Source organism: Bufo gargarizans, chromosome 3, assembly GCF_014858855.1.
Source record: "Bufo gargarizans isolate SCDJY-AF-19 chromosome 3, ASM1485885v1, whole genome shotgun sequence".
Taxonomy (NCBI): domain Eukaryota; kingdom Metazoa; phylum Chordata; class Amphibia; order Anura; family Bufonidae; genus Bufo; species Bufo gargarizans.
Genome location: NC_058082.1, coordinates 423,650,165 through 423,758,433, shown reverse-complemented (window position 1 = coordinate 423,758,433; position 108,269 = coordinate 423,650,165). Strand labels below are relative to the sequence as shown.

The following is a 108,269-nucleotide window of genomic DNA, read 5'->3' as shown; positions in this document are numbered from 1 at the left end:
GGTAAATCTCCATTTTTTGTGGTCTATGGACGACATCCAAGTGTTCCTCTTCCCGTGCGGCCTTCTTCTGGAGTTCCTGCGGCAGATTCCTGTGTGGAGCAGCTGTCTCGGGTCTGGTCTGACACTAAAGTATCGCTTCGGAGAACAGCGGACCAGATGAAAAGGTCTGCGGATAAGAGGCGCAGACCTCCTCCTCAGTTTGCCATTGGAGACAAGGTATGGCTTTCTTCTAAGAATATCCGTCTCAGACTTCCCTCTTACAAACTGGCTCCGCGATTCTTGGGACCTTTTTCTGTGATCAAGAAAATTAATCCTGTTGCCTACAAGCTCAAACTACCTGCTACCTTGCGGATTTCCAACTCATTTCATGTTTCATTACTTAAGCCAGCTGTCTTTAACAGGTTTTGCAAAGGCACTTCACAGAACCCTCCTCCTGTCACTATGGATGATGAGTTTGAAGTTAAGGACATTCTAGACAGGAGGATTATCAGAGGTAAGACCTTCTATTTGGTGGACTGGAAGGGCTACGGGCCTGAAGAAAGGTCATGGGAATCTGCTGAGACTATTCATGCCCCTCTGTTGCTGAAGAAATTTCTCTCCAGGTCAGCCGTGAGGAGGAGGGGGCGTAAGAGGGGGGGTACTGTCAGTATGGGATCTGCATCTCCACGGCAGGGTGGCAGATCGCTGTCTACACATTGCATCACTATGGGTCCCACTACTGGCTTACCTTGTAGGAGACGCAGGTGCCCGCCAGCATACCGCCGCATCCGTCCTCTTTGCCAGGTGTCATCTGATGAGCTATAGCACGCGCGCGTGCACCTCTCCCTTTCTTATAGGAGTAGGCAGCTGGTTCCTGATTACCATCCCCACCCGGAGGCGGGACTTCTTTGTATTTAAGGCAGCTTCACTCATCATGAAGTGCCCAAGCGTGGTTGTTGTACCTCTTGACTCCCGCTGAAGCATGCCACTGTGTCCGTTTATTGGATTTCCTGGATTCTGACCTCCGCTTCATTTGACTACGCATCTGCCTGCTGTCTGTTTATTGGACCACCTGGATTATAGACCTCTGCACTGCCTGACGAGACCGCTTATATCTGCACTGCCTGATTACGCATCTGTCCATCTCCTCCTGTAAGTCTGCCTGGATCCAGACCCTGCGCTGCCTATGAGACTGCTTATATCTGCATGCTATATTGCTCTGAACTTTGTGTTGCCTGTACCTGTCAAGTGACTTTTGAATACTGTCTGCCAGTAAAGACCATCTGTTCCTTTATTCTGCCTTTGTTGGACTCTGTTCACACTACTGCAGGTAGCTGCATTCAAGGTAACAGGTGCAGACACCAGGGTCCTGTCTCTGAGAGTCAGCAGTCAGCAATATTGGACTAATTCCAGTCCTCTATCAGCTGACACAGAGGATCCACATCCTCTGGTCGTAACAGTTACTTTATGTGGTAATTCTGAGATAGCTTTTTCGTCACATATTTTACTTCATGAAAGTGGTAAAAGTACCAAATTTACCAAAAATGTTGAAAAATTAGCAAATTTCAATTTCTCTACTTTTATAATAGTAATAACTTCAAAATTAGTTATTACTTTACATTTCCTATATGTCTTCATGTTTGGATCATTTTGTGAATGCCATTTTATTTTTTGGAGACGTTAGAAGACTTAGAAATTTTGAAGCAAATCTTGAAATTTTTCAGAAACTTTCCAATACCAACTTTTTAAGAACCAGTTTAGGTCTGAAGTCACTTTGTGAGGCTAACATAATAGAAACTATACCCCCTCAGGGTATTCAAAACTGATTTTACAAACTTTGTTAACCCTTTAGGTGTTTCGCAAGAATAAATGGAAAACTGAGATGAAATTTCAGAACTTCACTTTTTTGGCAGATTTTCCATTGTAATAAAAAAAAATCTGCTAACAAAGCAAGAGTTAACTGCCAAAAAAACTCAATATTTATTGTTTTGATTCTGTAGTTTACAGAAACACCCCATATGTGGTCGTAAACTGCTGTACGGGCACACGTCAGGGCGCAGAAGGAAAGGAACGCTATATGGTTTTTGGAAGGCAGATTTCACTGGGATCATTTTAAGCTGCCATGTCACATTTGAAGACTCCCTGATGCACCCCTAGATTAGAAACTACAAAAAATGACCCCATTTTGGAAACTACGGGATAAGGTGGCAGTTTTGTTGGTACTATTTTAGGATACATATGATTTTTGGTTTCTCTATATTAGGGTATTTTCATACTTGCGAGTGAAATAAAGTTAAAAAAAATATACATCTATAGCAAACGTATTACTAAAATGTCCAAAATTCCCCAGGATTAGTACCTTAGGGGTTTGACATAAATAAGTCACTTTGAAAGAGTTTTTAATATTTTGGCACCAAATAGGGTCTAAGGTGCCCCATGAAAAATAATATCAAATACATGTAAGTTATCACACACATTAGTTATACAAGATGCACAGGACTATAAGACGCACCTAGGATTTGGAGGAGGAAAATAAGAAAAAAAAGACCTTAGAGCAGACCCCCAATCATCATCAGACCCCCAAATCAGATCCCCATTCTTCATCAGCCCTGAGATCAGACCCCAAAATCAGATCCCCAAGCTCCATCAGCCCTCAAATCAGACCCTCAAGATCCATCAGCCTCAGATCAGACCCTCAAGCTCCATTAGCCTCAGATCAGAACCCCCCAGTCTACATTACTCAGATCATATCTGAGATCAGACTTAAAAAAAAATCTTACCTCGCTTGCTCCGAATGGCACTGCCACTCAGTCAACGCTCCCTGTTCTTCTTCCGCCCTATACAGCACTTTAACCTGACGTTGCACAGCGTCAGTTCATAGTGTGCATCTACATGCACTACATCCTGACGCAGGACACACTGCAAAGCGGGACCCGGAAGAAGACCAGGGAGGGTGAGTAAAGCCATGCAGCCCTTCCCTCATCGCTCTCAGCATGCTGATAACAGCTTCCATTAGCAAATTGCATTGCCACTTTAACTTCACTTTTGGGAGGTAAAAAGTGTGTCTTATAGTGTAAAAAATATGGTTGATAGGCCCATTGCTAAAACTGAAAAATTTGCAAGGTAAGGAAGGCAGGTGAAGCGGTTAAAGAAATTTTGCCAGTAATTGCACTTACACTACGTTCCAAATTATTCTGCACAATGGATTTAAATATCATAAAGATGAATTTTTTTTGTTTTTCATTCAAACTCATGGATGGTATTGAGTCTCAGGGCTCTTTGGATCACTGAAATCAATCTCAAAACCTGTGATAATTAGTTTGCAAGGTGAGCCCAATTAAAACTACTTAAAGGGGTTATCCAATGACTAATGTGAAAAATGAAAATCAGGCATCATATAAGACATGACAACCTCTTTCTAACAAAGCTAGAGGCAGCCCTGTACCTCACATGGATCCAGAGATCTCCACATTCATTGCTCTCTTAGGCTACATGCACACGACCGTATGTGTTTTGCGGTCCGCAAATTGCAGATCCGCAAAAAAAACGCATGGGGTTCCGTATGGCATCCGGTTTTTTTGCGGACCCGTTTTTTTTTGCGGATCCATTGTAATAATGCCTATCCTTGTCCGCAAACTGAATGGGTCCGCATCCTATCCACAAAAAAAAGGAACGGACATGGAAACAAAATACGGTTGTGTGCATGAGGCCTTAGATTTATATCAAGCTGAAAGCTCAAGTGGAGTGTCTATTCTGCTGCAGATAAGGGGGCGAGTCTCAGATATCCCTATCACAGCTCAGAAGGCAGTTGTAGGATGAAACTGAGCATGTGCGGCCTTCTCAGTAAGCAGGTCAAAGAAATAAGAAAAAAACTAACAGCAGGTGACGCTATACAGATACATTTTATTAAATAACTCTGTTGCTATGCAACATTTTTAATTACAAGCAATAACAAGAGTATTCCGATCAGATATTTTGATATTTCACAAAAAATTAAGCGTAATCATTATACTGTGGAGAGATTTGTGGCAGATTCAGAGCACAGACAGGTTTGTGCAGATAAAGGCATAATGAGGAAGGTTTCTGCCAGACATATTCATCGGATTAAGAAAGCAAACAGGCATTTGAAGCTGCTGGTGCCTCTGGAGTTCCACAAACTATTTACAAACTAAACCTCGCAGCTCGTTTATAGACGTAATCAATAACAATTAATTACATTTAGTCACATGATCACTAAACGTCTTTTTTACACATGCTCTATTATTAAAACTTAACTTTTAATTCTGAGCTGTAAATTAAATATACAAAAAGATATAACTTGTGAGACTAGGGGTGCACCAAAATTCCGGCGGCCGAAAATGGGCCTAATCCATTTCGGCCGATATTGGTACATATCGGCAGAAAATATGGTTGGTTATATACGTTCGGGCGGCCGGCCGGCGGCGCCCCTCATGCTGTGCCTCCTAAACGCTTGCCGCTCTAAAGAATCTCCGGCTCAGTGCTGCGCAGCCTGCTGTGTCTGCTCTGTGCTACTGCTGTTGTTAGTGTAGCGTGGCCGAGCTCTGTTCGTTCCGCGGTACAGGAGCTTTTGTTTCCTGTACCCGGCCGGACTGACAGGAAGTGCTCACTTAGTGTGCACTTCCTTTCAGTCCAGCCGGGTACAAGAAACAAATGCTCCTGTACCGCGGACCGAACAGAGCTCGGCCACGCTATACAGGCTACACTAGAGGTGACAAGGGAGGGGGAGGGGGGGTGTAAAATGAGAGTGACAAGGGAGGGGGGGTAGAATGAGAGTGACAAGGGAGGGGGGGGTAGAATGAGAGTGACAAGGGAGGGGGGGAGTAGAATGAGAGTGACAAGGGGGGTAGAATGAGAGTGACAAGGGGGGGGGTAGAATGAGAGTGACAAGGGGGGGTAGAATGAGAGTGACAAAGGAGGGGGTAGAATGAGAGTGACAAGGGAGGGGGGGAATGAGAGTGACAAGGGAGGGGGGGGGGAGAGAGTGACAAAGGAGGGAGGGGGAGAGTGACGAGGGAGGGGGAGAGTGACAAGGGAGGGGGGAGAGTGACAAGGGAGGGGGGGGGGGAGAGTGACATTTATTTTAAAATAACCACTTTGGGTGGCATTGTGTGTATAATATCTATGTATCTGTTTAACTTTATATTTTAATTCACTTTCCTTTTTTTTACTTAAAAAAAGTATTTTAAAAGTATTTGGGCAAAAAGGCAGTTTCGGTTTTCGGTCAAGGGCATCCTGAATTTTCGGTTTCGGACCAGAATTTTCATTTCGGTGCACCCCTATGTGAGACCATTAAAAATCTCTATCTAGCGGAACAGTACCCTACACTCTATTTTAATATATACAGTGTACTGAATCGCTGCTCATTTCTCTGCAGCGATGCAGAAATAAGGCACAAGTGTAGCCAGCTAGGTGCGCACTAGTGCTGGCCACATATTGCCTACAATGTTGCTATTAGTATCTTGTGTGGGAATTCGCTCTGGTAGTTAGGATAAGCGGGAGCAGTAGAGAGACAAAATACAAGTTCGTAAATTAAAACTTCACTGTTTATTCACACATGGTGTTACTTCACACCCAATGGCAAGTTAATATAACAAAAGTCACCTTGGTGGTAGTTCTGCCTCAGAAAGTCCAAATACAGGCTTTAGGCGGCCTGTTCCCCTGACACACGGATCTCAGCTCTCCAGCCCAGCACAGGCCTCAGATCTCAGCACAAAGACATGGTTTCTGAGCCCAGTTACCTATTTAAAGACAACCAGGTGCTGCCAAAACCGTGAATGGCACTTAAAATCCAGTCCGGTATCTAACCTCACCTTGCTGTAAATCAGCCCAGCAGCACATGCTAGGAGAAAAATACCTGTTTTCCCAGACCAAACCTCTCACTGTGTCACACTTGTTAGCTGGTTCTAGAGTAAACTACGTCCTCTACTGAACTTAAAACAAACAGACAAACACACTGCCTCCCATGTTCTCAGGGGGGATAGGGCAGATATGCCTGTGGGGGCGGGGACCACTCTTTATTAGGTTGGTAGGTGATATCAGAGCATATGGGACCATTGGCGTTATGTCTCTCTCCCGGTATCTGCCAGGAGTGAAGTAAGGCTGTCAGTGATTCGTTCATCTTCCCCTGATATGCCGCCCATCTATATGACTCATATCTGCATCTCACCAGCTGAATCGCTCCCTCCGGAATCTAACAAGATACTAATAGCAACATTGTAGGCAATATGTAGCCAGCACTAGTGCGCACCTAGCTGGCTACACTTGTGCCTTATTTCTGCATCACTGCAGAGAAATAAGCAGTAATTCAGTACACTGTATATATCAAAGAGTGTAGGGTACTGCTCCGCCAGCTACTGAGTTTTTTAATGGTCTCACAAGTTATATCTTTTTGTATATTTCATTTACAGCTCAGAAATAAAAGTAAAGTTTTAATAATAGAGAGCGTGTAAAAAAGATGTTTAGTGGTAATCATAGGTGTGCCGGGTGTGCCTTGGCACAGCCTAATTAAGCCTTCTGGCCAGTGAATACTAATGAATCGCTTCTATTTTGGAAGCACTCATTAGTACCAGAGGAACAGGAAGCGGTGAACGCTATGTACTTACCGCTTCCTGGTCCTCGGCTGTCGGCTATGCAGGGCTGCGCACAGCATGAGGCTCTTTGTGATGTCACACTGTGCGCGCCAGTTCAGAGCACAGCCGACAGCAGGAGGAAGAGGATTTTGGGCAGCGAGGAGTGGCGGCGTACAGGAGCAGAGAGGTAATTGTTTTTTCATTTTATAAAAAATGAGGCTGCTGGGGGCATAATGGAGGCTAATTAGGCACATAATGGGGGCTAATGAGAGGCACAATGGGGGCTAATGAGAGGCATAATAGGGACTAATAAGGCATAAGGGATGATAATCGGGGCTAATGCGGCATAAGGGCTGATGATGGGGGCTAATGAGAGGCATAATAATGGCTGCTAATGGGGGCGAATGTAATAAAGGATATACAGTCAGGTCCATAAATATTGGGACATCAACACAATTCTAACATTTTTGGCTCTATACACCAACACAATGGATTTGAAATTAAACGAACAAGATGTGCTTTAACTGCAGACTGTCAGCTTTAATTTGAGGGTATTTACATCCAAATCATGTGAACGGTGTAGGAATTACAACAGTTTGCATATGTGCCTCCCACTTGTTAAGGAACCAAAAGTACTGGGACAATTGGCTTCTCAGCTGTTCCATGGCCAGGTGTGTGTTATTCCCTCATTATCCCAATTACAGTGAGCAGATAAAAGGTCCAGAGTTCATTTCAAGTGTGCTATTTGCATTTGGAATCTGTTGCTGTCAACTCTCAAGATGAGATCCAAAGAGCTGTCACTATCAGTGAAGCAAGCCATCATTAGGCTGAAAAAAACAAAACAAACCCATCAGAGAGATAGCAAAAACATTAGGCATGGCCAAAACAACTGGTGAGCTCAGCAACACCAAAAGACCCGGAAGACTACGGAAAACAACAATTCTTTCCCTGGTGAAAAAAACACCCTTCACAACAGTTGGCCAGATCAAGAACACTCTCCAGGAGGTAGGTGTATGTGTGTCAAAGTCAACAATCAAGAGAAGACTTCTCCAGAGTGAATACAGAGGGTTCACCACAAGATGTAAACCATTAATGAGCCTCAAAAACAGGAAGGCCAGATTAGAGTTTGCCATACAACATCTAAAAAAGTCTTCACAGTTCTGAAACAACATCCTATGGACAGATGAGACCAAGATCAACTTGTACCAGAGTAATGGAAAGAGAAGAGTATGGAGAAGGGAAGGAACTGCTCATGATCCTAAGCATACCACCTCATCAGTGAAGCATGGCGGTGGTAGTGTCATGGTGTAGGCATGTATGACTGCCAATGGAACTGGTTCTCTTGTATTTATTGATGATGTGACTGCTCACAAAGCAGCAGGATGAATTCTAAAGTGTTTCGTGCAATATTATCTGCTCATATTCAACCAAATGCTTCAGAACTCATTGGACGGCGCTTCACAGTGCAGATTGACAATGACCCAAAGCATACTGCAAAAGGAATTAAAGAGTTTTTTAAGGGGAATAAGTGGAATGTTATGCAATGGCAAAGTCAATCACCTGACCTGAATCCGATTAAGCATGTATTTCACTTGCTGAAGACAAAACTGAAGGGAAAATGCCCCAAGAACAAGCAGGAACTGAAGACAGTTGCAGTAGAGGCCTGGCAGAGCATCACCAAGGATGAGTTTTAGGTTATTTTTTTTCCTTTTTTGACCTCACAGTACAAGTTAACGTTTTAGTATTTTAATTAACTAACTCGTGGTCACTCAGGACCTGTTTTTGGATCATGTACTGTCTTATAAAATTAAAACTTCACTTGTATTTGTTATTTTTAACATATATATAATATTATTACACTTAGAACATAACTGCTAAACTATAGACATTAAAACTCTCAGTGATGCGGTCTTATTCACTTTGTTCTACCTATATGCTCTGTATTTCACTGTTATAGCTGGCTTGTATCAATGGACTGAACAGCAGAGGGGTTGGAACTTGGGGGGGGGGGGGGACTGGAGGGGGTGAAGGATAGGGAATTGTGACGGATAGTGAATATAAGTGAGGTCCTTCATAAATAAGTTTATAGGTGGTGTTGCTTTCACTTTCGTTTGTGATTATTACAGCACCTGCCGCTCTTATTTTTCCTCCTCCTGCTCAGCTGCTACTCCTATTTCTCCTTTTCCCTCTCTACTGTTATATCACCTGTCCTATATTTTCTGATATTGCCGCCTGCTATATAACTTTGTCGATATGCCCATGTATTTGAGCGTGCTGCCGCTATGTCACTGCCTAACACCTCCTACACTCTGCTTCCCGACATGTTTCGCTGTGTAACCTTATCTTCAGGGGATAAAGCATGTGCGAGTGTTGGGGCGTGAACCGTCATAGAGTTTTAATGTCTCTAGTTTAGCAGTTATGTTCTAAGTGTAATAATATTATATATATGTTAAAAATAACAAATAAAAGTGAAGTTTTAATTTTATAAGACAGTACATGATCCAAAAACGTAAACAGGTCCTGAGTGACCACCAGTTAGTAAATTAAATCACCAAGGATGAAACCCAGTGTCTGGTGATGTCTATGCGTTCCAGACTTCAGGCTGTAATTGACTGCAAAGGATTTGCAACCAAGTATTAAAAAGTGAAAGTTTGATTTATGATTATTATTCTGTCCCATTAATTTTGGTCCCTTAACAAGTGGGAGGAACATATGCAAACTGTTATATTTCCTACACCGTTCATCTGATTTGGATGTAAATACCCTCAAATTAAAGCTAACAGTCTGCAGTTAAAGCACATCTTGTTCGTTTCATTTCAAATACATTGTGGTGGCGTATAGAGCCAAACATTTTAGAATTGTGTTGATGTCCCAATATTTATGGACCTGACTGTATATACATATACAGGTCCTTCTCGAAAAATTAGCATATTGTGATAAAGTTCATTATTTTCTGTAATGTACTGATAAACATTAGACTTTCATATATTTTAGATTCATTACACACCAACTGAAGTAGTTCAAGCCTTTTATTGTTTTAATATTGATGATTTTGGCATACAGCTCATGAAAACCCAAATTTCCTATCTCAAAAAATTAGCATATTTCATCCGACCAATAAAAGAAAAGTGTTTTTAATACAAAAAAAGTCAACCTTCAAATAATTATGTTCAGTTATGCCCTCAATACTTGGTCGGGAATCCTTTTGCAGAAATCACTGCCTCAATGCGGCGTGGCATGGAGGCAATCAGCCTGTGGCACTGCTGAGGTGTTATGGAGGCCCAGGATGCTTCAATAGCGGCCTTAAACTCATCCAGAGTGTTGGGTCTTGCGTCTCTCAACTTTCTCTTCCCAATATCCCACAGATTCTCTATGGGGTTCAGGTCAGGAGAGTTGGCAGGCCAATTTAGCCCAGTAATACCATGGTCAGTAAACCATTTACCAGTGGTTTTGGCACTGTGAGCAGGTGCCAGGTCGTGCTGAAAAATGAAATCTTCATCTCCATAAAGCTTTTCAGCAGATGGAAGCATGAAGTGCTCCAAAATCTCCTGATAGTTATCTGCATTGACCCTGCCCTTGATAAAACACAGTGGACCAACACCAGCAGCTGACATGGCACCCCAGACCATCACTGACTGTGGGTACTTGACACTGGACTTCAGGCATTTTGGCATTTCCCTCTCCCCAGTCTTCCTCCAGACTCTGGTACCTTGATTTCCGAATGACATGCAACAGTCCAGTGCTGCTTCTCTGTAGCCCCAGTCAGGCGCTTCTGCCGCTGTTTCTGGTTCAAAAGTGGCTTGACCTGGGGAATGCGGCACCTGTAGCCCATTTCCTGCACACGCCTGTACACGGTGGCTCTGGATGTTTCTACTCCAGACTCAGTCCACTGCTTCCGCAGGTCCCCCAAGGTCTGGAATCGGTCCTTCTCCACAATCTTCCTCAGGGTCCGGTCACATCTTCCCGTTGTGCAGCGTTTTCTGCCACACTTTTTCCTTCCCACAGACTTCCCACTGAGGTGCCTTGATACAGCACTCTGGGAACAGCCTATTCGTTCAGACATGTCTTTCTGTGTCTTACCCTCTTGCTTGAGGGTGTCAATTATGGCCTTCTGGACAGCAGTCAGGTCGGCAGTCTTACCCATGATTGCGGTTTTGAGTAATGAACCAGTCTGGGAGTTTTTAAAAGCCTCAGGAATCTATTGCAGGTGTTTAGAGTTAATTAGTTGATTCAGATGATTAGGTTAATAGCTTGTTTAGAGAACCTTTTCATGATATGCTAATTTTTTTAGATAGGAATTTGGGGTTTTCATGAGCTGTATGCCAAAATCATCAATATTAAAACAATAAAAGGCTTGAACTACTTCAGTTGGTGTGTAATGAATCTAAAATATATGAAAGTCTAATGTTTATCAGTACATTACAGAAAAGAATGAACTTTATCACAATATGCAAATTTTTTGAGAAGGACCTGTGTATATATATATATATATATATATATATATATATATACACACACACACGCGCGCACGTGAGCGCTTGTGCTTTAGGGTGCACACCCTAATGCAATAGGCTGCGCACGCCTATGGTGGTAATGTGACTAAATGTAGTTAGTCAGACATACAGACAAAAGTGAGATATATTTTCACGGGACAACACTGAAGATATGACACGTTAATACAATGTAAAGTAGTCAGTGTAGAGCTTGTATAACATTGTAAATTTGGTGTGCCCTCAAAATAACTCTGCATACAGCCATTAATGTCTAAACCATTGGCAACAAAAGTGAGTATGGCCAAATTGTGCCCAGTTAGCCATTTTCCCTCCCCGTTGTCATGTGACTTATTGGTGTTACAAGGTATCAGGCATAAATAGGGAGCAAGTGTGTCAAATTTGGTGTTATCGCTCTCACACTCTCTCATATTGGTCACTGGAAGTTCAACGCGGCACTTCATGTGACTTATTGGTGTTATAAGGTCTCAGGTGTGTTAAATTTGGTGTTATCGCTTTTACACTCTCTCATATTGGTCACTGGAAGTTCAACGCAGCACCTCATGGCAAAGAACTCTCTGAGGATCTGAAAAAAAAGAATGTTTGCTCTACATAAAGATGGCCTAGGCCAGGGATGGGCAAACTGCAGCTCTCCAGCTGTTGTAAAACTACAAATCCCATCATGCCCGGCTGTAGGTTGATAGCTGTAGGCAGACTGGTCATACTGGGAGTTGTAGTTTTGCAACAGCTGGAGAGCCGCAGTTTGCCCATCCCTGGCCTAGGCTATAAGAAGATTGCCAATGCCCTGAAACTAAGCTGCAGCATGGTGGCCAAGACCATACAGAGGGTTAATGTAACAGAGCGCTGAAGGCGCACTCGGTCTCCCATCAGCCGCAGACCTGCTGCTTAGCTTCGGGAGTGAGGATCTGTGTTTGGCCTCGTTCCCAGGGCGGCCTTGCTAGCTGGGAGTCTCCCTGCTCGTAGGTCTGCCTTGAGCGCCTAGCTGGTCACTTGGTGCTCGACTTGTTTGTCTGTCGGTCATGTGACGCTGGCCTTGTCACATGACCCCCACTCCCCACTATAAATACAGGCGGCCTGCTGGCTACAGGTAGAACAAAAACGGAAGGCGAGGCGGGTCAACTAGCCGAGGTCAGGCCAGGAGGTCATGTCAGAACAAAGGAAGAGGCAAAGACAAATCCGTAAACAAGCAGAGGTCAAAATCTGAGAGGTAGCGTCAAGGTACAGGGAGCAGGCAGAAGAGGTGTCAAGAGGTGGATTGAGGTTCAATTCCAGAGGTAGCTTAATAACAATAAAGTATACAACTAATAGGATGAAAATCACAGGCAACCTGTAGCCAGCAGGCCGCCTGTATTTATAGTGGGGAGTGAGGGTCATGTGACAAGGCCAGCGTCACATGACCGACAGACAAACAAGTCGAGCACCGAGTGATCAGCTCGGCGCTAAAGGCAGACCTAGGAGCAGGGAGCCTCCCAGCTAGCAAGGCCGCCCTAGGAACGAGGCCAAACACAGATCCTCGCTCCTGAAGCTAAGCAGCAGGTTTGCGGCTGATGGGAGACCGAGTGCGCCTTCGGCGCCCCGTTACAGTATCCCCCCTTTTACGAGGGGCCACTGGACCCAAGCATTGACACCTCTTCTGCCTGCTCCCTGTACCTTGACGCTACCTCTCGGATTTTAACCTCGGCTTGTTTACGGATTGGTCTTTGCCTCTTCTCATGTTCTGACGTGACCTCCTGGACTGACCTCGTCTAGTTGACCCGCCTCGCCTTCCGTTTTTGTTTTACCTCTTGTCCGCTTATTGTAACATCTCAGTGGCTGTCCTTTTCCCTGCTGTCTCTTTCTCTCTGCTTGCACTTAGTAGGTTAGGGATTGTCGCCTAGTTGCGCTCCGTCACCTAGGGCGGGTGGTGCAAGTAGGCAGGGACAGGGGTCCGGGTGGCAGCTCAGGGGGTGCACCTCCGCTCTATCTTGATTCCCGTGACTCTACCCGTGACAGTTAACAAGACAGGTTCCACTCAGAACAGGCCTCGCCATGGTCGACCAAAGAACTTGAGTGCAGGTGCTCAACATCATATCCAGATGATGTATTTTCAAAATAGATGTATGAGTACTGCCAGCATTGCTGCAGAGGTTAAAGGGGTGGGAGGTCAGCCTGTCAGTGCTCAGACCATACATGACACACTGCATCAAATTGGTCTGCATGGCTGTCATCCCAGAAATAAGTCTCTTCTAAAGATGATGCACAAGAAAGCTCACAAAGACAAGGAGACTAAGGACATGGATTACTGTAACCATGTCCTGTGGTCTGATGAGACCAAGATAAACTTATGTTGTTCAGATGGTGACAAACGTGTGTGGCGACAACCAGGTGAGGAGTACAAAAAAGAGTGTCTTGCCTATAGTCAAGCTTGGTGGTGAGAGTGCCATGGTTTGGGCCTGCATAAGTGCTGCTGGCTGTGGGGAGCTACAGTTCATTGAGGGAACCATGAATGCCAACATGTACTGTGACATACTGAAGCAGAGCATGAGCCCCTCCCTTCGGAAACTGGGATGCAAAGCAGTATTCCAACATGATAACAACCCCAAACACACCTCCAAGATGACCACTGCCTTGCTAAAGAAACTAAGGGTGAAGGTGCTGGACATGCCAAGCATGTCTCTAGACCTAAACCCTATTGAGTATCTGTGGGGCATCCTCAAATGGAAGGTGGAGGCGCACAAGATCTCTAACATCCACCAGCTCCGAGATGTCGTCATGGTGGAATAGAAGAGGATTCAAGTGGCAACCTGTGAAGCTCTAGTGAACTCCAAGCCCAAGAGAATTAGGGCAGTGCTGGAAAATAATGGTGGCCACACAGAATATTCGTCAGGTAGCATAAACATACGGGCATATAAGAGACAGAAGTAGCTCTGTCTGGGGCCGCTTTGCATCTATTGCTTGCAGCACAGGTATGCCCGTATGTTTATGCTTCCTGCCGGTACCTAATTCAGGTACCTCCTGGTCTGTCTGGACCATCTACCACTGACTCGGTTTACACTCTGGAGTAGCCCCTGGCAAATACCTTTGGCCCAAGCCTATCCTCACCATTAGAGGCTCTAGTGAATACCAGATGTTGCTTAGTCCCGGCCCTCCAGAGTATTGCCAGTCAGTGGCACAGTGGGTCCTCACCCGCTGTTCCGTGTAGCGTGCCTGTGCGTAAGTCTGTATGTCTTGTTGCAGTGCCTGCTATATGTTGCTGCTGGTCTGTTTTACCTGTATGCCGGTTCCCTGACATCCCAGAGGTCTGCCTTGGACCTCCGGCACGTGACAAGCAAATTTATCTTCATGTATGACAATGCACCATCTCATTGGCTGCTACGGGCATAAAAGGAGAGAAACTCATGGTGTGGCCATCACCATCCCCTGACCTTAAAGGGAATCTGTCACCTATTTTGACCATATAACACCGTTAACATAGCAATGTGCCATAAAGTACCTTCTTACCTACATGTGTCTTCTTTCTTTTATTCAACTTTTCATTCTTATTAAAAAGCATTTTTTCTGATATGCAAATGAAGTCTCAAGGTGCCCAGAGGGGCGTCATTACTCTGCTCTAGTGCCCAGTAACACCCCCCTGCAGTGCCCAGCCGGCCTTTCTTCCAAGCCTCCTAAGAAATAAATGTCCTCCCACCTACTTGCCGAACGGCGCTGCCCCCTCCCCACTACGTCATTTATTTATTCACTGCATCGTCTGTGCTCCCTCCTCTCTTTGCCTACGGCGCCGCCCCCTCCCCACTACATTCACTGCACGCACCGCCCCTTGCTTCCTCCTCTCTTGTCCTCCGAAATCCTGCACAGGCGCAGTATCGCTGAGTGCCTGCGCCTGCATGATACTCCTGCTCCAGAGGGCAACAGCCTCACTAGTGTCACTGGGCATGCGCCGAGCCCAGTGATCAGAGCGCTGTTGCCTCTGAGAGATTCTAGAGGAGGAAGCAAGGGCCGGTGCGTGCAGTGAATAAATTAAATGACGTAGTGGGGAGGGGGCGGCGCCGTAAGCAAAGAGAGCAGGGAGCACAGACGATGCAGTGAATAAATTAAATGACGTAGTGGGGAGGGGGCGGCGCAGTTCGGCAAGTATGTGGGAGGAAATTTTTTTCTTAGGAGGCGTGCTGGGCTTGGAAGAAAGGCCGGCTGGGCACTGCAGGGGGGCATTACTGGGCACTAGAGCAGAGTAATAACGCCCCTCTGGGCACCTTGAGACTTCATTTGCATATCATAAAAATCTCTTTTTAATAAGAATGAAAAGTTGAATAAAAGAAAGACGACACATGTAGGTAAGAAGGTACTTTATTGCACATTGCTATGTTAACGGTTTTATATGGTCAAAATAGGTGACGGATTCCCTTTAACCCCTTAAGGACTCAGCCCTATTTCACCTTAAGGACTTGGACATTTTTTGAAAATTTGACCAGTGTCCCTTTAAGTGCTCATAACTTTAAAACGCTTTGACTTACCCAGGCCGTTCTGAGATTGTTTTTTCGTCACATATTGTACTTCATGACACTGCTAATTTGTAAATTTGCAAATTTCAAAGTTTCAGTTTCTATACTTCTGTAATACATAGTAATATCCCCAAAAAATTGTGATGATTTTACATTCCCCATATGACTACTTCATGTTTGTAGCATTTTGGGAATGTTACAAGGCTTAGAAGTTTAGAAGCAAATTTTGAAATTTTTCAGAAATCTTCAAAATCCCACTTTTTATGGACCAGTTCAGGTTTGAAGTCATATTGTGAGGCTTAGATAATAGAAACCTCCCAAAAAATGACCCCATTCTAGAAACTACACCCCTCAAGGTATTCAAAACTGTTTTTTCAAACTTTATTAACCCTTTAGGTGTTCCACAAGAGTTAATGGCAGATGGAGAAACAATTTCGAAATTTCTATTTTTTGGAAAATTTTCCAATATAATAAATTTTTTCCAGGAGTAAAACAAGGGTTAACTGCCAAACAAAACTCAAAATGGGTTGCCCTGATTCTGTAGTTTGCAGAAACACCCCATATGTGGTTGTAAACTACTGTTTGGCCGAACAGGAGCACATAGAAGGAGGGGAACACCATATGGGTTTTGGAAGGCAGATTTTGCAGGACTGGTTTTGTTTATACCATGTCCCATTTCAAGCCCCCTGTTGCACCCCTAGAATAGAAATTTCAAAAAAGTGACTCCATCTAAGAAAGTACACCCCTCAAGGTATTCAAAACTGGGTTTACAAACTTTGTTAACCCTTTAGGTGTTCCACAAGAGTTAATGGTAGATGGAGAAACAATTTAGAAATTTCTATTTTTTGGAAAATTTTCCAATTTAACCCTTACTTTATTACTGGAAAAAATGGGATAACAGCCAAACAAAACTCAAAATGAGTTGCCCTGATTCTGTAGTTTGCAGAAACACCCCATATGTGGTCGTAAACTACTGTTTGGCCGAACGGCAGGACATAGAAGAAGGGGAACGTCATATGGTTTTTGGAAGGCAGATTTTGCTGGACTGGTTTATTTACACCATGTACCCTTTCAAGCCCCCTGATGCACCCCTAGAGTAGAAACTCCATAAAAGTGACCCCATCTAGGAAACTACGGGATAAGGGGGTTGTTGTTTTGGGACTATTTTAGGGGTAAATATGATTTTTGGTTGCTCTATATTACTCTTTTTTGAGGCAATGTAACAAAAAAATGTAATTCTAAAATTGTTTCTACATTCGCTATTTAGTTTTGTGGAACACCTAAAGGGTTAACATAGTTGGTAAAGTAACTTTTGAATACCTTGAGGGGTGTAGTTTCTTAGATGGGGGTCACTTTTTTGGAGTTTCTAGTCTAGGCTACATCAGGGGGGGCTTCTAATGGGACATGGTGTAAAAAAAAAAACTGTCCATCAAAATCTGCCTTCCAGAAACCGTATGGAGTTCCCTTCGTTCTATGCCCTGCCGTGCGGCTATATAGCCATTTACGACCACATATGGGGTGTTTCTGCAAACTACAGAATCGGGGCAATAAATATAGAGTTTTGTTTGGCTGTTAACCCTTGCTTTATTACCGGCAAAAAGGATTCAAATGGAAATTTTGCCCAAAAATTATTGTTTTGGCACCGTTTTGTTTTATATTTTTAACACCGTTCATCCGAGGCGTTTGGTCAAAAGTTATTTTTATAGCGACGACTTTTACGCACGCGACGATGCCCAATATGTATGGCTCTCAGACTTTGGAGACACTAAGCAGGCATCCTAAAACTACGGCCCACCAGATGTTGTAAAACTACAATTCCCACCATGCCCTGCTGATGGCTGTAGGTTTTTCTGGGCATGCTGGGAGTTATAGTTTTACAACATCTGGAGGGCCGCAGTTTGAGGATGCCTGCACTAAAACTAATATTTTTTTTGGGGAAAAAAATAGTTTTCGTGTCTCCAAAGGCTGAGAGCCATAGTTTTTTATGTTCTCTAGTGGACTGTTGGGGATTATAAAAATTTAGTACTCCATGGAAGTGTGATACTCCCTGAAGCAATCGATAACGCAGAGGCCCGGATGATCGGGGCACGTGTCGCACTGAGTGGTGGTGTCCTTCCATATCCCCCTCCTGCGACACACTCTGCACTTTTTTTGGGTTCGTCCCTTCTTTCCAGTATGGGGGACCACACCTGGAAAGTGTTGGCCAGGGACGATCCGGGCGCCTCCAATTCCCGAGGTACTCCGGCCTGCTCTTTCCCGTTCCGAAAAGATCAGGGCCTTGAGGACTGCCTCATAGAACTGGAGGAATGTCCCTGTGCTGCCAGCGCTTCGGGATAGTACAAAAGAGTTGTACATGGCAACCTGCACCAAGTAGACCGCAACTTTTTTGTACCATGCCCGGGTTTTGCGCATGGCGTTATATGGCTTGAGGACTTGATCAGAGAGATCAACTCCTCCCATATACCGATTGTAGTCGACGATACAATCGGGCTTGAGGACCGTTGCCGTGGTACCTCGCACAGAGACTGGGGTGGTGCTGTTACCGTGGATTGTGGACAGCATAAGGACATCCCTCTTGTCCTTATACCTGACCAGCAACAGGTTTCCACTGGTAAGTGCACGGGTCTCACCCCTGGGGATAGGTACCTGGAGGGGGTAGGCAGGGAGGCCGCGTTGATTTTTCCGCACGGTCCCACAAGCGAACGTGGATCTGGCGGCAAGGGACCTGAACAAGGGAATGCTGGTATAAAAGTTATCCACGTACAAGTGGTAACCGTTATCCAGCAGTGGGTACATAAGGTCCCACACGAGTTTCCCGCTAACACCCAGAGTGGGGGGACATTCTGGGGGTTGAATACGGGAATCTCGCCCCTCGTACAAACGAAATTTGTAAGTGTACCCTGAGGTACTCTCACAAATTTTGTATAGCTTCACGCCATACCTCGCCCGCTTTGTGGGAATATATTGGCGGAAACTGAGTCTCCCCTTGAACGCAACGAGAGACTCATCAACCGCGACCTCCCTTCCAGGTACGTAGGCCTGCTGAAATGTGGCCCCAAAGTGATCGATGACCGGCCGTATCTTATACAGCCGGTCATAGGCAGGATCACCTTGGGGTGGAAATGCTGCATTATCGGAATAAAGCAGACATTTCCGGATGGCCTCAAACCGGGGACGTGTCATGACCATACTGTACAGTGGGGTCTGGTATAGGACGTCCCCACTCCAGTATTGCCTGACACTGGGTTTTTGGACTAGACCCATATGCAGCACGAGGCCCCAAAATGTCCTCATTTCGGCTGCACTGACCGGCGTCCAGCCACCGGGTCTAGACAAAAATGAGCCTGGGTTTTGAGTGACGAACAGATGGGCGTACAGATTCGTCTGCTCCACCATCAGATTCACCAGTGGGTTACTGAAAAAAAAACTAAAATAGTCAGTGGCAGGGGGGAGGCTGGGGTCTGATAGATGGATCAAAGAAAGTTAGGAATAGGTTTTTTTTTCTAACTTTTCCCTTCTTTCCCTGCCTAACGGTGCCTCTCCCTCACTGACCCTAACCTACCTGGGTGGCGATGGGTGCAGGAGGGTGATGGATGGCGATTAGGTGGACACAGGAGCTGGTGCTGGACGATGCTGCCGGGTGCTCGTGCAGAACAGGAAGAGGAGGGGAGAGAGGAGCGCAGGAAGTTTGAATCTCGCGCCTCTCTCCCCTGCACCAATCAGCACCCTGGACAGCAGTGTTCAGCACCAGGGCCAGCACCGCCTCTCCAAATCCTTGGACTGCGATTGGTGGTGTATAATTATGCCACCGATCGCAGTCTTTTTCCGGTTCATCGGGTCACAGGACACCCGAATGGACAGGAAACGCAGAAAACCGCAGGTCTGAATTGACCTGCGGTTTTCTGCGATCGCCGATACGGGGGGGTCAAATGACCCCCCCCCCCGCGCGTTGTTGCGGGATGCCGGCTGAATGATTTCAGCCGGCATCCCGTTCCGATTAACCCCAGCGGCGCCGGAATACCGATTTAAAGTTAGGACGTACCGGTACGCCCTGAGTCCTTAAGGACTCGGGAAATAGGGCGTACCGATACGCCCTGCGTCCTTAAGGGGTTAACCCTATTGAGAACCTCTGGAGTATCCTCAAGTAAAAGATCTATGAGGGTAGAAGGCAGCTCACATTAAAACAGCAGCTCTGAGGCTATTCTGACATCCTGCAAAGAAATTCAAACAGAAACTCTAAAAAAAACTCACAACTTCAATGGATGCAAGAACTGTGAAGGTGAAATCAAACATGTAACTTGGCCTGTTAAGATGTTTTTGATGGAAATGGCTTTTGGTTTCAGTAAATGTGACCTTTTAATGCTACAAATTCAACAAATGTCCATTCTTTACAACCTATAAAATGTTTTGAAACTCGGTTGTGCTTAATATAAGTTCCAGCATAGAAACCCCTAAAATCACAATTTTATTGATATTCATTAAAATAGGACCCATAAGGGACCTTTGATATACTCAAGAATAATACTCAAAAAGTGGTTACTATATTAATAAATATAATTAACAGCATCCAGGTGAGTGACAATGATAGTGGGGAAGGGGGAATAAATTGTCCCTACACTTACCCTGTTCTTAAAGCCTCAGCCCAGGGAGGACCCCTGATGGTGGAGACCCCCTGTCCACGTTCCTAGGCTAATATCAGCCCTGCGTTATCCCTAAGGGCCTCAGATATCAATAAGGTATAATATGCCCCCGGGTTAGGGCAGGGATATATGTTCACACATGCACTCGGTTGTGCATAATAACTTGTAACAGTGTTTTTTAATTTATAAAAAAAAAATACTGTTCTCATTGGGAGGTTTGTTTTTGATTTATACTGTCTGTTATTCCCATCGACCATTTAAGAAAATCAGAGAAAAATATAATTTGCATAATAATTAGGAATGTGGTGTATTCCCTATGCACAAGATACAGAATAAGGCCGAATGCGGTCCGTGGTATGCCGGCCTGGATTCCTGCTGAAAGCAGGAGCGCACGGCGTCATTGGTTGCTATGACGCCGTGCGCTTCATGCCGCCGCTGCACTACAGTAATACACTCGTATAGATCATACGAGTGTATTACTGTAGTGCAGCGGCGGCATGAAGCGCACGGCGTCATAGCAACCAATGACGCTGTGCGCTCCTGCTATCAGCAGGAATCCAGGACTTCATACCACGGACCATTAACGGCCGCGGAACACGGCCATGTACATTCGGCCTAAGGAGGACATTTATAATCCTATGTATGTCTTTTTTTTCAGTTATTTATTGAATTATTTGTTGCACACCTTTTTGCGCAAAATTATGCGACAATCACGCCATACTTCACCACATTTCAAAGTGGTCTATTTTTGTGTTTAGACTTTGTGTTTGTGTTTAGCACCTTTAGGATTTCACAGGGCATTTTTTACACATTTGGATTTCAAACTACTTCTCATGCATTAGGGCCCTTACTTTAAGGTGTCTACTTTCCGAAATGGGGTCATTTGTGGGGTGTTTCTACTGTCTGGGCATTGTGGAACCTCAGGAAACATGACAGGTGCTCAGAAAGTCAGAGCTGCTTCAAAATGCGGAAATTCACATTTTTGTACCATAGTTTGTAAACGCTATAACTTTTGCGAAAACCAATAAATATACACTTATTGCATTTTTTTTTATCAAAGACATGTAGAACAATAAATTTAGAGAAAATTTATATAGAAATGTAGTTTTATTTGAAAAATTTTACAACTGAAAGTGAAAAATGTAATTTTTTTGCTAAAAATTCGGTACATTTTGATTAATAACAAAAAAAAGTAAAAATGTCAGCAGCAATGAAATACCACCAAATGAAAGCTCTATTAGTGAGACAAAAAGGAGGTAAAATTCATTTGGGTGGTAACTTGTATGACCGAGCAATAAACCGTGAAAGTAGTGTAGTGCAGAATTGTAAAAAGTGGTCTGGTCATTAAGGGGGTTTAAGCTAGGGGAGCTGAGGTGGTTAAAGCCCCCCTGATGCACCCTACAGTAGAAACTCCCAAAAAAGTGACCCTCTTTTGGAAACCATGGGATAAGGTGACAGTTTTATTGGTACTATTTTGGAGTACATATGATTTTTAAACGCTCAATAATACACTTTTTGTGAGGCAAGGTAACCAAAAAATGGCTGTTCTGGCACAGTTTTCATTTTTTTGTTTTTTACAATGTTCACCTGACAGGATAGATCATGTGATATTTTTATAGAGCAGGTTGTTACGGATGCAGCGATACCTAATATGTGTTTTTTTTATTTTAGTTTGGTTTTACACAATAAAATCATTTTTGGATGATTATGTTAGACAGGGTCTCATTTTTTGCGTTATGAGATAACAGTTTTTTTTTAAAAGGCTTTATTTATAAATTTTAAATCGTTGTTATAGACAGAAACAAAACCACCGGGGACATACCCGGTAAGAGTTAGCAATGAACATACATACCCATCAGACAATGTCACAAAGGGCTACAATACTATGGGAACAATATGGACACGATAAATTCCCAAATATAAGATCATATGAGAGAATACCCTATTAACCATAGTCAAATTGAATTACTCACAGCGTCTGATTCCAAGCATACACACATACACACCGACAGTGACACGGACTCGAACTAAAACATTCTACTTCACAACTCAACTGTATTGGCGTCAATCCATACCCCCCAGATCTTCTCAAATTTCTCTGGAACGCCCCTGGCCTCATAGGTAAGCTTATACAGAGATAATGTGCTATTAATCAAAGTAATCCAATGAGAGATCGCTGGTTGTTTAGGAGGCTTCCAGTTCAGCAGGATGGATTTCCTAGCATAAAATAATAGTAACCTGTAAAGGATTCTCATGCATCTTGGTCGGAATAATCTCATTAACCAAACCCAGCAAACAAACCTCAGGCGTTACTACCGCTGGGAATCCTAATTTGGTGTCAAAAAAGGCATGTACATCAGCCCAAAATTTAGCTATAATGGGACACTCCCAGACCATGTGCATGAGTGTACCTTAGCGGCGTTACATCGGGTACATGAGTCAGAGGAAAGCTTCCGCATATGCATTAACCGTACCGGAGTATAATACACTCTATGTAACCATTTTGCCTGAATCAGCTGATCCCGTGCACAGATCACCGTCCCCCTCCAGGAGGAAATCAGTTCTTTTTCATGATGAGATGCTAAACTAGGAATATCCGCACGCCACTTGCCAAACGCTTTTGCAATCGGGGAGGGGCGAGCCGATATAAGGAACCCATACAACTCAGAGACCATCTTAGTCTGCTGGACTCGCCTAACAATTTTCTCAACAGGACTAAATTCTATTCTCAGTGGGCCAGGCCCAAATTGGGCGTTACAGGCGTGCCTCAATTGAAAGAATTTAAACAGGGAGGATCGCTGCGACCCACACTCCGCCTGTAGGGACGAGAATGGTTTAAAGTATCCCTCCTCATACAACTGAGTGAGGTATTTGACACCACGCTGCGGCCAGAATTCAAAATCTGGCAGTGATACTAATTCTGACAATAAAGGGTTTCTCCATAACGGTAGGACAGGAGACCATAGGACTCCCAGGTCGTCGTCCTCATTTCTCACCCCCGCAAAAGAGCTTCATGCCTTCAACACACTAGTCATGAGCGACGTTCGGTGCCGCAGTGGATACTGCCTGTCCCTGTACACTAAATTAGTCATGGCTTCATAAGAACCCATCAATGCGGCTTCTAACACTACAGCGGGATTACTAGGGTCTGCCTGAACCCACCATGCAACATAGTTTAATTGCGCCGCTATATAATACAAGTACCGATCAGAGAGTTTCCCTAGCTATGCGTGGGGCCGACTTGTTCCACAAAAAGGTTGTCAACATAGAATCCATATTCTTAAAGTGCGATTTAGGAATTACAACAGGGGCCGCCCTGTAAATATATAATAATTTGGGTAACAAGACCATCTTAAAAACATTTATACGGCCAATCAAGGATAATGGTAAGGCCTCCCATGCCTTCAGCCTCCGCTGGACATATTGCACAGCCGGGCCCAGGTTAAGGGCAGCAAAGCACGACACATCTTTGTGAATAACTATTCCTAGGTACGTAAAGCGATCCACTACCTGAAGGGACGAAGACGGGGATATACTCTGAGAAGACACATCATCCACTAAGTATAATGCCGACTTAGCCCAATTCACACGTAGACCTGAATAGGAACCGTATGAGTTGACTAAATCCAAAAGGTTCTCCAAGGAAGGGCCCACATCTCCCAAATATATCAGCATGTCGTCAGCATATAATGAAATCTTCTCAGAGATGCCCGCTACCTCCCAACCCCTAATCCCAGCATTGCCACTGATACTGATAGAAAGGGGTTCCATAATCAACGCAAATAAAAGAGGGGACAACGGGCACCCCTGTCTAGTACCCCTCCCTAACGGGAATGGCTGAGATAGGTAACCGTTCACCCTTACCCGGGCCGTTGGATGCATGTACAACAAGTGAACCCACCGCAGAAAATTTTGGGGGATCCCTAGTTTCGCCATGACCGCCCACATAAACTGCCATTCGACAGAATCGAACGCCTTTTCATTATCTAGTGATGCTATCGCTCTATTACCTGCGTTATCATGCTTCACCTGCAAGTTCGTAAAAAGACGCCGAAGATTTATGTCCGTGGTTTTCCCAGGCATAAAACCCGACTGATCCACTCCAACTATAGAAAGTATAACAGCCGACAATCGAGTAGCCAACACCTTAGCTAAAATCTTAGCATCAGAATTAATTAGCGATATCGGCCTATAAGAGCTGCATTGGTCCGGAGGCTTCCCAGGGTTTGTGGATCACTACTATAGTAGCTTCCCGAAATGATGTCGGCAATTCTCCTGTTTCGAACGCATGCGCGAACATATTACAGAGTCTCGAACTCCCATCCTCAATTTGAAAAGCATACCATTCCACTGGAAAGCCATCCGGACCAGGAGCCTTACCCCCTGACATAGATGAAATTGCCGTCTGGATCTCTTGTTGCGTTATGGGCGCATCCTAACATCTGCTGATCCGAACGAGACAGCTGTGGCAAGGGAATGGCATCTAAAAACCACAAGGTATCCTCAGGTAACTTAGGCGGCTCTGGAGGCATAAAGGGCCGAGTAATATGTAACAAATTGGGCACTAATATCCTCCGGCGATGTGCATAACTCCCCTGCATCACTCCGAATGCCCGCCACCACCGCTTGCGGTGTTTCCACTCTAGCAATGATACGCTAATGCCTTCCCGCTCTTATCTCCTTCCGCGAAACAATTCTGTTTCAGGGACAGTAGACGTTTCTGCGTATATTCAGTTAAATGCAAGGCATACTGTCTCTGTATGGAGAGCCATTCGGACTGATGAACTGGCGTGGGGTCATCCACATATTCTTTTTCAGCTATCGCTAGTTTCTCCTCCAGCTGTACTCTAGTGACAGTTAGTTCTAGTCTGTGGGCTGCTACTGCCGCTATTACAATCCCCCTCAACACCGCCTTAGACACATCCCATTCCACCAAAGGGTTAGAGGATCCCTCATTCTCTGCCCAAAATGTTGAAATGCCCTCAACACAAGCTACCCACACCGGAAGGACCTCCAGCCATTTGGGATTAAGTCTCCAGACAGGGCGTGGCCTACCAACCGGAAGCCTAAGCACTACCTGCAGGGGTGCATGATCAGAGATTCCCCTTGGCAAGTATTCCGCCTCCCTCACCCACTGAATGCCCGCCTGGTTCGCAAAGGCCAGATCAATGCGAGACATAGAATGAATCGAGGCTGAATGACAGGAATACTGTCTGGCCATAGGATGGAGTCCTCTCCAAATTTCATATAAGTTATTCGCCTGTGCCCAATGTTGGAGCGTCGGCACATGTCTAGCAGTCGGTCGAAGCCTGTCCAGCTGGGCATCCAGTGTAGCGTTAAAATCCCCTAGCATGAAAAGGGGAGCCACCAGAAGAACAGCTACACAAGTCATAATTTGGTCTAACAATTCCCTCGCAAACGGCGGCGGTACATATACGGCAACCAGTATAACCCCATGACCCCAGATAGTGGCCTGCAGTAGGACATATTTCCCTGACGGATCAATGTGCACGGAGATCAGCTGAAAGGGAAGAGACTTACTGACCAGTACCGAAACTCCCCTAGCATAGTTGGAGTAAGTTGCGTGATACACAGGACCCACCCACGGCCTCTTAATAGATAGCACCCTTCGCCCCCGAAGATGAGTTTCCTGAAAAACAAGAATATCCGGCTTATACTTTTTAACATAATTAAACACCAAAGCTCTTTTGATCCTATCATTCAGACCTCTCACATTCCAGGAGATTATCTTACATCTCGCCATCCTGTCCGGAGATACATGGACCAATCAATACCCGTGTCACTGTCGCACTCACACACACACACGTACAAGACAAGTTGAACAATGAACATACCCATGCCTACCCCACCCTGCCTAGACTTCCCCAACCTGTCTAAGCTCCTGGAGCCCTAAACTTGACAAACTAACGTAGGTCTATCTTGAGTACTCAGAACTCATTAGCAGAAAATCAATATAGCAATTGTTCACTACAGGTACATCACCTTGAACGGAGCTCACCCCTGATAGTAGTAAGCTATTAAATTGCAACATATAATCCTGCCTGCCCCAGCCTAGGAGCTAACTAAAAAACAATGCCCCCCAGTTCAGGCAGAATAAACTCTTAACGCCAACAATGTCATCTTCTCCGTCGCAGCCATCATCCCGGGTGCGTATGATCAAGCCAGTCCATGGCCTCCTCTGGCGTTTGAAAAATTTGGCACGGTCGCCCTCCTGGATCCGCAGTCTGGACGGATATATCATGGCGTACTTCAGCTCCAACTCACGGAGGCGAGCTCGAACTGCAGCAAACTGGCGACGTTGCTTCTGGACTTCCGCCGTGAAGTCGGGATAGAAGGAAATCCTGGTGTTATCCACTTGAATATCTTTCTTGCGTCTGGCTGCTGCTAATATAGCGTCTCTATCCCTGTAATTCAGGAGCCGTATTATAAAAGGTCTAGGAGCGGCACCCAGCGGCAAGGGTCTGGTTGGAATCCTGTGCGCCCTCTCAACCACAAAGCTTGTAGACAAATCAATGGGAGACAAAACAGATCGGATCAGCTGTTCAGCATAGCTTTCAGGAGAGGAACCCTCTATTCTCTCAGGCAGACCCAGGATCCTCACATTATTTCTCCTATTGCGATTTTCCGCATCTTCCACCCTGGCAAGCAGGGTTTTAACTTGTTGCTGTAAGGTTCTGGTCGTTGCGGTAGTCGCATTCACAGAGTCTTCCACCTCTCCCAAGCGGCGCTCCACCTCACTGGCCCGCTCTCTCATCTTTTCCATATCATGATGAAGGCAATTAACATCACTTTGCAGATGATCAATTTTAGCAGTCAATGTCGTCTGACACTTCGCTATTGCCGCCATTATCTTATCCACAGGGGACTCAGAGGCCCCAGAGACATCCAGCTCTATATCAGTTTGACTAGTACCGTCCACAAATTCTTTTGCAGATGTAGAGCAAGCGAGAGAAGCGGTTTTGCGGCCCATCAGTTTAATAGCGCCTAATGGTAAAAGACACTGGAGTGTCAGGCAAGGGAGACAGCTCACACACTGGCTTAAACAGCAGAGTCTCTTACAGACAAAAGTCCGCCCACCAGGAGATAGATTGATAAAATATGGGATTAGCAGCTAAAGCTTCGGTGTTGCCCTTAAAGAGAGAGGGCTATAGGGAATCCACATACCAGGAGCACTCTCCCCAGCCAAGCTCCTTCTGCAGCCACCGGCGTTCAGCCACGTGCGCTCCTTTCCCTGCAGCAAGATGGCGGGCGTCACACTCCACACTGCCCAGCAAAGCTCCCGGTAAGAGGCCCGAGGCAAATATTCAGCGGTAGCTTACCGCGACTCCACAGCTCACTCCGGCGCCTAACACCGACGGGTTCCGGCTCCCTGCTGCTGCGTCCTGCTGGGGGACACCGCTCCTCACCTCCCCAAGATGGCCGTCCTCCGCTACCCCAAGAGGAAGGTAGGGAAAGTCACACTCTCCGTTCCACAGGAAACGCAGTCTGTGCTCCGGGGTACTCCTGTACTCCAGGGGAGAATAACAGAGCAGGCTGAGGTGGATAAAACACAGGGTACACTGGCAATTTCAGGATATTAGCAGGATGGCAGGGGAGCTCCACAGGGATGCGTCCTCACTCCATGCCCAGCAGACCACGCCCCCTATGAGATAATAGTTTAATTGGTACCATTTTGGGGCACATAGGACTTTTTGGTCACTTGGTATTACACTTTTTGTGATGTAAAGGGATAAAAAAATTGCTTTTTAGCACAGTTTTTATTTTATTGTTTTTACGGTGTTCACTAAGTGAATTGGATCACGTGATATTTTTTATAGCAGGTTGTTACGGACGCGGCGATACCTAATATGTCTATTTTTTTTATTTTATCTCAGTTTTACACAATAAAAGCATTTTAAAAAATCTCCATTTTCTTAAAGCCATATATTTTTTTGGGGGGGACGATTGTCTTAGATAGGGTCTCATTTTTTGCAGGATGAGGTGACTGTTTGATTAGTACTTTTTTATCACTTTTTATACCATTTTTTGGGAAGTGAAGTGAGCAAACTTGCAATTCCATCATAGTTTTTCTTTTTTGTTTATGCCGATCACCGTGCGGTAAGAGTAACATGATCCTTTTATAGATCAGGTCGTTACGGACCCGGCGATACTAAACATGTTTACAGTTTTTTTAATTTTAACTAATTATATGTGTGGATATAGGAAGAAGTACGATTTTATTTTTTACACTTTTTGGACTCAGACCCACTTGGTTCTTGAAGATCTGATGGCTCTACAATACACTGCAGTACACAGCTACGAACCGCGGCATGGAAGAGGTTAAATGGCCGACATCAGTGCCAGCATATTACAGCTGACACTCTGCAACTGCTCCTGCCATCCTGAAAGAGAGAAAGGGGAGGGATGAGGGGAGGACCCGCTGCCGGCAGGCAATCCTGACAATAATTGCGGCAGGAGAGGGGGGATTCGCTGCCGCTGGAGGGGGGGGGGGGGGGGTCATTCAAACAGAACCTTTCAGCCGGCATTAGGATCGTCTGATTGACTAGTCTGTACAGACCAGCACTGTCTCCGTGTCTGCAGACATGGTAACAGCTTGCTGCCATGACAAAGCTGTAGGTCATGGAGGCTTAGGACAGTGCAGTCCATGACGTACAGGTATGTCATGGTGGCTTAAAGGCTAAAAGGCACATTTACTATTTGCAACATTTTCAAAAGTCGTAAAAATGTTGCATCTCCACACCAGGGAGTACTTTTACAGACATAGCACCACATTGCACTTGTGCCAAATATATTATTAAGGTATGCTATTTCATAACTTTTGCGCAACCTCACAAAGACAGATTTAGAACTGAACCCCCCCCCCAAGGTGTTCTATTTCTGGGGGTCTGTCTGATAGAACCACCAGAACGGGCTTCCACAAGTGCTGAACTGACCCCTGAGAATATGGCAGTCTATCATTCACCACTCCACTCACTTCCATGGGACTTCTGTGTAAAGTAATTGCATAGAAGTAAATGGAGCTTTGGACACTGGGTCACTTTTTGGGGGTTTCCACTGTATGGGGGTCCCTCAAGGTCTTTTCAAATGCAACATGGTGCCCAAAATTTATGCTAGCAAAATCTGCCCTCCAAAAGCTATATGGTGCTCCTTCCCTTGAGCCCTTCTGTGTGCCCATACAGAAGTTTATGACCACATATTTGGTGTTGCTATATTCAGCACAAAATGGGTCACAAATTGTGGAAGCTTTCTCTCTTGTTATTCCTTGTGAAAATGAACAATCTGGGGGCTAAAGCAACATTTTATTGGAAAAAAACATAATTTTCCCCATTCACAGCCAAGTGGCTTTTAAAATCTATGAAATGCATGTATGGGTCAAAGCCCTCACTACACCCCTTGATACATTCCTTGAAGGGTGTCGTTTCCAAAATGGGGTCATCTTTTGTTGGTTTCCACTGTAGGGGTACCTTAGGTAGTGATGTCCGGACCATGAGCGAATCGTTCTTTTGAATCGATTCAGTTCACTGAACCGGAAGAGTCGATTCCTCTGACTGAGCTGATCCGAGTGAAACAGCTCAGTCAGATTAGCATAGAGGCAGCAACAGGCAGTGTAATAGGAGCCGGCAGTGGATGCTAGCCCCGCCCCTCCAACCAATCAGAGGCAGCCAGCAGTCCAGCACTGACTCACAGCACAGGGGAGTCGTGCAGGGACTCAGAGAATCATCTGAGTTTATTAGTTAAAAGAATCGAATGAGTCAGAGACGTGTCACTGAGTCCCTGCCAGGCTTCCTGCTCTGCGGCTCCCTGTCTCCCGACAAGTCCGTGGGGGGTGGGGGGTGGGGGGTGGTTGTATAGTATTGCATGTAGCAGAGCTGTGTGTGTATAGGGTGCTATGGGGGGGTATAGTATTGCATGTAGCAGAGCTGTGTGTATAGGGTGCTATAGTATTGCATGTAGCAGAGCTGTGTGTGTATAGGGTGCTATAGGGGGGTATAGAATTGCATGTAGCAGAGCTGTGTGTGTATAGGGTGCTATAGGGGGGTATAGTATTGCATGTAGCAAAGCTGTGTGTGTATAGGGTGCATGTAGCAGAGTAGGAAGCCTGGCAGGGACTCGGTGACACGTCTCTGACTCATTCGATTCTTTTAACTAATAAACTCAGATGATTCTCTGAGTCCCTGCACGACTCCCCTGTGCTGTGAGTCAGTGCTGGACTGCTGGCTGCCTCTGATTGGTTGGAGGGCGGGGAGGGGCGGGGCTAGCTTCCACTGTAGGCTCCGGTGACAGGATTCTTTTAACTAATAAACTCTTAGACAATTATCTAAATCCCTGCAATAACTATACAGTGTAATTACATCCCAGTCTGCTCCACTGCACTCACTGCAGCAGAGCTGTGTTTGCCAGGAGCGAGTCCCTTCAGACCTTCGGTTCACTTGAGAGCCGACTCAGCAAGTGAACCGAAGATCCGATTCATGAATCGGTTCTTTTGAATGAACTGATTCAAATGAATCGATTCATGAAAAAAATCCGAACTTCCCATCTCTAACCTCAGGGTGTCTTCAAATGCAACATGGCACCCAAAAACCATTCCAGCAAAATCTGCACTCCAAAAACAATCTGGCGCTCCTTCCCTTCAGAGCCCTGTGGTGTGCCCCTAGAGCAGTTATAACCAGTTTCTGTATACTGCAGAATCAGGGTAATAAACATTTAGGTTTGTTTGGCTATTAACCCTTGTTGTGTTACAGGAACAAATGTATTAAAATGTGAAATTTGCAAATAAGGGAAATTTTAAAACTTAACCTCCATTTCCCGTTGAAACCCCTAAAGCGTTAACAAAGTTTGTAAAATCAATTTTGAATAACTTGAGGGGTGTAGTTTCTAAAATGCTACGAGTGGTTTCTATTACGTAAGCCCCTTAAGTGACTTCATAACCAAATTGGTCCTTAAAAAAAAAGTGGGTTTTGGAAATTTTCTTCACAATTTGAAAAACTGCTTTTAAAATTGTAAGCCTTCTAACGTCCCAAAAAAGAAAATAACATTTACAAAATGATGCCGACATATGGTGAATGTTAACAAATTGTGAATTTTTCCAAATTTTCCTCAATTTTTTTTTCTTTTTAAATAAAGGTAAACCATATTGACTCAAATTAACCCCTAATGTGAAGTACGATGTGTCACAAGAAAACTGTCTCAGAATCGGTTGGATATATAAAGGCATTAGAAAATTATTACCACATAAAGTGACACCTCAGATTTGCACAATTTGGCTGTGTCCTGCAGGTACAAATTGGCTATGTCTGAAATTGGTTAAAAAAAAGTCCCTACACTATTAAAACTTCACACCAGTGCAGACAATAAAGCCCTGTAAGACCTGACTGACAACCTATACTAATATCACCCATCCAGTCTATCACGTCTGCTGCTTCCATGTAAAGTTCCACAACCTCAACGGTTCACGAAAAGGCGCACAATTCTTCCCCCAATCCTGACACGTGGCTCTTCTGCTGAGTATTCATTGGCTGAGGCTGCTGTCAATCTCACTCCCTGAGGTTTCCGCCCATTCGTTGCGGATCCCACCAATCCCCGGTGAGCTTTACCTTCGATTCCTCTGCTCATTGGCTAGGACGGGTTCAGAGCTCTGACGTCATGGGGAAGTTAAAGTGCTGCTGATAAAGTGAAGTGTTGCAGTGCTGGAGCTGCGGATGACGGGGAGGGAAGGTGAGTGCTGCGGTCTGCTGAGCGGATGGTTTCAATGACTGGTAGTGTAATATGTGTATATGGTGGTCACTCCTTTATTTCCTGTAGGAGCGGGTACAGTGCTGCTGACACTAGGCAGCTCTATTATACAGGACCCGGCTGGCAGCGGGTTGTTTCCCGCAATCGGGGTAGTTTGGGAAATTGTGCGGGTTTTGTACTGATGTCATCGGGTCGTTCGTGTTCCCCGGGTGCTGGGTGTTCGGGCCTCCCGCAGCCTTTCGGGGGTTCGGTGGCTGATCCTCCATGTGATCGGACGCCCAGGCTTCAGTGTCTGCGCTGTACAATGGCACACACAGCTCTGCAGTCCTGTCTCACCACCTGGTCCTAGAGGTACCGCACGGTCTGGGGGCTGCTGCCTGCTTACGCCGGTGGTAATGTAGGTACCTGTCAAGGCTTTTCTATTTAGTTTTTGGTTAGGGGCTGGAGGAGCTTCTCTGTAGCAGCCCCGTAGAGAGGAATGGCGTGTGCCTGCACAGGTGACATCATCAATGTCGCTTCAGAGACTGGGGGGCTTTCTTATGGTGGTAGAAAACAAACACCGGTGTTCTTAAATCTCCTACTAATTGCCTGCTCCTTAGAAGAGGTGAGAGCTGCATTTACAGGCAGCAATCCTCTCCCCTGTCATTGCTTGTCCCCACAGAGTGATTGTTACACAGTACAACCTGCTGCCCTGAACTTGTAGGCGCCTTCAGTTCTGATTCTTATACCCTATGAAGAAGAGTTTGCTTGTTCATCGGGCCACTGGCAGCACCTTTAGGCTAGGCCGCTAGGGCTACACAATGACCTCTTATTTTTGTAATGCTAGTCCATGGATTCTTATGCGACTGTCGTGTTGCATGTCCCGTGTCAGTGTGACACAATGCACTATCATCACAAAAAATGTTGCGTAACATAAATATTGCAGTGTAGTTGTACCCTTTAAGAACACTCCTTCCCAATAATGCCCAGTGTGAACAGGCCTTAAAGGCAATGTGTCCTCAGAAAATTCCCTATTGGCAAAGTGCAGGAGAGTTGGTCAAAGTGCATCCACACACCGTGTTAAAAGAAAAAAAAATCCACAGCGGGAACTGACCAGCAGTGCAGATTTTAAAGGGTTTTCCAGGATTTTTATACTGATAAACAATCCTGGACAGCTGTTTGAGAAGGCACCAGTACTCCTGTGAGTGCCGCGGCCTTCTCCGTGCTCACCAGGCACAGCGCTGTACATTGTATAGCGGCTGTGTTTGGTATCGCAACTCATGCCCATTTACTTCTATGGGGCTGAGCTGCGGCTAAGTCATGTGACTGAACGTGTCATCACTGCCCTGGGGAAAGCTGTGAGAAGGCCACGGCACTAATGTGAGTGCCACAGCCTTCTCGAACAGCTGATCAGCGGGACCCCCACCGATCAGATACTGATGTGTTGTCCTGAGGATAGGTCATCAGTATTAACATGTCAGAAGACCCCCTTTAAGTGCAGATCTATCAGCAGACTTGTACTTATAAAACTGTCTGACTTGTTGGATCTGTGTTGGTCCCATGTTCATATCTGCCCACATTGCTGAGAAAAGGGATGTTCCACTTTTACAGGGCGAGGTGTGATGACTTTTTCACTGCCTGGTCCTGTCAGAGCCTCTAGGTGTAACAGTAACGCCCCTGTTGCTCCTAGACGCTCATTTGCATATAATAAAACATCACTTCTCAGCAATGCGGGTACATATGTACATGGGACCAGCACAGATGCCTTCATCTGCCAAGTGCCCATGTAACAGGTCAGCCAGCTTCATGGGTACAAATCTGCTGACAGATGCCCTTTAAAGGGGTATTCCACCAAATTAAAGGCTTGTACGGAGATCCTATACTTTCACACAAGCGTTTTTACTGGATCCGGCAGGGATCTGAAAAAAACGCTTCAGTTACTGATAATACAACCATCTGCATCCATTATGAACGGATCCGTTTGTATTATCTTTAACATAGCCAAGACGTATCAGTCATGAGCTCCATTGAAAGTCAATAGGGGACAGATCCGTTTTCTATTGTCAGATTGTGTCAGAGAAAACGGATCCGTCCCGGTTGACTTGCATTGTGGGTCTTGCTCCGCATCCCATGGCTGAAAGCAAACCGCAACATGCTGTGGTTTGCTCTCCGGTATGAGAACGGAATGCATTGCATTCTGTTCAGTTACGTTTTGTCCCTGTTGACAATGAATGGGGACAAAAGGGAAGCATTTTTTTCAGGTATTGAGACCCTATGATGGATTTCAATACCAGAAAGTAGCCTAACCTCACTGATGCCCTCCTGCGGCTGTTCCCACAGTATTGGGGTCCCTGCTGCCCTCCACTTCCCGCTCCTGTCCCAACATGGCTGGGAATGGCACTCTGCCAGACACCGGCTGCAGTGATTAGCTGTACTTTATAAGACTCCACATGGATCCGCAGTGTTCACCTGGCTTCTATGTGCTTCCCCTGCGGACACTGGATTGGCAAAGCTTTCCTTTTCATCTCAAAAGGGAGAGCGAGATGCATCTCCGACACTCGAGATTCTTGAGCTGTCACTTCTGCCATTGTCAGGCATTAGGAGAAAGCAGCCTGTCAGCGGGAGTGTTCCTTCATATATCTTCTACATGAGTCGTAAACCATGATTATCAGCGCTGTTATCTTATTCTAGCCACTGTCTGATATACAGCTGATATTGAACACTACCGCCAGCACTTTCATGCTGTGTGTGTAATATATATATATATATATATATATATATATATATATATATATATATATATATATTTATTACACACACCTACTGATGGAGATGATCCGCATATACTGAATTTCATATTCATTTTTTGTTGGCCCAACATCCCTGTTAAAGTAAAAGGGCAAAGCGCCTGTGAAGTCTACACTTCAGTCTCTTCTCCTTAAGGCCTCATACACACACACACACACAATTTGCGGTCCCCAATTCACAGGCACCATCTGTGCAGTATCCGCAGACGGATCCAGACTAGGGATGAACGAACTTCTGGTTTTAAGTTCGGCATACAAGGTTCAAGTTATCTAAGAATTCCGTTATGGATTCCGCTACCTTGGACCATAAGTTTTGACTTGAATGGGTCCGTGAACCGTCCGTACTGCAAAAAAATAAATAAAAATAGAACATGTTCTATTTATTTTGTGGTGCGAAGGCACAGAGAGAAACCGCTTAGAAGCACTCAAGTGAATGGGTCTGCATCCGTGATACGGTGCGCGCACGGCCAGACAACGGATGTGTGCGTGAGGTCTAATTGAAATACATAAACAGCACAACTGTTGGTATGTTTAAGGGTACAGCCACACAATCTGGTTTCTGGATGAAGTTTTGAAAGCCATAATCGGAGAGAAAGTATTAAGAACACATACTACTTAAACCCAACCCCTGCAGTGCTCCTAGTATATGTAATGGCCCTCATTGTGCCCCCAGTATAAATTATGCTCCCAGTATACTGCCAACAGAAAACCCCATAATTTTAACATGGTGTAACCATTAGAAACCGTCCTATTGATTTCAGTGCGGTCTGATCGGCTGTGAAAATAGCCAGAAATAGGACTCTGCATGCAAATTATGCTGGGAGAGAAGGATTTGGCAAAAATGTTTTATTTTTTCATTTGATCCACTTGTTCTCCCGGCAGATAAGTTGACTTGAGCTTGTATATGTATGGAGCAGTAAGGAGAGATGGCTGACGGCTGAACAGTTATTGAAAGTGTATTGGTAGAGTAAGGGATTGTCCAGGATATTTATATGGGCCAGTTCACACAATGGATTTTGGCATGGTTTTACACGTGTTTTCCATGCCAAAAAACTCCTCTACATGCCATTCAAACATCGTTCTGTCTTGTAGCAGAATCCATTCTGATTCTCCCGTTGAAATGAATGGGAAGCTGGAAAAAAACACACGAAAACCAGTGCGGATTCCACTCAGATTTGTTTTCAGTGCATTTTCAAAATCGGTCATGTGAAAATCCCCCTGTTAATGATCTATCCTTAGGATAGGCTTCAATATTTGAAAGGCTGGATCCAACCCCTGTCAATCAGCCGTTCCCTATTAGTTGGCTACTACTGGGCTCCTGCCATTCACTTCAGTGGGAGCTGCGCTGCATTTACCAGCTGCATCCACTACACAACGGTTAGAGCTGTGTAGTTCTGGTGCCAGAGCTACACTGATCGGCGATGGTGCCCCCGTTGCGCAGGTTTCGATGGCTTAGGGCTTATTCCCACGACCGTATGGTCGCCGTACCCGTGCTGCGGACTGCAAATAGCGGTGGGCAGTGCACGGGTACCGGCTGTGTGAACTCCGTGCTGCAGTGCGGAACCATTGACTTAAGTGATCCTTGCCTCCGCTCCGAAAAAAGATGGGACATGTTTGCCATATTTTGCGGATCGTGAACCCATTCAAGTCAATTGTCTTGATCTGCAACATAGAGTTCACACTGTCGGTGCCTGTGTATTGTGGACCCATATGGTTGTGTGAATGAGCCCTTATTCTGAGAATAAACCATCAGTATCTTGGAAAGCCTTTTAAAGGGAGCCTGTCATCAACTTTATGTTGATCTCACTGAGGGCAGCATAAATTGGTGACAGCAATGCTTTCTGATGTCAGCGGTGTGCCACTCATGAGATAAATGTAAGTGGTTGCTGAGAACAAGCATCATAATCATTACAGACCAGGCTTTGAAAAGAGTCAGATCTACCTGAGAAGAGTCCTGGTTATTCATCATCTCCTGCTCTCACCATCTGCTGCTGATTGGCAGATCTCTCCTAGAGAGAAAACTCGGTAGGAGACTGTCATCAACAGGTGGGCAGGAGAGCAGGAATTCATGAATAACCAGGACTCTTCTCAAGTGGCCGTGACCTTTTTTTTTTTTTGTTTTTTTTTTTTGGGCTGGACTGCAATGGTTGTGATGTTGGTTCTCGTTAACCACTTACTTTTAGCTCATCAGTGGCACACCGCTGACATCAGCATTTCTGTCACTAATTTATGCTGCCCTCAGTGAGATCAGCATAAAGTTGATGACAGGTTCACTTTTAAGATTTTTTTTTTTTTTGCAGATATTGCTGGTCCTAACTTTAATGGTATTTTCTTTTACTTCCCCAGACTGAATTTGCCCCGGAATATCTGTGAGATGACGTGTGTGTGACGTCTGCATTCTTGGTCCAGGCTAACCAGTTACCCATCCCTGCTCATTTTGACAACACCCATTTACTTTTTTTTTTTTTAACTCTATCTTTTAAATGAAATACATTGGCTAAGCTTGATCATTATTTGCCTGCTTCATCTCTCAGGTTCATGTGTTAATATTCTGTCGAGCAGACACCTTGAATTTTCACACTTACCTCATCATATCTAAGTGATTAATGGGGAGCGACTGTGTCTCTTTAGTTTTGAAAGCCGTTGAGGGCGAAGAGCATTTTGGAGGGCTCTTCCCAGATTGCAGACGAGTGTCACCTTATTATTTGGACTAAAGACAGTCTTAGAGGTCACCACAATGCCACCTGTTTCTGAACACAGAGATGATGGTGCTGCCACGAACATTGTCCATTCTGCTTTGGCGAGCCAGCACAACTTGGATGTAGATAACAGTCCTCTCATGGTGAACCCAAATTTTTTGGAGCCGGATGAAACTGAGGCAGTGGTCATAGGTTCCCGTGCAAATACCAAAGGTGTGCAAGAAGAGGATGCTTTACTGGAGAATGGTAGCCAGAGCACAGAGAGTGAAGATCCAAATATTGAGCCTTCGTGTGAGGCTGTGGTGCCACTGAAAGAAACGTCTTTTTCCATTGGCCTCCAAGTTCTGTTTCCCTTCTTATTGGCGGGATTTGGGATGGTGGCTGCAGGGATGGTTCTCGACATAGTGCAGGTAAGATGTTACGCAGTATGATACCTGTAGAGAAGGCTGGCGAGTGTTCTGATATCTATCATGTCGTTGAATTCTATTTCTGCCTTCTCATCTTCGTCCTCATTAGGACACCAAGTTTAGAATTGTGTATTGTAACTTTTTATGTTTGTAAGGAGCTGAAAAGAATTATGGTCAATTATAGTGTTATGTCAGTCTTTGCATGAAGACCTATGTGGAATGCTTGAGCAGAACTTCAAGTAACAGAAACAGGCTAGAAGCCTTTGAAGGCCTCATGCACACGGCCGTGGCCGTATTGCGGCCCACGAACGGTGGGTTGGCAATCCACGGCTGCAGGCCATATGCGGAACACAATCACGGAACCCCCGAAGCACTACGGAGTGCTTCTGTGGTGTTTCTTTCCATTGTTCCGCACCGCAAATAAAGATGACATGTCAGACCATGGACCCATTCAAGTTGAATGGGTCCGGTCCACTGCACGGATGTTGCCCGTGCATTGGGGACCGCAATTGCTCATTTGGAGTCAGGTCTCTGACTTTTTTTCCTTCCCCTCCCAGCTTGAACATCAGATCCAAGCCTGCTTGAAGCCCTTCTGGAGGACCCCCGCCCTAGGACACGGCATCATTGCTGACATTACGTCTACAGGGCAGGGTCCAGGATAATGAGCAGAACACTGTCCTGAGAGCCAAGGTCACTAATGATGTGTCGATAGGGTAGAGCCTTACAAGCCTTTCCATGCCTCAGATGTTGATATGAAGTCATGGGGAGAAGGAATTAACACAGTAGAAAAAAAGCGGTGCAGGAAAATGGGGCATTGCACATATGCAATCGCTATTTGTAAATGATAACGTGTTGTTTCCTGTCAATTGATACTAAAAATTGCAAAACTAGAATACCCCTTTAAATGGGTTGCCAGTACACTTAAAAGTTTTGAAATGCTCCGCGGCCAATCGCAGTCTTCAGCGGTCTAATTCAGGGATTGGCTGTAGCAGTGATTTTCTGTATACCTACATTTCGCTGCTGCCACCAGAAGCGGCAAGAGCAAGGGGGGAGTATGATAATTTAAAGGGAACCTGTCACAGGGATTTTGTGTATAGAGCTGAGGACATGGGTTGCTAGATGGCCGCTAGCACATCCGCAATACCCAGTCCCATAGCTCTGTGTGCTTTTATTGTGTAAACAAACCAATTTGATACATATGCAAATTAACCTGAGATGAGTCCTGTACATGAGAGAAGTCAGGGACAGGACTCATCTCAGGTTTATTTGCATATGCTTTCAATCGTTTTTTTTTTTGTTTTTTTTTTACACAATAAAAGCACACAGAGCTATGGGGACTGGGTATTGCAGATGTGCTCGGGGCGATCTAGCAGCCCATGTCCTCAGCTCTATACCCCAAATCCAGATGACAGGTTCCCTTTAACTTGTCCCAGATTTGTAATTATCCTGGACAACCGTTTTAAAATAGTTGGCAATTTTGCTCTTGTGTGACTAGGCTCCTTTTTAATATGTTAATATCTAAAACTGTGCCCAGCTAAAGAATTATAGTTGTTACTGTTGGCTGTCACATATTTAGCAGCTTAACATTCTTGGTTTATTAATCCCATTAAAAGGTGCAGCAGTTACTACTTGGTGGTTTAATTTACGTGTGTTTAAGCCCTTGTTCTTACTTCCATATTTCACGGATGTGTGCTGTCTGCATTTTCTATGGACCCATTAATATAAATTTCTCTGTTCACTTATCACACAGTAAAAAAAAAAATCATGAATACGTTAAAGACCGACTTTGGTCTGTGATGTGGATCAAACGTGCCCATTGAAGTCTAAGGGTCAGTAAAAATGATTGTCTTTCACAGAAGACAGATAGGAAATGCTTGAAATTTAATTTTCAGCTGAGCAACTTCTGTGGATTACGTCCTTTTCCCAAAATAAAGTAAAAAAAAATTGTCAAAAGTAGGGAAAGCATATTGGGTATCGCCGTGTCTGGCTCGACCTAACCCCTCAGGTGAAAAATAAAATAAACTGTGGTAAAAAAACTTTTGGCACCTTACATCACTAAAAGTGCAACACCAAGCGATCAAAAGGCATATGCCCCCCCAAAATAGTACCAATCTAACGGTCGCCTCATCCCGCAAAAAATGAGCCCCTACCTAAGGCTACTTTCACACTAGCGTTCGTCGGTCCGCTCGTGAGCTCCGTTTGAAGGGGCTCACGGGGCGGACCCGAACGCCTCCGTCCAGCCCTGATGCAGTCTGAATGGAGCGGATCCGCTCAGACTGCATCAGTCTGGCGGCGTTCAGCCTCCGCACGGCCAGGCGGACACCCGAACGCTGCTTGCAGCGTTCAGCTGTCCGCCTGGCCGTGCGGAGGCGAGCGGATCCGTTCAGACTTACAATGTAAGTCAATGGGAACGGATCCGCTTGAAGATGACACCATATGGCTCAATCTTCAAGCGGATCCGTCCCCCATTGACTTTACATTGAAAGTCTGAACGGATCCGCTCAGGCATCTTGCGCACTTTTTTCTAAGTTATTAATGCAGACGGATCCGTACTGAATGGAGCCTCCGTCTGCATTAATATGATCGGATCCGTTCAGAACTGATCCGATCAAGCGCAAGTGTGAAAGTAGCCTAAGACAGTCACCCAAAAAAAAAAACTATGGCTCTCAGACTATTGAGACACTAAAACATTATTTTCTAAAATGCTTTTGTGTTAAATGTAAAAAAGTAGACATATTGGGTATTGCCACGTCCATAACGACTGCCTCTATAAAATTATCACATGACTTAACCCCTCAGAAAAAATAAAAATGAAAAAGTAGTCCTATTTGTAAATAATAACAAAAAATAAACTCTGCCAAAACTGCTATTTCTTGTTACTTTGCCTCACAAAAAGTGTAATATAGAGCAACCAAAAATCGTATGTACCCTAAAATAGAACCAACAATCCCGTAGTTTCCAAAATGGGGTCACATTTTTGGAGTATCTAGGGGTGCATCGGGGGTTTTAAATGTGACATGGCAGCTTAAAATTATCCCAGTGAAATCTGCCTTGCAAAAACCAATATGGGGTGTAAACTACAGAATCGGGGCAATAAATAAATATTGAGTTCTGTTTGGCTGTTAATCCTTGCTTTGGCAGATTTTCCATTTGAATCAATTTTTTCCAGTAACAAAGTGAAATTCTGAAATGTCATCTCCATTTTCCATAAATTCTTGTGGAACACCTAAAGGGTTAACAAAGGTTGTAAAATCAGTTTTGAATACCTTGAGGGGTTTAGTTTAAAAAATGGGGTTATGGTTTCTATTATGTAAGCCCCACAAAGTGACTTCAGACCTCAACTAGTCCTTTTTTAAAGGGGGTTTTGGGGAAAAAAAAATTGAGAAATTTCAAGATTTGCTTCTAAGCCTTCTAATGTGCCCAAAAATAAAATGGCCTAAAATGATCCAAACATGAAGTGGACATATGGGGAATGTAAAGTAATAACTATTTTTGGAGGTATTACTATCTATTTTAAAAGTAGAGAAATTGAAATTTGCTAAAAAATTTGTGACGAGAAAATCTTAGAATTTCCTGGATAAGTAAAAGCGTTTTTAAAGTTTATCACCACAAAGTGACACATGCAGATGTGCTTCTAAATCCCCAGTAGAGCAGTGCATTAAGCTCGTCAGTCAAGTACTTGCGTAAATCAAGCTGGATAAATCTTATCTGCTGTAAGGGTTACAGTAGTAGTCAAAGTAGCCTCTCCTCCACCCCCTTTTCAAGTGTACTTGGAATTGTCATCTGTGGAGGTCAGTTAACCATACTGTGCCTCAAATTTTACACAGTGGTTGTTCCATGTTGTATAGAGACATTGGGCCAGATTTATCATTAGCTCAAGTCAGAATAATGGAGTGAAAGTCGCAAAAAATGCGCAAACGCTACAACTGCGCACAAATTTGCGGGTTTTTTTTTTCTGCTCTGCACTATGTTCGCCAGTTTTCTGAAAGTGGGTGTGTTTTCTTATGTAAATTAATCTCTAGACAGATTTACTATTGGGACTATTTAAAAAGTCACTAAAAAATGAGCAATCTCACTCCAGTGAGGACCATGCTCATCTTATGAGACTTTTTAATAGAACATGCGACTTTTTTGTAAAGATGTACGACTTTTGTAAAGCTGCTTACTGACAAACTGCTACCGTGAAACCACATTTACAGTCTTAAAGGGCCGATCATAAATCTGACATGGCTAAAACTGACTTTAGCCATATGTGAAAGTGGAGTGAGCTGTCAGTCATGATAAATATGGCCCATTGTATCTGTGGGAATATGATGGTGTTCATCTAATGGTTTATTGCTGTACACAAGTAAGTGACGTTAATTTTATCTTTTGACAGTGGCACCTATCCAAGGGTTGGATAAAGTAGCCAGAAACCGTTCTTGGAGTTGAGGTGTTGGATTCAGAAAACATAAGCCAGTATAAGTAGCTGAGCAACTTTTGACAAGAGACAGATTGTGATGGCTAGGCAACTCTAACACGCCTGGTCTTGTGGGGTATTCCAGTATGTAGTGGTTAGTACCTACTAAAACTAGTCCAAGGAAGTACGACTGGTAAATAGGTGACATTGGACAGCTCAGTGGTTAGCACTGGTGTCTTGCAGTTCTGGGGTCCTAGGTTCAAATCCGACCTGGGACAACATCTCCATTAAGTTTGTATGTTCTCAGTGTTTGCGTAGGTTTCCTCCCACACTCCAAAGACATACTGATGGGGCACAATGGGGCTTTGTGATTGTGAGCCCCATTTGGCACAGTTGGATGCTAATGTCTGTAAAGCACTATGGAATATAGTAGCGCTATAGAAGTGCATAAAATAAATAACTAGTTATGGGTAGTTGAGGATCGTTGATGCGCATGAGGCTTGAAGGCTAGTCTGTCAGCTTTAATCCTACTGTTGAAAAGAAAATGTTGGCTATGATAGAAAGTCGTCGGAACATACAGAATCACCACGTGTAGCTGCAGACCGGTCACTGCCCATGCTAACCCCTGTCTACCGCTAAAAGCACCTACATTGGGCATGTGAGGAGCAGAACTAGAGTATGGAGCAATGGAAGGTGACCTGGTCTTTGAAACTAGCCTCCAAATTCTCCAGATCTCCTTGGTCTGATCAGTATCCATGGGATGTGCTAGAAGAACAAGCCCGATCTATGGAGACACATCCTCATGACTTAAAGGGGTTGTCCAGGATTTAAAAATGTGTATGGTTTCTTTCAAAAACATAATTGACGTGTGTTTGCAGCTCTGCTGTATTGACATGAATAGGGCTGCAATAACGCACAAGGTGTGGCACCACAGTGGATGTGTAGAAAAAAATCTGTAGCAGAAATTTGCCCAAAGTGAGGAATTTAAATCTGACACTTGTTAGTTTATGCGTGTAGTTATGAGTGTAGATATTACACATTGATGAGCACACAGAGATTGCATTTTTTACAGTCCGTTACAGTAGGTTTACATCTGTTAGGGCATTGTGGTAGTATGTAACGATAGAGGAGCATGCTACCTCTATTACCGAATTCGGCACGGCCCGGATCTGGTGGTGTCCGGCTCTTCTGGATATGATAGTTTCGGTAGTCTACTCTTCTGCAGGAACTGACTAGCAGAATGCCCTAACAGAGGTGTAAACCTGATAATCCGGCATGAGACAACAGTGGGTACTGCCATGTGCACATATGTTAATGTTGGTGTCTGCACCTTGTGCCCAGGAGGTGTGTGTGTGTGTGTGTGTGTGTGTGTGTATATAAGGGGAGAGGTTTAGGACTGCGTTTACGTGTGTGTGTGTGTTTGGCCTCATGCACACGACAGTATTTTTTTCACGGTCCACAAAAAACGGGGTCCGTGATCCGTTTTTTCGTCCGTGGGTCTTCCTTGATTTTTGGAGGATCCACAGACATGAGAAAAAAGTAGTTTTGGTGTCCGCCTGGCTGCGCGGAGCCAAACGGATCCGTCCTGAATTACAAATCAAGTCAATGGGGATGGATCCGTTTGACGTTGACACAATATGGTGCCATTTCAAACGGATCCGTCCCCATTGACTTTCAATGTAAAGTCTGGAGTCCCTTTTATACCATCGGATCGGAGTTTTCTCCAATCCGATGGTATATTTTAACTTGAAGCGTTCCCATCACCATGGGAACACCTCTGTTAGAATATACTGTTGGATATGAGTTTGATCGTGAAAACTCATTTCCGACAGTATATTCTAACAGAGGCGTTCCCATGGTGATGGGGACGCTTCTAGTTAGAATATACTACAAACTGTGTATATGACTGCTGCCTGGCAGCACCCGATCTCTTACAGGGGGCCGTGATCAGCACAATTAACCCCTCAGGTGCTGCACCTGAGGGGTTAATTGTGCTGATCACGGCCCCCTGTAAGAGATCGGGTGCTGCCAGGCAGCAGTCATGTACACAGTTTGTAGTATATTCTAACACAGAGGTGTTCCCATGGTGATGGGGACGCTTCTAGTTAGAATATACTGTCGGAAATGAGTTTTCACGATCAAACTCATATCCAACAGTATATTCTAACAGAGGCGTTCCCATGGTGACCCCCTCCCTCCGTCTAATCGCTGGGGCTCCGATCGATAACTATGGCAACCAGGACGCTACTGCAGCCCTGGTTGCCATGGTTACTTAGCAATTGGGAGAGGGGAGACCGCACACTGGGCACCAATGTTGTTAATGCTATAGAGGGAGGGATGGGGGGGCGCACACTGTGCCACCAACAAATTATTAGAATAGAGGGAGGAAGGGGGGGGGGGGGGGGGGGGGAGAACGCACACTGTGCCACCAACTAATTATTACAATAGAGGGAGGGGGGGGAGGCCGCACTGGCCACCAATGATATTCAAACTGGGGGGGGGGGGAGGGGGGGGGGGGGGGAGAGAGAAAGTCTGCTGCCTGGCAGCCCTGATCTCTGACAGGGGAATATGATGGTACAATTAACCCCTTCAGGTGCCGCACCCTTCTCCCCAGTTTGAATATCATTGGTGGCCAGCGCTTCTGTGTTAGAATATACTGTCGGATATGAGTTTTCACGAAGGATCTTTGGATCCGTCTGTATGAAAGTAACCTACGGCCACGGATGCCAATCTTGTGTGCATCCGTGTTCTTTCACGGACCCATTGTGACTTGAATGGGTCCGTGAACCGTTGTCCGTCAAAAAAATAGGACAGGTCATATTTTTTTGACTGACAGGATACACTGATCACGGTCTCGGCTGCAAAACGGTGCATTTTCCGATTTTTCCACAGGCCCATTGAAAGTCAATGGATCCGCGGGGAAAAAAACGGCACAATGGCCACGGATGCACACAACGGTCGTGTGCATGAGGCCTTTGTGTCCAGTGGGACTTGGGGTGATTATCTGACGCTGCTCCAGGGTATGCTGGATTATCAGAATTTTTATGTACATGGTTTGTGATTGACTCCATTACATAAACTACTGATCATATTACCCTTCCAGCACTGTCCATTAGACCACACTGCTCTTAAGTTTCTCTTCATCTGATTTTTTTTTTTTTTTTTTTTTTTTTTTTAAATCCAGGGTTTAACCCTAAATTGGGTATGGAAATTGTTATCCTGCAACAGGTTTGATATTAGAATATAATAGAGAAATGACTTTTGAATGTGTCTGTCTATGAATGCCGTGCGGTGTATCTTACTTGCTAATACCGGCTGAGCTTTATTGGCAACAGCTTTGCATTTTAATCCGGGGATGAGATGATCGTGATCTGTGCCTTCCAGGAGCTCCCCTCCACCCATGGGTGAAATAAGACTCTTCCTGCTCTACTAAATGACGGGGACAGTTGGCTCCGTGTCCTTTTCAGAAACATGTGCTGCCTAAACATGGAGGGGAATATTCATCCTCGTGGTGTCCTTTCTACACTTCTATCATCCTGCATGTGAGTGCTGTACTGTAGGCAACTGAAAAATGTTGTGTAGGTGAGGCAGGCTTGTGTTTTTGTTTTTTTTTTTTGTTTTTTTTTTTTGCAGTCTTGGGTCTTGTTAAGGGAAATGTGTCACCAAAATTTTTTTTTTTTTTTTTTTTTTTCCTGCCAGTTAAAACCAGATAGTAACATCCTCTTACCATTCGATTTATTGAACATGATTATAGGGGTGGCAATCTTGCCTGAGCAGTTCTTAACAGCATTATGAAAATTGCGGCAGCCCCATGGGCCAGACACGATGGACAGGAGGGGACCCTATTGACTACTGTGGGAGAGTTTTCTAGGCATGCTCTGTGACCTGTGCATAGGTCTTTGTACAAGGAAGTAATAGATGAGCTTTGAATGTTGCCTATTGGGGATCCTGTCTTATCTATACACAGAGGTGATATTTCCTTATCTTTACAGGCAGAATTAGAAAGGCAAGTAAGTAGGTAACTGCAGTAAAGTGATCTGTACAAAGAAGTGGTGCCTATTAGGCTTAGGAGCCGGTGTGAAAACAGCAAAACTTTATGGTTTTTGTTTAAATATAGATATTGACCGGAAAATGAATAACGTCAAAAAATGCTTTCAAAATTTTAAACATGACCTAAACAATAGGTTATTTTCTGATGATTCATTCCCTTTAAATGAGTTTGACATCATTAGGTTTTTAGCCTTTGGCTTTAAAAAAAAAGAACCCGTAACCATGAAATGCAGTGCAACCTGCCAGCAGCATGTTGTAGAGAAGCGGCTGAGCAGATTGTGTAATTTTGTGGGAAAAGATTCTGCAAAATTTGTAACTTGCACATTTTTATTTCTGCTCTCTGACTTCATTGAACACTGGGTCCGTCTTGTCATCAGTCTATGTATACATGCTTATGACGAGAATGCTATTGAGAAATCTCGAGGTGCTGCTTCTCAGGCAGCCAGTGAAAATCCCTTAGACTGCAATGGAATTCTATTGCAGTCTATGGTACAAGCGACCAGATGATCACTTGTACAAGTCCCCTAAAGTACAGTAAAAAAAATAAAAATTAAAAAAAAATTAAAATTGCCCAGTTTTACACATAAAAATAAACATTGGTATTTTCGTGTGCCAGAAACATTAAAATATAATGTAATTATTTTTTTCCTCCCAGAATAAAAACTGGTCAAAAAGTGTTATGTAAAATAGTACCAGCAAAAGTACAGCTCGCCCTGCAAAAAAAAATACCGTATTTTTCGCCCTATAAGACGCACCTAGGTTTTTGGGGAGGGAAATAAGAATTTTTTTTTTTTTAACCAAAAGGTGTGCTGTGTGTTTGGTGGGTTTGGAACTAATGGTGGTCTGTGGATCGCACAATTACTGGGGATCTGTGGATGACTGGCACTGTTACGGGGGGGGGGGGGCGGATCTGTGGCTGGCACTGTTACGGGGGGGGCGGATCTGTGGCTGGCACTGTTATATATGTGCCATCCACAGACCCCCCCCCCCCCCCCCCCATAACAGTAAACAAAAAAAATATTTAAAAAATGATGGCTAAGGCTACTTTCACACTTGCGTTCAGAGCGGATACGTCTGTGGTCTGCACAGACGGATCCGCTCCTATAATGCAGACCATGGGATCCGTTCAGAATGGATCCGTCTGCATTATAGCTTAGAAAAAATTCTAAGTGTGAAAGTTGCTCAGACGGATCCGTCCAGACTTTACATTGAAAGTCAATGGGGGACGGATCCGTTTGAAATTGAGCCATATTGTGTCAACTGCAAATGGATCCGTCCCCATTGACTTACATTGTAAGTCTGGATGGATCCGTTTGCCTCCGCACAGCCAGGCGGACACCCAAACGCTGCAAGCAGCGTTCAGGTGCCCGCCTGCTGAGCGGCGGACAAACACTGCCAGACTGATGCATTCTGAGCGGATCCGCATCCACTCAGAATGCATTAGGGCAGTACGGATGCGTTCGGGGCCACTTGTGAGAGCCTTCAAACGGAACTCTCAAGCGGAGCCCCGAACGCTAGTGTGAAAGTAGCCTAAACTCTGTATTTATGAAGCATCTGCACGATTTGTATGATATGAATGTAAAAAAATTAGCTGGTCTTCAAAGTTTGTCCCAAGAATGCATTATGGTTCTACAAGCATACTATTATCATGGTCTTTTTATAGTAGCTCATTGTATAATGTTACCACCTTTTGGCAGCGCAATTAGAACTGGATGTCCGTGAGGTGCCCCATCTGACCTCTTCCATGAGTACATTTGTTTTGCCTTCAATCTCCCTGTAAGGGCTCATGCACATGACAGAGTGGCTTTTTCAGGGTTTTTTTTTTTTTTTTTTTCTGAACCATTGAAATGAATAGTCCAGTATATGTACCGCATACTAAACTAAAAAAAAAGGCCAGTATACTGAACGCAAAATACTGTCGTGTGCATGAGCCCTCAGAATTTGTATTAAAGGTGACAGCTCTTCAGGCCTGACGCTATAAAGGCAGACCAAGCTGCTGCCTTAGGGCATAGAGACAAGTGGGGTATAAAAAAACTTTATAAATCACTTGCACCGCTCCGCCTTCATCTATCCAGGCCTGGCGCTGCTTTCTTGCTGTGATCTTGCGGGATCATGCGACGCATGCTGGAAGGTGGGATTGTGGGAGGCTGCGAGGAAGAGCAAGACGGCGGGAGCGGAGCAGTCTCGCTCTCAAAGCGTGGTAAGTATTTATTTTTATTTTTTAAATGTGCACACCACTGCCTGGCTTCATAACTCGCACAGGACCCAAGGTTTCTGAGCAGAACATTGCCCAGAACACCATATAAGCTCTGTAGGCTTTCTTTCTCCCTATGATGCATCCTGGTGTCATCACTTGCCCAGCTAAATGACAAATATCCAACCAACTGTTCACCTGTTGTAAAAAAAAAAAAAAATATATATATATATATATATATATATATATATATGCAGCACCACTGTCTGTAAGGTGTAAACAGAGTGCCAGTAGGCAATCCACCTCCAAAAATGTATAAAAATAAGAAATTCTGCAGCACATCCAGGTAGTAAGAAGGTAAAAAAAGGCTTTATTCACCAAGCATGCAACGTTTCAATCCTCTCAATGGGATTTTCCTCAAGCAGTGACCCATTGAGAGGATTGAAACGTTGCATGCTTGGTGAATAAAGCCTTTTTTTTTTTTTTTTTTTTTTGTCCCTCTGTGGGACACTCTGTATTGAACTATCAGCATCTTGCATAGTGAGCTGACAGTTGCCTAGGAGATCCAGCCTGCTGGCTGGATCTCCTGGGCTTCCATGGCTATCAGGCTCCTATGCCTGTGTAAGGCATCAGAGCTACAATGGCAACCATCGACCCCCTGTCACAATAACGCGGGGGGACAATAGTCAACGGGAGACCCTTCCTCTGTATACCCTCACGTGCCGCGGTCAGTGGCATGTGAAAGGGTTAATCCACTGGCATTGTCGCATACAGAAATACAGGTGGATGCAGCAGGGGCTCGGCTATCAGTAACAGCCGGGCCCGTGCTGTGGGTTAAAGGTGGCTTGCACCTTTTTGATATAAGTTTAAACAAATTGCACTTTTGCGTTGTAATAGTTTTGTGTTGTGTTTGGTGTGTTTTTTGTGTGTTCATTATTTTTTTTATTTTATTTTTTGTGTAAATGTGCGCAATTTACACCATTATTGATGGATGTCCCCCAAAGTTCCTAAATCTAGTTGCTCCAAACTGTGCCACATTTTGCACCAAAATGTATGTGCACTCACATTGTGTGTGTGTACGGACTTCTTAGCTATATGATTAGATAAATTATTTTGTTTGACTGCACCTTCTGCAAAATCTTTGAGAAGTTGTCTTGTCTAGAATACATGCCATTGGTCTTTAGTTTGTTTTTAGTTATTTTCTTAGACTTGTAAAACCAGATTGACATGAAAAACACAAGTCTAAACAATCTTTTCTTCAGACTAACCCATAAAGGGAGTGTCAACAGAAAATGACCTATTGTTTATAGGGACACTGACAGGCCCAATTAGCATATTTAGGTATATATATGTCAGTACAGGTCTTATAAAGTCTATTAAAATGATCTAAGTATCCCCCCCCTGTCCACCGCCGCCCAGCGAAGTGAATATTGATGAGCTGGGCGGGGCTTCAGAACGGCAGTTGGGAGCGGCTGGCTGGGCGCATTTTGAGATGAAACGCCGCCCCTTGGGCAGATTGGTGACCAGACAAGCAGGTTATAAAACTTTATATTTCAGTATTTATAAGGTGGACAGGGGGGATACTTAGATGAGAGATCGAGAGAGAGAGATACCATCACTTGTCCCCATACATACTCATTTGCCGGCAGCAGATGGTGATTATACAGCACCATTTGCTGCCGGCAAACTATTTTTAAGCACGGGCAGCCAATGGCAGGCTGTGATGCTAGGGTAGGCTCTTGTATTCCTCTATTTCTGGCTTTCTTATGTAGAGGAATTTTTAATACTGTATAATTGCTATGGTTGTACCTCTGTTTGGTACCAAAGCAATCAGTGTTGTTTACAAGGAAGTGGCTTGTGGGCATTTCAGGGATTTGCAAACTCTGTGCCAAATCTATATTTGAGGCTTTGAAATGTTAAAACAGGGCGTTTGTCAGAATACTCTGTACATTTACTGTGTGCAATGTTCCTTGATGATCTGCCCTTTTCTACATTCTTGAGACTTAATGTCAAACCAAATGCCATTCATTGTATACTTAAAAATGAGGGTCGTGGAATGTTTTGGTTTTATTTTAATTTTTTGTAATGGTGCTTTGGGGGGGTCATTTTGATGGGATGACCAATGTTTTGCTCCTATTATGAAGGTGCAGGTGCACACAGGCATCTGCAGACATACAGATCTAATGTATCAGCTTAAAACAAGGTTTTATACTGAGAGATCCAAGCGACCTTGGTAGCTCTGGAAATGATTAGCAAATTGCAGCCTAATGGAAGATTATGCAACTATGAACATATCTGGAACATATTAGGAAGTTCTGGTTATCTCAAAAGTTCCACCTTTGCTCTGACATCTGTGCTTTTTTTTTATTTTTTCTGCTCCCTGCCTCTTGCACACGAACGCTGTGCATTGGGGATCGCAATTTGCGGTCCCCAATGCACGGGCAGCATCTATGCGGCGGCCGGGCGGATCAAGACCCATTCAACTTGAATGGGTCTGTGATCCATCCACGCCGCGGTGCGGAGGCACGGACAAACGCCACGGAAGCACTCCGTGGGGTTCCGATCCGTGATTGCGGACCTATTTTAGTGAATGATCCGGAATGCACATGGGCCGGTGCCCTCGTATTGAGGACCCGCCGTATGTGCAAGAGGCCTAAGGAAATGTCATCAGAAAATGACCTATTTTACTGAAGTTATGTTAAGCTTTTTTAAAGAACTTTTAGGCTGAGTTCACACGGGCGAGATTTCCGCGCGGGTGCAATGCAGTAGGTGAACGCATTGCACCCGCACTGAATCCTGACCCATTCATTTCAATGGGTCTGTGCACATGAGCGTTTTTTTTCATGCATCACTTCTGCAATGCTTTAAAATCGCAGCATGTTCTATATTCTGCGTCTTTCACGCAGCCCTGGCCCCATAGAAGTGAATGGGGCTGCGTTAATAACGCATTGCATCTGCAAGCAAGTGCGGATGCAATGCGTTTTTCACTGATGGTTGCTAGGAGATGTTGTTTGTAAACCTTCAGTTTTTTATCACGCGCGTGAAAAAAGCGTCAAAACGCATTGCACCCGCGCGGAAAAAACTGAACTAAACGCAATTGCAGCCAAAACTGACTGAACTTGCTTGCAAAATGGTGCGAGTTTAACTGAACGCACCCTGAACGCATCCGGACCAAATCTGTCACGCTCGTGTGAACTCAGCCTTATCCTGACATGGTTTGTAAGGCTGAAAAAGACATTCGTCCATCCAGTTCAGCCTGTTATGCTGCAAGTTGATTCAGAGGAAGGCAAAAAACCCTGACGTAGAAGCAAGTTGTCCTCATTTTAGGGGAAAAAAATTATTCCAGGGTTCAATCAGGCTGTCATAGTAACTCCCTGTATCAACGACCCTTCTGAATTCTAGTGACTACGGTATAACCTATAATCTTATTACACTCCAGAAATACACCGAGGCCCCTCTGCCTCCTTAAGTGCCCTCTAGTGCCTCAAGTGATGTAAGAAAGCTTAAAGGGGTTGTCCACTCCGCATCCCCATCGATCAACTGTTTTAAGAGAGCGCTCATACGAGCGCTGCCTTCTCTGTTCTGTTTACACATGCTCACCACTGCAATTGCTGCAACAAGCAGGTAATTACAAGCACTGTGTCCCCATTCACGTCTGTGTGACGGCTCCATCTGTTCAAGTGAGTACTACAGAGCTGTCACCATACTTGTAGATATACCTGTCCACCGCTGCAATTTCTGCGGCAAGCAGTTAAATGGAGCAGAGAAGGCAGCGCTTGTACGAGCGCTGACATCTCTTCAAACAGCTGATCGTCAGGAGTGCCGGGTGTCGACCCCCGCCAATCTGATATTGACTTTCTTTTAAAGCAGTTTGTCAGACTAGACAATCTTGTGTGGGGGTGGGATGCCACAAAAAAGACCTGTTACTTTACCCAGTAAATTCCACCCTGCCAGCTGGCATCAACCCTGCTACCACTGCAGCTAACTATTGGCTTCAGCGGTGCATTGTAAAGGCCAGTGATCCACTGCAGCTGTTGCCAAAGTGATATGATGGTCTAGATTTTGTCTGACCTCGGACAACCCCTGTAAGAATGAACTGGACCATGGTCCTAAGGTGAATGAAGTGTAATGTAAACTACCTGCTTTCCATTAGTTCAGGATTTCTTATTAATAATCTGCTTTCCTTGTATTTTCAGCACTGGGACGTCTTTACGAATGTTACAGAAGTCTTCATCTTGGTGCCTGCTCTGTTAGGCCTTAAAGGGAATCTGGAAATGACTCTGGCATCTCGTCTCTCAACTGCGGTGAGTATTCTGAAGCTTCCTGAAAGCACGGAGTAAAAATAGCCCATGAGGTTTCATCTGGCAGGATCTTAAAGCTATAATGGACATTTCTGCAGATGTCTGACTGTATAATGCCACACTGCAATGTGTGTGGTGGAGTATTCCTGCTTTCCTTCCGTCAGTGTTTTTGTCTGTGATTTTGAGTCAAAGTCCAGTGTGGGTCAAAAAAATTGAAAAGTTGCAAATCTTTACATTATACCTTCTTAGTTAGGTAGTTAGTAGTTAGGCTCAACTTGCCTGGTGCCTGGACCTATGGACTTGTGCAGCATTAGTCATGATTCAGAGGTCCGCATAGGACATGGGTCAGAAACGCTGAATTGCTTCCGTATGGGGGCGAGCGATGGCATAAGCTATCGTTCCTCCCCATACTGAGGAGGAGATTGCTGCCTGTAAAAGCAGCGGTCTTCTCCGCTACCGAGCAGGCAAGAAAGTCTTCCTTCCGGCTAAAGCCTATAGATTCTGTAGGTGTAATAGGACCCTTAGGATTGTGTGTAGATCTTATCAAAATGGCATCTAGCTACAAAAACTGTCTAAGGCACCCCTTCAAAAATGAAGGATATTAACCAGGTACATTCTGTACATTTTATCACATCAACCACAACACATTCCAATTCCTTGGATCTTACCAGGGGACTGAAGGATTTGTGTTAAGGAGGGATAATTGGACATCTCCAGCTGTTCAGTAATGATGACTCCTAGTAAATGTTGACATTGACTGAAGAAATGTCCACATAGCACGGTGATGTTTATCACTTGGCGTAGGAATTGGCGTGGCATAAAAGTACAGAGCGTGACTGGGTCACCCTGTCCGTTAAAGTGCAGTGTAACCTGGAGGCTTTTAGAAGTTCAAATAATTACAGCTCAGCATGGTAAATCTGTAATTTCCTAATCCTGGGACATCTGCCATTACCTTTTTGAAGTAGCTTCATTACACCAAACAATTTACATATGGTTGGGCTTTTGGCAAGTATATTGGACTACTGTGCCTTATTTACCCAAAGTTTCCTCTAAGTATTGGCCAATAGACCGTAGGACCTACGGTATGTTTACATCTTTGACCACTGGAGCCACTTTTATTGCTTTGTCCTATGTTGCATTTCCATTTTCTGCAAGGTTATGTCCAACCTGCAACCAGTGATCTGTAAACCTGTTCTTGCAGGGGTTTTGCCCCTGCAGAATTTAGAATCTTGCCCTGTAATAAAGACCATGAATACCATAGACTAAAATCTTGGCTCCTTAAGTGGTAAGAATACATTTGCCAGGACCACTAAAAGTCAGCCCTAAAATTGTCCAGCCCTGCCTTATTCTATTTTGTAACATAGTTTATAAAGCTGAAAAAGACATCTGTCCATCCAGTTTAACCTGTTCTTCTGGGTTAACTTGCAGGATAAGGCAAAAAAAAACTGAGGTAGAAGCTTCACTTTAGGGGGAAAATGTCTTACCGGCTCCAATCGGGCAATCAGAATAACTCCCTGGATCAACAACCCATCTCTAGTAGCTATAGCCTGTAATATTACACTTCAGAAATACATGCAGGCCCCTCTTGAACTATTTTAGTGAACTCTCCAGCACCACCTCAGGCAGAGAGTTCCATAGTCTCACTGCTCTTACTGTAAAGAATCCTCTTCTATGTTTGTGCACAAACCTTCATTCCTCCATACAGAGGATGTCCCCTTTGTCACAGTCCTGGGGATAAAAAATAGATAATGGGAGAGATCTCTGTACTGGCCCCTAATATATTTATACATAGTTTTAAATCTCACCTCAGTTTTTTTTTGTGTTTTTTTTTCTAGAGTGAATAACCATAATTTTGATAATCTTTCAGGGTACTGTAGTCCACACATTCCAGTTATTCCTCTGAACCCTCTCCAGCTCTGCTATGTCTGCCTTGTTCTCAGGAGCCCAGAACTGTACACAGTACTCCATGTGTGGTCTGACTAGTGATTTGTAAAGTGGCAGGACTATGTTCTCATCACGGGCATCTATGCCCCTATTGATGCAACCCATTATCTTATTGGCCTTGGCAGCAGCTGCCTGACACTGGTTTCTACAGCTTAGTTTGCAGTTCACCAAAATTCCTTTCCCATGTCGGTGTTACCCAGTGTTTTGCGATTTTAGTAAGTACTCGTGACTTGCATTATTCCTTCCCATGTGCATAACCTTACATTTGTCAGTGTTAAACCTCATCTGCCACTTATCTGCCCAAGCCTCCAATCTATCCAGATCCATCTGCAGCCGTATACTGTCCTCTTCCATGTCAATCGCTTTACACAGTTTAGTGTCATCTACAAAAATTTTTATTTTACTGTGCAAGCTTTCTACCAGAGCATTAATATATTGAAGAGAATAGGGCCCATTACTGACTCCTGTGGAACCCCACTTGTGACTGACCCAATCTGAGGAGTGTGTACCATTTAGGTTATCACTGAGCCAGTTACTTGCCCACATACATTTTCCCCCAGTCCAAGCATTCTCATTTTATATACTAAATATAAATATTTAATAGCTTTGCTTTCTCCTCATCACTCTGCAACTCCCCTCTCATTACTCTGTAAAGGGCCGACACATTTAGATTTATACTTTTTACCATTTGTATAATTGAACATTTTAGGGTTAGTTTTACTCTTTGGCAATTGGTCTCTAGTTTGGCTGTTTTTATTTGTCTTTTGCGTATTCAAATTTAGTTTTAAAAGTTTTTCAATGCTTCCTCACTCCCCTCCTGTTTTTAGTGATTTTTTTTTTTTTTTTTTAAATGCTTCCTTTTTTTTACATTTTATTGCTTTTTTTTTTTTTTTTTTATATTCTTTTCAGCCACATTGGCTTTTTATTCCCATAAGGTATGTAACTCTCACAATTAGATTTTAGGATGCTTTTAAAAATATCCAATTTTGTGACTATTTTTGAGGACTTTGTCCCAGTTAGGCCTATGGCCTTTCTTAGTTGCTAAATTTAGCTTTTTTGAAGTTTTGGTATTTTTGTTCCTCCCTGAAGAAACACTCTTTTGAATGACAATTGGAAGGTTATTACTTTATGGTCACTATTTCCCAGGTGCCCACCAACCTGAAAATCTGTTGTTCTGTCAGGTCTGTTGGTTAATGCGAAGTCTAGTATGGCTGTCCCTCTAGTCTGGTCCTGAAACAGTTGGGAAAGGTAATTTGTCTTTGGTTATTGCCAAGAACCTGTTGCCTTTTAGGAGACAGGTTCTTTGCAGCCCCAGTTACAGGAGAAATCAACAGTGGGAAAAAAAAAATGTGACGTTAAATTTCCCCCAGAGGTCTTGTATGACCTTATGGGGGACGAAAAGTGTTCAAAAAAGGTTTCACATGTAAAATAAAATGTATAAAAATTCCCCAAGTAAGGAATTAAAAAAAAAAAAGTAAAATATTGCAGCGTCCGTGACTGTCTGCTCCATAAATATCACATGATCGACCCATGATGAACTGTCAAAGCCATTTATGTCACCTTACAACACAAAAAGTGCAACACCAAGTGATCAAAAAGCCTTATGTCCCACAAAGTGTTACCAATAAAAGTCACCGGAAAAAATGAGCCTCTATGTAAGAAAATCTTAAAAAAATAAACTATAGCTCTCAGAACATGGACACATTAAAACATTTTTTTTTGGGTTCAAAAATGCTATTGTGTAAAACTTTAAATAAGAAAAAGTATACATATTAGGTATCGCCACATCCGTAACGATCTGCTCTATAAAAATTTCATAGTCATATTTTAGTGATCTGGATTAATTAATACTTAGCTTTTATTATAGCATTATAAAATAAATGAGATTTGTCCCTCAAATTAGAAAAGGTAGGTAATCAAAAATTGCTCAGTGTCCCACACTCGGGCGGGACTTTTACTGAAGGCAGTAGTAAAGTGTCCACAATGATGCAAATGATGTTGGACAAAAAGGTAACAGGTGTACTTGTACACTAGTACCCTAAAGCCTGAAGGTGACTAACACAGTGTATATTAGTATCCAAGCCACAGGATAGTTGGGATGATGGCATATAAATGCGCCAGCATCTCATGCATCAATAGCGGACGTACGATACAACGACAGGTAATTCACAACACACAACATATGCACAGCGACAAACAAAACACAAAAATGACATGAGTGCAAGGAAATCCGTGTAACACAGTATACACAGATGCACCCACAGCATAAGGTGCACGGCGGCACCGCTTGAAAAAACCAGGTGTCCTACCGTACAGAATTTAGATACTCGGGACACCTCTTTGCTTCGGTCTTGCCAGACAGGGTGGTCCGTTGCGGCAGTTGAAGGATACTGTAAAGGGGATCAAATGAAGATATTCCTTAATGTCCCTAATTGGCCCTCGCAGCCCTACAATAAACCTCTAGATCTAGCCACGGGGTGTCCCACTAGTTGGGCCCCCGTCCGGAACCTAACCCTGGAATTGTGGTCCCTATATGGCCCTAAAAGGATCCCTACATGCACGTTTCTGAGGTAGAGGAAAGAACCCCTCCTCTCATCAGGGGAATGTAATTTCTATGGGCCAAAAGATATAGCTTTATTTGCCAAAGATGATCAAGGGCAAATACAGAAAAAAAGAAGGAAAGAGAGCCACCAAGAATGGTAGCTCTCAAATAGAGTGAAGCGCACAGGTAGGTGCACAACAGACAGCGGGAATATGGGAAAGGGGACAGATGAAAAAAGCCCCCTCCCTTTTTGCAATAGGGTGAAGCGCACAGGTAGGTGCACAACAAATGGCAGTAAAGATGGAAAGGAGGACAGATGGAAGCGCCCCCTCTCTTCTTATGGTGCACAGGTTGGTGCCGCAGGCATGAATGTTACCTGGTCTTGGTGCAAACGCGTCCTCTCTTTTGAAGCATCGCGCTGAGATGTCGGCACGTCGCGCGTCATGATGACGTCAGCCGTCGCCTGGTATGGCGGCTGCCAATGATGACGTTTGCCCTTACTTTGCGCGTCATACCCGCACGCCATGTAGACGCCGGGCATGCGCAATGGCACACGCGCATTACGCGATGTAATATCCCATAGTATCGTGGCATGAATGGATACATCCAGGCCACGCGTGCGCAAAATAGTTGCCAGGGTCCAGTGTGCAGCTTCTATGGGGCAGTATTCGTGTCTGTGCTATGTCAATAAGACCATTGCACTGGCAACTTGGCTCCAATGATTACGCTACAACCTAGGAAGTGCTGTTATTTTACTATATATCATTGCTCAAATGCTGCCATAAACGACATGCATGAAAAAAGATAGAATATACAGAGAGCGCCGGACAGAAATATGTATATTGTACAGGCGCACTCTGTGAACCTACAGATACAAAAATACGGACAAAGCAGGCTTATTGATATATAAGCGCCGTATGAGGGTGCATCTGTGGGCAACGGAACATATGTCCAACAGACGCACTCAAATGACCCTGATATGGGTATATATCATAAATTATTTAGTGGTATTTTTTGCGGTCTTGGTGCTCTCATTTTCCGCCAGTGGCCAACAAAAAATAAGGGGGCTGTCTGGGTGAAAATAAGGGTATGTCCGGGTTCAGCTCTGAACCCGGACAACCCCTTTAATTCTTGAGGAACGCATAAAGGGTTAACAAACTTTGTAAAACCGTTTTTAAGTAACTTGTGGGTTGTAGTTTCTACAATGGGGGTCATTTATGGGGTATCTACTATGTAGGCCCCACAGTGACTTCAGACCTGAACTGGTCCTTTAGAAAGTGGGTTTTGGCAATTTTCCTAATTTTAAGAATTGCTTCTAAACTTCTAAGCCTTCTGACGTCTTAAAAAAAATATATAATGACATTTTCAAAACTATGCCAACATAAAGCAGACATATGGGGAATGTTTAGTAATAAATATTTTGAGGTGTCACTTTCTGTTTTAAAAGCCGAGAAATGGAAATTTAGAAAATTGTAAATTTGGGGATTTTTTTTTCATAAAGGTGAAATATACTGACTAAAATTTATGACTATCGTGAAATACAATGTGTCACGAGAAAACAATCTCTGAATGGCTTGGATAACTAAAAGCGTTCCAAAGTTACCACATAAAGTGAGATATCAGATTTGCTAAATTAGGCCTGGTCAGGAATGGGGAAAATGGCCCAGATGGGAAGTGGTTAAACCAGGCATGTCCAAACTGCGGCCCTCCAGCTGTTGCAAAACTACAACTCCCAGCATGCCTGGATAGCTTACAGCTATTAGGACATGCTGGGAGTTGTAGTTTTGCAACAGCTGGAGGGCTGCAGTTTGGACATACCTGGGTTAAACACTCCTCCAACCTTCTAGCCATCTTCTCCCCTAACACAGCTGCCCCTTCTCCATTGAGGTGCAACCCAACCCCCTCCTTCCTACACCCGTTCTTGAGCCACTTGTTAACCTCCCTAATCTCCTGCTGCCTTTGTGTGGCTTGTGGTACAGGCAGTATTTCAGAAAACACTACCTTTTCAGGTTCTTACCCTTAGCTAGTTGTGACCTAAATCCCTAAAATAATTTTTAAGGACGCTCTACTTACCTACCTTTGTCATTGGTTCCGATATGGACCTTGACTGCTGGATCTTCTCCAGCCCCTGGTTACAAGCAAAAAATGTATTATGAATGCTAGAACTAACGTACTTTTCAGAAGCTGGAATTGAAGTTAATGTTTCCAAGCATTATTGGGGCTCATGTACACGGCTGTTGCCGAAAAACATGGATCTAGCCACGTGTGTTCTGCATTTTGCGGCACGGAACACCCTGCCCTCTTTTATATATAATTTTTTTTTTTTTTGGGGGGGGCTGCAGGGCAGACACTTTGTGCTAAAGTTAATGGGTCTGCATCTGACCCGCAAAAATAGGTTTGTGTGCATAAGCCCTTAGTTAATGGCCTGCCTTATTGATCATGTGACTATGAATGTCAAAGGACTACAATTATTAGGTTAGTTTCACAATAGCAATTAAAATTGTATGGCAGACTGTTCTGGCAGGGTAACTGGATACTACCTTTCCTCGCTGGAGCCCATTGACTATAATGTAACACGTTGGGGACCCGTCCTTTTTCTGACATTAGTGCCGGGATTCAGCCCAGCAAACTGCTGCTTGCATAGGTATTTGTCTGGCCGAATCTCTGCGTGGATTCCAGAAACGGGCTGATCCCTGTCCCTTAGTCATTTGTGCCTGGGACAATTTTATCGCTAGTGTGAAACTAGCCTTGTAAGGGGAGAATATTACCAATATTTGTGCAAATATCAATTAATATTCATAAATGGGAAGAGTCCATCTCTTGATGATTCCGCCTATTTATACCTTTATAATAACGCACTATTCCATTGCTTTACACTACCCGCTAAACTAGCTGCATGCGCCTTACTGAACTAATAACCACACGTTACACAGTACAAATATACAAGATATTTAATACCTACAGTACACTACACACGCAATACAGTACTGACTACACTATACAATCCCAAATTCCACCTACAAACTCTAAATAACAAAACGCACACTAACGGCCCACCCAACCTGGCTATGAACGAAGGCTAAACGGTGGCACTGCAGGGGTTAATGCAGGCCAGACACAGGGATACAGGGGTAAAAGGGGTAACACAAGAGTATGGGATGTTCCTACAGGGTCCAGGGGTTAAAGTGGGAATATGGGATCAGGATAGGTGGGATAGGGTATAGGGGTTAATCAGTAAGGCAATCGTTGGTGGGATAGGTATGGGAAAATGGGATTGTTGGTGGGATAGTGGTACTCGGCCCTCCAGGATTATGCTCGTTGTCCAGGGGTGGGTCCTCGGTGGGGGACGACTTGGCTCTTTCTGACCAGTGCAGGGGCCGCCGAATATTTGTCCGGCGGCCCGCACCACCCACACTGGTGCGCGCCACCATCAGGGACACGTGGGCCGGCGCAGTGAGATGACGTCACTGCGCCAGCCTGCGCGTCCCTGCACGAGCGCGTCTGGGCTGCGCCACTTACTGACAGGCGGTAGAGGCCTTGGATCTCCCACCTGTAACACTTTGCATTCCGGGCAGTGCGATGGTAATCGTGCTGCCGGAATGCACATAATAGGAGGAGGGGAAGTTTGTCCCCTCTTCCTATTATGCATAATTATCTCCAGCGGTGCTGGAGATAATTAATACAAAGGACTCCGATTCTATTGAATCTGAGTTCTTTAAAGCAGGCAGGATGACCGGACTCTTGTCCAGTCATTCTGATGCAATTAGCCATATGGCATCAGTGTGAATGCTTGGGGCACATTCACACGGATACCTCTGGTTTCAGGTGAATCGGGGGACATCAATGGGGCCTATGGATATGGGGGGTATACTATAAGGGGACTCTAATACTAACTATAAAGGAGCACATATGTAGAAAAGGAACATATAAGGGGGCACATATTCCCCACAGGGTCCACAATGAGCCCCTGTGGAATACTAAGAGCAGATGTTGGGCACATCTGCGCACCTCATCCTATAATGTGCCCATTATGTGTGTGTGTGTGTAATATAGAATATAATATAATTAATTTGCATGCATATATCTCAACCCTTCCTCAACAAGCCTCAATGGTAGCGTTTACAGTAAAAGCTAATATGTCCCCTTTTTCTGCTTCTACATTGCCATAAAAAAATGTATCAAATATTAACAGCCTATATGTGAATATTAGGATTTTTTTTTTTTTTTTAAATAAGGGAAATGTTTTCTGGATATCACACTGCATTTTGTTTCCTGTCCTATCTCATCAGATTTTTTTTATTTTTTTAACATCGCAAATGGCCTCACTTGAAGGGGTACTCCGGGAATTAACCACTTCTAGGTGAAACCCCCTTCATGACCAGAGCACTTTTTACACTTCGGCACTACACTCCTTTCACCGTTTATCGCTCGGTCATGCAACTTACCACCCAAATGAATTTTACCTCCCTTTCTTCTCACTAATGGAGCTTTCATTTGGTGGTATTTTATTGCTGCTGACATTTTAACTTTTTTTGTTATTAATCAAAATGTAACGATTTTTTTGCAAAAAAATGACATTTTTCACTTTCAGCTGTAAAATTTTGCAAAAAAAACGACATCCATATATAAATTTTTCGCCAAATTTATTGTTCTACATGTCTTTGATAAAAAAAAAATGTTTGGGCAAAAAAAAAATGGTTTGGGTAAAAGTTATAGCATTTACAAACTATGGTACAAAAATGTGAATTTCCGCTTTTTGAAACAGCTCTGACTTTCTGAGCACCTGTCATGATTCCTGAGGTTCTACAATGCCCAAACAGTAGAAAACCCCCACAAATGACCCCATTTCTGAAAGTAGACACCCTAAGGTATTCGCTGATGGGCATAGTGAGTTCATAGAACTTTTTATTTTTTGTCACAAGTTAGCGGAAAATGATGATGATTTTTTATTTATTTTTTTTCTTACAAAGTCTCATATTCCACTAACTTGCGACAAAAAATAAAAAATTCTAGGAACTCACCATGCCCCTCACAGAATACCTTGGGGTGTCTTCTTTCCAAAATGGGGTCACTTGTGGGGTAGTTATACTGCCCTGGCAATTTAGGGGCCCAAATGTGTGAGAAGAACTTTGCAATCAAAATGTGTAAAAAATGACCGGTGAAATCTGAAAGGTGCACTTTGGAATATGTGCCCCTTTGCCCACCTTGGCAGCAAAAAAGTGTGACACATCTGGTATCACCGTACTCAGGAGAAGTTGGGGAATGTGTTTTGGGGTGTCATTTTACATATACCCATGCTGGGTGAGAAAAATATCTTGGTCAAATGCCAACTTTGTATAAAAAAAATGGGGAAAGTTGTCTTTTGCCAAGATATTTCTCTCATCCAGCATGGGTATATGTAAAATGACACCCCAAAACACATTCCCCAACTTCTCCTGAGTACGGCGATACCAGATGTGTCACACTTTTTTGCTGCCAAGGTGGGCAAAGGGGCACATATTCCAAAGTGCACCTTTCAGATTTTGCAGGCCATTTTTTACACATTTTGATTGCAAGGTACTTCTCACACATTTGGGCCCCTAAATTGCCAGGGCAGTAGAACTACGCCACAAGTGACCCCATTTTGGAAAGAAGACACCCCAAGGTATTCCGTGAGGGGCATGGCGAGTTCCTAGAATTTTTTATTTTTTGTCACAAGTTAGCGGAAAATGATTATTTATTTATTTTCTCTTTTTTCCTTGCAAAGTCTCATATTCCACCAACTTGCGACAAAAAATAAAAAATTCGAGGAACTCGCCATTCCCCTCACGGAATACCTTGGGGTGTCTTCTTTCCAAAATGGGGTCACTTGTGGCGTAGTTATACTGCCCTGGCAATTTAGGGGCCCAAATGTGTGAGAAGTACCTTGCAATCAAAATCTGTAAAAAATGACCGGTGAAATCCGAAAGGTGCACTTTGGAATATGTGCCCCTTTGCCCACCTTGGCATCAAAAAAGTCACATCTGGTATCGCCGTACTCAGGAGAAGTTGGGGAATGTGTTTTGGGGTGTCATTTTACATATACCCATGCTGGGTGAGAGAAATATCTTGGCAAAAGACAACTTTTCCCATTTTTTTCATACAAAGTTGGCATTTGACCAAGATATTTTTCTCACCCAGCATGGGTATATGTAAAATGACACCCCAAAACACATTGCCCAACTTCTCCTGAGTATGGCGATACCAGATGTGTCACACTTTTTTGCTGCCAAGGTGGGCAAAGGGGCACATATTCCAAAGTGCACCTTTCGGATTTTGCAGGGCATTTTTTACACATTTTGATTGCAAAGTTCTTCTCACACATTTGGGCCCCTAAATTGCCAGGGCAGTATAACTACGCCACAAGTGACCCCATTTTGGAAAGAAGACACCCCAAGGTATTCCGTGAGGGGTATGGCGAGTTCCTAGAATTTTTTATTTTTTGTCGCAAGTTAGTGGAATATGAGACTTTAAGGAAAAAAGAAAAAAAAAGAAAAATCATCATTTTCCGCTAACTTGTGACAAAAAATAAAAAATTCTAGGAACTCGCCGTGCCCCTCACGGAATACCTTGGGGTGTCTTCTTTCCAAAATGGGGTCACTTGTGGCGTAGTTATACTGCCCTGGCAATTTAGGGGCCCAAATGTGTAAGAAGTACCTTGCAATCAAAATGTGTAAAAAAATGGCCTGCGAAATCCGAAAGGTGCCCCTTTGCCCACCTTGGCTGCAAAAAAGTGTCACACATGTGGTATCGCCGTACTCAGGAGAAGTTGGGCAATGTGTTTTGGGGGGTCATTTTACATATACCCATGCTGGGTGAGAGAAATATCTTGGCAAAAGACAACTTTTCCCATTTTTTTTTATACAAAGTTGGCATTTCACCAAGATATTTTTCTCACCCAGAATGGGTATATGTAAAATGACACCCGAAAACACATTCCCCAACTTCTCCTGAGTACGGTGATACCACATGTGTGACACTTTTTTGCAGCCTAGATGCGCAAAGGGGCCCAAATTCCTTTTAGGAGGGCATTTTTAGACATTTGGATCCCAGACTTCTTCTCACACTTTCGGGCCCCTAAAAAGCCAGGGCAGTATAAATACCCCACATGTGACCCCACTTTGGAAAGAAGACACCCCAAGGTATTCAATGAGGGGCATGGCGAGTTCCTAGAATTTTTTTTTTTTTTTTTTTTTGCATAAGTTAGCGGATATTGATTTTTTTTTTTTTTTGTTTTTTTCTCACAAAGTCTCACTTTCTGCTAACTTAGGACAAAAATTTCAATCTTTCATGGACTCAATATGCCCCTCACGGAATACCTTGGGGTGTCTTCTTTCCGAAATGGGGTCACATGTGGGGTATTTATACTGCCCTGGCTTTTTAGGGGCCCTAAAGCGTGAGAAGAAGTCTGGAATATAAATGTCTAAAAATGTTTATGCATTTGGATTCCGTGAGGGGTATGGTGCGTCCATGTGAGATTTTATTTTTTGACACAAGTTAGTGGAATATGAGACTTTGTAAGAAAAAACAAAAACAAACAAAAAATTTCCGCTAACTTGTGCCAAAAAAAATGTCTGAATGGAGCCTTACCAGGGGGGGGTGATCAATGACAGGGGGGTGATCAATGACAGGGGGGTGATCACCCATATAGACTCCCTGATCACCCCCCTGTCACTGATCACCCCCCTGTCACTGATCACCCCCCCTGTAAGGCTCCATTCAGACATCCGCATGATTTTTTACAGATCCATGGATACATGGATCGGATCCACAAAACACATGCGGACGTCTGAATGGAGCCTTACAGGGGGGTTATCAATGACAGGGGGTGATCAGGGTGATCACCCCCCTGTCAATGATCACCCCCTCTGTAAGGCTCCATTTAGACATCCGCATGTGTTTTGCGGATCCGATCCATGTATCCATGGATCCGTAAAAATCATGCGGACGTCTGAATGGAGCCTTACAGGGGGGTGATCAATGACAGGGGGGTGATCAATGACAGGGGGGTGATCAATGACAGGGGGGTGATCAATGACAGGGGGGTGATCAATGACAGGGGGGTGATCAATGACAGGGGGGTGATCAATGACAGGGGGGTGATCAATGACAGGGGGGTGATCAATGACAGGGGGGTGATCAATGACAGGGGGGTGATCAGGGAGTGTATATGGGTGATCACCCGCCTGTCATTGATCACCCCCCTGTAAGGTTCCATTCAGACGTCCGTATGCTTTTTGCGGATCCGAACCATGTATCCGTGGATCCGTAAAAATCATACGGACGTCTGAACGGAGCCTGACGGGGGGGGTGATCAATGACGGGGGGGGTGATCAATGACGGGGGGGGTGATCAATGACGGGGGGGGTGATCAATGACGGGGGGGGTGATCAATGACGGGGGGGGTGATCAATGACGGGGGGGGTGATCAATGACGGGGCGGTGATCAATGACGGGGCGGTGATCAGGGAGTTTATATGGGGTGATCATGGGTGATCAGGGGTTTATAAGGGGTTAATAAGTGACGGGGGGGGGGGGGTGTAGTGTAGTGTGGTGTTTGTTGCTACTGTACTGACCTACCTGAGTCCTCTGGTGGTCGATCCTAACAAAAGGGACCACCAGAGGACCAGGTAGGAGGTATATTAGACGCTGTTATGAAAACAGCGTCTAATATACCTGTTAGGGGTTAAAAAATTCGGATCTCCAGCCTGCCAGCGAGCGATCGCCGCTGGCAGGCTGGAGATTAGGGATCGACCGATATTGATTTTTTAGGGCCGATACCGATAATTTGTGAACTTTCAGGCCGATAGCCGATAATTTTATACCGATATTCTGGGAATTTTCATTTTTGAAAAAAAAATTAAAATTCCCACAAATCTGCTGAAAATTAATGTTTATTGTTAATGTGTATTTTTATTTCTTTTGTAAATCTTTCTTTTTCATTTATATTTAATATTTTGGTGTTTTTATTTTTATTAATTACTTTCTTTTTTTTTTTTTAACTAACTTTTAGCCCCCTTAGGGACTAGAACCCTTGTCCTATTCACCCTGATAGAGCTCTATCAGGGTGAATAGGAGCTCACACTGTCCCTGCTGCTGTGTGCTTTGTGCACACAGTAGCATGGAGCTTATCATGGCAGCCAGGGCTTCAATAGCGTCCTGGCTGCCATGGTAACCGATCGGAGCCCCAGCATTACACTGCTGGGGCTCCGATCGGAGGAGCAGGGGAGAGGGAATCCTGTGGGGGGCGCACTGCGACTGGGGTGGGGTGGGGCGCACCACTGTTTAATACTGGGGGGGAGGGGGGGCGCACTGCGCCACCAATGCTTAATACTCTGGGGGCTTGGGGGGGAGGCGCACTGCGCCACCAATGTCTGATACTGGGGGGCTTGGGGGGGGCGCACTGCGCCATGAATGACTGATTTGGGGGGGCGCACTGCGCCACCAATGAAGCTTAATCTCTAATTTATTCATATACAGGAGGCGGGAGCTGGCTGCAGGATCACATAGCCGGCTCCCGACCTCTATGAGCAGTAGCTGCGATCCGCGGCACCTGAGGAGTTAACTACCGCAGATCGCAGCTACAGCTCATAGAGGTCGGGAGCCAGCTATGTGATTCTGCAGCTCCCGCCTCCTGTATATGAATTAATGTGAGATTAAGCTTCATTGGTGGCGCAGTGGCCATAGCTCCTCCCCCCCTCTTGTCCCCTGTCCTCCCATTGGCTGGAGCGGCAGCAGCAGCACAGGGGGAGGAGACACTGCTCCTTCTCCCCTGTGCTGCTGCTGAGGGAACACGGAGAGCGCTGTCAGCAGCGCGATCTGTGTTCCCAGGACGTTATCGGAATATCGGCAAAATAAATGCCGATACCGATAACGTTCAAAATCCTGAATATCGGCCGATAATATCGGTAAATCCGATAATCGGTCGATCCCTACTGGAGATCCACTCGCTTACCTTCCGTTCCTGTGAGCGCGCGCGTTCACAGGAAATCTCGGCTCTCGCGGGAGGACGCGTATATGCGTCCACCCAGAAGAGCAGGACCGCCGGCAGGACGCAATCCTGCGTACGGCGGTCCTGAGGTGGTTAAAGTATAACTGTCATCACTTTTTTTTTTTTGAGTATTGGATTGTGGTGATTATCTCCTTGGCCCTATTTCAGCTTTTCACTGTGTATTCAATTACCCCTTAATGCCACCGTTTTGTTCCCTGTACTGCCTGCTTTTATCTGTGCTTATAATCAGGTTGCTAGGCATGGTCCGTCTATGTGTTGAAGGACATAGGACGCAGAAGCATGCAGCCTGCAAGGTCAGATTACAGACAGCCAGGGACTGTAAGTAAATGATTAAAGCCAGGTCCTCCTCAGCAGCTGATAACAGTGCCTGGGCTGTGTGCACTTCTCCCTGTCTCTGCGCTTGGCAGACGCTCCCTCACTCAGCAGAACTGGAGAATGCAGAGCCAAATCAGCGCAGAGCAGGGAAGGGAGATCTGCCATCTGCTCAGTGTATAAATGAAAGCAACATGTGGTAAGAGGACCCCTTTGTGCTGCAGGAGATTAACCCTTTAGGGGGGGAGGGCTCTGGTTACTGACACTTTTGGGGGGCTATTGTTACTGGCTAGTGAGGGCAGGCTAGATTAGCCTCAGTGGGAGGGCAGTGGCGGCCATCTTAACTGAATAGTGAGATTGCAGTTTTATGCAGACTGGTTGCTAAGGGCTGAATCTTTTTAAATATGGGGTAAGTCAGTCTAATAGTAACTGATTCTGGAATATCATGTTATTAGTAACTACATATATGAAAATTGAAATTAGGGTCTAAGTGTGACAGTTATCCTTTAAGAAAATACAATTACTGAAATCACAAATATTACTTCATTTTAAACTCTTTCCTAAATGGCTTTAATTATTTATAATGTCTTGTTTTCTCTAAGGATCAAGCATCGGGTAAAAAAAATGGCAGCTCTGCTGCTAGCACAGAGTCCATGGGAGGGGATACATCAGATGTTCAGTGCAGTTAGCTAAAGATCTCTCTCAGCCCTCCTGACCCGACTGGCTGTAATAAGTTACCATCCTGCATACAGCTGATAAGCTATCAGCCGTGTGTGGTAATGGAGCGAAGTGAGAGGAGGACGGACACGGCAGATTGTTGTGGGGCTGTGGTAATGTGGCAGACTGCCGCTACTCCTTAGCCACATCCTCCGCTGTTTTCTGTAAATATTGTTTTAAAAAAATTACCAAATTCTCTGATAGAAATGTTCCTTTTCAAGAACCTGCTTACCATATATGTTCTGAACCCAAACTGTTTGCTTCCATTAAATGTTGTAGTCTTAATGTTGTGGGTTTTTTGTTTTTTAGGCCAACATTGGACAAATGGAAACTGCCAAAGAAAAGTGGGCAATGATTGTTGGTAATATGGCACTGATACAGGTAGGCTGTGGTATGCTATTTTGATCTGTTTAAGTATAATGGCCATACTCTTTGTAAGGTTGAAAATGTCAAAGCAACATCAAGCATAATGAAAAAACTGAACAGGAGATAATCCTGCTGTCAGTCTTCTGCCTTTTCCAGGTGTGTTCGTGAGAAGACCCTCCTGATCCCTTACGTTCTATTTTATGCTTATCCAAAGAGGGTGGGTCCTAGCCAAGGGGGCGGATATTTGTTTTTTAATCCAATGCCATTTCAGACACGTGATCTAAGGAAATCGCTGTCATTCATTTTTTTTTTTAAACAAAGGTTTAAAAGGTCCTGCAATCAAACCTATTAGACTGGATAATATATACCTACCGCATGTTTACAAACCTGGAAATGCATTTGTTTAATACTAGATGCAGACTGCCTTCTTTGTACTTAAGAGCACTAGTGTGGTGCCTGCAAAATGTCCTAGAGAAGTTTCTGCAAGGCACAAAGAACCCAAACCTCAATAATTATTCAGTGGAGAAGAATGGGGGGAAGGGGGGGGGTCAGCAGCTGTTGAAAATTATCACCCAGCTGTACGAAGTAAATGGTATGGTATCAAACATGCCCAATCCTCCTCACCCCCTCTCCCTTCAAACATCTGCTGTCAGGAGACCCAGTACACGCTGGATATTTGGACTGGTCTTCAGCTATAATGTTTGGGCAGCTGAGGGAGGGGCTGACAGAATACCCCTGTAATGAACATTAAAGAAGACCTTTCACCACTCCTGCCTGTTTTTAATAGCTTCATGCATTCCTCATGTAAAAGTAATTCTGGAGCATCTACTCTTATGGCTCTATGATGTGCCATTCCTTTATTTCTATTAGAAGTTATGAATTAATGACTAGCAGTCTGCAGTAATGGTCCACGGTGGTGTCCCTGCACAGACTCGCTCTATCCAATCAGTGCTGGCGTTGTCAGACTGTGCAGGTACACCCCCCCCCCCCCCCCCCAACTGGTTACCTCCCCCTCTGGACCCTTACTGCAGACTGCTAGTAATTCATTCATAACTTCTAGTAGAAATAATAAAGCAATGGCACATCATAGAGCCATAAGAATAGATGATCCAGAATTATTACATGGGGAATGTATGAAGCTATTAAAACAGGCAGGAGTGGTGACAGGATTTAATCCAGTAAGAGAAAATATGTTAAAAACCTGAAGGGTTAAGAGAAGTCCAGCCATTAAAAAACACTGAGAATGCTTTTTATATGAAACGTTCATTGTTTTCAGAAACGTTTTGATCAGTGCGGGGTCTGAGTGTGGAGACCCTTACAATCTCTAGAACAAGGGGGAAGAAGCAAGACTGGACTGTAGACTTTCTTTTGAGTCCTTCTCACTTTCCTGTCCTGCAGCGTGGAGAGAAAATTTACTAAATGAGCGCTTTTCTCTCCTCGAGGGATCCGTGGGGATCCCAGCTTTCAGACTCCCACTGATCAAAACTTTTGATATGTCCCTATAACATCTCAAAAGTTTTCTGAAGCGCATTGACCCTTTAATAAAATAAGTACCGCACAGATCCCCTGATGTTTCTTCGGTCACTTCCCGAGTCCTCTTGGCAGTCTCTACTTCCTGCTACCTCTCCACTTGGACGAGTTACTGCCATAACTGGTCACCAGTGCATCGTCACAAGTCTGTCAGGAGGGGTTAGGAAATACAGATACTGGCAAGGATCCTGGAACGCATTGGAATGGGAGCAGCGGGGGATCAGTAAGGTGAATATTACTTACCGTATTTTAGCATTTTCAACACAATTTAATGGCTGGGCAACACCTTTAAAATCAGGATTACACCAAACCTGTCTAAAGGTTCTTCTGCCTTGGTTGCAGCTGTTACAACGCGAAATAAATGTTGGGCATAACGAGTTTGCTTGGTGGTTTTATTTGAATTGAGACATTTCATGCTGGCTAACTGTATCTTATGTTTTCCTCGTCTTAGGTACAAGCAACGGTTGTAGGTTTCCTGGCTTCTATTGCAGCAGTTATTTTTGGCTGGATCCCAGATGGCCATTTCCTTATAGAACATGCTGTGCTGTTATGTGCGAGCAGTGTCTCCACTGCCTTCATTGCTTCTCTGGTCCTGGGTGAGCACACTCTTATGATCAGGGCACTCTTATGATCAAGGGGGGTGGGGGGGGGGGGGGAGAAAATCCACAGGGTGCTTCTAGAGCTCTGGACAGAAAAAAGGGTTCTATATATTTAACAAAGACTAATTGAAAAATTATTTTTAGCTCAAAATGAGTACAATAAAAAAAATGTACATAGCTTTTAAAGATGATCGCTAACAAGTGTTCATAGGAATGCTCACTAGTTATCTGGTGATGTAAATGTACTGTTGGCACTGCTGTTGGCAAACAAGTCAGTAGAGCGATGGCATTAGCGATCACTCCTCCACATACTGTGAAGGAGATTGCTGTATGTATATGCGGCAGTCTCCTCCACCAGCAAGCGGCAGATTGTTATACCTTCCCAATAATCTGCTGCTGTCATCCCATGGATCTAGAGATATCCCCATTCATTGCTTCAATTGTTCTAATTTAATTCCAACTTGGTAGCTTGGTGGAAGGGGGGGGGGGGTCCTTTCTCAGAGGTCCTGTGATGCAGCTAGTGGCAGTTGAATAATGGAACTGAGCATGTGCTTCCATCTCAGAGCAGGACAGAGAAATTAGAAAAAGGTCAAACAGCAGGTGGTTCTAAAGAGCTGGATTTCATTGAATAACTTAGTAGATATCTAATATATAAAGCTGAGTGAATATGTATGTCCGCTAAAGGAATCTGCACCATCGCATTTACAATCACAAAATTTGGCACACAGGTGCATCAGGTGTCCGGGAAGGTTTTAGACCATGTCTCAGCTCTCTAGGATGTACCGTTCTTGAGCTATTCCCAAAAAAATGCATTAGCCAATAGAAGCTTGGTCACATGACCCTTATCAGCCAATAGAAGCTTGCAGGTCCTCCAGTCTCAACATACAGTTTAACTTCAGGTTTCCATAACAACCCAGCCATTTATCTTCACTGCTGTAGGAGAGCTTTAAAGGAAATCTGTCACCAGGATAACTGCTATTGATGTAAAGCCATGGCCTAATAGCACTTAGTACCTTATTTCAAGATGTGCCTTTTGTTCCAGCAATAGATGTCTTTATCCTCTGAAAATCCTGTTTATTTGGTATGCAAATGAGCCAATAAGGTGCCCTCACTCCTCAGCTAACAGGGATTGAAAAAAATGAAGGTAAAAATCAACTTCTGTCAGCTGCAGGGGTGGGAGGAAGGGTTACTTTCTCCCTGCAGCTCACACTCACAGTACAGTGCTGCTGTCTTAGAGTGAGCTGTTCAAAAGGACTTGCCCCCGATCCAGTAAAGGACACTGTTAAGGGGGACGGGCCCGTGTGGAGGTCACTGTCACTGAGAAGGTAGTCCACTTTCATTAAGTGAAGGAAACTGAACGAGGACTGTATGAGGATGATGGATCGCTATTGCAAACGCTATTTTTTTCCATACAAAATCATGGTTTTTGGGCAGCAGATCGCTGTTTAGACAGCAAAAGTATGATCGGTGGGGCCTGCATGAGTGACGGGATGACTCGGTGAACAAGCGTTTTGCTTGTTCATTGGGTGATCGATGTCTTACACGGGCAGATTGTCACAGGAACATTAATTCCCGATAATCTGCCCAAGTATCAGGCAGTGTAAATCCGCCTTTAAAGAAGTTTTCCCATGACTAATGTAAAAAAAAAATCAGATAGTACATTCATATAGTACAGGACAATCTTTCTAACAAAGCTAGAACCAGCCCTGTACCTCACATGGGTCCAGAGATCTCCACATTCATTGCAGTGATTAAGCTGGCAGCTCAAGGGGGGGGGTGTCTTTTCTGCTACAGCTAAGGGGGCGTGTCTTAGTTCTCCCTATCACAGCTCGGGAGGCAGTTGAAGGATTAAACTGAGCATGTGCGGCCATCCCAGTGAGCAGGTCATAGAAATGAGGGGAAAAGCAAGCAGCAGGTGGCGCTATACAGATACATTTTATTGAATAACTCAGTGGCTATGCTATATTATTAATTAAATGCAATTAGAAAAGTATTCAGATCCAGGTGCTGGTGTGAAAACTGTAGAATATTTTTCATGGGGAAACTCCTTTTTTAAGTTTGCAACAATTTCAAGACTTCTTTTTAAAAAAAAGTCACTGATAATTCGGGTTTAGATCAGCTTGATGGGTTTATTACATCCACTTTTCAAAACTGAAGTTATTATTTTTTATTTTTGTTCCGCAAATAACCCTGAGAAGTTGAAGGCATATTTTGCAACTTTTAGTAGCCAGAATAATGGAGTGCAGGGTGTGATAAGTACTCCCCATGTGTCAATATACCTGCATACTGACCTGCCTACAGACCTAATAAAAAAAAAGTGTTTATTTTTCTGTCGCTAGGTCTTGTTATGATTGGGGTAATCCTTGGTGCTAAAAAACTTGGCATTAATCCTGACAATGTGGCTACGCCTATAGCTGCCAGCCTTGGAGACCTGGTTACTTTGGCATTGCTTTCTGGTATTAGTTGGGGCCTCTACAAAGAAATGAGTGAGTAACCAGTGTTTTGGCATTATCTTTTTAATTTCCATTTTATTTCTACACTGAACTGGAATATTCTGATACAGAAATGTACACAAACACCCTAGCTAGGCCTACCTTCCATGTAATTTGAGAGAGGGGGGGGGGGGGGGGGGGGATTTATCAAAACTGGTATAAAGGAAAACGGGCTTAGTTGCTGTGGGAAACTAAACCAGTTTTCCTTTTACACCAGTTTTGATAAATCTCCCCCTTTGTCTTGATTGGTTAGAAATAATTTGATAACGTGAGAAGAGAAGTATGGAATTATCAAAGTCCATTTTACTGGAAACTAACATTCTGTCACAGAGAAGATGATGCTGAGTAGATTAATATATACCATAGTTTTGTAGGGAAAGATTCAGTGTAACTTGTAATACCATATAGTCGCGCAAATCTCTGGTGTGTGTGTGTGTCTGCTCCCTGGACTCCTTGCATGCAAAGGGAAGGCTGTCAGCCACTGATGATACTGCCTAGTAGATTTCTAAGCATAGAGCAGGATTTTAAATGAATAAATTAAGTTATACTTAATCTTTTTCCCCACAAAACTATCTTGTTTTTCACTCTGTACGACACACTTGACCATAAGACTCTTAGGCTGAGTTCACGCTGCGAGATTTCCGCGCGGGTGCAATGCGGGAGGTGAACGCATTGCACCCGCACTGAATCTGGACCCATTCATTTCTATGGGGCTGTGCACATGAGCTGTGATTTTCACGCATCACTTATGCATTGCATGAAAATCGCAGCATGCTCTATATTGTGCGTTTATCACATAGAAGTGAATGGGGCTGAGTGAAAATCGCAAGCATCCGAAAGAAAGTGTGGATGCGGTGTGATTTTTCACGCATGGTTGCTAGGTGAGTCTATTCACTGTATTATTTTCCCTTATAACATGGTTATAAGGGAAAATAGCATTCTTAATACAGAATGCATAGTAGGTGGTCAATTGAGGGTTAAAAAAATAACTCTCCTCCTCTTGATCGCATAGCTGACGGTCTCTTCTTACTACTTTTATGATGAGCTGCCGGCTAAAGGACCTGTGGTGACGTCAGATCACATGGTCCAATCACATGATCCATCACCATGGTGATGGACCATGTGATCTGATGTCACCACAGGTCATTTAGCCGGTAGCTCATCGTTAAAGAAGTAAGAGACCGGCAGCTACGTGATCAAGAAGAGAAGGTGAGTTAATTTTATTTATTTTTAACCCTCAATTGACCACCTACTATGCATTCTGAATTAAGAATGCTATTATTTTCCTTTATAACATGGTTATAAGGGAAAATAATAACATCTACACAACACCAAACCCGAACTTCTGCGAAGAAGTTCGGGTCTGGGTACCACAGTCGGTTTTTTATCACGCGCGCGCAAAACACATTGCACCCGCGCGATAAAAACTGAACATCGGAACGCAATCGCAGTCAAAACTGACTGCAATTGCGTACCTACTAGCGCGGGTTTTCCCTCCCGACAATAATCGGCTGCATCTATTGGTGTAACACCAGCCTTTTGTTTTTAGTAGAAAAATAAGTGAAATTTTTGTCAGACCTCAGATCAGACAAAAAAATGAAACCACTATCCTTGCTCCGGAAGGCGCCGCCACTTAGAAGATCCCACTGCACTGACCTGATGTCGCACAGTGTCCGGTCCTAGTGTGCACTTGCGCACACTACATCCTGATGCTGTCAGGACATAGGACAGCACAGAGAAGACTACGGAGCAATGAGTAATGCCAATTCTAGTAGCGCTACACTTACTGCTCCCCGGTCCTACTGTACTATTAAGTGCTTCCATAATAGACATGCTCATTAGTATTCACACTAAGGGTACTTTCACACTAGAGGCAGGACGTATCTGACAGGCTGTTCACCCTTGGATTAGTGGAACTACAGGTAACAGCACTCTGCTAGTCAATTGCACAAAGATATAAGCAAACACTGAAAGAATAAAAACTTGGTGGTCATATTTACTGCAAATGCAGCTAGAAGCTCTTTGCGAATATAATTGATCAAAAATATTTCGGGCCTTTCTACCAATCGACAAGGTAGCTTCTAATCAGATGGGTCCTACTCTAACATGCCTCTCCTGGGCTTACAGCCTACAATCTGGGCAAAGTAGTACCAAGCTGTATTCTACGCATGCCTCTCCCAGGCTGTGAGCCTGCAGTATGGGCTGAGTAGAATACAGCTGTACAAGCTATCTAATTAAAAGCACATGGTAAATGGGCTGGTGGTGCACGGTTCAATCTCGCCACCAGGGGGAGCCACCCCCCCTAGTGGGAGTGACAATGGGGGAAAAAATAAACTAACCAGCACCTCCATAATAAGTGACTATGAGAACGCAGGTGCACGCTACCTTGGCTGAAACACAATTGGATTAGTGGAACTACAGGTAACAGCACTCTGCTAGTCAATTGCACAAAGATATAAGCAAACACTGAAAGAATAAATACTTGGTGGTTCACCCTGTCGGATCCGTCCTGCCGCTATTTCGCCGTGCTGCCGCTCTGTCCCTATCGACTATTATGGCGACTGAGCTACCGCGCGGGTGAGAGACTGCCATACTAAAGTTGGACATGCAGTACTTTTAGTCCGGCGGCAGTACCCCAAGATGCACTGGCACTTCCCCCCCCCCCCCCACTTTTAGGGGGGGATGGGGGGGTGTCTTAGAGTGGAAAAATATGGTGTATATATTGATCTGCTCCACAGCATGCTGCCTGCAGATCAGGCACAGGATCAGCATGACTGGTTCCTTTAAAATAGCCTAATGTGCATTACTTACACATACAGAGGAAATAAAGTGTAGTATAGAGGTTCTCGTCTGTGGGAATTAAAGTTTATGATGTCTTACTCTTACCACTTGAAGTAATGAACTATTGCTAAATGTTTTATTTTCTTTGTTTCTCCTGTCTATAGAGATCAATGTGTTTGTCAACCTAATTGTGTGCCTGCTGTTCATAGCTCTGCTACCTGTGTGGTTTATAATTGCGAGGAGAAATCCAGCAACAAGGCAGGTGCTGGCAACCGGATGGGAACCTGTCATCATTGCTATGGCCATCAGCAGGTGGGTTGATATCAGTTTTCTAGTATTTAAAGGTAAGCGACTGCTTCCAGAATGCTTTAACACCCGACCAAAGCAGATGAGCCCTTTTTTAAATGAAAATTTGATCAAATTGTAGAATTTATACTTAGAGGACCTTTCACCGGTCCCTACATAACAATATAAGCACCTGGCACTGTAGGGCATCATTTTTAGATGTCGTGGCTGTACTTTGCTACCTATTGGCATACAGGGCGCGAAACCAGAACGGGGGTCTCAGAAGGGCAACAGAGCAGCCAAGCTAGCTGAAAAAAAATGACAGCCATGACATCTACTAATAATGCCCTACAGTGCCAGGTACTTATTGTAATGTCAGGAATGGTGAAAGGTCCTCTTTAAAGGGGTTGTTTCATCTCAAACATTGGTGGCATATCCTAGCGATATGTCACCAATGTCTGGTAGTTGCGGGTCCCTGGCTGCCCTCCGTTCATTTATGTAGGACAGCTGAAAATGGCTGAGAGCTGGCTCGGCTATTTCCGTCAGCCATGTAGAAGTGAATGGAGTGGTGGCTGCGCTTGCACAGTGCGCTTCCCATTCATTTCTATGGGACTTCTGAAAAAAGGGCAGCTGTGCATGCTTGGCAGGCAGTGTTTTAGACATAGCTGTGACATTGATATCCTACATGCATTTTCTACTGAACTTTTTTTTTTTTTTCTGCGCTATTTAACATGTATTTTCACATACTTACTGCAGCATTGGGGGATTGATTTTGGATAAAACGGTGTCCGATCCCAACTTTGCTGGAATAGCTGTTTTCACTCCTGTCATAAATGGTAAGTGTGTGACCTTCTGTGATCTTCTTCTTCATTCCATTTTTTAACCATGGGTAGAGTATCTACCAAGAATAACTGGAAAGAGCATGTAGACTAATTTGAACTGTGAATATTAAACAGAAAAACCACCATCTGCAATACACTTGCACCGTTCCGTGCGCATTCCGCATTACGGATGCCGACCTATTCACTTCAATGGGTCTGCAAATCTGGAGATGCGGAACGGAAGCACGGAACACTACGGAAGCACTACGAAGTGCTTCCTGGGGTTCCGTTCCGTGCCTCAGCAAACCGCAAAAAGATAGAGCATGTTCTATCTTTTTCTGGAACGGACGGATCGTGGACCCATTCAAGTGAATGCGTCCGCGATTCCCATGCGGCTGGGCCACGGTTGGTGCCCGTGCATTGCGAACCACAATTTGCGGTCCACAGCACGGGCTTCACACATTCGTGTGAACAAGCCCTTAAAGGGGTTGTCCAGGATTTTGATATTGACGTCCTATCTTCAGAATAGGCAATCAATACCAGATCAAAGGGGTGCAACACTGATCAGCTGTTTAGTTGTAGCTGCGGAGCCGAAAGTCTTAAACATGGCTGGAGCTGGTAACTGCAGTGCTGTTCCCATTGATGTGAAATGTTTGACCCTTCCAGTCTTCTATTTAAAAACCCTAATCCACTTACACATGCAGGGGCCTTGATGCTGAAGGACCTGCACTCCCAGAGTGATCACCACCCTTTAGCATCAAGAGAGAAGCGACTGCCTCTGCACATGCAAGTGGATGAGGAGACCATTTTCCACTAGTGTTTCCTGGTTTAATGGCCGTTAGACAGGTGCACTCCTGTCTAACAGCCATTAAAAACTGTAAAAACGGTCCCATTGATTTCAATGGGGTCTGTCTGGCCACAAAAAAAGGACAAAAATAAGACTTCCAATTTTTTTTTATGTTCACTGGCTGTTTAAAAAAAAATAAAGCTATGTGAATTGCTTGATTTGTGTTCAATTTGTTCTTTAAAAAAAAAAAAAAGAAAAGAAAAGACGGCTGGCATTTAGACTGTAGCTGGATGCTCCAAAGTTATGTCGAGGCTTGCGCCTCTTAATAACTTCAGTGGATGCACCGCTAGATATAGGGGGTTATTAAGAACAGCGTCTAAAACACCACTCTTAATAAATGACCCCCTATAATTTTTGAGATTCTGATTCCTGTGTTGTGTGCCTCCTGTTAATACATGACTGCATTTTGCTAGCAGACTGAACTGGTTTTCCTCTTTTATTAGGTGTTGGTGGCAACTTGGTTGCTGTGCAGGCCAGCCGTATATCCACATATCTTCACATGATGGGATCACCAGGCGATGACATTGGTCTGGTCTCTCGTAAATGTCCCAGTCCTTGCAGAACGTTCTTCACTTCTGGTACTGTTTGTAATGTGCATTATAGCTCCTGTATTAGCAGTTTTCTTGTTTTTGCACAGATTAATTGATCCATCGTGTGACCTAGCCTCAAGGCTGACCTTGGTTGGAAGGACTGCTCTTATGATTGCTGTGTGCAGTCTTCAAAGACTCAACAGCCACTATTTGTAGCCTTCATTTATTGCGTAACCTGCTGTGGAAAAGCAGAGGGTCACATACCAATGTATGTCTACATTCACGGTCTAGAAATGTCAAGGATATTTCACACCCATGTCACTGGAAAGTTTGAGATGCTACACTGTATATTTGCATATAGAAGTCATCAGGCATGTGAACATTAACCAAAAGATCTAAAAGGACATGTCAAATAAAAAGCAAAACAAAACTGGAAATTGCTTGTGACAATCTATAAATCTACAGACTAACTTTCCTGTAGAAGATATTCTGTAGTCCCTCCAATATATTGCACATGGAAACCTTATTGTATCCAGGGTGTAATGGGAGGACAAGTTTTACATGTCTTCTCAGACAAAATTGGGTGCTGCCCAGGGGTGCATCTAGCCTTGCTGCAGCCTGAGGTGAAAATTGAAATAACCACTTCTATTCTAACTCTTTTTCTTAGCCCTACTGTTAGACATTTATGGACGTTACATACAGTGGTACAAAACAAACAAAATATAGCAGTGTGTGTTAGGTCCTGAGGTGAGGCAAGTCCTTCTCTAGCACAGTACTCAATGCGCTAATCACTATACTTCCTCAGATCGATGCAACCCACTTTCCTCTTGGCTGCCTCAACTCTCCTCATTAAAGGTGCACCCCTAGTGCTGCCTGTAACAGATAATGGGGATAAGTTTCTCTAGATATGGGTTGTCTTTGCCTGGTGTTTTATTCTCCCCATAGGTGCATTGGGATGTAACATGGGTCTGTACATTAGCTGTATATTTGGTGCCAAGAACTGTGATTTCTGTCAAGACAAAGCAGGGAAGCGTTTCTCTAAGGTTGTTTGGGAAAGGTTTGCCAACTTTGCCAGGATCTGAACCATTAAATATGGCATTAAATATACTTCCCTGCAGAGCTGCATTATGACGGCCTAAATATAGTCTTTCAGTATTTCAAGGTGTGGATTTCAGGTCACAATCGGATAGTGTTTTTGTACCAAGGGGGTGCCGCCTCTTGGTGCACATTCATATGACAGTTTTCTTTGTGCCACGTTTGTCTAATTTTAATGAAAGGAAAAGCATAACAAAGGCATAAAGCACAATGACATGTAGGAAGTTGTTCAGTATGGAATAGTTTATTGGATTGAAATGCTGTTAGTTGTTGAGGTTTTGTATTTTCACTTACTGTGTATAATTTTTTTTTTTGTCATTTGCCCAGATGTGAACTCTCGTTCAGCCCGCGTGTTGTTCCTCCTAGTGGTGCCAGGCCATTTGGTTTTCTTGTACACAATCAACGCCATGAAGGGTGGACACACAACCATGACAATAATTTTCATGGTCTTCTACATGATGGCAGCATTACTTCAGGTTAGTGCAACTGAAATTGTAAAAGGCAGAACTGCTATGCCCACACGATAACCTTATGTTAGTGTTGGACATCCTACTAACTAAATGATCACTTGACGATCGTTTTCTGAATTTATTGTAGTGGAACCTATATTTGGTGTGTGCTACATTTTAGGCCTCCTTCCAATTGGTCCAATAGTGTATCGCATGAAAATGTCCAAGCTTCCTCTCTAGGATATATAGGTAATTATTAGTTGAGGGGAACTATTGAAGTTCAAGCATACATGTCGTTTTGGATCACTTCTCAAAATAAGCTGCCATACGTGTGTACATGGGTGATAACGCCTTATCTGGCCATTATGACTTGTATCTGGTGTGTTTTAGCAGTTTCCTGCTTTGCATGCTGTATCTCTAATTCTCGGTCATCTGTGATCTGGTGGGTGGGAACTAGCTGTAATGATGACTGTACATGGACCCAGCACATTCTGCTCCTTAAAGGGGTTGTCTGCTTTATTTATATTGATGACCTATCCTCAGATCGGTGGGGGAGTTTACCTGATGGCTGTTGTAACCGCAGAGGTGAGCAGGTGTAATTCACATTCACTTTTTCGGGACAGGTCCTTCCTGTTCACTTGAATGGTAAGGAGCCATCCCATAGAAGTGAATCGACAGCTTAGTTGTAATTGCGCTGCTCACTGCTGCGGTTGCAACGGTGAGCAGGTAAACAGCTGCCTTCTTTTCAAACAGCTGATCGGCTGGGGTGCCGAGGGTCAGCCACCCACTGGAGAACAAGGCATTATTCTCTGATTACATATATTACAGAGTTTCTTATATTCTCCTGTACTATTGATTTTATGCAAAGTTGTGGGACCTTGCTAGTTATTTATTTATTTTCTATTTATTTATTTTTTCCTCCCTCACACACTTATTTATTTATTTTTCTGTTTACTTAGGCGTATGAGGTTTTGTTTTGCAGGTGTTTACTTGTTTTTACTGTCCCTGGGAGAACTTGAACATGCAAATGTTTACTAATACTGTAGACTTGTATTTAAAAAAAATTAATTAATGGGGGGTGGAATTTGTATTTTTCTTGTTTATCCCAGTTTTTCTGGCATTCACTGTAAGCTAAAAATGACATGACCATATTCTGCAAATCGGTATGATTACTGTGATACCAGATTTATTATGGTTTTTTTTTAATTTTATTTATTTTTTAATTTTTTTTGGTTCTATCTTTTTGCGGAACAGAAGTACGGGACGAAACCCCACGGAAGCACTCCGTAGTGCTTCCATAGGTTTCCGTTCCATGCTTCCGTTCCGCATCTCCGGATTTGTGGACCTATTCAAGTGAATGGGTCCGCATCCGTGATGCGGAATGCCCACGGAACGGCACCAGTGTATTGCAGGTCCGCAATACGGCAACGGGAAGCACACATGCAGTGGGCCTTATACTGATGACCTATCCAAAGGACAGGTCATCAGTATCTGATCGGTGAGGGTCTGACACCCGGAATCCCCGCCAATCAGCTGTTGGAGAAGGCACTGGACACCACTGCCTCCTCCCTGCTCACCAAGTACAGCACTGTACATGTGTATAGCGCTGTGCTTGGCATCACAGCTCGGACCCATTGACTTTAATGGGGCTGAGCTGTGCCTAGGCCATGTGACCAGTGGACATGATGTCACAAGGCCTAGAGAATGCGGAGAAGAAAAAAAGCTAATCTTTTTCATCATTTTGACACCCATAACTTTATTAATTTTTTTTTTTATACTTCTGTCTACAGAGCTATGTATGGGTTTCTGTTTTTTTTTTTTTTTTTTTGTGGGACCATTGAAGTGAATTGTTCCGCATACAGACCTGAAAAAATAAAAAAAACAGCATCTGGAAAAAAAAATTTTGTGTGCATGAGCACATAGGCTGGTTTCGCATCACGTTTTTGCTATCCGTTTAATGGGTACGCTGTGTTTAACCACTTCACATCCGGGCCATTTCCCCCTTCCTGACATTTTTTGCAAATCTGACATGTCACTTTATGTGGTAATAACTTTTAAACGCTTTTACTTATCCAGGCCAATCTGAGATTTTTGGGGACATTAGAAGTTTAGAGGCAAATCTTTCGTGATTTCCAAAACCCACTTTTTAAGGACCAGTTCAGATCTGAAGTCACTTTCTGAGGCTTACATAATGTAAACCACCCAAAAATGACCCCATTTTAGAAACTACGCCCCTCTAGGTATTCAAAACTTGATTTTACAACCTTTGTTAACCCGTTAGGTGTTCCACAAGAATTAATGGAAAATGGAGATTACATTTTTGAATTTTATTTTTCTGGCAGATTTTCCATTTTAATAATTTTTTTTCCCCCCGCTAACAAAGCAAGGGTTAACAGCCAAACAAAACCCAATATTTATTGCCCTGATTCTGTAGTTTACAGAAACACGCCATATGTGGTCGTAAACTGCTGTATGGCCACACGGCAGGGCACAGAAGGAAAGGAATGCCATATGGTTTTTGGAAGGCAGATTTTGCTGGACTGTTTTTTTTTAATTTTTTTTTTTTTTTTAATTTTTTTTTTTTTTTTTTATTTATATTATACATGTCCCATTTGAAGCCCCCCTGATGCACCCCTAGAGTAGAAACTCAAAAAATGTCCCAATTTTGGAGACTATGGGATTAGGTGGCAGTTTTGTTGGTACAATTTTAGGGTACATATGATTTTTGGTTGCTCTATATTACACTTTTTGTGAGGCAAGGTAACAAAAAATAGCTGTTTTGGCACCGTTTTTATTTTTTGTTATTTAGTGTTATGTGCTATTTTTATAGAGGAGGTTGTTACGGACGCGACAATACCCATAAAATTTGGGTTGTTTCAGTTTTATATAAAGCGTTTTTGATTTATTTTTTTTATTTTTTTTTTGTCTCCACATTCTGAAAGCCACAGTTAATTTTTTTTTATTTTGGTGTTGCACTTTTAGGGCTGTTTCACACGAGCGGATGCCGTGCGTGGCATCCGCTCCGTGAAAGAGTGCCAAGCCCCGATGCAGAGGCACGGAGCAGTAACATGACTGATAACGCTCCGCGCCTCTTTGTGAGATAAAGTTGTCACTGTGATTTCATAGTAAAGAGGTCACAGAGAGGCACGGAGCGTTATCAGTCATGTTAATGCTCCGTGCCTCTGCAGTCCGCATCGGGTCTTGGCACTCTTTCACGGAGAGATGATTCATCCTCTGTAACTGCATGGCTTTGGTGATGAAAGAAGCTATGATTGAATAGATCTACAGTACCACAGATGAGATGCATGTTCTCCAGATCACCATTTTTTTTTTTCCTCATCTTACTGTCTTGTGTATGCTTTCAGGTGGATGGACAGATACATACCATATAGAAGTGTTACGTTTTTATAGTGACTTATATTAAGATTATTTGCTATAAAAAAAAAAAAAAACTTCATTGAAAGAACATAGGTGTAGAAAAAGGTCTAAGGCCTCCTGCACACGAACGCTTTTTTTTTTTTTTTCATTAATTTCAATGGATCCACAAAAAAACTGAAGGTACTCCATATACCTTCTGTTTCCGATTTTCCGTTCTGTTCAAAGATAGAACATGTCTTGTTATTGTCTGCATAACACAGACAAAGATGGTACAGTTCTATCACGAGACAGCTGTTCTGTTCCACCAAAAAACAGAATGCACACAAATGTCATCCGTATTTTTTTTTTCAGATTTTTTTATTTTTATTTTTTTTGCGGACCGTAAAATACTGAAAGCCATATGGTCATGTGCAAGAGGCCTAAATGTAAGACGGCTTGGAAGCGTTTTAGACACCAGTCTTAATAACTGTGCCCCATAATCCCTAGTGCTGTAGAGGGTGTGATTATTCCGATCAGTCCCCATCTTCAGTCAGGCTAACAATCTAATTTTCCTATCTCACATATGAAGGCCAATTTAATAGGATGTTAATAAACATATCGGTGTGTATTTGGGATATTGGCGGAAACCCCCACAAATGCTGGGAAAACATAGTCTCCATGCAGATATTGCCCATGGCCAGATCTGAACCCAGGATTCATGCGAGTGTGATATTCAGAGGCTGCCCAACACCTCCTCTGTTGTCTGATTAAAGATATGGATCAGGGGCAGAAAGAGGAGGACAGAAAATGGCAGCTATTAATGGCCACCACAGAGGGGCAGCTTTTGGGGAAATATATTGTTGCACTGTTGCATTTGGTCCTGCTGGGATGGTATTTTGTCCTATGGTATTGCTGACCCCCCCCCCCCTACAACATAGGGCCACTTTAAGTTCCCAGACTGCCTCTGGTGATATTGGTTTATATCTACACCATAAATTTGCTGTTGATGAGCAAATGTTGGTTGTTTTTCTACTACAAATAATATAAATACTAAAATTGGAATGATAGACACAGGAAAAACAATACCCATGTGGAGACGAGGACAAGTTTGTCTGCTATATTAAGAGATCTGTTGGCTAAACGCCAGCGATTATTTAGGACCCTATGTATTGTAAGCTTACGATGCATGACCTCGTTATAGGCATTATGGTTATATATTAAAGGACCACTCTGCTCTTGCTTTCCCTGTAAAATGAGATTATTTATTTTTTTGTATCTTTTCTTGGAAACGTGTTTTGTGCAGTCTATTTGTCATTTTTCCAGGATATGTATGAATTAACAACTTATTTACCATTTCCCTTTCTAATGACTAAGGGCATGGCCACGGTCAGGTTTCTGCTTGCAGTTTTGAAAGCCAAAATCAGAAGTGGCTCTTAAAAGGACATTACTTCTCTTTTTTGAATTCACTGCTGGCTTTGTCCTCAAAAACTGCTAGCAGAAACCCTAAAGACTTCAGAATAGTTATCTAATTGGAAATATGCGCGTTTGCTAAAATAGACCCCTCTCTGAAATCGGCCATACAGCTGACTTGCTGTAGCTGCATTGCTTCATTCTGTACGAAGGCTAATTACTTGCTAGGACCTCTACCGTGAAGGCACATGGTTAATAACTGATAATTTTTTCCTGTGCTTGTCATGCAGGTTCTTGTTCTCCTGTACATTGCAGACTGGATGGTTCATTGGATGTGGAGCAGAGGGATGGATCCCGACAACTTTTCGATTCCCTATCTCACTGCCTTGGGGGATCTACTGGGCACTGGACTTCTTGCTCTTAGTTTCCATGTACTTTGGCTAATCGGAGACCGTGACACTGATGTGGGAGACTGAATGTCTACCTGCTTGAAGTACCTGGCGTGGGGACCATTATATGGCCTGGATGATTCAACAGGACTAACTAGAAAAGTGCAATTGTTTCCCTTATAAACTTAGTACACAGCTACATTTGTTACCGATGTGCTAAATTACTTTGAGCTGCTTTGTTTTGCACAGCAAGGCCTGATACCCCTGTATGTGCAGCTGGACCTGCTTCAGAGCCCCCCTGTCCTGCTGCTGCCCACTTCAGCAGTGTCAATATGCATGTTTAAAACACTAGATGTCTTCTTTTCACTTTTGGGGGCAGGAATTCTCCCCTTCGAGAAATGATATATAATTTTTATTTAATTTTTTTGTAAAGGGGTAATAGTCTGCCAAATAATTTAAGATGTTTACACTTTTAAAAAAAGGTTTCATGAAGTTGAATGTCACTGGAAAATCTATACAACATCTCTTGGGTGGCTTGTAGTTTTCTGAAGAGAAGCTCCTTCCCAAATATATGCTCCAACCTCCAATGAACAATGAATATTGTGGAGGGAATACTGAATAGCCTATAGATCTGTGAAAAGCTTACTTATACTGACATTTACCTGGCAAAGTAAGCCCCATATGAATGTCCGTATTATGGGCTTGGGTTGTATGGCTCTTCGAAGGGGTTTTCCCATCTCCAAACGTATGGCATAAATGTTTGATAGGTGTGGCTCACGCCTTTTAAACCTGCACCGATCTTGATTTGTGGCCCCATCTTCAGCCGCTGTGAATGGAGAGGTAGAGCATGCTCTTTTTCTTTCTGTTCTATGGGCGTTCCAAAAATATTGGTGCACACTTATCTTGCTGTTTTTGGAATTTCCATAGAAGTGAAAGCTGAGAGCCACACATGTCCAAACACTTTAGTATCCATGAGTTAAGTATTTGTCCCAGGAGTGGGTTTACACCTATTGGACATTTATGGCATATCCTGTGGAGTACCCCTTTAAGTGCAGTAATAGAGGTGTAAAAAGCATGTAATCTGTCTAGGGTAGAATATATCTGGCACATGGTCCCTGCAGCTCTGTAGTATAAATCTACAGGGCCTTCCATGTGCCATTTATACAGGCTCTTACATACTGCTATACATTGGGTAGGGCAGAGTTCAAACAGTTTTCAGTATTAACTATTGCAGTATTATTTTTTTTCAGGTGTGCAGCGTCACACAGGTACACCTGGTGAATAAAGATCAAACTGACACGTTAGAATTCTAGATGTGCAATGTTGGGGAATGTAAATTAACTTGTCTTCATTCACAAACTGCCTAAATATACATTTGCTGCTTCTATAGCAGTGTCGGGCCATGTTCACACGCAGACTTCAGCTGTGTAACAGACCAGTAAGTGTGTGATGAATGCTATGTCCATAGATTTTCTCCTTTGCAAATTCCTGCAATATCTGGGAAAAATCTGTGGCAGAATGGAGCATACCTGCTGATGTTAATGGAGTTATGTAAAACGCCATTTACTTGGGTACAGCTATGTGTGAACATGGCCCTGGATCATGCTGCTGTGTTTAAATATGTAATTTACAGAGGGAAAATATGTGTATATATAAAAAAAAAATTCTATGCACAATTGATACTATGCAGTACGGCACACGGAGCCTACAAACAAATTGTTTCCTACAATTGTTTCTTAAAGAAATGCCACTATTACAGCAATATTAGATTTATGCCATGATTGTGGCCCATTTATGAACTTGTCATACTGACTCCAGTTGCGATCCTCGCCTGTGTGTCGTTTTGTGCAGGCTTTTCCACTAGGTAGCAGGACTACATGGCGGGCAGTGCAAATAAATTGGGTTGTGTGGAATTTGGGCTCTAGCACATGGGTGATTTGTAGCACCATCCATCTACACTAGTGCACCTGTCAATTGCCTTGTTTCTGACTTTTGTCTAAGATGGTAGATCTGTCTTATATATGTATGTTTATTGTGATTACTCTATCTATGCGTCTTAGGCTCCTTTCACACTAGCGTTCGCTGGTCCGCTCGTGAGCTCAGTTTGAAGGAGCTCACGAGTGGACCCGAACGCAGCCGTCCAGCCCTGATGCAGTCTGAATGGAGCGGATCCGCTCAGACTGCATCAGTCTGGCGGCGTTCAGCCTCCGCTCCGCTCGCCTCCGCACGGACAGGCGGACAGCTGAACGCTGCTTGCAGCGTTCGGGTGTCCGCCTGGCCGTGCGGAGGCGTGCGGATCCGTCCAGACTTACAATGTAAGTCAATGGGGACGGATCCGTTTGAAGATGTCACCCTGTGGCTCAATCTTCAGGCGGATCCGTCCCCCATTGACTTTACATTGAAAGTCTGGACGGATCCGTACGAGGCTATTTTCACACTTAGCTTTTATATGCTAAAATAATGCAGACGGATCCGTTCTGAACGGAGCCTCCGTCTGCATTATTATGAGCGGATCCGTTCAGAACGGATCCGCCCGAACGCTAGTGTGAAAGTAGCCTTAGCTGCCTGTTGCATGCAGCTTTTTCAGACCCCATTGTTTGCACTGCCTGCCTACTGGGGGGGAACTAGAAGGCCACTACCCACTCAATACACCAGTGATATGAACAATTATTTGATAACTTCCCTCCCCTTAAAGGGGTTTTCCTATCTCGGATAATGCTGGCATATCACTAGGATATGTCCCCCCCCCATTGCCTGATAGGTTCGGGTCCCACCTCTGGGACCTGCACCTACACTGAGAACAGAGCCCTGAAAGTGGTGGAGAGCGCACTGTGCATACGCAGACAACCTCCATTCATTTCTGAGTGCTGGTTCAGCTATTTCTATGGGCCGTTGGAAGTGAATGGGAGCAGTGGCCGCGCGTTCACGGTGCGCTCCCATTCACTTCTATGGAGGGAGAGCTTGGTGGTGACTGGACCCGGAGAAACCTGGTGTCCTCCAGCCACCACTTTCCCTGCTCCGTTCTCAATATAGGTGCGGACCCGCACCCATCAAACAATTGGGACATATCCCAGCGATATGCCCCCATTGTCTCAGAAGGGGTTGTCTGGTCAATTTTTTATTTATTTTTTCTTCCCTCTTAATAACTTAACTCTCTGATAACTCACTGCTTCAATTCAGACACTTCCCAATTTTCCACCGGTCTATACTTCCTGGACCCTCTCAACACAGGAAATGTGACCGCTCTGCCAGTCACTGGCCATAGCAGTGACCTGCCACAGTCAGTGATTGCCTGATCGGTTACGTTTCATTTGTGACAAGAGGGACCAGGAAGCAGAGAGGGGCCTGGGTCTGGGAAGTGTCAGAATGGGAATAGCGTTGCCTTTAAAAAATCTACTATACAACCCTATTTAGGGCGAATGTTTTAAAGTGGAAGTCAAACCTGAGTAGATTTAAAATAAATAAATCTTTCCTACATGGTATACTTCTCCTATTCAGTCCACTCGCAACATCGGCTTTTAAAACTGCTTACCCCCAATAGCTGGTTATAAAATCTATTGTTATCCAATGTACCGTTCTGAAAAGGTAAATGACGTATGGAAATGACATAGGACGTGATGCACGTGTATTACATGTCTGCTCTTGAATATTTTCCAAAACTTTGCTGTGGAGAATATCCGTGGCTTCCAATTTCTGCTGATTTTTCTAGCAGTTTCCCTCTCTGTGATGAGGAGTCTTCATTACTAGATTATCAATACTCACAAAGACTTGGGTCCTTTTACATGGACTAATAATCAGGCCAATTATCGGGGATGAGTATTTAAATAGTGTATAAATGCTGGTTCCCAATAGTCGGCGTGTGTGAAGGTGCCAGTGTTCATTGGGCGATTTTGGTCTTTTGGCCGGCAACATAAATCCGTTTCTGTGCAGTACACTCTCCCTTTGTATGGGAAAAAGCCATTGCTACAGCGATTGCTTGTCTACATAGAAAATAAGGTTCTGGACATCAGAGTAGATTGCTGCATGTAAAAGCAGCTCTCACCTTATGACGATTAGGCAATTATTGGGAACAAATGGCTTACTCCCGATTTACTCCATGTAAAAGGACCGTGAGTCTTTACTCTTTCCTACACAAGTTGTCACCTCTTATGTGCTTCACTGATTGAATTTGCAGCATTTTGTTTTTCACGGTGATAAATATCTGGATAAACTGGATTGTTTAAAATGTGTGTATAATTTGCTATTTAAAGCTTTTTAGAAGAAAACTTTTGTAACCTAATATCACCCCTAGGACTCTCATTACGTGTCTTATGGTTGGAAATTCAAGTCTTGCAGAATAATTTACAGAACACCTATAACACGGTCTTTTCTGTGAAGCAGGAACTTTAGCATTTGCTGTCAGGTATAGGTGCTGCCTGGACATGAACTACCATCAGAGGTAACCAAAACCAGCAGGGCTACCATAGAAGGCTATTCTGACGAGCAGCCCCTGTCATGACCCAGGGGTCTAAGGGATGGGAAATGCTGGTATTAATGCATAGAAATCCTGCACTTGGGCCAGCCCATTCAAAGCATTGTTGCTAATTCTACATTTCATGTGAGATCATGTAGATGCACACATACAGCAGCTAGAAGAGAACAAGTATACATATAAAGGGAGGTGATTCTCCATAAACCATGCATTATCATCTGGTCACGATGGTAGTCACCATGGTTCATTTAGACTGAGATGTTACCAAATCACCTTCTAGTTATCTTAATGAAGACTGAAAGTTTTCTCTTTAATTTTTATAGGGAATTGAGAGGTAGCTTGATATGTGCAGTCTGATTCTATGAAATCCTGTTGTAATCTGTGTAAGCCACAATGGGGAGTCAGATCTCATGATTGCATTCTTTTTATTACCCCTAAAAGTATGGGGGGTTTCCGTTAGTGATGCAAGATCTATAGAATAGAACTGCCTCTTGGATTATGACAGTAGCATTTTATTTGCATAAAAATTATTGCTGTATTGAAACTGATTTAAATTATTTGTTTATGGAAATAAAGATATTTAATAATAAAATAAAGTTATTGAAATTCACTCTTGTCTCATTTTGCAAGGTTATATGCATCCTGTTTGGTAAAGACTTCAGTGACTTGGTCAGTGATTTTCACAGAGAACTTACAATGGAAAGATTTGCTCATGTTCTGTGTTTGACGCGTACCAGGTTTTGGCTCACAATAACTGACGGAAATACTGAAGTGTGGACTAGGCCTTAAGGCGCGTTTACACTGCCCCAACGAGCAGACAATGATCGGAAATGAAGCGTTCCCTGCTAATCAGTGGAGGCGAAGAGCTGCATTTACATGAAGTCTCCTCCACTGTAAGAGGATGAGTGATGGCTACTGCTATTGCTAGTCTTCCTATAGATTGCTGTTTATACCGCACATTCTGCTGCCCAGAAACTGATGGTGTCCGCACCAAAGATAATTTCATCCGATGGACAAGTGTTTTGCTTGTTCAAAAGGTGATCTGTGGTATCATTACATAGGCCTATTATCGGGAAAGAGCATTGGTATGAACTTTATTTTATGATTGCCCCAAATACCAGGCAGTGTAAACCCACCATTAGGCTGGCCACTTAAGAGATCTGGGCTGACTGCTTTCTCTCCCAGCCCCTTCCCAAATTCCCAATAGATGTGCACACTTGGCTAAGTGTGCATGTGTTCTGAATAGAAAGAGGGGAGAAAACTGCTGCCAGACTGCTCGGGTGGTGACTTTTGTTCTCTTAATAAACATAAGTATCGGGCCCAATCCTTATCTCCCCTGGCATCTGCTGCCATTAGATGGTCGTCCAGCCCCACTCAAATAGGTAGTTTTGCCAATGTACATCAAATGTGTATGCCTAGCTTTAGAAAAGACAGTGAGGAACAGAAGTATTTGAACACCCTGTGATTTTGCAAGTTCTCCCACTTAGAAATCATGGAGGGGTCTTAAATTCACATTGTAGGTGCATTCCCACTCAGAGAATAAAAAGATAAATCTGGAAATCACATTGTATGACTTTTAAAGAATTTTTGTCTTGCACTGCTGAACATAAGTATTTGAACACCTAAGAAAATCAGTGTTAATATTTGGTAAAGAATCCTTTGTTTGCAAATAGAGGTCAAATGTTTCCTGTAGCTCTTGACCAGGTTTGCACACACTGCAACAGGGATTTTGGCCCACTCCTCCACACAGATCTCCTCTAGATCTGTCAGGTTTCGGGGCTGTCGCTGAGCAACAGAGTTTCAGCTCCCTCCAAAGATGTTCTATTGGATTTAGGTCTGGAGACTAGGCCACTCCAGAACCTTGATATGCTTCTTATGGAGCCACTCCTTGGTTATCCTAGCTGTGTGCTTTGGGTTGTTGTCATGTTGGAAGACCCAGCCACGACCCATCTTTATGCTCTGACTGAGGGAAGGAGGTTGCTCAAAATCTCACAATAAATAGCCCCATTCATCCTCTCCTTAATACAGTGCAGTCGTCCTGTCCCCTTTGCAGAAAAGCACCCCCAAAGCATGATGTTACTACCCCCACGCTTCACAGTAGGAATGGTGTTCTTGGGATGCAACTCATCTTCCTTTTTCCTCCAAACACGAGTGAAGTTTAGACCAAAGTGGGAATGCACCTACAATGTGAATTTCAGACCCCCTCCATGATTTCTAAGTGGGAGAACTTGCTAAATCGCAGGGTGTTCAAATACTTCTGTTCCTCACTGTAAGTAGGAGCTCCTCCCCTTGCTTAATTTCTTCACTTCGAACAATTTCCACTCTGTACAGATGCCCAAAAGGATGAGCTGCTTGACTTTCAAATAAATAGGACCAGAGCTGCAGTAACCTGGCATGGATGCCTGCTAATTTATTTCTGCAAAATGCCTGTGGTTTCAAAATGCTCACTTAAAGGGGTTTTCCAACTTTTTTAACTGATGACCTTTCCTAAGGATGGGTCATCAGTATCTGAGTGGTGAGTCTGACACCCAGGACCCTCCCCCCATCTTAAGAGCCAAGGCGCCCACCAGAGTTCGAGTGTGCCACAGCTTACCATGCAAAGCACTGAACATCGTATAGCGGCTATGCTTGGTATTGCAACTTGCTCCTATTTACTTGAATGGGACTGAGCTGCGTCAAAGCCACCTGATTGATGAACATGACGTCACTGGCCTAGGCTAAGCTGTGAGAAAGCCGGGAAGGCCTGGGTGTCAGACCCCTACAGTATAAAACTGATTTAACCCCTTGATAAATAACTTGAGGGGTGTAGTTTCCAAAATGAGGTAGTTACTCAGAGGTTCCATTTATTATTTCACCCCATAGCCTCTACAGTTGTCAGCACCATAAGCATAAATCAATACATTGGTCCACAAGTTTGCATGGTGCTCTCTTAATCCTGAGCCCTGTTGTATGTCCAGATTAGGACCACGTATAGGGTGTTTCTAAAACCAGGAAGCACAGCATAATAATAAGAGGGCTTACTTTTCGCACTGGCACATAATGGACATAACATTGGGCACTGAATTGGTATATCTGTGTACAAATGGCAATTTTCACCCTGTACTGTAAATTAATTTTAGCAAAATTCTCTCTACACCCCTTGGTATAAACTAGCCATCAGATGCACATGGGGTTCTTTCTCTTCTTAACCCTGCTGTGTGCCTTCCTTAACAGCAGTTTAGGACCACATATGAGGTGTTACCATATTCAGGAGAAAATGGATAACAAATTGTGAGCTTTTTTTATTTATTTTTTTAATGCTATAAAATGCCAGTGGGGTCAAATCACTCACTTCACCCCTCAATATATTCATTAAGGGGTGTAGTTTCCAAAATAGGGTCACTTTTCTACTGTAGGGGTACCTCTGGGTCTCTTCAAATATGACAGCTCGCAAAAAACAATTCCAGTAAAATGTGCCCGCCACATGGCGCTCCTTCCCTTCTGAGCCCTGTAGTGTGTCTATACAGCACAGCCAAATATGGGGTATTGCATATTCAGGAGAAAATGGGTTACATACTAGGATGCTTTTCTTCATATTACCCCTTGTGAAAATAAAAAAATCTGTGGCATATGTAACATTTTATTGGAAGACATTTTCATTTTAACAGCCAAGTGTTTCTAAATTCTATGAAATGCCTATAGGGTCAAAGCTTTCAGTATACCCCTCTATAAATTCCTTGAGGGATGTATTGGGGTCAGTTTTTGGAGGTTTCCACTTCAGGGTCTCTTCAAATGTGACATGGTACCCAAAAAAAAATTTGCTCTCCAAAACCCATATGGCAGTTTATGACCACATGGGGTGTTTTTGTAAATTACAGAATAAGGGTAATAAATATTGAGGTTTGCGTTGCTGTGTTAACCCTTGCTGTGTTACATAAAGTGGATCAAAATGAAAAATCTGCAACAAGACATTTTGCAATTTCATTTCCCTTTTCCTTAAATTCTTGTGCTTGTGGAACATCTTAAGGGTTTATAAAATCTGTTTTGAATAAGTTGAGGGGTGTATTTTCTAAAATGGGGTCATTTATGGGTGGCTTTTATTATGTAAGCCACGCAATGTGAGTTCAGAACTGAACTGGTCCTTTAAAAAATGGGTTTGGGAAATGTTCTTGATCATTTTACAAACCACTTCTAAAATTCTAATGCCCCCAAAAAAATGTATTACACATTTACAAAAAGAAGCCAACCATAAAGTAGTCATGTGGTGAAAGTTAATTAACAGCTGTTTTATGAGGTGTCGCTATCTGCCATTAAAAGCAGAGAAATTTACATTTAGAAAATAGAAACTTTTTCAAAATTTTCAGTAGATTTTGGATTTTATTTTAAATAAAAGTAAAATATATCAATTCAAATTCACCACTAACGTGGTACAATGTGTCACAAGAAAACAATTGCACAATCAGTTGGATAAGTAAAAGTATTCGAAAGTTATTACATAAAGTGACACAGAGTTTACAAATTTGGCCATGTCAGAAAAGTGAAAAATGGCTGTGTCTTAAAGGAATTAAATGGTGCCATAAAAAAAAAAAAAACTATACAACTTATCCTGCAAATAATAAGCCCTCATATGGCTATGTGAACAGATAATAAAAAAAGATTATGGCTCTTGGAAGGTGGGGAGAGAAAATTGGCTGTGTCCGTAACAGGTTGAAGTCCAAAACAACAGTTCAAGTAATTTTGTGGTGCTTCATTAGTAAAAGTATCACCCTCTAGTGGGCAAACATATATTTACTAGATGTATAAAATGTTTTATGTAGTCATATAGCTCCAAATAGTGTCAAGTCTAGGAATAAAAGGGAAGCAGATTAAGCCAGTTGATATGAATGGTACGACCTCTGTTATAGGCAGACTCATGTCTATCCATGAGACAGACCATCAGTCAATGATCTGGAGGTATACAGACAGGTTGAAACCTCAGGTTAAGGCCCCATGCACACGGCCGTTGTTCATGGCCGTGTGCGGGCCGTGGAACCGCGGCCTGGATCCCTCCTGAGAGCAGGAGCGCACGGCGTCACTGGTTGCTATGACGCCGTGCGCTCCCTGCTGCCGGCACAGTACAGTAATACACTGGTATAGATCATACCAGTGTATCACTGTATTGCGGCGGCAGCAGGGAGCGCACGGCGTCATAGCAACCAGTGACGCCGTGCGCTCCTGCTCTCAGGAGGGATCCAGGCCGTGAACAACGGCCGTGTGCATGGGGCCTAAGGCTTCATGCACACGAACATATTTTCTTTGTGTATGTCTTTTTTTTGCAGACCATATATGAAACCATTCATTTCCATAGGTCCGCAAAAAAACTGTTACATTACGTTTCCGTAAGTCCGCATTTCCGTTCCACCCCAAAAAATAGAACATGGCCTACTATTGTCCGCATTACAGACAAGGATAGTACTGTTCTGTTTTGTGAAACCCACTGATCAGAATAATTTATTACAGAGCAGGTGTCCACATCCAAAGAGAATGGTTAACTCTCTACCTTTTAGTCAATTACTCCATGTAAAGAGAATTATTGGTGACACTTCGGTATTATGCGACATATTAGATGAGATGGGGCCCATTTTGTAGAATACATCATATGATTTGAGATGTTATGTATCCCATATTGTACTTAGTCTTATGTATATGGTAATGTTGGCCCCTTCGGCTCCACGAGATCTGTGTTACCTTGTGGTTGGATAAACATTCTCCATTGTGATCCAATTAGCACATGCCAACACAGTTTGAACTGGTCAATTAAATATGCACAGTTTCTCACACATGCAAATCACTCAATCCCATGGAAATGTATAAGGGCCCAGACACTGAGGCTTCGCTCATAGCAGAAAGCCTAGAGGCATGCAAGACTCTATAAAGGAATATGAGTGAATATATCATAGGCTGTAAATCATTTCTGTTAAGACCTACATGGGCTTGAAGCCCAAACGCCCAATACCTTACTGCATGGTTCCCCACGTAACAAGGATCTCCCCTCTTGTAGAGCCTACATGTCTCATATTTAGTATCTATACAATCTGTATGATGAAGCATGAATTATGGAAGTATTGGTAGAGGCTTGAAGTCATCATGTTTTGTTCATATTTTATATCTGCCAATTAGATGGCCAGGTGGGGTGAGCATGAATAATGAAGAGCCACCCCAAGGGCTGGACCAGCATAAAGGGGGTTGCGCTGTCAGCCCCAACCCTGTTGCTGAGGGGAGATTTGAGCCCATGGGCATTTTAGGTGACACACGTTGGAGGACCCAATCTGACTGTGTACATCTTATTCCCTCTCTCTAGGACAGCAAAGGAATTTTACCATACAACATACTAAGTATTAGACTTTGTTTTTCTCCTATTTATTTCACAACTGTCTTTGCGTCTGTATGTATGTTTATATTCTTTATTACTCTCTATTCAGAATGCATTAGGATAAAACCGATCAGTTATTTTCCGGTATTGAGCCCCTAGGACGGAACTCGATGCTGGAAAAGAATAATTCTAGTGTGAAAGTACCCAAAGTACTGTATCTTTTACACATTAAAGTGTAAAACTTTATTGGTTTGTCCGTGTTTTCCTAACAAACCCAAGCATTTTCCAAGTGTGTTCACGGGTGTGTGGACTGGTTGGGGTGTGATTTATGCTCAAGGTGAGTGCAAGATTGAGTCAGTGGAGGAAATTAACTCCTTGCAGTCACACCCGTGTCACCTGCTAGGGCAGTATATACATGACAGAAGACATTGGTCAATCGTGTATAATTCTTATACTGGCATCCTGGAATTTGCTATGAAACCTTTATTTTCCTTCAGGGGGTCACAAAATTGAACCAATAAGCTTGTGAGGGCAGATCTCAGCCCTCTTCTTGGTAAACAAACTTGAACATGGTATTGGTAGGAGAAGTGGCTCTTACTCATGATTACATTTCAACAATTGCAACTTGATGATGAAAGGGTATTTCTTTGCACATCCATTAACACATGAAAGCTTCTCCATCAGGCACGTTTGTCATGTAAATCCAATTATGTGATTTAAATGCTACAATACCCCGTTCCTTGTTTGTACGTTCGGGAAATGAGTACGGAGTGCAGAGCTCATTTGTATAATCAGAAGTCAACAATATGCATGAAGGAGGCACTTCTGGTTCCTTGACACTTTTGTGTGATGGAACATAGATTGAAACAATTAGGGTACGTCCACACTAGCGGCAGGACGGATCCGACAAGCTGTTCACCCTGTCATATCCGCCCTGCCGATATTTCGCCGTGCCGCCGCTCCGTCCCTATCGACTTTAATGGGGACAGGGGCGGAGCTCCAGCGCAGCAGGGCAGTTTGCAATGAGAGGACGCCGGACATAAATGTCGGACATGCAGTACTTTTAGTCCGGCGGCCTCTCGCCGTGCACTACCGTGCTGTGACGGAGCTCCGCCCCTGTCCCCATTATAGTCAATGGGGACGTTGCGGCAGTCCGCGGCACGGAGAAATAGCGGCAGGATGGATACGACAGGGTGAACAGCCTGTCGGATCCGCCTTGCCGCTAGTGTGAAAATAGCCTTAAAGAGGTTCTCCGGGCTTTTAATATTGATGTCCTATCCCCAGGTACCAGGTGTCGGACCCCCGCTGATCAGTTGTATGAAGGGTGCGCACGTGCAGTCTTCTGTCTCTCTTCCTGCTTGCCATAGACCGAGCAGGAAAAGAGAAGAGAGACTGCACGCATGCGCCATCTCTTCATACAGCTGATCGGCAGAGGTGTCGGGTGTCAGACCCCCGCCAATCTGATATTGATGACCTATCCTGAGGATAGGTCATCAATATTAAAAGTCCTGAGAACCCCTTTTAAGGTTTATTATCATTGATGATTCATCATTGACTCACCACTAAAAAAGTGGGAATGGAGAAATGGCCTTAAAAAAAAAAAAAAGAGACAGAAATGGATCAGCAAATTAGTTTATGGTTGTCCCAGAGTACTTGCTTCAATGTGAACATAACCCTGTGGCTCTTAGGTCCCTTTCACACGAGCGAGTTTTCCGCGCGGGTGCAATGCGTGACGTGAACGCATAGCACCTGAACTGAATCCCGACCCATTCATTTCAATGGGTCTGTGTACATGAGTGTTGTTTTTCACGCATCAGTTCTGCGTTGCGTGAAAAACACAGCATGTTCTATATTCTGCGTTTTTCACGCAGCCCTGGCCCCATAGAAGTGAATGGGGCTGCGTGAAAAACGCATTGCATCCGCAAACAAGTACGGGTGCGATGCGTTTTTCACTGATGGTTGCTAAGAGATGTTGTTTGTAAACATTCAGTTTTTTATCACGCGTGTGAAAAACGCATCAAAACGCATTGCACCCGTGCGGAAAAAACTGAACAACTAAACGCAATCGCAGACAAAACTGACTGAACTTGCTTGCAAAATAGTGCGAGTTTCACTGAACGCACTCTGAACGCATCCGGCCTCAATCTGCAACGCCCGTGTGAAACCACCCTTAGGCTCCCTCAAGTGCCTCTTCTATATGGGACAGAATTTTTAAAAAAAATATTTAACCCCTTCAGGACCAGGGAAGTTTTTTAGTTTAGTGTTCTCATTTTTCACTTCCTGCATTCCCAGAGCCATAACTTTTTTTTATTTTTCTGTTCACATAGTCGTATGAGGCTTGTTTTCTGCAGGACAAGTTGTACTTTTTAATGGCACAATTTAATGTTGCATTCAATGTAGTCGGAAGCTGGAAGAAAATAAAAAATTGGGTGGAATTGGAAAAAAAACCTTCATTTCTGCCACAGTTTCTGCTGTGTAAAAGAGCAGAAATCCCTTCAGCTATAGTGCCCACTGTGCCCTGAAGCAGTTAACCTTCTTCCCTTCTTTTAATAAAGTTTTTTTTTTAAATTATCATTGCTTTGGTGTCCACATCATAATTTTTTTTTGTACACCTGGTAAATATATGCTTGCCCACTAGAGGGCAATACTTATATTATCAATATAGCACAACTGCCCTAAAGGGGGTTGTCTGCTTTTTCATATTGATGACCCATCCTCAGGATAGGTAGTTAATATCCGATCGGAAGGGGTCTTTCTCCTGGCACCCCCCGCCGATCAGCTGTTTGAGAAACCAGAGCTCGTACAAGCACGGCTTTCTCATCATTGTTTACCACCTCACTGGCACATCTTCCTGTATAATCTGTTAGTTCCTGCATTCTGTGTGCATCAGCCTGTGCAAATGAGTGCTGATAGATGTTTTATCATCTGTCGACATGCTGCCTGAACATCATGGGGCGCTGGGCCTCCTCTTTCCCTCCTGCGCGCCGTGCTGACAAGTGCGGTCAGCAGGTAACTTAATTATTGTATCTGTGATCAGGGGCGTCGCTAGGACAAAACATTCGGGGCTTGAGCCCCTGATGTTTTGTCCAGGGCCGCGAATGTTACGTCTAGTACAGGCATGTCCAAACTGCGGCCCTCCAGCTGTTCCAAAACTACAACTCCCAGCATGCCATAATAGCTGTAAGCTATCCAGGCATGCTGGGAGTTGTAGTTTTGCAACAGCTGGAGGGCCGCAGCTTGGACATGCCTGGTCTAGTAGCTATACAACTGCCTCGCCGACCTAAGGACGGCGATTCAGTTGAGTTACTGTGGCCTCTTGCTTGTCGAATGGTGCCAGCGGTCGCCAAGCAACTGCCTGTGCCGGGTCTCAGGCGGCGTGATGTCATCGCTCATGCCTGCGCCAAGACACAGACGGCGCAGTGACTTCAACATTCCAGTCTGAATCCAGAAGCCTGCAACATGGACCTCCGGCGGTGGGAAGTCAGGTGAGTATTTTTTTTATATCTTGTCCACAGTGGGGGTTTTGTGAATGCTATGGGCACTAAATGTTGGCATTATACCTGCTTGAGCCACTGGGAGATTGGTTATAACTACAGGGGCCTTTGCAAGTACTGGGGACACTGAAGAGGTCATTTTACATTGGGGACAATTATAACTGTTGGGGGGCACTATAAGTATTGCTGGAACTACAGGGGGCATTATACCTTCTTGGGAACTATAGGAGGGTATTATATAGGGAGAACCACAGGAGGGCCTTATAACTACTTGGGCACTATAGGAGGATATTATACCTATTGGGGGGCAGAACAGGAGAGACTTATTACTACTGGGGCACTACAGGAGGATGTTATACCTATTTTGGGCACCACAGGAGTGCCTTATCACTACTGGGACACTACAGGAGGATATTTTACCTATTGGGTGCACCACAGGAGGGACTTATTACTACTAGGGCACAACAGGAGGGCATTATACCTAGATGGGGCACCACAGAAAAGCCGTATTACTACTGGGGCACTACAGGAGGATATTATACCTATGTGAGGTACCAAAGGAAGGCCTTATTACAACCGGGACACTACAGGAGGGTATTATACCTATTGGGGGCACCACAGGAGGACCTTATCACTACCGGGACACTACAGGAGGGTATTTTACCTATTGGGGGCACCACAGGTGGGGCTTATTACTACTAGGGTACTACAGGAGGGCATTATACCTTCTGGGGAACTACAGGAGGGCATTATACCTAGATGGGGCACCATAGAAAAGCCTTATTACTACTGGGGCACTACAGGAGGATATTATACCTATTGGGGGCACCACAGGAAATCCTTATTACTACTGGGGCACTACAGGAGGATATTATACCTATGTGGGGTACCACAGGAGGGCGTTATTACTACTGGGACACTACAGGAGGGTATTATACCTATTGGGGGCACCACAGGAGGGCCTTATTACTACTGGGACACTACAGGAGGGTATTATACCTATTGGGGGCACCACAGGAGGGCCTTATTACTACTGGGACACTACAGGAGGGTATTATACCTATTGGGGGCACCACAGGAGGGACTTATTACTACTAGAGCACTACAGGAGGGCATTATACCTTCTGGGGCACTATAGGAGGGCATTATACCTATACGGGGTGCCACAGAAAAGCCTTATAACTACTGAGATGCCATCCTGTGGTGCCCCCAACATTATAACTACTGGGGACACTATAATGGTGGATAAGTACTACGGGGGGGGGGGGGGGGGGGCTTATTAATATTATAGAGAGCCTTATTACTGCTGGGTGCACTATGGTGGCCATTATTATTGGGCACAATATGGAGGGCACTATCACTAACAGGGGCACTCTTGGGGAGTAGTATCAATATTGGAGGCATTGTAGGGGTCAGTATTACTAAGAAGGGCACTCTGGGAGGGAATTATTGCTATAAGTAGTACTTTTATATTACTATAGGTGGACTAATCTGTATAGCAGTATAATTTCTGTGGTATAGTATTTAGGGGCATTGGGAAGCACTGTAGGCACTGTATTCTGGGCAGCACCAGGATAATACTGTTGGGGTAGCAGGGTGGGAAGGATGATGATATTAGAAAAGTGAGGGACCTAAGATGACTGTTTGGTCAACTCTGCAGAGACTAGATGCGTTTGAAAGAAGTTGTCTGACCCGAATGGAGAAGATGGGGAAAGAAAACGTCTACATCAGAGGAGACATCACCTGGGAGATACTGGATGTGAGAGATATATAGTGCTGTATTTTTGTTAGTGTCCATGCAGCAAGTAAAATATGTCTTTAGTCCTAGGGCAAGCTTGTGTATGTGTGTTTAGGGCAGATACTTTGACAATATGACACATGTGTATTGGGGCTTGGGTCCCGAATCTTTTGAGACCCTAGCAACGCCCCTGTCTGTGATCCATGCCAGAGCTTCCTGCTGGAGACCTGTACTGGTGTTTGAGCTTGCATAGGTGTGTCTCTCTTCACCTATGAAGCAGCACATACATGGCTGGATTGCAGTAGGTATTATTTAAAGGCGCTTCCTACTACAGGAAGATGCCTGAGCAACTCATGGTCTCTAGCGCCAAGTGCAACGGTGTTTCTTGTCTGCTTCACTGTGTACCGGACCCTGCTTATTGAACTCCTGGACTTTTCCTTTGTACCGGCTACCCCTGACCTCAGACTTCGTTTATGGACTTTGCCTGTTTGCCGCCTGCCTCTGACCTCAGATTTTGTTTATGGACTTTGCTTGTTTGCCGCCTGCCTCTGATCTTTGACTTCGCTTACTGACTTTGCTTGATCGCTGCCTGTCCTGATCCTGACCACGCACATCACCTCTGTGCTTGCATCGGGAACTCTGACCCCCCAGCTGCCACTGACTCAGGGACTGCTCTGGAGTGACACCTGGCAACTACCCTAGGCTCAAGCCTATCCTCACCATCAGAGGCTCTAAGCCCTCCAGAGTGCAGCCAGTCAGTGGCGCAGTGGGTCCACACCCGCTTGCATAACAGTGTCATACTAAGCTAACCATCAATTATTCATAGGATGGCTCACTTGTGCAACTGATCTCAGAATGATCACAGATTTGAACCACTTCCCACATTTGGACGTAACTGTACGTCCATATTGCATGTAATTTCACACAATCGAGCGCACAGTTACGCCCGAACTGTTAACAGGGGCTGTGACACTTTAAAGTATCATAGCCCCAGGGTCTCTGCTCTCCCGGAGTGAAGAGACATGGTAGAAGCTGCCAAGGGACCATTCAGAGTGGTTCCTTGCAGGTGATTGCTCTGATTGGTTAGTCTGTGTAGACTAACTAATCTAAGTATGGAGGTGGAAAAATGCCGGTTTCAGGCTCCGATCTTCACTCTGGAGCCTGAAATCAGCCATTGCCCCATTTGTGCCCCAGATGATGCCGCAATGTCCCCCCATGTGCAGTCCCCTGGCATCTGTGTTTGCCATCAGGAGCGAGTGCTAGATGTCACATACAGCTGACACTGCTGCAACAGCTGAGGTCAGTGCTGGCACCAATTCCGGCTATTTAACACCTTAGATGCTGTGGTCAGTAGCTTAGTGTGATCAGGCTTAGTGTCATTTTAAGGCCTCTTGCACACAAACGTATTTTCTTTCCGTGTCCGTTCCGTTTTTTTTGTTTTTTTGCGGACCATATATGGAACCATTCATTTCAATGGGTCTGCAAAAAAAAAGTTCTGTTTCCGTATTTCCGTACGAATATGTACTATTATTGTCCGCATTACAGACAAGGATAGTACTGTTCTATTAGGGGGCAGCTGTTTCATTCCGCAATATACGGAATGCACACGGACATCATCCGTATTTTTTGCAGACCGCAAAATACATACGGTCGTGTGCAAGAGGCCTAAGACTGAGTTCACACTTCAGTTATTTGATCAGTTATTTCCATCAGTTATTGTGAACCAAAACGAGACATGAAGCCTACTCAGAGATAAAGTATAATGGAAAAATTTGCTCCTTGTGCTATGTTTTTGACCTGCATCTGGTTTTGTCACATAACTGATGGAAATAACTGACCAAATAACTGGCCCTCAAATTAAGGGCTAATAAGGGCTAATAACTGACCAAATAACTGAAGTGTAAACTCAGCCTAAGGCCTCATGCACACGAACGTTGTTTGTTTCCGTGTCCGTTCTTTTTTTTTTTTTTGCGGGTAAGATGCCATTGATTATAATTGGTCTGCAAAAAATGCGGACAGCACACCGTGTGCTGTCCGCATCAGTGTGTCCGTTCCGTAGCGACGCAAAAAAAAATATAGAACATGTCCTATTCTTGTCCGTTTTAGGCATTCTTACAATGGATCCGCCCAAAAAAATGGATGACATACTTTTTTTATTTTTTTTTGCAGATCCACAATTTGCTGGTTGCAAAACACATACGGTCGTGTGCATGTAGCCTTAGGCTACATGCACATGACCGTTGTGTGTTTTGCAGCCAGCAAATTGCGGATCCGCAAAACACAGATGGCGTCTGTGTGCGTTCTGCAATTTGCGGATCGGCACGGACAGCCATTAATATAACTGCCTATTCTTGTCCGCAAAACGTCTGTCCGCATCTTTTGCGCTTCCATTGAAATTAATGAGTCCGCATCCAAGCCACAAAAAATGCGGCTCGGATGCGGACCAAAACAACGTTTGTGTGCATGAGGCCTTATACTGACAATACAGCGTATTGCATAGAAACATAGAAACATAGAATGTGTCGGCAGATAAGAACCATTTGGCCCATCTAGTCTGCCCAATGAAATTAGATGACTATTGCAGTGCACTGTACAGAAATCAGACCCACTGGATAAAAAAAATGAAGAAGAAAAAAATTATAAAACATAATTGGTATCGCCAAGTGTGTAACGACCAGATCTATAAAAGGATCATTACTAATCTCGTGTGATGAACGGCGTAAATTTTTTTTTTTTATGGAAATATTGTTTTTGCCACCTCACCTCCCGAAAAGATTTAATAAAAAGTGATCAAAAAGACATATGTACCCCAAAATGATACCAATAAAAACTACAGCCTGTCCCGCAAAAAAACAATCCCTCATACAGCTACATTGGTAAAAAAAATAAATGTTATGGCCCCTAAAAACAATTTCAGCAAATTCCATGTTAGCAAAGCCTGATGCTGCTCCTTTCCTTCTGAACGCTGCTGTACTCCCATACAGCAGTTTATGACCACATATGGGGTGTTGCCGTTTTCAGGAAAAAATATGTAAGAAGTTTTGGGGTGCATTTTCTCCTGTTATGCCTTGTGAAAATGAAAAATGTGGGGCTAAAGCAACATTTTATTGGAATTAAACAGTAATTTTTTATTTTCACAGCCACGTGTTTCAAAGCATTTCTTCACCCCTTGAACAGTTCTTTGAGGGGTGTCGTTTCCAAAATGGGGTCAATTTTTTAGGTTTCTTTTCTAGGGGTACCTCAGGGTCTCTTTAGATGTGACATGGCACCCAAAAACCATTCCAGCAATATCTGCCCTCCAAAAACAATATTGCGCTTCTTTCCTTCTGAGCCCTGCCATGTGCCCACGAAGAGATTTATGATTCATTTATTTATCACATATGGGGTGTTTATGTAAACTGTAGAATCAGGGTAATAAATATTGAGGATTGATTTGCTGTTAACTCTTGCTGTGTTACAGAAAAAAGGGATTAAAATGGAAAATTGTGTAAAGTTCAGGGGTCACTAGGACCAAAGCATGGTTTGGTACACCTCTCTGACTATCTTATAATCTTTATTTTATAAAACATATACTTTTATTTATTTCACTTTTAAAATTGCTGGAGACTCTAACTCAAAGGATTACAATTCCTCAGGAATTAGAGAGATGGGGCTATGTGTTTTTGGTATATCCTGTGTATCCCTTTCATCAGATACACTTAGAACTGTATGGGGTGCCTGATACGTTCTCAGGCCAATCCCTCTACCTATCATCAACTGTTCAATCTCTCAACACAAGCTGTATATTTAGCTGTGTCTTTGCTTCCCATTTTAGGGGGGCCCTGCCTCTCTAAGTCCGAACTAAAAGCTGTGCCTGCATCCCGACATTTTTCGCCGTGCTAACGGCATCTTCTGGGGATAGCGTGCAGGTTAAAATGGAAAATTTGCACAAAAATAATATTTTTCAATTTCATCCCCATTCTGCTTTAAAGGCTATGTATACCTTTGTGGACTTTTTTTTAAATTATTATTGCATTGTACTTATTTTGAGCTAAAAAATATTTTTTTCAATTGGTCTTTATTGACAATATGGAATCCTTTTTTTTTGTGTACAGAACTGAAATGCTGTAGTAGGAGCCTGTGGATTTTTTGTCATCTGAGGAGCAGACAACTTCTTATCTCTGTTCTCTGACATTATAAACACTCATCAAAGCTCAATCCTTATCATACTGTAAGAATGTATCTTAAATTAGTGTTTATGACCTCTTAGTAGTTTATAGAAGAGGGTTATTAGATTACCGGCACAAAGTGAAAGTGAAAGTACCAGTCACACAGCGGGCCATATGTCCTGAAGCGACATTGATTGTGCGCACGGGAGCACACTGTATCATCAATTACAATGATGCTCTGCACGTCGGCCCGCCCGCGGGACTATTGTCCCGCACTTATCTGATCATATAAGTGTGGGACAAGTGTGGGGCAGCCCGATGTGCAAAGCATCATTGTAATCTATGATGCTGTGCGTTCCCGTGCGCACGATCAATGCTGCTCTGGCATTAATCGGTCGTGTGCAAGGGCCCTTACAAAAACAGTTAACCCTTTGTGAAAGAACAGCTCAATATTTTTGATATTTAAGTCCAATTGAAAATATGATTAAGGGTTAACAAAGTTAGTAAAATCAGTTTTGAATAAATTGAGGGGTGTAGTTTTTAAAATGCAGTAATTTTCGGGTGATTTCTTTTAGGTAAGCCCCTTAAAGTCACTTGGTTGCTATGGGCAACTAAGCCAGTTCTATTTTACACCAGTTTGATAAATCTCCCCCACGGTTTTGTAAATTTTCTAGAAAACTTCAAAAACTGCTTCCAAAATTCGAACAATCACTATTTTGCGAGGAATCACTATTTTCTTAAAATCTATTCAAATTTAGAAAATTGCTAATTTTTTCAAATTTTTTGTACATTTTGTTAACAAGGTTAGTAAAATCAGTTTTGAATAAATTGAGGGGTGTAGTTTTTGAAATGCGGTCATTTTTGGGTGATTTCTATAAGGTAAGCCCCTTAAAGTCACTTTTGAAGTGCTCCTTAAAAACATGGGGAGATATATCAAACTGGTGTAAAGTAGAACTGTCTTAGTTGCCCATAGCAACCAATCAGATTTCACCTTTCATTTTCCAAAGGAGCTGTGAAAAATGAAATGAGGAATCTGATTGGTTGCTATGGGCAACTAAGCCAGTTCTATTTTACACCAGTTTGATAAATCTCCCCCACGGTTTTGTAAATTTTCTAGAAAACTTCAAAAACTGCTTCCAAAATTCGAACATCCTAAAAAAATAGCTATTTTGCGAGGAATCACTATTTTCTTAAAATCTATTCAAATTTTGAAAATTGCTAATTTTTTCTAATTTTCTGTACATTTTTATTTTTTTTTATACATAAAGGCAAAACATATCAACTCAAATTCACCACTAACATAAAGTACGATGTGTCACTAGACAACAATTTTAGAATTGTTTGAATAAGTAAAATCAACCAGATCAACTGACACACGTCAGATTTGAAAAACGAGGAGCCGGTATTTGGTCGAAACTGGCTTTTGCTGGAAGGTTTTACTGAATATTTTCTAACAAAACTATATATCAATCTGCTCATCCCCTCATGTGCTATAACATACTGTTGCCTGCTTACTTTGGGTGGTGATTTGAATTTTTATACATATTTTTTTTACTATTTTTTACATAAGGGCTCATGCACACGACCGTATGTATTTTTCAGTCCACAAAAAATACAGATGACGTCTGTGTGCATTCCGTATTTTGTGGAACAGAACAGCTGGCCCTTCACAGAACAGTGCTATCCTTGTCCTTAATGCAGAAAATAAAAGGACATGTTCTATGTTTTTGCAGAACGGACATAGGGAAACGGAATGCACACAAAGTAACTTCCGTTTTTTTTTTCCAGACCTGTTGAAATTAATGGTTCTGCATACAGTCCGCAAAAATGGAAAGGACATGGAAATAAAATACATTGGTGTGCATGAGCCCCAACTTTTAGCCCCCTTGGGATATTTTAATCACTTCTCCCATAGACCAGCGGTCGCCAGCCGTGACCCAGGACCGGGCCCTGGAAGATTGTTTGCCGGGCCGCAGAGGAGCGGAGACGACAGGCGCATGCGCGCCCGATACGCACATCAGAGTGGCCAGAGTCAGTGGAGAAGGAGGGAGGGATTCCCTTCCTCCCATGACACGGCTGCCGCAGAGCCCAATAAAATGAGCGGGCTCTGACGCTGCCCTCACCACTGCTGCCAATGAATGTGTGGGTAATATTATAGTAGGAGGAGGGACGGGGGAGGGTTTACCGCTGCGCCATCTCAGCTAGAGTGCTTGGCGAACGGCAGCCTCCTCCTCCTCCTCCTGAGTCTTAGGTTATTATTAATCTGAGGTACATGGTGCTATTACATTAGTACCCCCATGTACCTCAAATTAAGGGCTCGTTCACACTACCGTGCCGTTTTTTTGCAGTCTGCAAAACACGGATGGCGCCCGTGTGCCTTCCGCAATTTGCAATTTGCGGAATGGAACAGGAGGCCTATTATAGAAATGCCTATTCTTGTTCTCAAAACGGACAAGAATAGGACAGGAGTGATAATTTTTGCGGGGCCACGGAACGGAGCAACAGATGCGGACAGCACATAGAGTGCTGTCCGCATCTTTTGCAGACCCATTGAAATGAATGGTTCCGTATACGGAACACAGAAAACGTCCTGTACGTTTGTGTGAACGAGCCCTTAAAGTAAGTGGCCCCATGCATGCAATCAAATAATGGGCAACATTGGGTTAACCATTAATGTGAGGTACACATGATGAGGTTACTTACTATTAATGTGAGGCACATGCAGGTCCAAATTGATAAAACAATGTGTCCTCATATTAACAGCAAGTTACTGCAGCATGTACCTGATGTCATTAACCTCCTC

General features: G+C 43.8%; 1 protein-coding gene across 1 annotated transcript; it reads left to right on the top strand.

Moving 5' to 3' along the window:
• The first annotated feature begins 31,884 nt into the window (after positions 1-31,884).
• SLC41A1 (solute carrier family 41 member 1) lies at positions 31,885-86,764 on the top strand. The gene is made up of 11 exons (XM_044286280.1): positions 31,885-31,934; positions 37,085-37,847; positions 52,684-52,791; positions 68,643-68,714; positions 70,681-70,825; positions 73,168-73,314; positions 76,266-76,413; positions 77,143-77,222; positions 78,498-78,632; positions 80,007-80,155; positions 85,186-86,764. Exons 2-11 carry the CDS (start codon positions 37,476-37,478, stop codon positions 85,369-85,371), a joined length of 1,542 nt encoding a protein of 513 aa, XP_044142215.1. The 5' UTR covers positions 31,885-31,934; positions 37,085-37,475; the 3' UTR covers positions 85,372-86,764.
• Positions 86,765-108,269: the final 21,505 nt, after the last annotated feature.

Excerpts from the sequence above, each read along its gene's own strand:
- SLC41A1 (XM_044286280.1), top strand. The coding sequence starts at position 37,476 with ATGCCACCTGTTTCTGAACACAGAGATGATGGTGCTGCCACGAACATT. Across the intron at positions 37,848-52,683 it reads TGGTTCTCGACATAGTGCAG|CACTGGGACGTCTTTACGAA; the intron begins GTAAGATGTTAC and ends TTGTATTTTCAG. Across the intron at positions 52,792-68,642 it reads CATCTCGTCTCTCAACTGCG|GCCAACATTGGACAAATGGA; the intron begins GTGAGTATTCTG and ends TTTGTTTTTTAG.